This window comes from Diabrotica virgifera, chromosome 8 (assembly GCF_917563875.1).
Source record: "Diabrotica virgifera virgifera chromosome 8, PGI_DIABVI_V3a".
NCBI classification, from domain to species: Eukaryota; Metazoa; Arthropoda; class Insecta; order Coleoptera; family Chrysomelidae; genus Diabrotica; species Diabrotica virgifera.
This window is the reverse complement of record NC_065450.1, coordinates 72,237,024-72,380,178: the sequence shown is the minus strand read 5'-3', so window position 1 is coordinate 72,380,178 and position 143,155 is coordinate 72,237,024. Positions and strand designations below refer to the sequence as shown.

The following is a 143,155-nucleotide window of genomic DNA, read 5'->3' as shown; positions in this document are numbered from 1 at the left end:
CCCAAAACGGGAATTGATTTATCTCTGGAAGACAAAAATGTGTACCAATTTCCGTTTTTCTAACTAGAACCGCTCTGAGGCATTTAAGAAAAACTAATTACAAGACGCCATCTTCAAAGAGCTCTAGCTCCCTTAGGAAGCATTTTCGGACTAAGTGAATTGGGTTAAATTGTCTTAAAATTTTAAAATTATTGTCCTGTCTTCGTTTGTCGGTAGAGTTTCTAGACACCCTGGATTTGTGACAAAACTACAACAAAAATGTGAGGGGTGTAAAATCAAAGTCGGCAATCTCCCATTTCCATAATTTTGGGAAACCGCGAAAAACTGTAGAAACTAACAAAATGAAATTAAAACAATAAAACTGATAAATAATCACATAAAATTTGGTTTTGTGATCGGATGTCCAGAAAGAGGAGCTTAAGAAATAATTTCTTTTCCTTTTTTTAATATTTTAGTTTGGATATTGCCGTTTTTGTTTGCAATGCTTGGAGATTGACGGATATGAAATTGATCTATAAGGATATTGCCAGTTTTGAAACTAATAAAACATCATTGTGCCGGCTACTTAGTAAAGAAAAATATATATTGAGATATTGAACAATAATATAATTTAGGGGTTTGGTTCACTGATACTAATGCCCAGACCGGAGAATGTGGATAATGTGGAAAATACCGTGGACAGATAGAGTAACAAATCAAGATGTTTTGCTGAAGATGGGGAAGGAATGGGAAGTCATAAAAATAATAAAAACGAGAAAACTGGAATATCCAGGCCACATAATGAGAGGGGAAAAGTACTCCCTACTAAGGCTCATAATCCAAGGACAAATCTCGGGAAAGAGAAATGTGAGACGTCGGAGGATTTCCTGGTTGCGAAATTTAAGGGAGTGGTAGGGGTGCAGTTCAATACAATTGTTCAGAGCTGCAGCCAACAAAGTTAAAATTGCTGTGATGGTAGCTAACCACCGATACGAGACGGTACTGCAAGAAGAAGAAAATAATATAATATGTAAAAGCAATTTATGCACAAGTTTCGACAGAGTTCACGACATCCACAGTCGATCACATGCGAGCACTACGTGGCTCTTATTGGCCGCAGCGGAGATTGCCGTGTTTTGTATACACTTAAGACCGGTTTTTGGTTCTTAAAAATAGTTTTATCTAACAGATAATAAAAACTCAACAGATGGCGTCCCTAACTCAAAACAAGAAAAAGTGGAGATTGTCGCCTTTGATTTTACACCCCTCATGTATGTGATGGATTGTGAAGGACGTTTTAACACTCGAAGCAAATATTAAGAAAGACTTTACATTCGAGACCGTGGATACACAATCGAAAAAGAGAGAGACTGCAAATATGATATGACAAATAAGATGGACAGATGATCTTAAAAACCAAACTGGCGCAAAATGGATGGCAACTATTATTAATTACAATCTACAAAGTATAGAGAGAAGTAATATACGAATACGAACATCGATATTTATAATTAATATTCCCTGACAAACGTATAGAGAAAACCTTTTTGTTTTAAATATTTCGAATATTGGTACATTTGGTCGATATCCACTTAATAACGACCATCATCCGCGTTTCTATTTAATGGATTTACCAGATACATGTGATATGATAAAAGCTGTTGCCAAAATGTATTTTATACAACTACTTTTTTAATGATTAAATTTTAGTTAACCAATTCTGTCGGATTCGTTTTTCTACCTACATTTTGTAAATATTTGAATTTTTAAAATTATTTATTTCAAATAGTATCAGATTTAAAATTCATAAAATGCCGCGTGAAAATGTTTTGTCAGAACATGAGAGGGTGACGAGAATATCAGTTGCAGAACTGGACAATTTATTAATGTATACAAATATGCAATTTTTGTTACTATTTTGCACAATTTACTGTAGATACCTATATAGGGTAATAATACAAAAATATACCCTGTTCGTGACACTTCAACAGCCAAGGTACTGAAGCGTTTTTCTGACAGGTAATAACTATAAGAACAAATTGTAACTATTTCCTGCGTAGGATCTGGCGACCATTTTTATTTATAAACAATTTAGTGTCAAAAAACGGCCGTTTATCCTTTTTTTTTCGAATCAATGGAGAACATTAAGACTTTTTCTTTTCTTAGTACAAATGTCTTCGAGATAATGGAAAATGCTTTAAAATGGCGTATTAGAAAGTTTGATATACTCATTCACTGTTAATATAATTGCGAAAAAAGTCGAAGTAGCAAAAAAATAATTTCGCAATAACTATTATAAAAATAGATAATGATGGTGATGTTTGGCATGGAAACTAGTCCATTTACCACAGATTTTTGCATATTAATATAATCTTATTATAAGTTATTAATTATGATATATTACGAACTGAAACTTGACTGTTACAAATCTAAATTATATATCCGGAAGCGTATAGATGATTGCATACGAGTTCAAATATTGATTTCTGATTGAGTGACAGCAGATGGGTTATGTTTGCTGGAAGTTGCACCTTACTTTTTACAAGGTTTTCAGAAAATATATCTGAAAGCGTTTTATTCTTAAAACATCCAAAAAGGATGTGATTAATATCACACTGGGATATATTATCGCATGAGCACTTTCCTGATTCAATAATGTTGAATCTAGCCAGGTGAGCTGAAACAGCACCGTGACTAGTTTTTAGTCTAACGATAGTTGCAGCTGATCGTTTAGTTATGTTATATTGAAATATATGTGGTAATTCTGTTAAGGATAGTAACACAGGATGAATATTATAATAATGATTATTTGAAGTATTCGCCAATACTTTCCATCTGTCTTTCCAGTTATAGTTTATTTTTTCATTATGAAATTTGGTTAGATCCCTAACAGTGAAAATATATTCTTGTATACCAGAATGCGTGTAATTCTTAGCAAGCTCGTCTACTATTTCATTACCTTTTATCCCGCTGTGACTTTTTGCCCAAATAAATGTTACATTTTTGTTTCTAATTTTATGTTTAATTTCACATATCAGCTCACAGGTCTTACGATTTAATTCAATATTATTAAGTCCGCTAAGAACTGACTTAGAGTCCGAAATAATTACTCCATCTTGTATACCCTCGTGCTCCAGCCAATCCAGAGCTTTCCCAATAGCTACTGCTTCTGCGGTGTAAATAGAGCAATGCGAATGAAGTTTTATTTTAAATGACTTGTTTTTGGAAGGAATGTACACTGCAGACCCTACCTTTCCATCGTTAAGTTTAGAGCCATCTGTGTAGATTATGGTTTTATTAGTGTATTCACTCAATATGGATTTCAATAAAGTGTTATTTATTTTAGATGATTCTGAATATTTCGGAAATATAATATTTAGTTTTTTGTAAATCGTGTCAAAAAATTATAAAAATAAGTTTAGATCTTTAAAATTTTTGTCAAATGAGGGCTCTTTGGTGCTTAATACGTGATAAAAATTTCAAAACGATTCATTCAATTGTTTAAATTTTATTCAAATTGTTTTTCCCTGGGAGCTTTTTTTGCAATAAGTCAGAAAAAATGATTTTAGAACCATTCTACAGGTGTTAAGTAAATAAAAGAGTTTAACTTTCAAACTGGTTTAAAAAAAGTAAATAAAAATGCATTTGTTAGTAATAAATAATTATGCAAAAGTATCGTCAATCCTTCCTTATAAACTTTTTGAATAACTTTTATCAAAAAAATCTATTTTTTACTGGGTTTTAGGTGCACAACTACCAAGTAATGTTATGTATATGATAATTGATGAAATTGTAATCAATATATTGTTGTAGAATTGTTTTTTTTAATTCAAAAAAATTATAGTTCATCATTTAAAAAGAAAATTAAATTTATATCAAAGACCATTAGATCATAGATTCTCACCCCAGTCTAATTTAGCTATTAAACAGTGTTTCGGGAAAGTGAAAACGATTAGTGATAATGATTCGACGAAGTGAATGGGTACACTAACAAACAATTCGGGATTATAAAGTGGACATATCGTTTGGCTAAAACAATAATGTATTTAAAATGTTTTCCGGGAAGGTTTAAATGATGGTAAACACTTTGTTTTAGTTTTTAGAAGTAAAAGTAGTATGTAGGAAAAAACTAAGTATGATATTTCTTAAAATTTGACAAATTGGAAAGTTATATAGAAACATATTTGGTTCAGAAGAAATGGGTATGAAAGGTTTTGAGAGAGGCGTGTTTTTGATTGGATGGAAAAGATCGGTAGAAGGGATAAGAAGTTGGAGTCTGAATTTGCGAGAGAAAAGAGGGTCACTGTATAATGGATATCTGAAAAGAGCAGTCGAGTTTTCAAAAGTGAGAATCAGTGTAAAGTGGTGTGATCGGCCTTTGCGAGCAAAATCAAGTTGAAACCAAATTGTCAGCCGGTTGAAAAATTAATTTTCCTGGTCCGAGGGAGATTCCTTTGTTTTGTCTAGAACGAGTAGATGATCGATATCTATTTGCACAAGATATCGAGCAAGGAGAAAATTGAGTAAGAGAATTCGAGCAAGTCCTGTGTGTTGTTTTGGAAGCAGTTTGGACGAGAGGGACCTTTTCGCAACACCCAGAGAGTATGTTGGACAATCTAGGACCACCCAATCCGGAAAAGGAGGAAGTGAAGAAACAAAAAGGTTAGTCAAATTATTTGTCGGAATGGAGAGAATTTGTTTATATCAGAACCATATTTGCTTATTTGTTTATGGAACATTACTATAACGCAGTCAGTCATTTCAAATTTAAGAATTCAATAAAAACGAATAAAAGTAAATTTTGTTAAATTTAGTATAAAAAAATAATAATTTATTTAAATAATTTTTTTGTTAAAACAAAGAGATATCAGAATTAACGTTTGATTTATTAAGTAAGAATTGTTGCAACAAAGTTAAATTTAGTATTTTTTAAATCATATGTACACGGCTTATTTGGTAAATGAATAATATATTATTATATGATATTGAATGTTTTTAATTTCCCTGTTCCATCCTGGAAGAAGTAAGCAACTAGAAATACTAGAAGCCACAAATCGTAGGTATTGTATCAAATACAGAATTAGCCCTGAGAATAAAATTTATTGAAATATTTAATTTGAATTTAGTTTTGTTTTACATAGGCAGTGATTAAAGTAATCGAATAATTAATTAAATTAAGAATTTGCTAATCAATCTAAATAAAGAGATAAAGTAGAGCATAACAATATACCGGGTGGTGAATTGGAATACCGGCCATAGGAAACTCAATGTAAAATTCAAAATTGTTGAATTCCTGCTTCCCTAATTATTTTACATCAAAAGTCATGAGAAACTATTTGTACAGGATTAAAATCTGTATTAAAAACAAAAGTTAAAATTGTTTTACGATTTAAATAGAGTAAAAAATTTTGAAAAATAGAATACATATGCCATACCTAGGTAAGTGCGTAAAAGTAAGGCCACACGTTACTATTTCTGACAGTATGCAAACTATTGACTGAATAAAACATCCTTATTATAACTACTTTCTCTTCAACTGAGGACATCTTTTCGATTTTATTGTTTTTATACAATAAAAACGATAAAATAAAAATACTAACAGTTCAAAATACTGTTAATATAATAATTTCATTGTCACCGAAGGCAACCTTATACACATTCTTGCACAATGTGTAGCCTAAATTTGGCAAATACTTTGATAACATTTATTATATTTTACAAAATTTTGGAATGTGTTTAATTCGTAGAACAATTTTAACAATCGTTTTCAATAAAGATTTCGATCCTTTACAAATAGTTTCTCATGTCTTTTGATGTAGAATAATTAGGGAAGCAGGAATTCAACAGTTTAGAATTTTACATTGAGTTTCCTATGGCCCTTTTCCAATTCACCACCCTGTATATAATTTATTATACAAAAAAATAAAAATTTTATAAGGAAAAATTGCCCATACCAGTGCATAATTATTGAATTATTTTTTATTCACTTTTTTTAAACCAATTTGAAAATCTGACTCATGCTCTTTCATTTGATACCTGTAGAATGGTTCTAACCTTTTTTTTCTGACTTATGTTATTGCAAAAAAAAGCTCTCTGGAAAAACAATTTAAATAAAATTTAAACAATTGAATGAATCGGTTTGAAATTTTTGTCACATATTAAGCACCAAAGAGCCATCATTTGACACAAATTTCAAAGCTGTACACTTCGATACATCAGTATCAGAGTGCACCAACTCAAACGACATAGTTCTTCACAAATCAACTTTAACTTATTTTTTCTGGGAGCAAATATTTTTAATCTGTTGTAAATGGTCCATTTGCTTTTCAAATAGAACAAACTTTTGGAATTAGATATTTATTTTATGGTTCTTTTAGACGATAATTGTTAATTAATTTTTTTTAAAGAATTCAGATTTTTTTTGAGTTGGTGCACTATGAAACGGTCGACACATGATTTTTTAACAGTTAGTGCATTTTGTATAGGGTATTTGTATGAAAATCAAATAAAATAGTATTTTTTTTCTTATAAAATCTTGTTTCCTTGTTATGAAAAATATAATAAAATCAAAATAATTCTGAATTGTCACTTTCTTCAGCAGCGGCAGCAGTGGCAGAAGTTGGTACGTTCTGGAAAAACTGGAGGTTTATTGGAGAGGATGAGAGATGGTTCTTCATAAGCCACGCTCGTTCTGTTTTATCGAATATTTTATGACATGGCATTGTAATTTTCGTCAAAATAAGACTTCTTTTACATTATTTTGTGGGGCTGGTTTTTCTCAACTCTTAGAATTTGTATTTCGCTCCATTTTATTTTATCTCCGGCTTCATTTATATTAAAAATTTTCCCAATTTTTTGTAAATTTTACTTCATACACTTCGGCAATTTCTTCTGTAGCATACCTGGCCGTCCAGTTTTCTTTTTCTCTTCTTCTTATTTTTGTATAGACATGACTATGTCTGTTTTTTCAATGTGCCTCTAGTAAGTTGTCGTTTTCCATCGTTTTCGTGGTCTTACCACTGATCGTCTTCCTATTGGGGAACCGTCTCCCGCTGTCCTGACTACTATATTTGTTGTCATTCGGCTTATGTGGTCATTCCATTTTATTCTTCTGTTTCTTACCCAGATATTAACGTTATCCACCTTGCATCTCCGTCGTATATCTGAACTTCTAGCTCTGTCCCATAGAGACTTACCATCGATTTTTCGAAGGGTTTTTATCTCCGCTGTTTCGAGCAATCCTTTTGTCCTCTCTGTGTCGGGTTGTGTTTCTGCCGCATATGTTTTTATTGGTCTGATGACTGTTTTGTAAATTCTGCCTTTCATTTTTTTCCGATATTTTTATTGGAAGTTATAATTATCGGTACCATTTGCGATAAAATGTAGAGCGGGTTTCCTTTTAGGTATCTTTTTTTTCTTTTTCAGCATTTGTGGGTTATGCTTTTTATTGCTAAGTTTTGACAGTAATATAAAAATAAGCAAGCAATGAACTTGTTTTTGTTTTGGCCCAGGCAATTATCGGAATAAATTATGTGCTCATATTGAGGTCCCATGCTTCTTTAGATACTGTCAAAGTTACGTACTTATTTCATTAACACCTCTGCTTGCGATACGTTTGTGCCGCAAAAAATCTATAACAATGTTTGTGAGGAATATCAAATATAGTGAAATTTTAACATGATAGGCGTCTCGTGTACAAAGAAAATCACTCTGATCTCCATTTGGTAACGATAATACAACTTGGAGATGAAAGCAACAAACTACAGTACTGTCATCTTCCTTTGAATCCATAATATCCAGCTCCTTCTCTAACCGAATCTGATTTTTTTTCTGATATGTGCATCATACTTAAGTTGTTGTACTACTTTTTACACTGGTCTTTCTTGGCTGAAAAAGGCAATATTAAATTCCCTGTTGAAAATCTTGGTGTAATAATTCAGTTTTACGGGAATTTTCAGTTATCTACATTTTTCTTGGTACAGCCTGTACATGGTGGCTTTAGAGATTTGTTTTTTCTTGCTCCACAATAATGAGAGTCAATTACTGGAAAAGATTTGATGTGGGACCTCACGAATTCTTTTTCATCATCCAGCACCCTTAGTCGCCAAGCATTTTTTTTTTCCTCCTGGATTGTCATTCTGTGCAAACCCTAGCTCGTTTTTTTTTAATTGCTGTGCATGCTTTTTCATTATTATCCTATTCGAAATGTTTAAAGTGTTAATAAACCAAACTTTACACACTCTATTTTTTTCATTTCTCATCTCAAAGTAATAAGCTATATTTTCGCTTCTATGACTCCCTTCTTTCTTATATTGATATTTTTGCTTAACCGGCATTGCATTGTTAACTATAAAATCTCGCTGCCTATTTAAATCACCAAGACCCAGTAGTTATTTAACAGTTCTTCCCTTTGTGTATCACTAAATTTTTCCGAACATTTAATTTAGCAACGGTCAACGCAAGCAGCTTTTACAGACCATTTTGAGTTAGTAGCTGACAGCAGTTCTACCGATCAAGTTTCATTATGCACTAACTCAAAATGATGCGGTATGAAACTAGGACCTTGTAAAAAAATATTCGATTCTGCATGTTGACAAGTCAAAATTTTTACAATGGGGTTGGAATATTGATATGGTGTAATTTGAAACTAATAAATAAACATATTTTAACCATTTCCCCATACTTATCTCAATATTGAAAAATTTTTGAGTTGGTGCAGTCTGATACTGATGTATCGACTTATTTTTAAAATAGTTATTGCGAAATTATTTTTTTTTTAATTTCGACCTTTTTTAATATATTATTGTGTTTTCAATTTATCAATCAAAAGCAAAATAAAAATAAAATTAAATTTTTTTTAAATAACGCGGGCACATAAATTTGATACACCCTGTATATTGAGCTGTAGATATTTCTTAGAATGTAGTTTGGATGTAAGTAGATTTCTCTTTTAATGAGCTTTCCGATGAACCATTAAAGACTTTCGTGAATAATTAAAGTGAAAATAACGATGTATTTAGATTTCAAATGGAAAAAGATTGTTTAGGGTATAGGTAATTATAAATTTCTCGAAATTGATAATTGAAAAGAAAGTTGGAATTTTAATATCTTTATTTCAACATGAGTATATGTTGTAGAGTTTCTCCGAAAGTAATTAGGATTGTCGGAATAATTTTGAAAATGACTGTTTTGTTTGTCGAATGGAAAAGTCGAGGTTTCTGATGTTTGGCAATGTGGAAGGGGAAAAGTAGTTAGAATGATTGAGAGAGTTTGAAAAAGAAATTATTATGTTTTTGGCATCGCTAAGGAGCGGTTCGAGGTGTTAGTGGATAGATAGTTAGCAGATACCAGTGGCTGTTTAATAGTGGAGAATAGTGTTGAAAAGTGGAACGAGAGACAGATCAAATTGAGACGAAATACCTCTTTGATTCTGTATTATTGTGAGAAGGGGAGCAGAGAATTTTTGGAGTTTTGTTTGGATCGAGTACGTGTCAAAAGAGACCCGGCTTGTTGGAGAATTGGTGCTGGTATGCTGATAGTTTTGAAGCTGGACAACGGAGAGAGGATTTGATGAGTAACCTTTAACATAGTCAACGAGGGAGAGCTGTTTTTGGGTCACGAGAAGACATCAGAGTGAGTGAAGCAAAAGGTCAGTCAATTTATGTGAAAGAGATTTTTATGTTCGAAAACTAAATTTTTGAGTAAAAGGCATATGAATTAAAATTCCAATATTTCAAAAAGTAAATAGTAAATATAGGTAATCTTGCGAATACATAAATTTGTTTTGTTTAGTTTGTTTTACCAAAGTCATCGGGAACAAACCGATAAATTGTTTTTTTGTAACTATAATAAATTTAAGTGGTAAAAATTTCATTCGGTTTTTAGATTCGATAGATTTCAGAGTATTGAATTTGATAAATAAAAGACAATTCTGTATTTTTATTTTAATATTTTGGTTTATTTCTTTTCCCTATTGTATCCCGATTAGGATCAACTAAGAGATACTGAACCCATGAGAGAAGATAAGTATAACGTGAGATAATTTGGATTTTTTTTATAGTATAAAAAGGCACCCTGAAATTTTTTATTCAATTTTTATATATGATTTGCGACAATTAAATAATTAATCAAATAAATAATAATTAATATAAAATTAATAAGAAGCAGATCGTAACAATATATAATTTTATATTAAATAATATATATTAAATTTTATAATACGCCATTTTAAAGCTTTTTACATTCTCTCGAAGATGTTTGTACTTTGTACTAAGAAAACCATAAGTCTTACTGTTTTCCATTAATTAAAAAAAAGGAAAAAGGCTGTTTTTTGACACTAACTTGTTTATAAATGAAAATAACCGCCAGATCCTACACAGGAAATGGTTGTTGAGGTGTCACGGGAAAAACCTTATTACCCTGGACTAGAGAGCGAAATATATTCAAAGTGCATATAGATGCATATATTGCATATTTTCAGACAACAAACACAACATTGCATATTTAAGCTAAACACGATTTATTTTGCATATTTTAAAATTAAATTATATAAAAGTTTAAAATTTTCCTCTCTTAGTTGGAATTTTATAACTTCGATATGAACGAGCTCGTTATTTATCTATCTATCGCTCATTATTATCTATCTGGACTTTCCCATTACTACCTGAATTTAACAATTATGGGTGTTTCCAGAAAAATATTATTTTATTAGCGTAGCAAGTCGTAGGTACCTACCTGCTTTTAAGGGTCTAATATTTATTTTGTCAGTTTCCGGCCAACATTTGTTTAAAGTAAACGTTGTATCGCATTTAGTGTTTTTGAAGTGATTGGTATATATTAAATTTAAATATGTCTACCATTCAAAAAAGTGCTTGGATAAAGTGTTTTCCCGAGTTAAAGCTAAGTGGAGACAAAGTATTTTGCAAGGCCTGTTTCAAAATCGTAAGTTACATTCATTTTCCCATTTCATTTTTTAAATGAGGAACTGACAAACAAAAGCATCATGTCCCACAAAAGAAATTTTTCTGGAAAGAGTGTTTTTATTCGACAAATTCGCTTTTACTTCTATAAAGACGGACATAGAGAGAAGCATCAAAATACAAAAATCCGTCAAATTGTAGACAATTCCGCTTTTGTTATTCAGCTTCTCGTATGAAAATTGATTTCTTTTTGGTGCTTGAACATTTTTTTTCTTTTACAGATTTTCTGTGAGAAGTTTCAAGTCGACCAACATTTAAAAACTGCTACTCATAAGTTGAAGCTAAAAAAGATTGCATTAGGACCCGTTCATACATCTCTTCAAAATGTTCAAGATCAAGATGAATCAAAAAAAAGAAAAACGTTCGTTTAATCAAGACCTGTGTAAAGATTTGTTGGCAGCAAACATTCCGTTAAAAAAATTACAAAATATATATTTTAGGCAATTTTTTCAAAAATATTGTAACTTCAATATTCCTAACGAGGCAACGCTAAGAAAGGGCAATGTGAATGCATTGTATGATGGAGTAATTGAGGAAATTAAAGTTTCTTTAAGCGATAACACCTTTTACGTAATGAAAGTACAGATGCATGTGGTCGATATATGGTGCATCTTATAATCGGCGCCTTAAAAGAGGATGAACCAGGGAAACCTTATTTAATAAGAGTATCTGCAAAACAACTGGAGAAAACCAATAATGTGACTGTAAGCCGTTTCATTCAGCAAACACTCTGTTTTCTTTTTGCCAACAGAAATAAAAAGTGAACATTTTTAAATATTTTTTTCAGATGCCGCACCATATATGGTAAGGGTAGGACAAAATTTCAAAAAAATTTTACCCAAATATGGTACACGTCACTTGTCTTCTACATGGCATAAACAGAGTAGCAGGAGTTCTTAGAGGTGAATTTGATTTAGTCAATAAATTAATTTCAAACGTTAAAAAAGTATTCTTGAAAGCACCTTTACGTGTGCAAATGTATAAAGAAAAATTACCAGGTGTAAACTTGCCTCCAGAGCCCGTAATTACAAGATGGGGAACATGGATTAAAGCAGCAATTTTCTACGCAAATCATTTTGATGCCATAAAAGACGTTGTGTTAGATATTCAAAATGACTCGCAGTGTGTAACTGAAAGTCAAGAACTTTTAAGTAACGTACAAATTGCTAAAGAACTTATGTTCATAAAAGTTAATTTTAGTTTTTTACCAGATCTAATAAAGTCATTAGAACAAAGGAATTTACAATTAAGTGATTCGGTTAATCTTGTTAACACTTTTTCTGCTCATTGTCAAAAAATCCCCGGAAATACAGGGATTACAATTAGAAATAAATTAAAAAATGTTTTAGAAAAAAATGAGGGCTTCGATTGTTTGAGGAAAGTTGTACGTATTTTTGAAGGCAACTTTTCTGAAGATCTTGGCAAATTAGTTTACTGCCTAAATTAAAATATTGTCCTATAACATCAGTAGATGTAGAACGAACTTTTTCTGTGTCCAAACACGTTTTTAGTGATAGAAGGCAAACGTTGCTAGTTGAAAATTTTGAAAAATATTTGATTATAAATTCATATTATAATTTAGATTCTTAATTTAATTATATCAGTTTTTGTGTGTTATTTCATTTGTTTTTATGTGAAAAATAAATATGTATTAAACATAAATGTAGGTTGAATTTTTTAAACATAAATGTTTATATTTAATATATTGTTTTATTTTTGAGTATTTTTAATATGCATTTGCATACTTAGACAAATTTAGAAAAAATACGTGCATATTTGTAGTAAAAGTAATGCATATGTGTGCGCATATTTTGGTAATGTTGTGTTGCATATATTCCGCTCTCTACCCTGGACTATTAGGTTTGTTCTAGCAAACAGTCAAAGGAGTCAGAAACCGTCAGCAAACAGTTGGTCAGTGAGAGAACATGATACAGTCACCAGTGCTATCCCCTCTACTCCCACTGGTCCACTATTCGCTGATGGTTTCAAACCGTTTGAAACTGATGCTAGAACAAACCTAATATATTATTTAGAGATTATATGAACGGTGAGAAGAAATACAATAATTTGCTATTTATTTGTGAAACAAGCCAAAATTAAGGTTTGAAATTAAATTTAATTTGACATTTCGAATTCCACTTCGGAAATCGTTGTCAAAATAAAAAAAATTAATAAACAAAATAAATTTTGTGTTTGTTGGTTGGTAAAAAAATTCTTCTAATAATTTCATTTTTTCTGACTCATTGATATTGACAATTCAGACATATCTTATACTGTTACACTTCTTGTAAAAATCAATTTATTAAACTCCAACAGAAATTACAATAAAACTTTTATAAACTGACAACTTTAACTTCAAAATCTCAATAACAACTGTTCCTAAAATGTCAAAAGCATATGTTTATAAGTATAGATTTTCTGACGTTTTAGACGTCACCAAACATTTCTGGGTTATTCCATGACATCTATATAGATACATTTACGCACTTTCAATATAACTTTTAAAAAAGAATTTATTTTAAGAATTATACAAATAAGTTTTCCCATTTCAAAAAATAATACAATTAAAAATCTTAATTACAAAAATGACCCGAATTGATCCAAGAATGATAATCGAATGAATAATTCAAATTGAAAAATGAGTTTATTGTCCGGTTGTATTGCAATTGCTGAGCTTGCAATTCCCTGTAGTTCAACGAACAATGGTTGATAGTCTGGGAGCTAATGGTTACATTTCTATATACGCTATGAGTTCGTAGGTAGAGGGGATTATTAAAAATTCGCGAGCGCCAGTAGTGACAAGTCTGTAAGCTTTTACTGGAAATTTGACTTAAAGGTCAAAGTGATTAATTTAAAACATTGAAATTAAAAACATTAATAGGAAATAATACTAGTTGGTCAAAGCTGTGGTGTATATTTTTACCTTAAATATATTTACGTTTTAATTACTGAATTTAAGTTTTTTTAATATTTCGTAATATGCAATTATAAATTAATCTAAGCGCTATCTACACGATAATTGTAAAAGTATCCGAAGTAAGAAATTAATATTTCATTAATAGAACGTTAAAATGATTAGCAAAATCTTAAAAAATCGATTACAATTTAATTACTATTTTGCGTTGTAAATATTAAGCGATAACAATTAAATAATAAATTTAAAAATTACCGGTGAAAGTTGCATTAGTAATCCGCTAGGAGCGACACGAGCGAAGCTCAGAGCGTATAGAACATTCTCGTACGTGACTACTTCTTCTTTCACGTCAAGGGAATTTTTCTATGTAGGATCAATCTAGGGAACTGTCGTAAAAATACATTCTAAGGAACTGTAATATGATACTTTAAAGTGAGAGTTTAAATGAGACTTTAAAAAATCATATTGCCAATATTTAGGAGTTGCGACGACTTTACTGGAATCTTTAGTCTACTTTCAGTCGATTCCTGGCCGATTTTCGGAAAAATATATTTATTCAATACTTTAATAATAAAAAAAGATAACAAAAAATATTTTTAACTAAATAAACGTACTGTAGATAGATATCCCGTTTTCTGTCGAGGAACTTTAATCCGCTTGTCCCATTCTTTGTTTCGAAGTTCGGTCGTTCTTCAGTTTCTAATCCCCACAAGTAAAAATATAAAACTCGAATGAAACTTCTTTCTGTAGTTCTATTATGTTTCCAAATTGGCTGTACGTTTTCTCATTGTCGTTGTATGGATCTCCTATACACACGTTTTCAGTATTCTTTTAAAATCACTGGTGTATCAACTTTTATTCCCCTAGGGAATGTAACAATAATCCAATATTATTTGGAATAGTATGTAATATTTTTTTAATGGCATGGAGTATGTAATTCTTCTTACTTATCTCTAAAATTCACAATTTTATCTCAGACATCACATGTTCTAGTTATTTCAACATTTTTAACATTATAATTTTATGCTTTTCACTATTTTTAATTTTTTTAAATTCGGTTTGTTTATTGTGTATCTAGCTGACACAATTCTTGTAATCTTTTGTTTCATTTATATATCCTTATCAATTTTGATTATTTCAAAAAATTCAAATAATTCCCTTTTTTCTTTTTATTGTATAATTTTACAATACATTTCTATATGTTTGACTATAACCAACACATTTTCACATTCTGTTAATTATTTTTTCACCTCATAATCTCATAATACATCAATTTTCTCAAACAGTTATATTTATACAGAATTAATATCCTACTAAACTTATACAACCAACATTACACTTTTAATAAATTTAATTTTGCATACCCTTATTCACTAATTTCTCTTTTAATTCACCATTCAAACTTTCACCAAGACCGCTATAGACTTTATTTACTCCTATATAATTACTCATTCATTCATACATTGTTTTTTCGTTACCATTTGACAATAATTTTGATCAATTCAATTTTATAGTCAACTTATAGTGATAGTTAAATAATAATTAAAAAGTAAAATTTAAATTTCTAACATCAAGATTAAAATTAACATTACGTTTATTTCAACACTTACTAAAACTCAAATCTCCGTAATTACATTGGATCCTAACCTTGGTTAACACATTAAAAATTGACCTTTCCTGGATGTCAATGTCATTGACATTTGAAGTATTTCTACATCCTTATAAATCATTGACAGACATAACATAGTTCAATAGGGCTTTTCATTCACAGTCATTTTTTTCGAGCTTCTGTCATGTGTCACATTATATTAATATATCTACGTCATACGTTATTGGTATATATCAAAGATATCAATGATAGAAACCAAAGACGTATGACGTAGATATATTAATATTATGTGACACATGACAGAGGCTCGAAACAAATGACAATCGATGAAAAGCCCTATAGGACTTTTCATCGATTGTCATCGTTTGTCATACACGGATTATACGACATATGACAGAAGCTCGAAACAAATGACTGTGAATGAAAAGCCCTATACAGACGTAATAATTAAAAATAGGCAAACGTAGAGCATCATGTTGCTGGAAGCAATACATTGGCATCGACTTTAAGCCAAACTATTTTATTATACAGGGTGTCCCAAAAGTAGTGGAACGGTCGAGAATTTCGCGAACTAAACATCGGATCGAAAAACTGAAAAATACGTGTTCAATCATTTTCAAAAATCTATCCAATGACACCAAACACCAACCCCCACTACACCCCCTGGAGGTGGGGTTGGGGGTAAATTTAAAATCTCAAATGGAAACCCCAGTTTTTTTTGCAGATTTTAATTTGTTACATAAAAGTAAGCACCTTTTATTCAAGACATTTTTTCGAACTGTGGATAGATGGCGCTATAATTGGGAAAAACGATTTATCCTGATACCATAGGTAAATTATAGAAACGGTCTAATATCTCACGAAATACACTTCCAAATGAGAAACTAAAAAACAGATTTTTAATCTTTTTCGACAACCTATCGAATAACACCAAACATGACCCTCCAACCCACCCCCTGAATGTGGGGAGGGGGGTAACTTTTAAATCTTAAATAGCAGATTTTTTTTACAGATTCCCCCACTTTTTATTACAGATTCGGATCCGTCATGAAAAATTAATTAACATTTATTCGAAACATTTTTTAGAATTGTTAATAGATGGCGCCTTAATTGGAAAAATTCGATTTATTAGCGCCATCTATCAGAAATTTTAAAAAATATTTCGAATAAATGTTGCTTAATTTTTTATGACGAATCCGAATCTGCAATAAAAAGTAGGGGTTGCTATTTAAGATTTTAAAGTTACCCCCACCCCACTTCCAAGGGGTGGGTTGGAGGGTCATGTTTGGTGTTATTCGATAGGTTTTCAAAAAATATTAAAAATCTGTTTTTTGGTTTCTCATTTGGAAGTGTATTTCGTGAAATATTAGACCGTTTCTATAATTTACCTGTGGTATCAAGATAAATCGTTTTTCCCAATTATATCGCCTTCTATCCACATTTTGAAAAAACGTCTTGAATAAAAGTTACCTACTTTTACATAGCGAATCCAAATTTGCAAGAAAAACTGGGGTTTCCATTTAAGATTTTAAAATTACCCCCCACCCCACCTCCAGGGGGTGTAGTGGGGATTGGTGTTTGGTGTCATTGGATAGAATTTTGAAAATGATTGAACACGTATTTTTCAGTTTTTCGATCCGATGTTTAGTTCGCGAAATATTCGACCGTTCCACTACTTTTGGGACACTCTATATTTACTATGTAGTTAGAACATTTAACCCACAAGTTTTTGGCATTGCGGCTATTTTGCAAGGACAGGGAGTAAGTAATCTTTACCACACTTTTCAATTTTGAACAGTCAATATTTCACCCTTTCTAAATTTTATTAAGTGGGATTACTTGCTTTTAGGTTCACTGATGATGAACTGATAAGTCCAAAAACGTTCTGAATGTAATCCTATGGATTTTTTAAAAATGTTTAATTCTTCATTAAAATATTTTATACCACGGAGTTTTTACTTCACGTTAAGTTATTTATAATAATATTACCTTACCTACACATATTTTTAAAATTTTCTCTCCCTCATTTTATATTTAATATTCTATATTTTTAACATACGATCAGATTTAATTATACCGGGTGTTGAATTGTCAAAGGGGTCATTGGAGACTCAATGGAAAAATCTAAATTTTTGAATTCCTGCTTCTTTAATTGTTTTTTATCGAAGGTCATGAGAAACTATTTGTCGAGAACTGAAATCTCTATTAAAAACAAATGTTAGATTCTCTCTACGAATTTCACACATTCCTAAATTTTGCAAATATAATACATTTGTCAGAGTATTATTAGTCCAATCGTGAGCGATTTAACCTTTAAAAATCATACAAACAAGCTGAATTTCGCTGAGAATATCAATTTTGGGACCTCAAAAAGATGCAAACAAAAGTTTCCCACTCCTACCCTGGGCTTTCCCCTAAAACTCATAATGAGAATCGTGAAAAATGGAAAAAATCGAGCAATTTTTAAACGCTTTTCTTTAGTTCAATCGTTTGTGTCAAATCTTTAGACGTTAATTTGACTGCCTTTTCTTCAATGCAAATTAATGAAAATTTGCAGACATAAATATTAATCCATTCTTTCAAGGTTTTTACCGTGGCATAAATTTAGTAAATTTGGCATACTTATAGCTTACATGTCAAAGAAAAAAAGTGATATTGTGCCGATGTGTGCTTTTGCCCTGGGGGTGACTTTCACCCCCTCTTGGGGGTGAAAAAATATATGTCCAAAATAAGTCCGGAAATGGATAAACTGACTAATTTTAAGTAACTTTTGTTCTATAGAGCTTTTTCGCACAGTCAACACTTTTCGAGTTATTTGCGATTGAATATGTTCATTTTTCAACAAAATAACCAAATTTTTAGACGGTTTTCCGCAAATAACTCAAAAAGTAATTATTTTGTCGAAAAAATCGTTTTTAGCAAAAATATAGCCTATAAAAAAGTAAAAAAAATGGTGTACGCATTAGTTCTCTGGATCTCGTAGAACCAGAGTTATAGCCAATGAAAAATAGATTCATATTCACCAAATTTCAAATAGAATATTTCGACGTAAAATATCCAAAAAATTAAGCACTTTTTGGGAAAAACTCATTATAACTTTTTTAAAGTGTTTAAAATAAGCTTTATTTCTGTTTTTACAAAAAGTTTCTAGCTTTAAATTTAAGCAAGTTACGCTCAAAATAAAGTTGGTCCTTTTGTTTTTGCAAAAAAATCGGGAAGACCACCCCCTAATTAGCAACTTAAATGAAATTAATCGTTATCGCTCCACAAATTATTTTACTTATGTTGTGTTTATATGATCTGTAAGTTCCACCGATTTAAAGAGATTAGTTTTGAAAAAAATTGGTTTCAAAATAAAATTTTTAAAAATTTTAATTTTGAAAAATATGCTTTTTTTCAACATAACTTAAAAACTGTTAGAGATACCAAAAATCTCGAAAAACAAAAAAAGTCAGACTGAATATCATGCATTTTTTTGTTTTTCTGTTAGACAAAAATTAATTGAGATTTGGTGTTTCTAAATTTGCATACATTCGTGATCAGTGACTCGTTCAACCCCTTGTAACTACAGCCTTTTCAATAATAAGGACTTTGAACCGATGAAACTTGCAGAGCATATAAACAATACATACACGAGTCAAGAAACTTGTGAAGTCGTAACGATTAAGTTCATTTAAGATACTAATTAGGGGGTGATTTTCTCGATTTTTTTACCAAAACCAAAAGGGAGTAACTTTATTTTGAGCGTAACTTGTTTAATTTTGATGCTAGAATTTTTTTTATAAAACAAAAATAAAGCTTTTTTTAAATACTTTAAATAAGTTGTAATGAGTTTTCCCCGAAATGTGCTTCATTTTTGGTTATTTCACGTTAAAATATTCCATTTGGAATTTGACGAATATGAACCCATTTTTCATTAGCTATAATTCTGCTTCTACTAGGTGTAGAGACGTGATATATACACCATTTTTTTTAATTTTTTACAGGCTATATTTTTGTTAAGAATGTTTTTTCGACAAAATACTTACTATTTGAGTTATTTGCGAAAAACCATCTAAAAGCGTGGTTATTTTGTTGAAAAAATGAACATATTGACTGCCAAATAACTCGAAAAGTATTGACTTAGTGAAAAAACTCTATAGAACAAAAGTTACTTAAAATTAGCCAGTTTATCGATTTCCTGACTTTCTTTGGACGAATATTTTTTCACCCCCAAGAGGGGGTGAAAACCACCCCCAGGGCAAAAGCACATATCGGCACAATATCACTTATTATCTTTGACATGTTAACTATGTGTATGCCAAATTTCATGTCAATGCAAGCGGTTCTTTAAAATTTAGAGGTTTTGCAATATTTTACCGTTAAAGAACGGACTATATGTATTCGCGGGAACAATACACGAGTAGTCAATAAAAAATTTTTATGTTTATTAATTGTTTAAAAAAAAAACGATTTTAGTGGAAAATTCTTAAGTTCTCTTGTTTTTTACAATGTATAAACTTGAAACTTTCACAGATTGTAGTTAATTATATGAACTATACATAATTTCACTTTTTACGTTAATTGTTTACGTTATGCTTCATAAACAAACGTTTCAAATTTTTTGCCGATTCTGACTACTTTCCATGTTTGTACATCATGTTTATAAACATCCTAAGCGGCGACGATTTTGAACGCTCATATCTTTGTTTATATAAACATCGGAGCTTGTTCGTGTCAAATTTCAATACGATACCAAACAAAACTTCAACCAAAACTCAAATTCAAAAAATTCGGGATTTTAACGCAGTCTGCGGAAGGACAGGCTTACGTTGCATTGAGCCGAGTACGATCATTAGGCAGCTTGCGCATTGAAGAACTGCATGCATAATGTTGAAATAAATGCAAAAAATGTGTCTATCATATACATCCATTTTTTTTTAACACAACGATATATTTTAATGTTTGAAAATTGTAAGACTAAAAAGTAAAAAATAAAAAAATATGAAAATAGTTATTTTCCTAATACATAAGTGCAGAAAGTCATTCTTTTCCGCACGCTACTGCAGTTTGCCGAACGACGCGAAGCGGGAGTCCGGCAAGCAGTCGAGTGCGGAAAAGAGACTTTCTGCAAGAGTTAGGAACAATATTTTTTCTAAGAGTCTTTAAAAAATTACCAAATCTTAATCAATTAATTTAATTAATATGAAAATACATATACAAATTAACTCTTTGACAAGGTTGTCAAAACCAAACTTTCAATATAATTAGTTAGCATGACGACAATCTTGGTTTCCATGACGATGATTCAAAACGACTGTTATTGTCTACCGATTTGACTTTCGAATATTATGTCAAAATAATTTTATTTCATCGAATTGTCGCGTTAATTTCATTAAACAGGAACACAATAAGATATATTTGAAATAAATTAGTAAATAATATCTAAATATTAGTTTATGGCATGTATTATAATTACTTTAAGGCCATATTAACATATCTAAATTAACACGCGTGAGAAAAAGTAACGCGCGTGCGGATAAGTGGAACTTTCTAAACTAAAATGCGTGCGCGAAAGTAGACATTTTTGCACGCTCGTAGAAAAAAAAATTTTAAGAAACGCTATTCTTTAGTTACAAATGACTAAAATTAAAAATATTATACAAAATCAACTAAAAAGCAAAAATAAAAAATTGAAAAATTAAAAATATTATTAAAAAATCAAGTAAAACCTAGAAATAAAAAAAAATCAAACTAGAAGGTTGATCCAAAAAAAAAACTGTTAGGACAGATTAAGTAATATTAGTTTTCTCAGGATTTGAAAAAATGAATGCATTTAAAATAAATTGGCACGAAATTTTACGCTTGTGCTCTTAATTAACCAGCTTCGTCCTACGAATAAATTTAATACTGATCTGTTTTTTAAAATTGTCGTGTAGGCATCAAACGACTTTTTGTCTAGTCGTTATTTTCATGGAAATTAAAATTTGATTTATGTGAAATTCTGTTCCGCTTGTCCAAAAATGACATATTGTTTAGGTGAAACAAAGGTAATGTATCGTATAACTGTTTTAAAATATCAATGCATTTACTACTTTCAAATCTAAATCTGGACCTCGGAGGTAAACTACACTATGTACATTTCAGTAGGGCCGTTTGAATATTTTCAAAATCTTATATTTCCCATAATTAGGTATCTTTCGCTCTAAAAGACAATGTGATCATATTTTAGTTATAACATATAACTAGTTTATACAATCCAACTAATAAAACGGTAAAATTTGCCCTAATTACTGTAATTAATGGTAATTTACAGTGACATAGTGCAGTTTACCTCTGAATGTTTTAAAAATCTTATATATCCCATAATTAGGTATCTTTCGCTCTGAAAGATATAGCGATCGTATTTTAATCATAACATATAAATAGTTTGTACAATCCAACTAATGAAACGTTAAAATTTGCCCTAATTACTGTAATTACTGGTAATTTACAGTGACATAGTGCAGTTTACCTCTGATAGGTTTGATCTAAGCTTATAAAATATTTATTGAATTTAAAGGTATTTAAGCGCAAAAAATAGCTAGGTACTTCTCATGAAACAAATTTTTATTTTAGTTAAATGTTATTATATTAAAACATGTGTTAACGGCCACCTGTCAAAATCGGCAACCTGTACTAACGGCCATTTATATAATAAGGACGCGGCCAAATATTGTGATTATTTTTAAAACCCATTTTATAGAAATTTACCAGTTACTATCGGCCAAAATATTTTTGTATGGGTATTACTTGTTGATAATAACCAGTATTGCGAAATACCCAATATTATTTTATTACTACTTCGTATTTATCTAAAATGAGATTAAAAATAACCTGCATCAGGGTTGGTGTCGGCGAACACGAAGAAGGGATGTCGTAAAATAAGAAACCTTTGTCGCTAAGAAACATAATAAAAATATTATAATAGCTGAGAAAGTGAAAAGTCTGGTTTAAATTTACAAAAGTTTGCCGAAAAATATAGTGTTGTAAAATTATGAAGCTGTATTATAAAAAAAAAAGTTGAAGAATTATTTAAAACGCTTCACTAAACGCTAACATTTGATAACAATCTGAACATATTCTGTTTTTTCGGTAGTATACAGTCTCTGGCCAAATTATTAGACGCACTATAAAAGATTAAAAAAAAAAAATGGTTATTATGAGGTAATACCATTGTAATACTAAATAGGTTTTATGTATGTACCAGTATGTATATTGTTTGGTTGTCCATTTAATTTTATATATTTTATCACAAATAGAACATTATTATTAATGAACCAATATGTATTTATTGACTCTTGAACGAAAACAGAAATAACAACAATGTTGGCAATTTGTTGCTGACATATTTTGGCTCAACAAAATAATAATATTTAATAATACTTATTGTTATTTCTCTTTCTTTTATATATTTTTTTAAATTTAGCATACTTTTAAGTGATGCATAACTTTTGAAACTATATGCATAATTAGAATAATACCATTCGAAATAGAAACACCAATTTTTAAGAGAAGGTACACAATATTTGTTGCCTGTTTATTACAATGTATTAATAACCATGATTTTTATAAAAACAACTAGGTAACTATAGAAAAAGAATAGATGAAAACAAAGAGATTTATTTGTGTTCAGAAGAATAGTTAATAACTGTGAGGTAAAAACACCCAAGTTTACATGGCGCTTTTTACCTCTCAAATTATTTGAACATAGTGTCCTATTTTTTTGGTAATTTCATTTTCGTGGTCATTAGTACCAAGTGTATTATATCTCTAGAAAGCTCTTGGAGAGCTGAGTGAGTTAAAAGAATAAAAACAAAACAACGCCATGTCGACATAGTGTAGTTTACCTCCAAGGTCCAGAAATATGGGATCAGGTAGAATAATTAATTAGGAAGAGTAATGAAAGATTGTACTTATAGTATAGTTTCGAAATTGTAGACACATAATTCCAAGATATGGAGCTATTCTTTGTCTTCCTTTGGTGTACGATTTTTTTTTAAGAGTGAGAGGTGGCGCTTCTTGTATTGAAAGATTTTTTCAAATTATACTATTCTCTCCCTGGCGCTTGCGCTAAGAAATTTCTAAGAAAATATTTGGGGTCGGCCATAATGCAACTGAGTAATCAAGACATCGGATTATATTATATGGCTAACAAAAACAGCCTTTTTGGGATTGATATAATTTTTGATTACTTTGGTTGATTATTTAGAGGATCTTCTTCGTATTGAAGTACCGTCCCCAAATCTGAGATTGGGTATTACCATTAGCTTTACTCTATCTACAGCTGCTCTAAAGAGTTCTGTAGAACTGCATTTAAACCAGTTCCTTAAATTCGTCAACCATGACACTCTCCTCTTCCTTTTTATCTTTTTCTGTAATATCTGTTTTTAAATTTCATATCGCTGTTCCTTCATTACGTGTCCCAAATATTGTAACTCTCTAATTTTTAATTTGTTTTTATTCGTATTACCGACAATTACCACCTTGGGTGCTGTTAGTGCTTTTATTTCCTACGATTATTTATCCTAGGAACGGTTATCCCCACATATAGAGAGAGATGGTCGAATATGATGTATACTTGTATGTTCAGAAAGTGGATTGTTAAACGATTTTTTGTTCTTAAAATGGCTTAAGCATTTAAAGAATTGTGTAAAATCTGAGTCCCATCCAGGTTTGCTGGTATTGGACAATCATTCGAGCCATATATGTATCATCGGATATTTATCATTTCTGCAAAGAAAATTGCATTATGCTTCTCACAATACCACCTCATACGTCAAGTCTACAATAGAAAAATGGGTGAAAATGCTTAAATGTATTTACAATTCAGAAAATGCATCCAAAAGTGAATACACATGTCAAAATCGGTATAATATTATGTTACTCGGGCGTTTTTGGGGTCTCTGAACACAAGTACGCCATCAGAACCGACCCCGAAGCACCTGGTGCCCAGAGTCACTGCTAAGGCACGTCATCTGGAGTTTCGAGGATTTTCGGCACTAGATTGCTGCAAACAAATGACTAGGGAGTTTTTGGGATCGTTGAACAAGAATACGCCATCACAACCGACCTTCAAAGTACCTGATGCCCAAAAACCTTCGAAACTCCAGAATATGACATGCCTTAGTTAATAGTGACCGTGGGCACCAGGTGCTCTGGGTGTCGGTTCTGATGGCGCATTCATGTTTGGCAAGCCCAAACACTGCCAAGTAATCTGTTTGCATCAATTTAGTGCCGAAAATCCTCGAAACTTTAGAAGAGGACGTGCCTTAACAGTGACACTGTGTATCAGGTGCTCTGAGGATCAGTTCTGATGACATATTCGTATTCAGCGACCTCAAAAACCTCCGAGTAATATGTTTGTATTAATTTAGTACCGAAATCTCTCGAAACTGCAGATAATGCGCCTTAGCAGTGACCCTGGGCACCAGGTGTTCCGGGGGTCAGCTCTGATGGCATATTCGTCATCTTCTTCTTGTAGTTCCTTCTCCTATCGGAGGTTGGCTATCATCACAGCATCCGTACCTTTATTGGCGGTTGCTCCAAAAAGATCTACTGAGCTGCAACTATACCACTCTCTTAACTTTCTCAGCCAGGAAATTCTTCTTCTACCTATGGATCTTTTCCCCTTACTTTTGCCCTGTATTACGAGCCGTTATATCATATATTTCGCACCTCTAGTAATGTGGCCCAAATATTCTAGCTTTCTTGTTTTGATATTCGTTATGACCTCGCAATCCTTTTGTAGCCTCCTTAGCACCTCTGCATTCGTAACTCGTTGGATCCATCGTATTATCAAAATCCTTCCTAACTTCTTCGTGTTGTCTACTTTTAGTGTCCAGCTTTCCATTCCATACAACAAAGTCGAGAACACGTAGCATCTTAAGGCTCTTATTCTCAGCTCCAGAAGAAGGTCTCGATTAACAAACATATTTTTTATTTTTATGAATGCCTTTCTTGCAATTTTGATGGGTGTCCTGATTTTTCTACCGTGGTCGTTATTTTCTGTTACCCAGGTTCCCAGATATTTGTAGGTATTTACTCTTTCTACTTGTTTCTCCTAGATATCTAGCCTTCCTACTCCTTCTAGCCGATATTTTGAGGTATTAATTAAGTGCTTAGTCTATCAATTAAGGTTGAAAATAAGACCTTGAAAAGCTCATTTTCATGCGTAGAAGCCGAGTTACGATCGATAAATCGTCGAAAAATACTTGACAGTGAGCCGATCTTACGCCTCATAGCGCGCCATTAAGATATCGATATCTTGGCCAAACATATACTTACGAACAATTTCATAAGCTCAAATTTTTCCCTTTGAGTTAATCTATCATTATTTTTAATTAAAGTATAAATATTTATAGCTTAAATTTGCTTGAAACCCTTAAACACTAATTAATGTACAATTTTTTTAAGAAAATTTTAACTTCAAACGGGTATAACTTTAAAACAAATAAAGATAAAATAATTTAACAAACTTTGTTTGGAAGCTTATTAATCAAGCTTTAAAGTGAGATGTACTAAGGTTCGGTGCGAAGAAGCTGAGTTACGGTCGATAAAGCTTCGAAAAATACTTATTTTGCAATTTGCAATTTGCACTGTGCACTAATTTTACGATACCTTGAGTTCTAATTGTTTTATTTAAGTTATGTAAACGTTTTTTCTTCTTTTTTTATTAAGGAACAAATTTTGTTTGAAACATATTTTTTATCTCTTTTAGTTAATGAGCCAGAGCCTTATAAACATTTAAATTGTTTATAACAATTTTTTGACCACTCGGCTTGAAATCCACCCTCGAAATTCGTAATCGGCAGGCAAGAATCCCTAAGAAATCGTTGAGTTTGTCCATCAAAATTAAAAAGGACACGATGACCCTCTGGCGCCTAGACTAAAAATGCAATTATTATGCATTTCCACCCACTTTTCTCTTGAACTTTATTCCTGATGTCATCCCGAACACAATTCAAAAATGTGTAAGTCGATAGGTGCTTTATTTAAAAATTGATTTATAACGTTATTTTTTCTTCTTATGCCCTGGTCTATTCATTGGACTTCTAAATTAGAAGTTCTAATTTCCTAAAGTATTTTTCAGTTGAAGTTTGAAATCAACAATAAATTCATAGATCGATATTTTTTGCGTTCGCGAAACAGCAATTTATAAAAGGATATTTAGGTAAGACATGTCTAGCTTCAAATTGGCGAAACGCGTTTCTAAAAAAGTTGCTGTTATAAAAACAAACACATACGTAAGTAATTGTCTCATCCATCTTCGACTTAAGTTGACAAAGAAAGAGGAATTCATCAACCATAGTAAATTACTTACTTTAGATATTGCCATGTTTATATTTCCCACACTTGACAGAATTGACGTATTCGGATGTATTTCGGATGTATGCTTGGTAGAGTAATATTAGGAGTGGAAAAATACCAGCGTGTCTTTTTTAATACAATTCAATTGAAACAACTACGGATACATGGTGTTATATAAATCCTAAGATGTTGTATTCTTTAGACAATTTTAAACCATTTTTCTATTAAAGAATATATTTCTTGTGGAATGAGATGGAATTGTTGTCCTCTCTTAATATTTGAGGCTTGCATTTTAGTTGTTATTTCCTTTAATCTGCAATTTTCTGATAATTGGGTCTGCTGCAATTTTTTGATAAGTAGTAAGTAGTATCGTTTCTTCTCAAAGTCTCTCTCTTTAGTATAGTATAGTTGATCCAAAAGATGGCATAACCCAGACATCCAAAGTGAAAGTTATCCTTCAACACCAAATTGTTCTATATGGTCCACACAATGTCCAGAAAAAAGTCACATTATTTTGAGCGTCGGGTTTGGGTTGGAGAGGGGGGAGAAATCGGTAAAATCGTAGTTTTTTTAAGTTTTTCGCCAATATTTCTAAAACTATGCGGTTTAGCATGAACAACCCTCTATATAAAATTGTTCTACAATAAATTTGAAATAAAAGAGGCCCTATGCATAATTAGTCTAGGCGCCAGAGGGGTCACCGTGTCATATTCAATTCTGATGGACAAACTCAACGGTTTCTTATGGATTTTTGGCTGCTGATTACGAATTTCGAGGGGGGATTTCGATCCGGGTGGTCAAAAAATTGTTATAAACAATTTAGTTGTTTATAAATTGTTTATAAGGCTCTGGCTCATAAACTAAAAGAGATAAAAAAAATGTTTCAAATAAAATTTGTTCCTTAATAAAAAATGAAGAAATAACCGTTTACTAAACTTAAATCTAACAATTAGAACTCAAAATATTGTAAAATTAGTGCACAATGCAAATTGCAAATTGCAAAATAAGTATTTTTCGAAGCTTTATCGATCGTAACTCCGCTTCTACGCATGCAAATGAGCCTTAGAAGGTGTCGTTTTAAAGCATAATTAACAGGCTTCCAAAAAAAGTTTGTTAAATTACTTGATCTTCATTTGTTTTAAAGTTATACCCGTTTGAAGTTACAATTTTCTTAAAAATATTGTACATTCATTTGTTTATAAGGGTTTCAAGCAAATTTGAGCTATAAACATTTATACTTTAATGAAAAATAATGATAGAAAAACTCAAAAGGAACAATTTGAGGTTATGAAAATGTTCATAAGTTTATTTTTGGCCAAGATGTCGATATTTTAATGGCGCGCTATGAGGCGGAAGATCGGCTTACAGTCAATTAAGTATTTTTCGACGCTTTATCGATCGTAACTCGGCTTCTACGCAGTAAAATGAGCTTTTCATGGTCTCATTTTAAAGCTTAATTAATAGACTTCCAAACAAAGTTATCAAATTACTTTATCTTCATTTGTTCTAAAGTTATACTCGTTTGAAGTTATAATTTTCTTAAATAATTTGTACATTAATTTTTGTATAAGGGTTTTTAGTAAATTTGAGCAATAAACATTTATACTTTAATTAAAACTAAAAATAGAAAAACTAAGAAGGTGTATTTTGAGTTTAGGAAAGTGTTCGTAGGTTTATTTTTGGCCAAGATATTGATAATATAATAGCACGCTCTGAGGCTCAAGATCAACTCACAGTCAAGTAATAAATATTATGGTAAATATACCGATCGACTGCTCTCGTGTTACACTATTTTGCTCAGGAAGCCTTGACTATTCTTAATATGTCTATCAATATCTACAATAATATAATATACTACTGTCAATTCTGTCTATTTGTTACAACAAAGTCATTGTCTCTTAATAGTGTAATGTGATATTGATTCGTTGCAATAATGAATAATTTAGTTAATAATAAATTATGTATTATATGTCAAAAAAATATCAACATCAAAGTGTCTTCTACTGAGAACGGTTGTGCACTTATAATTGAAACAGCAAATAATCGTAAAGATTTTTCTCTTGTTTTCTCTTGTTGAAGGAGGCATTTCTCTTGTTAAAGATATGCCACCAACATCAAACTCAATCCACTTACATATAAAACGAGCATTTTATGTGGTGTACACACAATTAACGTGCCTCGAAGATTCTGCAAAAGAACTTGATTCACTTGTATATGGATATCTTATAGATAATGAAACTCTGAAGGCCCAAAAAGTTTTAATTTTAATGCCTTCAAAATCAGATTTATGCAGATGTAAAAAAGCTGAGATTCTCTGTATATCTCGATGCAGATGTATGAAAGAAAATGTTTGTAAAAATAGTAATAATAAATAAGATCAACTCACTTTTTAGTTATATTTCTGAAATATTAGTTTTAATGTGTTTTTTTTTTCTCACTTAGTACAAAAAATAGAAGACAAATTAAATAGAATGAAAGGTGATACGAGATACAGTATGATGATTTAATTATAAGAAGTATATGATAAAATTTTATTAGGATCTTCAAAAATGAAAAATGAAGATAACGTATATATACATAGAAATTGTAATTTGCATCGAGATCTTAGCGCGTGAACCTTTAAGCTGTGAGCCAATCTTGCGCCTCATAGCGCGCCATTAAAATATCGACATCTTAGCCAAAAATAAACTTACGAACAGTTTCATAAGCTCAAATTATTCCTTTTGAGTTTTTCTATCATTATTGTTAATTAAAGTATAAATGTTTATAGCTCAAATTTGCTTGAAACCCTTATAAACCAATGAGTGTACAATATTTTTAAGAAAATTATAACTTCAAACGGGTATAACTTTAAAACAAATGAAGATCAAATAATTTAACAGAGTTTGATTGGAATCCTCTTAATTAAGCTTTAAAAGGACACCTCATAAGGCTCATTTACATGCGTAGAAGCCGAGTTACGATCGATAAAGCTTCGAAAAATACTAATTTTGCAATTTGCAATTTACATTGTGCACTAATTTTACAATATCTTAAGTTATAATTGTCGGATTTAAGTTTAGTAAACGGTTGTTTCTTCGTTTTTTATTAAGGAACAAATTTTATTTGAAACATTTTTTTGTATCTCTTTTAGTTTATGAGCCAGAGCCTTATAAACAATTTATAAACAATTAAATTGTTTATAACAATTTTTTGACCACTCGGATCGAAATCCCCCCTCGAAATTCGTAATCAGCAGCCAAAAATCCATAAGAAACCGTTGAGTTTGTCCATCAGAATTGAAAATGACACGGTGACCTCTATTTGGCGCCTAGACTAAATCTTTCTAAAATGAATGGTTCCAAAGTTACGGAGGTAGTATAGTATAATATAACTGGTCCAAAAAAAGGCTGTACAATAAATATATTATACACGGCTCACTAAAATAATTAGTTACGCCCCTGTACTACTGATTACTTAAAATTCAAGTAGTATTTATGTAACCTTTCTGGAAACTCCAGGTTATTGTTGAGACTCGCATTTGAACCCCTCGCCGGGGCAGATCGTCAAAAGCTTCCTAACGAGAATCATCTCTAATCTATCGACGCTCCCGCTATTCGTAAAAAGGCCGCATTTTACCGGTTTTTTTTGCTATCGTTTTATACCGCTCAGATAATTCAATCTGCTCAGTATTATCGACGATGATTTATTTAGCGTATTAGTGAGTGCCTTACAAATGAACCAAATGGATTATGGAATTCAATCAGAGCTCTGATGTGACACGTCATCAAGGAATAAAACTGTAAGTACTCTACATGTATGTGAACATAACTTATTAGTCGTGATACTGTATGCATTTTGAACCATATACCTCTCGTAGCAAATATTCTTTGTGCCATTTATGCAGATAATACTTTAAATTACATATGAAAAATCGTTATCTACTCTTAACCAGCTTACCTATGGGAATATACTCTATAACCGTACAATAAGTATAGGTTACTATTGTTAAGGATACTTTACGTATTGCCTAAACATTTCTGTTCCATCGAGCCGTATCATATTAATTATTTATTAATTAAATCCTCAAGGTCCTTCGTATTTGCATATTTTGATAATCTCTATTCTGAGAATAACGGTTTTTCATTTATAGTGTCTTTCTGTTGCATTTGGAAATTTCCAAGCCACGCCGCCCCGGCACAAAAATAAAATATTCCTCTCTTTCTGCACTCAAATTCTCAGTATTTAACCCAGCACGTCTCTACAATAGCTGGTAGGTTGTTAAGCCCGGTCTACACGTGCAATTTCAGAAACTACTTGCTTTGTTCAAATAAAGGAGTCGTTTTGTTTGTATGAAAAAATATTTGCATATATTACATTATTTTATTTTCGTAAATATATTTTTCTGTTTATAGTATACAAAAAGTGTACTCATTTCTTGGCTGATAGTACGGGTGTTATAATTTTAACATTGTTTGTTCAACCTTTTGATTTAAATTAAATTTATAATTTTGAATCCGATTAAGCCTGGTTCACAGGTTACAAAAATTATTAAAAATAATTTTGTTTTCTTGCATAAATTGTAAGTTTTTGCTACATTTAGCTTCGCTTAAGCTCATTTTACACTTCTAGAAAACTATAGAAAATAAATAATTGTTTTTTCCTTCAATTTAATTAATTTAAATACTTGTTAAGGGTGTCTCACACTTGCTGAAAAATACCCATTTTGGAAAATTGCATATATTTTGAAATTTTATAGTTTTGCATTTCATATACTAATCTGCGCTCATACAGGGTGATACTATTAAGCCAATCTCACACTATTAAACGTGTAATATATAATATATTGTACATATTCTCTCATTTTCGCATCGATTTATAGGTTTAGACATTTGCAAATAATCTATCTAATCTCACATTCTCGCAACATGGCTGACCGATCAAAATATAACCGACAGAGGCTCACCGCAAAACTTGATATAACCAAGTTGGCTGATTCGGTTCCCACAACTCTTAATTCTCTAAACAAATATAAAATTCGTGAAATAATTTCACAACTCAAACATTCTTACGGACTTTTCCGCGATGCTCAAAATGTGCTGGAGACGATCCCCGAGGAACCTACCCCCTCTACTGATTCCTCTGTGGTTTTTGATAAATATTTGGATACAATTTCTCTATTGGAAGAAAGGTTAGAGGTCATTGAAAGTTCTAATGTGACTGCTACCCCCTCCCTCCAATTTGACCCTAATTCTTCTCTAACCTCACAGTCTATGGCTAGGCAACGAACAGTAAACCTCCCTCGTATTCAGTTAAAACCATTTAGTGGCTTAGTTACTGAATACAATTCATTCATTGAGACCTTTGATACAATAATAGGATCTGATACTACATTAAGTGATCTGGAAAAACTCATTTACCTCAAAAGTTTTCTAACTTCCGAGCCTTTGACGCTTCTCGAGCATATCCCACTCACAGGTGACAATTACAAAATAGCCCGGGATAACCTGACACAAAGGTACGCCAACTCTAAATCGCTTATCAAAACTCTCATCTCTCAAATTCTTGATGCGCCTCCTATTTCTGGAAACGCAAATCACTCACAATTAAGAAATTTTCATACGGTCATGTCAAATAATTTCAAGGCCCTATTGAACTTGAATAGGCCCCCTTCAGATCTCTTGCATTTACTTCTCATACATATCGCTACTCAGAAACTCGACGCACCTACCATTAGGGCTCTTGAGTTCCAATCCGGTGGTAGCCAAGCTACCCCTGATTTTGTCCATTTTCTAGGGGAAATCGAGACACGCGTTGTTCATCTTGAGAATATTCAATCTCAATCAAAACCAAAATCGACTACTACTTCCAGACACTCTTTACACCTAGCCTCAGACACTTCTACCAGTAACCTTTCGCCTCGCTTAGGTCCTAAGAAATGTTCCTATTGCAACGACTCTCACTCGATCTACTCTTGTCCTCAGTTCAAGCAGTTGAATTCTAAAGAACGTTTTAGTTTTGTCAAACAAAATAAATTTTGTATTAATTGTCTTGGGTCTCACATGCTCGATCAGTGTAAATCCAAATTCTCTTGCATAGTTTGTAAATCTCGTCATCACACGTTGCTCCATTTCGACAAAACGGGTCATAGTAACCCTTCCGCGGCTGTTGGCCAACACAACTCAAATAATCATAATAAAACCGCTATCTCAAATAACTCCCATACACAGGGTAATTCACAACAGGGGCCCTCACATGTTAGAGCTCCTGAAACGGAAGTTAATCTTCAAAATTCGACTCCACATTCAATGGCTCTATCTGCAGCCTCGCTTGATAATCATTTGGTGTTATTAAGCACACTCCAGGTCTATCTTGTCGCTCCTAGCGGCAAGAGGGTCTTCGCAAAGGCACTCTTAGACTCGGCCTCACAGGTTTCATTTATTAGTGCTGACCTCGTAAAGGAACTGTCACTCACCACTAGAGATGGAAAATTACGGATCAATGGAATTAACTCCACCTCATCCTCGTCTCAATCTATTGTAGATACAACAATTTTCGCTGTCGCTAACGACGTTCCTTTTGACATCTCGTGCTCTGTACTCCCAAAGATAACAAATCCGCTTCCTCAAATTTCTATTTCGGCGAGCAAACTAAACATACCCTCAGAGATACCATTAGGTGATCCGATGTTCCATGTAACATCCCCAATTGGTATCCTGCTCGGTGCAGACCTGTATAACGATATCATTCAACCTGAAATAATTCGTTTGGGAAAAGGTCTTCCCGTTCTTCAACGCACTCTACTCGGGTACACGATATCAGGGTCAGTTCCAGACTTTGCTCTTAAGTCGAAAAATACTAAAAAGGCTTTGGAATTTTATTCAAACTCTCTCGTTACTTGTTGTTCTCATAACACTCCTTCCGCCGTAAATGAGCCGGTAGTGTCCAACGAGGAACTATCCGATCATTTACAAAAATTCTGGGAGCTGGAAGAAGCCGCTCCTCAGAACACCGATCTCATTAATGATCACCCCGCTGAAATTAATTTTGTAAAACATGTTAATGTTCTCCCCAATGGACGATATGAGTCCACACTCAATCTCAAACTCCCTATCGAAGATATAGACATGGGAAATTCGTTTCTCTCGGCAAAAAGACGTTTTCTCAGTCTCGAGAAACGTTTTCAACTCAACCCTGATTTATTGGAAAAATATCAGGACATTATATCGGAATATCTCAATAACGGACAAATAATTCAAGTGCCGTTAAAAATGCTAAATGACTCAGGTAAACCTAATTACTTTCTCCCTCACTTTCCCGTTTTCAAATCCAACTCTACTACTTCCACTCGTATAGTTTTCGATCCAAACAATAAATCGTCTACGGGAATCTCCCTCAGTGACGTCATAGACAAAGGTTATGTCGTCCAACATGAACTTTTTGACATTCTCGCTAAGTTTCGTCAGTTTAAATTCGCACTAGTAGGCGACATCAAGGCTATGTTCCTACAAATCGCCATTTGTCCCACTGAAACATTTCTGTTAAATTTTCTCTTTAGGGACAATATTCAGCAGCCTTTACGGTGCTATCAATTTCAAAGATTACCCTTCGGGCTCCCAAGTAGCCCATTTATCGCTCAAAGAGTTATCAAGCACATCGCTGACAACAACAAACATACCCACGAACTTGCTACTAGTGTTCTGCAAGAATCTATCTATATGGATGACCTGATCAGCGGTGCTGACAGTCTTCATGAATTAAGTTGTCTTTTCGAACAATTAACTTCTTTGCTAGAAACCCATGGTTTCCTCCTCCACAAGTGGAACTGCAGTTCTTCAGAATTTCTGTCTCAACACAATTTAAATCCCGTCTCTGAAGTCAGTCTTAACTTCACGGGATCTGATAAAGTCTTAGGCATATTCTGGGATTCAGAACGCGACCACTTTTCGTTTAAAACTCCTATCTTCAAATTGGCTAATGTTGTTACTAAACGTACTATTCTCTCCTACATTGCTACTTTGTATGACCCGCTAGGATGGTTATCCCCTGTCCTTGTGAACGCTAAGCTCTTGATACAGGAAATATGGTCCCAGAAATTGGACTGGGATCAACCCATTGACTCACCCATCATTATGAAAAATTGGCAAAACCTCTTATCGACATTCAAAACTATAGAAGAGGTCAAGGTACCTCGATGCTTACTTTTACAAAAGAAAGTTGTTGATGTTCAATTAATTATTTTCACCGACGCATCGGAAAAAATATACAGCACTTGTGTGTATCTCAAAGCGACATACTCAGACTTTTCTGTATCGTCGCGGCTTATCGCTTCTAAAAACAAAATTTCTCCGCTAAAAAATAAACTCACCATCCCCAAATTGGAACTTTGTGGAATAGTGTTGGGAGTCACTCTGGCTCATAGACTTTTTCACATCTTCAAGAAAAATTTGAGTATATCTTCATCTCATCTCTTTGCTGACTCTACAATTGCCTTGTCTTGGATACTTTCTAAAAAACACATTTGGAACATTTTTGTACAAAACAGAATTCAAAAGGTCAATTCCTTGTTGGAAACTTTTCCTTGTGATTTCCATTTCGTCAGAAGTCACGAAAACATCGCTGACCCCGCTTCCAGAGGGATAAATGTCTTTGATAATCCCCAGACCACCGAAGACTGGTTATGCGGACCTAGCTTTATTAGAGACAATCCCATCGATTTTTCTCTTCATCAAATTCCTCATTTTCAGGATGATCTTCCTGAATTAAGGAAGTTAGTTGTCTCAAACATAGCAACAAATCACGAACTCAACGACACCTTTGAAAATCTATTCGCTAAATCTTCTTCTTTTCGTAAAATTCAAAGAATTGTCGCTTATCTTTTTAGATTCATCAGTAATATTAAAAAGAAAATAAATAACTCTCCACGAGATACGGATATATTGACGCCACCCGAAATGGAGATCGCTGATCACGCGATCATCAGGTATATCCAAAGTATCTACTTTAAAAAAGAGATTCTTGAATTGAAAAATGCTAAACTCGTGACCAATAAAGCCATTCGTAAACTCAACCCCTTCCTACAACATAATGATGGGCTGATTCGTGTGGGAGGACGTCTCCGACACGCCCCCATATCGTATAATCAAAAACACCCCATTCTACTTCCTTCTAAATGTCGAGTTGTAGAACTAATCTTGACTCAAGCTCATCATAAGTTATTACATTCAGGCGCGCAAACAGTACTTTCGTATGTCAAAATGAAGTACTGGCCAATTGACGGATTAAGACAGATTAAACGCTTAATTCGTAAGTGTGTAAACTGTTTCCGATTCATGACACCCAATTCTGTTCAACAGATGGCAGATATGCATCCCGATCGTGTACTCCCCACTAGACCCTTCCAAGTCGTCTCAGTGGACTATGGGGGGTTCTTCTTAATTAAGTCCTCACATTTGAGGAAGGCACCGCTTTACAAAGCATACGTAGCCTATTTCATTTGCATGAGCACTAAATGTGTTCATATCGAACTCGTCACAGGATTAAGCGCAGAAGCCTATATTCTTACTCTGAAAAGGTTTATTGCCAGAAGATCCACGCCCAGTATTATTTGGAGCGACAATGCCACAAATTTCCATGGGGCAAAAAATGAAATGCGCGAATTCTATGATTTTTTCTTAAATCAAAATAATTCGGAACAGATTAAGGAATTCTGTACTCAAAACTCCATAACTTTCAAGATGGGTGTTCCCCGCAACCCCCATCAATTCGGCCTCCATGAGGTAGGAATAAAGAGTGTGAAGTATCACCTCTATCGAATTATAGGAAATTCCCACTTCACCTTTGAAGTGTTTAACACAGTATTATGCCAAATCGAGGCTATTCTAAATTCGAGACCCATCACTAGGATGTCGTCTGACGCCAATGACTTCGCTTTCCTATCTCCAGCTCACTTCTTAGTTCAAAGAAGTTTAACCGCGCCCCCTGAACCAAGTGTTTCAGAGATACCTGAAAATAGGTTGAATCTTTTTCAGCGTATTAGTAAAATTCAACAGCAATTTTGGAAATTGTGGAAAAAAGACTATCTTTGCCTCCTGCAGCAAAGAAATAAATGGACCGACCCTACTGACCCTGTCAAGATCGGGGATTTGGTTCTGTTGAAGGAGGATGGTACTCCTCCACTCTTATGGCCAACTGCCAGGGTAATAGATGTATTGCCTGGTAAGGATGGTCTAGTTCGTACTGTCAAGATTCACACTACTCACGGTGATTTTCTTCGTGGTATTACGAAAATCGCTGTGATTCCCCTGGAAGATTAAAATCTATCCCTAGGGGGAAAACTTATCGTTTTCCTCCATTTTATCGTTGTTACCCCTTGTGTATATAAACTCTAATTTCTTCAAACATTTCTTATCGTTGTGCACATCTTTGCCAATCCCCTCTCTTCGAGGTGATATAGGCCATCTCTCTCGCCTGTCGCCCCCGGCAATATGTACAATAAATATATTATACACGGCTCACTAAAATAATTAGTTACGCCCCTGTACTACTGATTACTTAAAATTCAAGTAGTATTTATGTAACCTTTCTGGAAACTCCAGGTTATTGTTGAGACTCGCATTTGAACCCCTCGCCGGGGCAGATCGTCAAAAGCTTCCTAACGAGAATCATCTCTAATCTATCGACGCTCCCGCTATTCGTAAAAAGGCCGCATTTTACCGGTTTTTTTTGCTATCGTTTTATACCGCTCAGATAATTCAATCTGCTCAGTATTATCGACGATGATTTATTTAGCGTATTAGTGAGTGCCTTACAAATGAACCAAATGGATTATGGAATTCAATCAGAGCTCTGATGTGACACGTCATCAAGGAATAAAACTGTAAGTACTCTACATGTATGTGAACATAACTTATTAGTCGTGATACTGTATGCATTTTGAACCATATACCTCTCGTAGCAAATATTCTTTGTGCCATTTATGCAGATAATACTTTAAATTACATATGAAAAATCGTTATCTACTCTTAACCAGCTTACCTATGGGAATATACTCTATAACCGTACAATAAGTATAGGTTACTATTGTTAAGGATACTTTACGTATTGCCTAAACAAAGGCCTAACCCAAGCATCCAAAGTAAAAGTTTTCCTCCAACACCAAAATGTTCTATATGGTCCACATATTGTTCAGTAAAAAGTTACACCATTTTGAGCGCCCGGTTTGGGAGGGAGATGGGAGAGAAGCCGGTAAATTAGTAGTTTTTTTAAGTTTTTCGTCAATATTTCTAAAACTATGGTTTATCGTAAACAATTTTATATAAAAAAATGTTCTACATGAAATTTAAAACAAAAAATGTTGTATACATAATTGTTATAAAATCAACGGTTCCAGAGTTACGGAGGGTGAAAAGTCGAGGTTTTCGATACTTTTTATATTTTTTGGGCAATATTTATGATATAACTATACCAAAAACCTAGACATCCAAAGTGAAAGTTATCCTCCAACACCAAATTGTTCTATATGGTCCACATAATGTTCAGAAAAAAGTCACATCATTTTGAGCGTCGGGTTTGGGGGGGAGAGGGGGGATAAATCGGTAAATATAAAAAGTATCGAAAACCTCCACTTTTCACCCTCCGTAACTCTGGAACCGTTGATTTCATAACAATTATGTATACAACCTTTTTTGTTTTAAATTTTATGTAAAACATTTTTCAATAGAACATTCCTTACGCTAAAGCATAGTTTTAGAAATATTGACGAAAAACTTAAAAAAAACTACTAATTTACCGACTTCTCCCCCATCTCCCCCCAAACCGGACGCTCAAACCGGACCTTTTACTGAAGAATATGTGGACCACATAGAACAATTTGGTGTTGAAGGAAAACTTTTACTTTGGATGTCTGGGTTAAGCCTTTTTTGGACCAATTATACTATACTACCTCCGTAACTTTGGAACCGTTCATTTTAGAAGGGTTATACATAGGGCCTTTTTTATTTCAAATTTAATGTAGAACAATATTGTGTAGAAGGTTATTCATGCTAAACCGCTTAGTTTTAGAAATATTGACGAAAAAACTTAAAAAACTACGAATTTGCAGATTTCTCCCCCCTCTCCCCCCCAAACCCGACGCTCAAAATGATGTGACTTTTTTCTGAACATTATGTGGACCATATAGAACAATTTGGTGTTGGAGGATAACTTTCACTTTGGATGTCTGGGTTTGGATCTAACTTTACCATACTACTTGTCGCATTTTTTATTTAGCGTATGGCTCAATACATGGAATAAATACAATAATAATTGTAAAAAAAACGTAAGTACATAATTCAAAAATACAAACATAAGCTTATATAAAAACGAACATAGACAAAATACAGATAAAATATAAGATAATACAAACAGATAAGGTTATATCTTAAAGTCAAGTTGAGCTATCCATTCAAGGCCTGCAGGCGTAGTTTTGAAAAGTCTTTTGGGTCTCCTCGGTATGCCCTTAATTCACCTGTCTGCACTACGTGTTGGATGGTTTGATCTGGAGCACCACAGTCGCAGCTGGAGGTAGGCTGTTTTCCCCATTTATGTAGGTCTTGTGTGCGCATACTGCATGTCCCGTTCTAATTCGGTTTAGGCTCTTCCATATGTTTCGTGGCTGGTCGAAGCCATCAGGCTTTTGGACTGGGTTAATAAGGTTGGATACTTCAGGTGAGGCTTCCTCAGTCCACAGCGTGCGCCATCTGGAGGTAACATTGAAATCATCTGCTGTTAGCTGTTGGGCTGTTTTTGTGGGTGGTTTTCTGGATGGGAGTCGGTTTGCTGCTAAATTCGGGATGTCTTCATGGATTGGTAGTTGCAAGTTGCTATTTGCTTTCGAATACTCCGTTATCAAGGCCTTTTGTCTTCGTAGAATAGGCGGAGGTATATGGCTAAGGATGGGAAGCCAATATAGTGGAGTAGTCTTGATGCAGCCACTAATCATTCTCATTGCTATATTAAGCTGCGTATCAACTATCTTCACATGACCACTATTTAGCCAGACCGGTGCACAGTACTCTGCCACAGAGTAGACTAAACTTAGCACAGATGTTCGTAGTGTGTCCGCAGATGCGCCCCAGTTGGTACTACAAAGATTCTGGATAAGGTTATTTCTACTACTTATTTTTTGTGCAGTTATTTGTAGATGTTTTTTAAGCCAGAGAGTTCTGTCCAAGTTAACCCCCAGATATTTTGGGTAAGGTTGGTAGGATAGTGCTACATTTCTTATTTTGACCTCTAATTTTTGGTTTGCCTGTTTGTTATTATGTGGTAATAGTACGTAACTCAGTAAATTGCCATCTACTCGTAGACACGAAAATATTGGCAAGTTTATGTGACTTAGTTGCAATTTATTATACTCTGTTACCAGACTCACTTCTGGTTACAATGGTTATATACCCACGCTGGCGCTCGGGACCGGATAGTGACTGAAAATTTTGAAGAAGCGACGGCATAAGCGCGCTGTATATCAGTAGCGCTGTTACCAGATTTAAAATTGGTGACAGCACCTATAAAAATGTGCGTGCAATTAACCATGGATGAGTGTCGCTTCTTAATCGATCAACTACTTGAAAAGTAATTCTCCTTGTATAATTTTGAAAAAAAAATGAGATTAAAAATGAAAGACTTATTTTAAACAATTTAAAAAAGGAATCAACAAAAGTAGTTCGATATTTTAAATTTAGTTGGTACAGTGAAAATCCTTGGTTATATTATGGTTGCAAGAAAAATATACTGTATTTTTGGCCATGTCTTCTGGTTTCTACAGAAAAATGGGTGGACCAGGTTCACGATTTAAATAGTGTTAGATTTCTAAAAAGGAGACATGAAATTTCTCCGTTACCTACATGTAAGATGTATACCCAATTTGATTCAGTTTGGCAAAACAAAAATCAAAAGTTCTCTTAACCAAGCTTTTAAAGCAAATATTGCTAAACATAATGAGTTTGTTAAAAAAATAGATAGGTATATCCTTAGCACACTTATAATAGATACTGTATGTTTTTGGGCCAAACAAGAACTAGCGTTTCGTGGTCATTTTGAGTGCGACGACTCTGACAATCCAGGCAATTACAGGAAATTGTTAACATTAATTGCCAAAAAAGATCAAAAATTTTGTCAACATCTAGAAAAATCTGTTTTTTCGAGAGTTTCAAGTGATTTACAAAATGATATTATTGAAGCTACACTCACCGGCACAAAATTTCGCCACCCAAAATTTTTGATTAAGTTTGACAAATTGTAACTTTATTATTTGTGCTCCGATTTTCAAGATTCTTACACCAGATTGTAGGTACATGTATTAATATTGTTTGGTATTATTCCGATAACCAAAAATTTTGCTTGCATGTCATTGTACAGGGGTGAAAGGAAGCGTTGAATTTTCTCCTAATTTTAAAAAATTCTGTGGAAAATGGAAAGCTGATTTTGTTTCATAGTCCTGTCATATTTTCCCGCAGGCATCACCAACATTTTGTTTTTTGAATTATCCGAATATCTTTCTTCTTGTAAAAGCTGTACCATTTTTTGTAAATAAAAACATTGATTGACTCACACAATTGAGGTTGGATTGATAAGAGTAGAATGGCCTGCATTCAGCCCAGATCTCAATCATATTGAGCATTTATGGGATGAATAAAAAAAGCTATTTGCCGTCATCCTAGGCCTCCAGAAAATTTGGTACAATTATGGCCCTGGTAGAGGAATATCGGGCTATTCCACAGGCAAGGAAAACACATCTTTATTAGATGCTAAACAGATTGCGAGCAGTCGTTGCTGCAAAGCTGCAAGTGGTGGACATAACCGCTATTGAATTGTTTTGTTTTGTTGTTAAATTTGTTTTGTTTTGTTAATTTTAGTGCGTTTGATATTTTTAATTAAATAAACCTTCAAAGCAGTGTTTTTAATTACAGCTCTTACAAGAAAAGAGATATTCAGATAATTCAAAAAACAAGACCTTAGTGATACCTCAAGGATAATACAAAAGGAGTATGAAACAAAATCAGCCCTCCAATTTTTCCACAGAGTTTTTTAAAGGTAGGAGAAAAAACAACGCTTACATTAACCCCCGTATAATGCCATCTAAGCAAAAAATTTTTGTTACCGGAATAATAGCAATTAACATCAATACATGTACCTACAAACTCGTGCAAGAATCTTTAAAATCGAAGTACAAACAATAAAGTTATAGATTGTCAAACTTAATCAAAAATTTTGGGTGGCGAAATTTTGTGCCGGTGAGCGTATATATACATTTAGCCATATCTTCATTTTTTTAAATAAGATTTTTTGCATCTGGTTTTGGTAACACCCCAGAAAATGTCAAGCGTCGCCACTGCATCCTTGGAATCTTCCAGTGCCTCTTTGAATAGAAACTCGGAGTAAAGATTAAACAGGAGGAGTGACAAAACATATCCTTGTCTAACTCCCCTCCTAATTTTTACTTCTGCGTATGTAAAACCTTCGATACAACCCTTGGGTGTAGTTCCAGTACAAGAATTATACATCGTTTTGAATACACTATAAATTAAAACTTAAAAAATGTTCATGTTGTAAATATTTAAAAAAATGTTTATACTAATTTATAACAAAATTATCTGCTTTTATAGTTTAGAGGCAAAGGCTCTTCATTTTAGAAAGCCAAAACGAAAACTACCTAAAGGAATATTATATTTTTTCTTTTTAAAGTTCGTCACAAAACTTTTTACGAAAAACCGCCGCTATTAAAAATTATCAAAACTAATTTTAAAAGCTAGACATCACTTTTCTAAATAAAATTAAACATCCAAAGTTTGTTAACCTCAATTACTTCTTCCAGAGCTTCTCGTTTTACCTTTGAGTGTATTCAGGAAATAAAGGGTACACCACCCTTTGTAAATAATGAACAACATTTTCCCGTCTTGTTTACTTTTAATAAGTTTAATAAGACCGGAATTCGAAATAAGAAAAATACCAACTTGGCGAAGTCAGAACATCAAACGCGGGTCATGGGCTCTTTAGAGAAGAGGTACATTTCCACTATTAGTGGAATGATGGAAAATAAAAGAAAAATAAACGGGAAAAAATGTTCGAAAAATATAAGGAAATATTGCAGGGAGTATTGTGAATATACCGGCATACATGGTCTTCGTTACTTTGGGGAAAAGAGAAGCATGTTTGAAAAGTAAGTTATGGAATAAGTAGATATGCTTTTACTGTTTTTATTGTAGATTCTAGGATACATTTGAGTTTAGTATAGGAAATCTATCAGTCGAACTTTGTAATGTGTTGTAGCAAATCATAAAATAGTGTAACATAGAAGGGTTAAAACTTACAGCGTATTTATATTTCTGTCATTAAAAAAGGGTGATAACAAGTTTGTTTTTCCTCTTTTTCCTTTAAAACTGGACTCAAATTTACAATAAGATCATCATTTTTAGCGTTTTATTTTTCTTGAAATAAAAACTTTTGACTATACCTGTACTCAGCAGCATTATTCCCTTAGTTTTATATTGTTAACTTGCGTGTGTTTAGTCTAATTGGAAAATGTGTATACTTAAGCCCTAACGCCACTTTTCTTTTTAGTATAAAGACAAATTTATTTTCTAGACCTCGCACTCATTGGGTGTAAGTGTGTTAAAAGTGCATCAAATCATTAAAGTTATATAAACTCATCTGCACTCTTTTTGGAATGTTTATATTACTCTTCGAATGTTAATGCTTGCACTCAGATTCTTACTTAGTTTGGAGAGTTGTAAAAAATAGAGGCGAGCCACCGATTTGAGTTCATTTCTTATTTTGGTATTGGTATGGCCGCTGATGTCAATTTATAAGGTTTGTCCGAGTAGTGAAAAAACCTGCAATCTGTGGTAAGTTAATTTTCAATTCATTTAATCATGCTGTTACAGATATTTTTATTGTTTTAAAGCTTTTTTTGTACGATTGCTGAGCCTGCATTAATCTCATCTATTTCAATATTACTGTTTTTTACTTGATATCCAGAAACTGTTTCATTATCGCCTTCTGCACCCCGCCAGAAGGGTGCCTTGTAACCTCAATTACGTTTTCTCATGCTTGTCGTTGTACCTTTGAGTGTATTCAGGAAATAAAGCGTACACCACCATTTATAAATAATGAACATTTTCCCGTCGTGTTTACTTTTAATAAGTTTAATAAGATCGACATTCGAAATAAGCCAACTTGGCGAAGTCAGAACATCAAACGCGGGTCATGGGCTCTTTAGAGAAGAGGTACATTTCCACTATTAGTGGAATGATGGAAAATAAAAGAAAAATAAACGGGAAAAAATGTTTGAAAAATATAAGGAAATATTGCAGGGAGTATTGTGAATATACCGGCATACATGGTCTTCGTTACTTTGGGGAAAAGAGAAGCATGTATGAAAAGTAAGCTATGGAATAAGTTTGATTTTTACTGTTTTTATTTTAAAGAGATTCTAGGATACATTTGAGTTTAGTATAGGAAATCTATCAGTCGAACTTTGTAATGTGTTTAAACAAATCAAAAAATAGTGTACAGACAAGTCAAAACTTACAGCGTGTTTATACTGCTGTCTTCAATAAAAAAGGGTGATAGATATTGTTTTTCCTTTTTTCCTTTGAAACTGGACTCAAATTGACAATAAGGTCGTCATTATCAGCGTTTTATTTTTCTCGAATTAAAAACTTTTGATTATATAGGTAATGGATTTTAGGAAGAGCTTGAAAATTTCACATAAACTTGTGTGCTAAATCGGCATAATTCATAGCTCTTGTTAAAATCCAATACCTTAAAATATATAGGTAAATAAATATTTTCGATTATAAAATATTGTAAAAGACTTTAAAGAGTCTGAGTAAGAAAAGAGATATTTAGTTATAATTTTTGTGACATTTTCAAGTTCAATTTCTGATATTAAGATCGCAGCGCCAATGAGGTATCAAATTGAACCGATCTAAGAGCCATTGTAATTGTTTACATATTATATGTTGCATTAGTTTTATGTGTTTTTGAGTTAGTTTTGTTCGTTTATCTGTGTTTTTTTTTAATTTAATTACATTTTGTGTGACTATCGTTTATTCTTATTGATTAATAGACAATTTTGTTAGTTACAACTTTTATTTTAGTGAGCTTTATAAAAAAAATATCTCAGGTTAGTGTGAACCAAAGAATGTAATTATTATTGTTAATGTTCTATTTTTTAGTCACGAAGTTACAGTAATATGTTACAGTTTAGTCATGAAGTAATATACAGCAACAATTAAACGTGATTAAACAAAGTCTCCAATGACAATAATATGCCGTTAACGTGAAAGTAAATAAATAATGGCTCTTAGCTCGGTTACTGTAATAGCCACCAGAGGGGGTACTGCTTAAGACGAGATGCCAAGAATTTTATATTGTCAACTTGCGTGTGTTCAGTCTAATTGGAAAATATGTATCTACACTTAAGCCCGTTAACCCCTTTTCTTTCTAGTCTATATAGACAGTTTCTATATCTATATAGACAATTTAATTGCCTAGACCTCGCACTCATTTTCAATCTCCCCTATAATTAAAACTGTCTTGTAGGTATGTTAAAAGCGCATAAAATCATCAATGTTATATAAACTTCATCTGTACTCCCTGTCTCTCTCTCTCTCTCTCTCTCTCTCTCTCTTTTTCTCTCTCTCTCTCTCTCTCTCTTTATATTACTCTTCGAATATTAATGCTAGTACCCAGACTTTTAATTAGTCTGGCCATGTATAGTAAATAGAAGCCTCCCCTCGATTTGAGTTCATTAGCCAGTTTGTTGTCAAAATGACCGTTGATGTCAATTTATAAGTTACGTTTTTTTCAAGTAGTAAAAACCTGAAATCTGTGGTAAGTTTAATAATTTTACTTGTAGAGAGACGGATAATAGTTGACCGTGATTACAAAAACGCTGCTGAAGAAATTGACGTAAAGAAGGCTGGATACTATCATACGATAAATATTTCTATAAATATTTATTGCATGACAAAAAGAAAAGATGGTAGTAAAGTTATTGTAGGAAATTGTTGTAGGCTAAAATAGTGAATAATGGAGATTAGGCAACTGTAATTCTTTCTTTTAAATTGGTACTTTTGATATGAAAAGTTATAAAACTCAAATGTTTTCAAAGAAGTGTGTTTTTTTGTATCTGGTTTATTCATTTTCGTTTGATAGCCTGAACTGTGAAACATGAAATTTGAAAATTTAACCGTCAACAACACGGATGATTGATTCATACGTGAACATAAAACACTAACGGTTGATTAGATACCTGAAATGTTTTTATGTTTAACGACATTTTTTACATCAGGGTATCAGAAAAATGTCAGCACATACAAAACAAACCGATATTTCATTTTTACACAGAGGTGGATTTCTGTAGTAATTTAATTTTTTATTTTTGTTAAATAAATAAGAACTAATGTCCAATATCAAACATTCATTATTCATATCCGATATTGAACAGTATATTTTTATCAGCCCGTATATCACATGAACCAATTTGTTATGGTATAATTACATGACATGTACAGGTTTCTAATTTAGTTCACGAATTGTAAATTGTAAAGAATAATTCGGGCAATAGCATTATTTAATTTGATGATCAAATATATTTCTTTGTTCTCAATATTTGTAAATACACTCAGCGCGACACCAATACTGAGTGCCACCGCTGAGAAAGAATACACATTTAGAATCATTCTCAAGAATCACTTCAACCAGGCCAGAGGTGCCTTTAACTTCAGTCAATATGTAGCATCATAGAGTCTTCAACTAAACGTGTACAAGTAATAAGTCAGTACTCAAAGTTCTCCCGGGGTAATTACCCTAGTGTCGGTTTTATAAATAAATTCTTTTATCGCTATTGGTGTTTCCCTTATCTGAAGAACAGCCTCCACTGAGCGCTAGGATTATACAACTAATTATATTTTGCCAAATACAGGGTGTCCAGAAACTCTGCCGACAAACCAAGACAGGAGATTCCTCAGATAATTATTTTAAGATAATTTAATTCAATTCATATAGTTCGAAAATGCTTCCTAAAGGAGCTAGAGCTATTTGAAGATAGCGTCTGGCGTCTGGTAATTAGTTTTTCTTAAATATCTCGAGAACTTTTTTTAGAAAATTGGTACACGTATTCATCTTACAGAGATAAATCGACTCCATCCATTGCACATTTCTGGTACCGGTCATAGGCGTCCGTTTTGGGTAGGGCAACAGTGATATAATGTCACATACCTTTTTTGTTTATAATTTTTTAGCATTTTTGAGTCTGGATTATAAAAATGTAAGGTGTTATAGTACTAAAAGGTGCTCTTACTTTAAGTTGATAGAATACACCGTTTTCTAGAAAAATCGATTTGAAAATTTTTTGTTTTTTGAATATAAAAAAAATTCAAAAAAACTATTTAGAAAATCGAAAACTGGTACGTTTATTCATATTCCAGGGATGAATCGATTTCATTAATTGCTAATTTCTATTACCGGTCATATGCGCCCGTTTTGGGTAGGTCAACGGTTATTAAATTTTTTGGTCCTTAATTTTTAAGAAATTTGAATATTTTTTTGATGTGAATGACCTTAGAAAAAATCGTGTATACAACTTGCATTTAATTATCATTATGAAGGTCGTACTCTAAGCTGTACATCCCTCATACTCGCTTCATAATGACCATCATTAACTGCTCGTTGCATAATATACTATTAATAATTATAAAATTAATGAAACAATTCTAAATACCCCATTTAGGCCAAACAAAGTGCGAAAAGCATAGATTTCACAGGAAATGTAAAAAAGTAAATAGAACTGAAGTTAGCCGTAGTTTTAGTGACGTAAATGTAAAGGAGTAACATAATAACATGAACCCCTCTGTGGCGCAGTGGTAAGAGCGCCTAGCTTTGAAACGAAAGGACGGGAGTTCGAATCCTACCAGGGGCAGAAATTTTTCATTTATTATAAATTAATAGATGAAAAATAGTTTCTGTCCTTGTGGGATCGGTACTCACCGGAGGGACCGCAGACGTTCGGAAACAATTAGCGTCTCTTTGCAAAGACAATGACGTCGACTTTGCAAAGTATCAAGACACTTACTCAACACACACACTACACATTACTCCCCTGACTTAGGCTACGGCTCCACGGGCTGGAAATTGACGCTAGCAGTAGCCGCAAAATGAACTTAAGGTTCCGCGGAACGGAATGGGAATAGCCGAACTGAACCGACTACGCACAAGTCCTGTAGTCGGTACAGTTCGGCTATTCCTATTCCGTTCTGCGGAACCTTAAGTTCGTTTTGCGGCTACTGCTAGCGTCAATTTCCAGCCAGTGGAGCCGTAGCCTTAGTAATAAGTTATACAATTACGTGTAGGTCTGGATCCCGCGTATGAAAACAAAGTTGATTAATAGCAAGCTGAAAATTTGTTAATAGCTTAAGGCTGTCTAGTCGAATAAACATAGATATATGGGAACACTGGAACAGGGGCAATTTTAATTGTGGAACAGGTTAAAAATTTGGAACGGCCACACCACGAAAACGGAACATTTATTTTGTCCGACAGAACAGACTTAAACTCTCCGAACACAGATTAAACTCTCATGCAAAAATCAGACTGCTATTTATCACCTGTCATAATTCATGTCATTTGACATATTCTACATGTTCCACTCATTAAAACGCCCATTTAGTGATAAATAGCAGTCTGATTTTTGCATGAGAGTTTAATCTTTGTTCGAAGAGTTTAAGTCTGTTCTGTCGGACAAAATAAATGTGCCGTTTTCGTGGTGTGACCGTTCCAAATTTTTAACCTGTTCCACAATTAAAACTGCCCCTGTTCCAGTGTTCCCATATATCAAAGTTTATCCGACTAGACACCCTTAAGCTATTAACAAATTTTCAGCTTGCTATTAATCAACTTTTTTTCATACGCGGGATCCAGACCTAGTGGCTAAAGGTTCTAGTTCTAAACCAAAGCCAGAACCAGAGAAAAAAAAAACATAATAACATTGTTGTTTTTCTATAGGTCGGAATGCAGAATCCTTGGTGACTATCTATTTCCTGAGCTTTTTACAAATTTATAAAGACCCAGGCCGATAAATAGCGGACAATGGGAGAATCTACAATATACATTCATCAGCAGCCCGCTTAACTAGATAAAATCCCAACATAATTCTGCGTCCTTAGTACTCAAATATCTATCTATATCTATAAGCGAGGTTCCTACAGCCTCTGACACTGTTCGCATTTCGACCGCCATCTTTTTCTGTCCGTCCATTCGTCTTCTTATCTCTCATGATGTGCCGTAAATTTTCTTCTCAGGCAACTGAAGGCCTTCCCCTTCTTCTTCTTCCCTGAAAGCGGACTAAATACCGCTGTTCCACTAGCGGATATTAATAACATATTAAATTAATAGGTAAATTAATAAATAGTTCTTTATGTATTAAGAGCGAAAAGTGATATATTATTGCTTGAGAGTAATAATAGTTAATTACTCGAAAGCAATAATGTCACTTTGCGCTCGTAATACATACAACATTTTTTCTACAATCACTTAATAAAATGAAACTATTTTTAAATCATTAACTTTATTATAACTATTTTATATCTGTCATCATAATGTCATAACATTAACTTTTAAATCTTTCAGTTTGAATGTTCAATGTGTTTGTATTGCATGGTTGTACTACGGTTGCTACGGACGACGAGCGTAAAATCAAATTTTACTTGCTAGAGCGATAAAGTGACGGTTCTCAGTAAACGTCAACTTTCCGTTGCCATTGACAAGCGAAAAAGTCTTTTTCTACGGCCGTGCTAAAAGAGCGAATTTCACGCACGCATTTCGTTTCCGAGAGTTGCACTTTCCCGCACGGCGTGCGTGAAAGTAAATTTTCCCGCACGGCGTGCGGGAAAGTAAAATACCTTGTAATATGGCATTATAATATATTATAATAATGCAATAAACTAATATTTAGATATTATTTGGTGTAGGGATTGGTAAAAATGCTATTTTATTTATTACCAACGCCCTTTTGATTTTGGAGTTTTATTTTTGCCAAGTTACACGTTACTTTAAATATTTAAATAGGTATTTTAAAAAGAGATCGCTTTATAAACTAATAGTTATTTATAATATAAGTGTTAAAAGTACACGTTTAAGGCACGCATGTGAAAGTTTGCAGAATGAGCGATAGCGAGTTCTGCAATTCACATGAGTGCCTTAAAAATGTACTTTTTAACACGCATAACATACAATATTTTTTCTACAAACGTAATTACAGGACAATATGTACAAAAACTTTTACTTGAACTTGACTGACATTCCATTTTTATATTTTTTTGACATTACATCAAAATTGCCTATACGGTCAATACGAACTGCAGTGCCTTAAAAATATTTTTTCTGCAACCGTGTTAAAAATGCAATTTACGTGTACTCCATACGTGCGTTAAAAATGTTACTTTAAGGCACTAGTGCTTTAAAATATTTTTAAGGCACTGCAGTTCGTATTGACCGTAGATAATTTTGATGTAATGTCAAAAAAATATAAAAATGAAATGTCAGTCAAGTTCAAGTAAAAGTTTTTGTAGATATTGTCCTGTAATTACGTTTGTAGAAAAAATATTGTATGATATGCGTGTTAAAAAGTACATTTTTAAGGCACTTATGTGAATTGCAGAACTCGCTATCGCTCATTCTGCAAACTTTCACATGCGTGCCTTAAACGTGTACTTTTGACACTCATATCATAAATAACTATTAAAGCACTAGTGCCTTAAAGTAGAATTTTTAACGCTCATATAGAGTGCCAAAAATTGCATTTTTAACACGGTTGTAGAAAAACAATATTAATTAAACTAATTATATTAAGGCCATCGGTACATAATTCGCAAATATTTTACGGCTATCCCTACTTTTTATGTCTTTACACGGCAAATCATATGTAGTAGAATTCACACTGGTATGGATATGTAAACATTACTAGAATGCCATTCTACTTGACAATGTCATCATTAACTTTAAAGAGATGGCTTTTTAATGTTCTTGGATAACTGTTATCTGTATAATTGCAAATTATTAATTCAGTTAATAAATGCCATAATTTTTTCACTAACTATGTGTCCAGTGATTGTAATAATTTTTATGTATCACAAAAACTAATACTCACTCGAGAAAAGAAGAAAAATGTTGAAGTGATTTTTTAATAATATATTGTTACTATGGAACGCTTACAATTATTTTAAACATTTTTAACAACAAAATCACAAAATCACAGAATATAATCCTGATGTATTGTCTGCTCGGATCTTCCATAAATAACAAACCACAAAATAACTTTTTTCTACGGCCGTGCTAAAAGAGCCACTTTCACGTACGCATTTCGTTTTCGAAAATTGAACTGCGTGCGGGAAAGTAAAATACCTTGTAATATGCATTATAATATAATACATGCAATAAACTAATATTTAGATATTATTTACTAATTTATTTCAAATTTATCTTATTGTGTTCATGTTTTAATGAAATTAGCGAGATAATTCGATGAAATAAAATTATTTTAACATAATATTTAAAAGTCAGATCAGTAGACAAGTACAATGGTTTTGAATCGTCGTCATGGAAACCAATATCGTCATCTTGGTAACCCATTATATTGAAAGTTTGGTTTTGACAACCTTGTCAAAAAATCAATTTGTGTATTTTCACTTCTAAATAAAAATTGATATAACTCTATTTTTTGTGGCTTTTTTCCAAACGTACGGACCGTACGGCCCTAGAAAAAATATTGTTCCTAACTCATGCGGAAAGTGTCTTCCCAAGTGTCAACGGCAGTCTCGTGCGTGAAAGTATCACTTTCCGCACTATTTAAGAATAGTACATTGTTTACCGGGTAGGAAAAGCTTAACATTCCTGGACGACTGTGAAGATTGCTAAGTCGAGGCGCAAGCCGAGACTTAGCAACACAGAGTCCAGGAATGTGGCTTTTCCTACGAGGTAAACATACTATTTTTCCGCAAATCGTTTAAAATTCACAGATATTGATTGATTTAAAAAAAACGCGATAATTTTATTCCCAAATAAATGGTGCTTTGAAATTCCTAATAAAATTACTTGGGTTACTATGGAAACGTATTGAGGTTGAATTATCATTTATGTAGAACACTAACAACTGTACAGAAATATCATTTCCTTACAGTAAGGAAATGACATTTCCTTACAGTAAGGAAGTCCTGACTTTTTCTTCAAGAAATTTTGACAGGAATGTCAAAATTTCCTGGCGATTTGCGGAAAAATAACTATCTTTATCAAGTGATTGTAGAAAAATAATATTAGGTAAATGCTACATCTATCTATAGGTCCGAAAATTCTCTATAGGTTGGAATGCAGAATCTAAACGTATTTTTATTCCAAATATAAACAAAAATTTTAGGGAAATCGTGTCCAAATATCAATTTGGATATGTTTCGTTTACATTTTTAAACGTTTCAAGTTTTCCTCGGTCTGCTACCCCCATTGACTCGAATCCAATCCTGATTGAGCTGAGATAAAATTGTAAAAGCCAGTTGTTGTTCGAAATTAATATTCTACTCGGACAATCTGCAACTAGTATTCAGATTTTTTGTTAAAATACCAGTTTTTCATTAGCAGGCCGTGTAGGGATTGGTAAAAACGCTATTTTATTTATAACCAACGTTTTGATTTTGGAGTTCTATTTTTGTCCAGTTAAACGTTATTTTAAATATGCAAATATTATCGAGGGCCGAAAATTCCTGAAAACCTTTTAATATTTATTTTAATAAGTTACAGGGGTTAAGAAAAAGAGAACTTTTGGTACAATTTTTAATTTTTTAATATTTCATTCAAAAGAGACTTTTCGTTTATTTTAAGGGACTTTCGGACCTCGGTAATAATGCAATCTTTCTTTCTACGTTTAAATTTTTCAAAAATTTTTATTATTTTTCTCAGGATTCCTAAATCATGAATACATTTAAATAAATTGGACATTTGGCAAATAGCTTAAGGCATTTATGGGCTAATCTCATCTTATGAAACATAAATTAATTAGCATGATATATACAGTGAGCTGGAAGTGTTACACCCCCTTATTAACTTCTTTATTTTTAGCACATAAGCGAAAAGCTCGGCTAGGTCGATTTTTAAAATAATCATAGTATATTATAGCATCAACGTTTCGAACTTTACGCGATCCCTCTTCAGGTGACAGGCATAACTTTGACTTTTTAATTGGGAAAGTACATCATGAGATACCTCATTTAAAATATTTTGAAATGCTGATTACCAAAATGTATAATACTTTACTCCTACTTAAGAGCGTATGCGCAAAATTTTGGTCGAATTCTTTTTATACGCATTCCTTTTTTTCGAATTGTGGGAAAACAAATAAGTATTTTTGAAAATTTTAAACGCAGAATGAAAGATTAGATTATTACGGAGGGATGAAAGTCCCTTAGACTAAACAAAAAGTTTCTTTTGAACGATATATTTGAAATTAAAAATCAGACTAAATTTTCTCCTTTTCAACCCTGTGCGCGACTTATTAAAATAAACATTATATTCTGGGCTGATTATCGGAGAATAGGCCATTTTTGGGAAAAGTTATTTACCAGCAATTTTATTGCTGGAATCTAATTATAAGATCCTATATATTAATAATATAGGTATGCAAAGTCCTCAGATAGTGTGCTCCTTTTTTTATTAACAAAATGGCGCCCGAAAATCGTGTTTTTTTCAATTATTGCTCTAGAACTCCGAAGATTTTAACTTTACAACAAAAACACTCAAATAAAAGTTCACCGTGATTAAATTCTGCATAGAGACGTGTTTTTCCCGATCTGCTTTGACAAAAATTTTCCTCGGAAAATGCGGGTTTTCCCAACAAAATCTTTAATTTTGAAATAAAGTTTTAGATAAGTAATTATTTACCAATAATTAAATAATTTGGTGACTTAAAAGCCTTCTTGGTTTAGATTATAGTTCCAGAAGCTGGTGAAAATTAAACGAATATTTTAGCAACAATTCAATTGTTACTTAATAATTTACGGTCGCAATAATAACCAAAATAATTATGATGCACTGATCAAACTTTGAAATCTTATAAAGATGAGATGTCTATTTAACATTTTGTCGACAAAATATAAATTTTTTATTTTTCTGCATAATCTTTAAATGTTTAAAAAAAATAGTTATAAACAAATTAACGTTTCTCAGAAAGTTTTTATTATATTATAATTTTAAAAAATAGCTAAAATGCGCATTTCAAATATCTTGAAAATGAATGCTTTAAAACTTTTTTGCAACCATTTGCAAAAAAGTTATGAAACAGCAAAATAAACATACTATTACTACGGTGTTAATAATTTTTTTTAATTCTTTCAAAGCGTAGAAGTGAGTTTAAAGTACAAGCTAATTGTTTATAAAACAATATCGATTATCAGCTTAATGGTTATATTTTAATTAAAGATTATAAATATATTTTTTTGTAATTTACACGCGCGAAAGTAGAATAATACAGTACCGTAGCTACCCGCCCACATACACAACTCGCGCGAGTTTAAGCGTGTCAGTCGCTTCGAGTGAACATTTTTTCTCCGGCTCTGTATCAAGCCTACTTTCGCGCTAAAAATTACAAAAAAAAGTATTTTTAATCTTTGATTAAAATATAACCATTGCACTAATTTTTGACATTCTTTGTGAGTAATTAGATTGTACCATAGACTCACTTTTAAGCTTTGAAACAATTAAAACAAATTATAAACAATGGAGATATCGTATATTTATTTTGCTGTTTCCTAACTTTTTTGCAAATGGTTGGAAAATTTTTTTAAAGCATTAATTTTCAAGACCTATGAAATACGCATTTTAAGTATTTTTTAAAATTAGAATATAATAAACAATTTCTGCGAAATGTTAATTTGTTTATAACAATTTTTTTAAACATTTAAAGATTAGGCAAAAAAATGAAAAATTTATATTTTGTCGACAAAATATTAAATAGGCATCACACCTTTATAATTTTTCTAAGTTTGATCAATGTCTCATGATTATTTTGGTTGTTATTGCGACTGTAAATTGTTAATTAACAATTAAATTATTGCTAAAATATTTGTTTCATTTTAACCGGCTTCTGAATTTATAATCTATACCAAGAAAGCTTTTATTTCACCAAGGTATATAATTATTGATAAATAATTACTGGCCCAAAAAATTTATTTGAAAATTCGAGATTTTGTTGGGAAAATCCACATTTTCCGACGAAAATTTTCGTCGGAGCAAATCGGAAAAACATGCCTCTATGTAGAATTAAATTGGGGTGAATTTTTATTTGAGTATTTTTGGTGTAAAGTTAAAATCTTCGGAGTTATAGAGCAATAATTGAAAAAAATACGATTTGTCGGCGCCATTTTGTTTATAAAAAAAGTAGCACACTATCTGTGGAATTTGCATACCTATATTAATAATATATAAGATCCTATAATTCGATTAAACTATAAAATTGCTGGTAAATAACCTTTCTTTGTACTTTACTAATCAGACCAACGTATTATAACTATTTTTTTTAAATTTAAAGATTATGCAAAAAAAAAGAAAAATTTATATTTTGTCGATAAAATAGTAAACAAGCATCTCATCTTTATAATCTTTATAAGTTTGATCAATATATCATGATTATTTTGGTTATTATTGCGATCGTAAATTGTTAATTAACAATTGAATTGTTGTTAAAATATTCGTTTAATTTTCAGCGGCTTCTAGAATTAAAATCTATACCAAGAAATCTTTGATGTCACTAAGTTATTTAATTATTGATTAATAATTACTTACCTAAAACTTTATTTGAAAATTATAGTTTTTGTTAGGAAAACCCGCATTTTCCGAGGAAAATTTTCGTCGGAGCAAATCGTGAAAAACATATTTCTATGCATAATTTAATTGCGGTGAATTTTTATTTGGGTGTTTTTGTTGTAAAGTTAAAATCTTCGGAGTTATAGAGCAATAATTGAAAAAAATACGATTTGTCGGCGCCATTTTGTTTATAAAAAAAGTACCACACTATCTGCGGACTTTGCATACCTATATTATTAATATATAGGATCTTATAATTCGATTCCAGCAATAAAATTGCTGGTAAATAACTTTTCCATGAATTTTGCTAATTAGCCCAGAGTATTATAGTAGTTCTTCGGGACTCTCGACCCTCGACAATACTGTAATATTTCTGCGTTTAAATTTTTCAAAAATAGTTTTTAATTTTCTCAGGATTCGAAAAAAATTAGTGGATTTAAAAATAATTCGACCGAAATTTTGCGCCTACGCTCTCAAATGGGATTAAGGTATAATACATTTTTGTAATCATTATTTCAAAAGCTTTTAAATGAGGGTTCACATGATGTACTTTCTCATTTAAAAAAATCAAAGTTATGCCTGTCACCTGAAGAGGGATCACGTAAAGTTCGAAACATTGATGCTGTAATATAGTATGATTATTTTAAAAATCGACCTGTCCGAGCGTTTTGCTTATGAGCTAAAAATAAATAAGTTAATAAGGGGGGTAACACTTATTCCAGGGCACTGTATGTAAAACCCATACAGAAATCCCTACCAAATAAACCAATAAAGATATCCTCTTCATTTTAGGATTTGCTGGTTTGTGGTGTTTGTGACAAGTCTCATGGTCTGTATAGCAGTAATTTATAAGGTGTACAAGAAATGGCAGTTTGCACCAATCATGGTTAACTTTTCCTCAGATGAGAAGGATATCAACGAAATACCGTTTCCTGCAGTAACAATTTGCGGTGAAGTTCGGGTTTCCAAAGAGCATTTCAACTATTCTCATGTCCTTAAGAACCTGGTGGAAAAGAAGGAGCTTAAGCCTACAGAGTAAGTTTTAATTTTTATAAAATATTTTTTTATTTTAAACATTACAACTATACCTAACTTACAGGATTAATCAGAATTTTTTCTTTATCCTAATGGTCTTAAAATTGTTTGTAAACTAGATGTCACCTGGTCCATTCAGGTTTTTTTGTCATGAAATGTCCACTTCTATGTTGTGGCATTGACACACATTGATTTTGCCTTTCACTTACTGCTCACGTCCTTGTTGTGGCTATAATGGACAACACTAACACACTAACTACTAAACCTTGCACAACTTTTCACATTACACAAGCTCGAACGGTTTAGTCCTCTTGAGCCGTCGCATCTGGGTTGGTTGATAAGTAGCTGAAATACTTCATGATTGTGATGTTTATGGAGCCTCTCTTCATGTCTTCTGGTGACTTTCCTTCATTTCATTTGGAATATATCCGACTTTAAGGTTTCCACATAAATTCTCATTCCGAACATACCAAATAGCACCTATAATATTTCTCAGTATTCGGTTCTGGAGCGTTTCTAAGTTTCTATACTTGCTTTTTTTGGTACAGCCCCATAATTATAGGCCATAGGTACACACCAGTTTCACTATCAGATTGTAAATCAGTACTTTGTTTTGGATGGCAAGTTGAGGGTACCTACCTATTAGCCAATACATATTTTTTTACTTTATTTTCAACTGTGCAGTTTTCTTTTTAACATATTCCTTCCATTTGAGTTTGACGTCCAGATTGAAACCCAGGTATTTCGCTGTTTTCTTATTAGGAACAATGCTGTTGTTTAAGATAATTGGGATTATCCCATAACCTTATTAACATTTCTTGTTAGTAAGGTTAATATTAACTGATTTCTGTTCACTTTTTTAGCAGCGTTTGATGCCATTAATTGCATATTGTAGGTTTACCGTAGATTATTCTAGTGCGTCCATAAAGTAATAGGTCTGGATCCCGCGTATGAAAAAAAAGTTGATTAATAGCAAGTTGAAAATTTGTTAATAGCTTAAGGGTGTCTAGTCAGACAAACTTTGATTTATGGGAACACTGGAACAGGGGAAGTTTTAATTGTGGAACAGGTTAAAAATTTGGAACGGTCAGACCACGAAAACGGCACATTTATTTTGTCCGACAGAACAGACTTAAACTCTCCGAACAGAGATTAAACTCTCATGCAAAAATCAGACTGCTATTTATCACCAAATGGGCGTTTTATTGAGTGGAACATGTAGAATATGTCAAATGACAGGAATTATGACAGGTGATAAATAGCAGTCTGATTTTTGCATGAGAGTTTAATCTCTGTTCGGAGAGTTTAAGTCTATTCTGTCGGACAAAATAAATGTGCCGTTTTCGTGTTCTGACCGTTCCAAATTTTTAACCTGTTCCACAATTAAAACTACCCCTGTTCCAGTGTTCCCATATATCAAAGTTTATCCGACTAGACACCCTTAAGCTATTAACAAATTTTCAGCTCGCTATTAATCAACTTTTTTTTCATATGCGGGATCCAGACCTATAACGCATAAATTCGTTATTCCGTAAACCGGCGACTTCAAGGAAAAATTCCGAAACAGGTCGATTTTTATTTTTAAATTGCAGTTTTTTGGAATATATATCACACTAGTGACGTCATCCGTCTGGGCGTGATGACGTAATCGATGATTTTTTTAAATCAGAATAGGGGTCATAAAGGGGTTTTGACAAATAAACATTGATTTTAGCTTAAACGAAATATTCAAATCGGCAAGAGGCAGGTGGGTGGAAGCTTTAACATTGAATTTAATCGAAAAACAATAATTATTTGTCAAATAAACATTTTTCCTGTTTTCTGACAACATTAAAACGTATTTTGAATTAAATAAATTACATAGGTACATTCGTCTTTTTGTCTCAATTATTTTAAATTAATAAAACGTTTTTTGAACACCCTGTATAAATAATTATGTCAATGTTTACATCATGGAATAGAGAATTTGATACCCTTTCAAATGAGCTATCACATGACCCCTATTTTCATTTAAAAAATCATCGATTACGTCATCACGCCCAGATGGATGACGTCACTAGTATGATAGATATGCCAAAAAATCGGAAATAAAAATAAAAATCGACCTGTGTCGGGATTTTTCCTTAAAGTCGCCGGTTGACGAAATAATGAATTTATGCGTTACTTTATGGACGCACTGTATATTGTCAAAACCGTTGTATCATCATAAACGTGGATCCCGCGTACCAAAAAAAAGTTGATTAATAGCAAGCTGAAAATTTGTTAATAGCTTATAACTGTGTCTAGTCGGACAAACTTTGATGTACGAGAACACTGGAACAGGAAAAGTTTTAATTGTGGAACAGCTTAAAAATTTGGAAAGTCAGATTACGAAAACGTCCCATGTATTTTGTGGGATAGAACATCCAATTGATTTGTTACCCTTTCATTAAACTCTCATGCAAAAATCAGACTGGTGTTTATCACCAACTTGGCATTTTAATGAATAGAACACGAAGAACATGTCAAATGACAGGAATCATGTTGGTTAGTAATAGCAGTCTGATTTTTGCATGAGAGTTTAATGAAAGGGTAACAAATCAATTGAAAGTTCTGTCCGACAAAATACATGGGACGTTTTCGTAATCTGACGTTCCAAATTTTTAAACTGTTCCACAATTAAAACTTCCCCTGTTCCAGTGTTCCCATACATCATAGTTTGTCCGACTAGACACCGTTAAGCTATTAACAAATTTTCAGCTTGCTATTAATCAACTTTTCTTTCTTACGCGGGATCCAGGTCTATAAGCAAATGTGGCTAGTTAAATGTTTTCTTTCTCCTGAATGTCAGATGTATACAAAAGGTATAGTATTGGTCCAAGAACGCTACCTTGCGAAACCCCTGTGTTTATTGGCTTAAACTCAGAGTACTCGTTTTCCATAAAATATTTAGTACAAAAAAGTGGTATAATCGTAGTAGACGGTACTGTAGACTAGCACGGAGCTTCATACTATTTTTTTTTGTATTTTTAAAATATAAGTTATATTTTTAATATTGCATAAAGTAATTTTATTATTTATTTCTAATTCTTCGTAATTTTTTCCAAATATTAGATTAATTCCACATCGTTTGTGTAATCAATAATTGAAAACACTGCCATTTTGTCAGACTAAAACAAAACATAAGCAATAAGCTTAACTTGGAGACATGGAACTAGGACTTGCTGGTGCGTTCTGACGATCTGCGAATATTTCTTCCAGACACCTTTACCATGTTCAGCACTCGCTTATTATGTAAAACACCAACAACAAATTAAACTTTGGAATATTTTTATAAAGATATTTTTAACTAATAACATTTGCTCATTTTAGACATTAGGTATTTATTATTTTGCTCATTATAAACATGTAAAATTCAAAGAGGTGTCAGACATGATTGTATACTGTCCCCACTATTATCCAATTTATATTCAGATATAATATTTAAAGAAGCTCTGCATAATTTGGAATGGGACGTGAAAATTAATAGCATTCTGATAAATACAATCAGATATGCAGATGATACAGTTATTTTAAGTGATGACATGAACGGATTATAATGCCTGTTATAATAATAATAATATCGTATGGCATTTTTGCCGGGGAGATCCTTTCGGACAGTTCCGGCGCCATTTACATCTTTAACCCTGTTTCAAGTAATTAGTGCCGATGTACACTAGCCCAGGGGGACTGACGGCTTTACGTGCTCTCCGAGGCACGGTAAGACGGCTCGTGTCATTATTGGAAATGATAAATGGTTTGTCTTTGAGCCCTGCCAACTCGAACCCACGTGCACTGGCGTATGAGGCCAGCGGATATGCCGTTACTCCACGGCCGCTCACACAATGCCTGTTAAATGCTATTGAAACAGTGTGAAGAGAGTTTAGCCTAAACATAAACTATTCAAAAACAAAATACATGGTGGAAGACGAAAAGCCCAAGATGCAAAGGTTACTACTTTTATACAATTAGAATAATTGAAATAAAAATAATAAACAATAATTTAAATCCAAGACTTTTCGTTAAGAAACTACTTTCTGGCTGCATATAAGAAAGCAAATAAAGGACACAAGGGTTTGTTGATTTTATTTTAGAGTTGTGACTGCATAGCTCCACTGAGGATGCATAGATGCTGAAATAGCTATATGGAGATGGTGGTCCAACTCTGAATCAAATATATAAACAAAAACTGCCTTTATCTTTTTCATCGTTACTCAGATTTGAGTACCTGAAACTGTCTTTCGATCCTTTTCCTAGACGAAAAGAAGGTAAAAAACGTAGCCTAAGTGTCCTTTATTTGCTTTCTTCTATATTCGTCGTCTCTTGTGCTTATATATTGTAAAAGCCGGAGATAAGGGATGCAGCCAGAAAGCAATTTCTTAACGAAAAGTCTTGGATTTAAATTATTGTTTATTATTTTTATTTCAATTATTCTAAATGTATAAAAGTAATAACCTTTGCATCTGGGGCTTTTGGTCTTCATCGTATTACGAGAGATGTCGCTGTTTTGCGTCTCAAAAGGTGGATTCATTGCATCGCGATGTTTTCCCTTAAATAGACAGGGTTTGTTGATTTTATTTTAGAGTTGTGAGTGTATAGATCCACTGAGGATGCATAGATGCTGACATAGCTATATGGAGATGGTGGTCCAACTCTGAATCAAATGAAAACAAAAACTGCCTTTACCTTTATCTTTTTAAAATACATAGTGTTTAGCCGTTTTTCACATCAAGATTCACGTTTATTATGTTGGTGGTCATATAATTCAAAAACAGTTTTTAATATCTTGGATGCCATATTACTGAACAGCTAGATCTCGATAAAGAGATCAAATGTAGAATCGAGATAGTCAGCACAAAATTTTTAAAAATGAGATCATTCTTCTGTAATGATAACTTGCAAATTAAACTTCGAAAGCTTATGATTAAATGTTACATTTGGTCAGTCCTCTTATACGGTGTCGAAGCATGAACATTAACAATATCCACCATTAATCGTTTGGAGGCCTTTGAAATGTGGCTGCACAGACGTACATTAAAAATACCATGGACAGCTATGCTGACAAATGTGGCAGTCCTTAAGAGAGAAAATGCTACTGGCGAGCTGCTTGATAATATCAAATGCAGAAAGATAGCCTATTTTGGAGACTTAGTAAGGGGAGACCGATATAATATTCTTCAACTTATTATGGTAAGGGTATTAAGGGTAAAATCGAAGGACGCAGAGGAATTGGTAGAAAACAGGCCTCTTGGTTGAAGAATATCAGGGAATGGACAGGAATAAAGAAAACAGAGCAACTATTTAGGATAGCTCGAGACAGGGACAGTTTCGACAACGTCAAGGGGCTTGATAGGGTACGTTAAGAAGGACATTATTTTATCATAAATTACATCGAAATGGTCCTATTTATATTCTACCTAACAACTGGATTACTGAATATTTTTAAAATACACTCTTTTTATACCATTTAGAATTTCAAACTTTTTTCATTTTCCCCTGCCAATTACCAGAATAACAATTTAGTGAAGTGTTTATGGCAGCATTTATGTCAACTTGACCTGCCAATAATTCAAAACCTTTTATATCTCCACTTCAATTGTTGAGGAGTGTATTACGCTGCGAAAACCGCCATTTTTTGTATATTTTAACTTTTGGGTACATTTTTTGTTTTATATTTTTAGATTAAAACATTTGCAGTATATGTCTCTCTTATGTGCTGAGAATAAGATTTATTGCCACGAGATTCCAAACGTTACAACGATTGATGAAGAGTTTTATACGTTTTTGGCTGAGGTATGTTTGATTTAACACACAAGAAAATTGCATTTTTAAATATACTGTATCATTTTCCAAGAAAGATTTATGATACTAAAAAATGGATGCCTCGGAAAGTCAAACGGTGTAAGTCACATTCTCCGTAAAAATGACTTATGAGATATAACACTTATTATTATATATAATAATATTATTTCCTTATTGTTTGTATTTATGAATGTTACCCATATTATGATAAATAAAGACAGTTGATTTGTTTTTAATAACTACTTATATTTCTGCAACTATTGGTAGAAACATCTTAGTATCTATCTCATTTTAAACACTTATTGACTTACACCGATTGGCTTCTGAGGCATCGAAATGTCAAAAGATTTTGATTAAATTAATCAAAAAGGTTCATCAAACATTCAAAAATATATTAGCTGACTAAATATGATAAAATATAAATATATTATTTTATATGGGAGTAAACCACAATTCATTGTAATGAGATTTACGTATTATATTTGTTTTGACGTTTTGATTTCCAAGAAGGAAGAAGCAAGTGAAGAAGAAGCTACAAGTGAAGAAGCCAATGCCGAACACGATTACAAAACAGAAGACCAGCATAACACTAACTACTATGAAACTGAAGTATAAGCGGGAATGAAGATCTTAAAGGATAGACGATCGCCAGGTAGGTCGCCTACTGATGGTCGCCTACTGATCGCCTAAATACCAAACGATCTACTGAAATACGGCGGTCAGGAACTCACTAATTGTCTCACAACATTGTTTAACAAAACACAGAACAGAGATACCACAAGATTGGCACACCAGTATCACAATACCGAATTTTTAAGAAAGGACAAATAACATGTCCGGGCAACTACAGAGGAATAACTCTCTTAAATAAGACAGTGAAGTTATTTACAGGCATACTCAAGGATAAATTGGAATCACAGATGAAGAACAAAGAAGAACAGCAAGGATTCAGAAAAGGCAGGTCCACAGACCACAGACGCAATATTTGTCACGAAACAAATCGACGACAAATCGTCACAAAGAGAAGTCGATCAAATATATCAAACCCGCATACATTTGCTTTGTAGACCTAACAAAAGCATTTGACAGAGTCAGACTTGGCGATATGTTACAGAAAATGAAGCAAAAAAGGATAACTGCAAACATTGTGTAAGTCATAAAACCGATGAACAATAACAACACGACAAAAATTAAAACTAACGACACCACTACGGCCAACATACCAACACCAGGGGGAATCAGGCAGGGAGACAGCCTTAGCCCATTTCTATGCTGATATATGAAATAATAGAATATGTGGAATCGTTACAAGTAGGATACAGACTTCGTCACAGTAGAATCAGTATAGTGTGCTATGCAGATGATGCAGCCCTGATTACAGAGGATGAGGATGGCCTACAAAGACAACTTTATCGATTCTACCAAGCATGTCGACGACTCAACTATCAACGCAGACAACAAAATGCATTACCATTGGGAAAGATCCAATTAGATGCAAGTTGGTGGTAGAGGGGAAACCCATAGAATAGCTAAACCAGTTCAAATATCTAGATGTAGATTTATCAAGTTATCACGACACAGCCAAAGACCTAAGAGGACAAATAAACAAGGCCGCAGCCATGTCCGGATGTTTGAGAGATGTGATCTGGAATAACCCATATATGAGAATGGAGAGCAAAGTTAGAATTTATTAAAATTGCATCAGACCTGCTATGACAAATGTTACTGAGTCAAGAGAAGACACCAATAAAACCTAAAGCATGCTAAGAACAGCCAAAATGAAGACACTAAGAGCGATTGCAGGGAAGACAAGAAGGAATAGAATACAAAACAACATCATGAGGGAACAATGTGGCGTGCAAGATGTAGTAAGATGGGGTAGGCAAAGACAAAGCGAATGGTTCAGTCATGTAAAAAGAATGCAGGAGCACATACTATCAAGAACTGCGCTAGAAGGAAAACCAGCTGGCAAACGTCTACCGGGGGGACCACCAAAAAGATGGAGAGATAGCTGGCAGTCTACCTCTCAAGAAATACTTCAACGGCGGAATTAACAGACCGACAGATCTACAGTACGTATAAAAGAAGAAGAAGAAGAAGAAGAAGATTTAAAACCGTAAGTGATTTTCGAAAAATTCTGAAATAATAATAAATAATCTGAAAGAATTCTGAATATACAGTTAACCTGTAAATGGTTCCTAAGTAAAGTTCATAATATATAAACAGACGATTGATATACTATTTCATTAAGTAATTTTTGCCAAACTTCCGGTCATAATTTTTTTACCAGAAATTATACAAAAACTGGAATTGTCTATTTGTATTACCGTCTTTAGGTTAGAAGCCGAGTTCAATATAAGTAATAAAGTTAATCAAGGCCAATAGCCATACAACAGTTAAATTCCCTATTATGACCCAAAGACAGATTTTGAATGTCAACAAAGTCAGTTTAGTGATATTTTTCAAAAATAACAATCTCCCTTGCGCTGGGAATCAATTCACGACCTTCTGCGTGAAAGTCAGACACCCTACCACTTGAGCTTTCCGGCCCTCATATAATATTACATAAATGCGTTTTTTTGGTTAATATTTTTTGCTACTACCGTTTGATATTGGTAATTAGTATATTATTAAACGAGCATGCAGTGATGGCTATTACTCACGATGATGAAGTTTGCCACACGAGCCGTAGGCGAGTGTCGTAATTCATCAGAGTGAGTAATAGCCATTACATGCAAATAGAATACTATACTTTTTCTACAACCTTTTTTATTTGGATTAGTAGAAAAATATAGTTATCAACTACTAACATTATTTTTAAAATCGAAAGATTTTATTTTTCATAAGAAAACATATTTTATGTAACTATGTCAACACTGTTAGAATTACCCTCTTGAGCTTATGAAACAATCAAACAGTTGTCATTAATAGTGTCATGGAATGGCGGATGGCGGTGGCTTTTAAAAATAGGACATATATTTTAAGGCAATTACATGAAAAAGAACATGTGCTCTCAATAAAAATCTATTGTACAATCAACAGTAAGTAAAACAGAATTCATTGATATAAATTTCATATCCGTAAGTCCTTTTACGGAATTAATACCGATTGTTTATTTACATTTTAATAACGTCAATCCTAAAATGTCAAATGTTGAAATTTAAACGTAAAAAATACATATAACAACCCATTGTTACAGTTAAGAATTCTTTAACATTTTTTTTCGAATTTAATTGTTGATGTAAATTACAATGATTATTTTATTAAATAAACAAGTTTGAGTAATTTTATTTGCTAATAGTTATATTAAAAGTGCCATGCACCACTTGAATCTAACTTCAACCCGTGAGTAATGACCCGTGAGTAACTTCAGCCCGTGAGTAATGAACTATTACTCTCGGGTAAAGTAATGGGTGTTATTATCTATTCAAAATAGCGAATAATGAGCATATGTATTATTAAACGGTCGTAGAAAAAAGTATTCATAGGCTATTTATATGTTCAAAATAAGAGAGCTAAAAAAGAACTACAACGTTAACGGGGTTTTATTATTTCATATGGTCAACGGACATCTGAATATGGAAAAACCGCAAAGTGCTACCATTTGAAGGGGTGCGTTTTTGAGAAAGGGGTGAATTAGTCCCTAGGCACAGGGTGAATTAGTGTGAGTTTTATGCACTTTTGGTACAAACACGTCTACAGATAAATTACCTGAGATAAATTTACTATCAAAATATCACCTTTTAAAGTCAAAAATATTTTTTTACAAAAATATATTCAAGGTAAAACAAAAAAAAACACGAAAGCAAGCAATTTTGAATTTTGCCCCATAAATTTTTCACGGGTAGGTATATAGGTATAGGAATTGCTTCACAAAAAAAAACTTCCATCATTTCTCTTTAAAATGGCGTTTAGTAGAAGTCTCTAGGATTTATGGTTTCCTAAATATGATTTTTCAAATTTCGCCGCTCACAGAATTTTTGGGTCATTTTTCCATTATTTCGCAAACATTGTTCTGTAACTTTTTTCTACGCATATCTAGGTACATATATGGCACATTTAGTAGGAATAGAAGCCATTTACCTTTGAAATGGTCTATTATATATGGTTGTATGACTATTTTTAAGCAAGTTATGATTTTTCAAGTTTTATACTTTTAATGATTTTTGATACTTTTTACGATTATTTTGTAAATTTCTCATTATCTTTTTTTTTTGGTACATTTGGGTATACACATTATACATCGTGCAATAAAAAAGAAATCTAATTTTCTTTACTTTAAAATGGTGTATTGTAAAAAATTCTAGGACTATTTTTAAACAAGATGTCCATAGGATATCCGTGGGTATCCGTAATTTGGGAAAAATTTTGAAATTTTTTATTTTTTTTAATTGGAAGAATACAGCTACATATTTTAACATCATTTTTAATTCCAAATAACTTTTCTTTATAACACTTTTCAATATTGTGAAATATAAAGGTACTTTACTCTTGAGCGAAATTCATATTTTATAGCATATCTCGTGTACTATTGACAAAATTTTACATCTGATGATTGCATCTTAGGTTTTAGACTATGCAGAGCATTTTATAAAGAATAATTTTTATTCATAAAGTTAATAATAAAAAAGTTTTCTGTATGGTCCAACTTAGTGGGACGTGTATATGTCATACTTTGAAAAAGCATATATCTTGTTTAAAATAAGTCCTAGAATTTTTGGCAATAAAAATTTTTAAAGTAAAGAAATGTACCGGGTGTCCCAATAAGAATGGCTCTCGGCCATATCTCAGGAACGGTTTATAGTAGAGCTTTGAAATAAAAAAATTTATAACAAAAGTTGCCTCAGGAAAAGCCTGGAAATTATTTTCATAATTGTGGGACCACCTCTAGAGGGCGTAATTGAATATCAAAAATTAAAAAATCTAAATTTTACAAAATTTTCCTAATGAAGGGGCACTGGAAATCCGATCGTCGTATTCTTCATAAAATTCTACGCATATTTGATTTGACAAGTTTAGGTCTACCTTTGGAAATAAGAGGTGGGGGTGAGTGGGAAACTTGTTATGAAAAACTGGCTGTGAGTCCAGTTCTGCTTAATCAAATTTTGCAAACTTGGTCTTGTTGAAGACAGATCTTTTTCATCAATGTAAAAGTTATAATTTAGAACCAACTTACTGAGTAATATGCCAGCTAGAAGGCGTTATTTAATTTTTTTCAGAAATCTAGTGTTCCTTGGAAAATATTAAATACAAACATGCATTTTTAATATCATATTACAAAATTAAACAAAATTAGCAACAGAATAGAGAAAACCGCATGTTAATACCTTTTTTCTATCTCGAGATATCTTACAAAACGTGTAAATTTAAAAACATAACTGTTACTGTCACCGGTAAACGAAATTCCTTAAAAGTAGTGTGCTATGGAAACAACAAAGAAACATTTTCCAGCTGTCAACGTATATTAGGTCTTTTCAACGTTTCTCATTTGTTTCGAGCCTCGTTCATATCTCGTATATTAATATTATACACGGATTATACGGCATATGACAGAGGCTCGAAACAAATGAGAAGCGTTGAAAAGCCCTATTACAAAGAAATAAAAACAACTATTTAGTGATGACATAAACGTTCAAATTTTTGCTCACCATTTTCGTTGCAAACATTTACTCTTTCAAGAGTAGATTGAACAGCAGTCTCAATTTCTGCTCTCGATATGCTTTGAATGGCGTTTAGTATTCTCTGGATAATGTATTCCAGAGTACTGTATGATGGGCAACAATTTGAATATTTAGGTCGTCACTAAGTAGTTCTTGTTGTTCTGTGTTATATTTAATTTTAGTAGTATTGTTTCTCTTTATATTGTTGTTTTAATTAATTATATTTTTATACGTTAACATCTGGAAAATGTTATTTTGTTTTTTTCCACAGCACACTACTTTTCATTAACTTAGTTTACCGGCGATAGTAACAGTTATGTATAAAATTTACACGTTTCTCGAGATATCTTGAGATAGAAAAAAGGTATCGACATGCGGTTTCCGCTATTCTATTGCTAATTTAATCTAGTTTTATAAAGAATGATTAAAAATGCATACTTCTATTTAATATTTTCCAAAGAAAACTAGATTTCTGAAAAAAATTAAATAACGCCTCCCAGCTGGCTTATTACTTATTAGGATGGTTCAAAATTATCACGCTTACATTGAAGAAAAAGATCTGTCTTCAACAAGACCCAGTTTTCAAAATTTGATTTAGCAGAACCGGACTTACAGCCATTTTTTCATAACAAGGTTCCCACTCACCCCCACCTCTTATTTGCAAAGGTAGAGTTAAACTTGTTAAATCAAATACGCGCAGAATTTGATGAAGAATACAATAATCGGATTTCCAGTGCCCCTTCATTAGGAAAATTTTGTAAAATTTAGATTTTTTAATTTTTGATATTCAATTACGCCCTCTAGCGGTGGTCCCACAATTATGAAAATAATTTCCAGGCTTTTCCTGAGGCAACTTTTGTTATAAAATTTTTTATTTTAAAGCTCTACTATAAACGGTTCCTGAGATATGGCCGAGAGCCATTCTTATTGGGACACCCGGTACAAGACTAAATGTACAAGAAAAAAAGTTATAATGAGAAATTCAAAAATAATCGTAAAATATATCAAAAATCATTAGAAGTATAAAATTTTGAAAAACCATATCTTGTTTAAAGATAATCATATAGCCTTCTACAGTAGACCATTTTAAAGGAAATTGACATTTCTTCCTATTAAATGTACCATTGCATATTAACCTAAAGCTGCGTAGATAAAAGTTACAGAACAATGTTTGCGAAATAACAAAAAAATGGCCCAAAATCGCTGTGAGTGGCGAAATTTGAAAAATCATGTTTCGGACACTATAAATCATAATTATAGACTTGTCAGAGACCTCTGATATTGTCAAAGACTTCTGATAAACGTAGTTTTAAAATGGAAAGATAAAAGTTTTTTTTCTGTGAAGCAATGCTTATACCTATATACCCGTGAAAAAAAGTTATGGCGCAAAAAATTGCTTTTTTTCGTTTTTTTTTGCTTTTTTTTAATATATGTTTGTAAACAAAATATTTTTGACTTAAAGGTGATATTTCGAGAGTAAATTTAATCTGGAACAATTTTTCTGTAGACGTGTTTGCACTAATAGTGCATAGAACTCACCCTAATGCACCCTGTGCCTAGGGGCTATTTCACCCATTTCTCAAAAACGCACCCCTTTAAATGGCAGCCCTCCGCGGTTTTTTCACATTTAGATGTCCATTGACTATATATGAAACAATAAAACGCCGTTAACGTTGTAGTTCCTTTCTAAAGTACATAATCAATATTCTACTTTATTATAAACTCAATAAACAAAATTACTACTAAATTTTTCTGTTTGTATTAAATATTTGAATGCAAATGTTGCTAGGCTAGTTAATAATTATTCTTTTAAATCAAATCCTTGTTATTTGACTTAATATTTAATTGACAAATATGGAAGTGAAGGTAAATATGCGTTAAAAATTTTATGTAGGTATATCGAAAGTTAAAGGATCCAGGAGCATATAATGTATTATAAAACTATAATCAAGTAGATACAATTAATAAATAAATTAAGGTATATATTTTTTAGGGTAAAACTCCATTTTTTGATTCCTGTGTATGGATGGGAAAAGATTTTGATTGTAATAATATTTTTCGTCCTATTGTAACTGATGAGGGGCTATGTTATACGTTTAATATGCTGGAGCCAAAGGATATTTTCAATGATATATCGTGAGTATAAAATAAATTTATATCGTGTAATCAATAATAATACATCACATGTACTATTTTTCTGCAGTAACTTTTTATCGTAAAAGTGATAATAAAATAATTATCGTAATTGTAATAAAATGATGATGACTATCCGTAATTTGAGAAAAAAATGAAAAAAATTTCGATTAGAATAATGTAATTGTATATTTAAACATAGTTTTTAATTTCAAACAACTTTTCATAATAGCATTTTTTGATATTCTGAAATATAAAGGTACTTTACTCTTTAACGAAATTCATATTTTTGACATAACTCGTATAAAATTGATAAAATTTGATATCTGATGGTTGAGTTTTAGATTTTAATAACTTTTTTTCGTAAAATTGACAATAAAAAAGTTTTCCATGTGGATCCTAGCTACGCAGACATACTGTATAAGAGCTTCTGTATAAGAATTTTCAAATTGCAATGCGATATTCGGATTCAGTATAATCAAAAACAAAATAGAAACATATTTGATCAAAGTAAAATGATGAGTTTAACGATATTTTTAAAATTATTAATAAAAAACAATAATTGTTATTGTTTAAACAATTAGTAAACAATTAGCAGCCGAATCCGCGAGTAGAACTTTTTACTTTAACATGTATATAATATAACAAAATAATTTGTAGAAAAATATAAGCTTGTTTGAATTTTTCCGAAACAATGCATATTTTCGTTCTAATTGCACTCCCCTACTTGTACTATTGGGCGACTCTGAAACTATACTTCAGGTTGCAACTCTGATAAAGTTGACACCATCTATCTATCGCCCGTCGGCAAATTCAAACAAAAATATAACTCCAGACCATCTTTTACCACCTTTAGTCCAGACAAATTAATATATGTATTTAATATATTTTTACCATCAAAAATGAGATATTTTAATCAAATATTGTATCAAATGTAATTTGCAGAATAATTTTGAATTACGTTCCGCTAATGAACTCGCTTTTTTGTCCTTCAAAGTAGAAAAAAGTTTCAATTATATTGCTTAATAGTATAATTGTCTAACAATTTTAACTGTACTAATCCCCAAGTATAAATTTTTAAGTGCTAAACTGATTGATTTACGATGAGTAACCGGGTTGTAAAAACACCGGCATGTGCCTAGATAAAGGGACATCGGTTTACTCGAATTTCATAACATACAAATATTATCTCTTTGAATTTGCCGACCGGCGAAATATCGATGGACCCGACTTTACCAGAAGTTTAAAGTCGACCTTTAATACTATTTGTTGAAAGTTGCGGTGACACTAAAATCTTTTAAAATGAAATAATTTCCTTCTTTTTAGTTTTATACCAGAATTTGACCACAAACCTGAATACCCGACATTTTCTCATCAATGGTCTGTTGACTATGGTTATGCGCCAGATGCAGGAGTCGACACTTATCCAAGACGTGCTCTGTTGGCTGGTTCTACAAATTCTTTGGTTGTAAATATGTATATAAACCCTAATGACATTGACTATGCTTGTACCAGTTTTCAAGGATTTCAGGTATGTGTGACTTACATATTAGTGCAGGAAGTGCAGTACTGGAAGTATTTGAGTATGCAAAACCTGGGGACCGGCAACTATGTTGGGATTCTTTTACCTGAGACCTTGAACAATGAAAAACTGAATCTTGCCGGAAGCTGCGATGGTGCCTGTTACCTCCTCCCTCCCCCCTATGTAACGGGCAGATAGAAAGCGATTTTTCGCAAAAAAAATTGTTCTATAATTTTTGAGTCATTTTAAGCAAACAATGTTCTTACAAGTTTTTTCGTAACTTGCATAGTTTTCGAGATAAACGCTGTTAAACTTTAAAAAAATCGAAAACTGCAATTTTTGGACCCGAATAACTTTTGATTAAAAAATAAAATAGCAATTCTGCTTGCAGCATTTGAAAGTTCAAATCAAATTATACCGGTTTTGATTATTTGCATTGCTAAAAATTAAGTTTTTTATTGTTAAACAAAAGCTATAAACAAACAGTGTTTGAGCGTTTTGTCACATGTCCGCACCGCGCCAAGGAAGTCCTACCTGGTCGGTTCCGTTCGGTTTTAATCCTTGGCGCGGTGTGGACATGCGACAAAACGCTCAAACACTGTTTGTTTATAGCAAAGGTTCCCAAACTTTTTCTCTCGTAGACCCCTTGTCACGTTATTCAATTTTAGATCGACCCCCTGCTATTCACATTGAAAAATTTAAATTTCTGACAGTAGTGAAAGTACTTATAGTGTGAAAAAGTAAAAAACAACACCTTTTTACAAATTTATTAATTAAATTTAAATTTAGTAACTGTTCCATGAAAAAACTAACCAACAAATAAATTAATTTAATAAGAGGGATGAACTTGATGATTTAATAATTAATTATCAACATTTAGCATTGATTTAGTTAGATATAATCTCAAATTTCCTCGGTTAATGACATCCAATTTGGTTTTTTTTTTGTTAGGTATCGGAAAAGCAATTAAAAACTTTCTCGTGGTATTCAATGATGTGGGATAAGTAACATGGTGATATGTATTTTTTAAAACCAGAATCGTTGATATCCGTTTCAAAACTGTATTTTAAGTTCTTCGTTAATGCTTATTCCAACTAATTCCTCTTGCAATGTAACATCCGATTCTTCAATGTCACCAAATGAATGGATAACCCATTGCGGTATTACTAGCGTCAAAATATCCTCGAAGGTAGTTTCAAAATCTGAATAGACGACCTTTAAATGTTGGACATATTGAAACATCGTCTCAATGTCGAAAACAATGTTAAAATTATATAAATTATACGGTTTTTTGCAATTTTTTAAATATCTTGCTATTGGCCCCCATTTTCATTTCATAGACCCCCAATTTTTATTTTCGCCCACGTAGACCCCTTGCAGGTTTTCATCGACCCCTGGGGGTCGATATAGACCACTTTGGGAATCACTGGTTTAGAGCTTTGTTAACCAATCAAAAAAAATAATTTTTAGCAATGCAAATCATCAAAACCAGTATACTTAATTTGATTTGAACTTTCAAATGCTGCAAGCGGAATTGCTATTTTATTTTTTAATCACAAGTTATTCGGGCTCAAAAATTGCAATTTTTCGATTTTTTTAAGGGTAAAATTTAATAAAAAATTTTGGCTTGGTAAAAGGTATATTAGTATAAAAAGCCCCTATAGGGCTACAAACATAGAAACAAAACGTTTTCGCTCTGTAACAAGAGCATCATCAGTGTTACCTAAAATAAGTATAACGATATTAATTAAGCAAAATGTTGAAGTTAAAATGATGACCAAGGTAAAAGCAAAGTTTGGTTATACTTACAAGAACATGGTGAGCCAACCAAAAAAATACAAAGGTCAAAACCTTTCAAAAACAGACTAAAAGTCTTATATAGTTGCTAACATGGCAAAATCCAAAGGATGGATAAAATTCCTACGGCTACGGCCCTAGAGCAACATATGACTCCCACACGTGGTAAGTGGGTCAAAAGGTAACTTTATTTCATTGTGTTACAACAGGTGATAGGCAACTAAGAGATGAGACTTCAAAAGCGAATCTATCTGATGTTAGGGCAACGATTGTCAATGGAACTTGAAGTTTTATGAAATGTTGGTTACGCAGCACTAAATTTAAAGTTGTTTATGGTACAAGCAATGATAACAGCTAACACCAGTGTGTTGGAATTATAAAAATACAAGAGTTAGTGAAAATAAATTATCTAAGATAAAGGAGGCGAATTTGAAAACCCGCAATCATCAATGAGGTGTACTTGAATTGATGAAGCAAAGATAGGCAAACCAAATTACAGAAGGTATGTTTTGTAGTTTATATTGGAAATAGATAATTAATATTTGTGACCCAACACAAATTATGGCTGATAAAGCTGGCTGAAGTAAAGATGAGACAACTAAATAGGGGTTGTGACATCAAATGCTGAGAAATGTTGTAAATGCAAAACTTATTTGTGAGTTTATAGGATATAGACAGATTCATCACCACAAATTTCAAAGACTGGGTGTTTTAAAAGCTTAGTCCAAATTTCTTTATTCTGTCCTTTTATGTTAAATAACATCTAGGGCAAGGAAAAATTAATGCAATTGGATAAAAGTATCTAAGCAAGTGAGGTCGGATGAAGATAAGTGTTGAGTAAAGTTGTTGAGTATATGGGAAAAAATTAAAATTGTGTTTATTTAATTAAAGTAGAAGGTAAAACAGAATAAAAGAAAGGAGGATAGATTAATGAGGTTGTGGAATCAAATTAAATTTGATATCAGAATTCAGACTTACTGATATTTATTGAGAGACTGGGAACTCCAGAGACCCGGCAACCAAACAAACCAGATGATGAGAGTAAAAGGTGGGCTGAATAGAATAACTTAATGTGTGAAACTTGATTGAATTATTGTAAAGTATGGTTAGAGGGATGAGTTGGGAATATGAAATGGTTACGATTGGACACTAAACGAAGACCAGGTTGAAAAAGATGATGTGAAAAGAATAGGAGAGATATTGACTAGATATAGTTGTGTAAAAGTTGTGACAAATGGATGTTTTAAATATCGTTAAAAATGAATTGGGAGAAATTATGAAGAAAGGATTAGATGATTATCGAAAATTGGGTGGAAGTGTGAATGTGGATAAGAAAGAAATAAAAAAGAAATAGGAACAGTATTAATGTATATGAGAATAGTTAGGGGAAGCAAAGATAATATGAGAAACAGATTTATAATGTAATTTATGAAAAGAGTTGACGATGTAAGGGTTGAAAGTCACGATTGAAAGACACATGGCGATTGACAGGATTCAGACTTCTCTGTTTCTCATTGACTATTTCAAGGTCCTCGTAAAGGTCCAATCTTAAAAAGTTCTTGTCGGGAATGTTGTGTATTAGAGATACGTTATCCGGGATATTAAGAGTATGGTTTTTTTGTTTAAGATGTTGAGAAAAGGTTGATGTATTCTGTATTCTCTCTTTAAGTATGTTTAAGGAAACGGGAGACAAATGACCTACAAGTTCTCCCTATATATGTAGCATCACAATCAGAACATTGTAATTTATAGACACCGCTACGATTCATGTAGTTAATAGGGTCTTTGGAGTTGGAGAGACATTGTTTTAAATTACTTCATACTTTGAATTAAATTTGAATGTTATCAACTGATCTTTTAATAATACCTCTAATATCTCCAGATAAAAGTTCATGATGATATGGTAAAGAAGTGTAAATGGGTTTGGTGGTCAAATCCCTGGGGAATTCAGCCTCTCTCAAGAATATTAGTTGTCTCTTATGGATAAGCTTGTCGATGATACATTTACACCCATTTACACTATCTATTTCCAATACAAACTACAAAACATACCTTCTGTAATTTATTTTGCCTATCTTTGCTTCATCAATTCAAGTACACCTCATTAATGATTGCGGGTTTTCAAATTCGCCTCCTTTTTTACATCTTAGATAATTTATTTTCACTAACTCTTATATTTTTATAATTCCATCACACTGATGTTAGCTGTTATCATTGCTTGTACCATAAACAACTTTAAATTTAGTGGCTGCTTAACCAACATTTCATAAAACTTCAAGTTCCATTGACAATCGTTGCCCTGACATCAGACAGATTCGCTTTTGAAGTCTCATCTCTTAGTTGCCTGTCACCTGTTGTAACACAATGACCTAAAGTTACCTTTTGACACATTTACCATGTGTGCGAGTCATATGTTGCCCTAGGGCCGTAACCATAGGAATTTTATTCATCCTTTGGATTTTGCCATGTTAGCAACTATATATAGTCTTATATATAAGACTTTTAGTCTGCTTTTGAAAGGCTTTGACCTTTGTATTTTTTGGAAGGCTCACCATGTTCTTGTAAGTATAACCAAACTTTGCTTTTACCTTGATCATCATTTTAACTTTAATATTTTGCCTTATTAATATGGTTATACTTATTTTACGTAACACTGATAATGCTCTTGTTACAAAGCGAAAACGTTTTGTTTCTATGTTTGTAGCCCTATAGGGGCTTTTTAAACTAATGTACCTTTTACCAAGCCAAAATTTTTTATTAAATTTTACTTGTAATAATGGTATACAGTCAGCTACAGGAAATTTTTCCTAGTGGATTTTTTAAAAGTTTAACCGCGTTTATCTTGAAAACTATACATTTTACGAATCTTTTAAGAACATTTTTTGCTTAGCATGACCCAAAACATAGAAAAAAATGTTTTTTTTGCGAAAAATCGCTTTTTATCTTCCCGTAATATAGGGAGGTGGAACGGGGTAACAAGTCAACATCGCACCTTCCGGCAAAATTCAGGTTTTCATTGTTCAAGGCATCAGGTAAAAGAATCAGAGCATAGTTGTCGGTCCTCAGGTTTTGCATACTCAAATACTCCCAGGGCCCGGTCTATTTTAAAAGAAGCATTAAAAAAGGTACAATTCATATTTTAAAACACCTTAGTGTGCCGTCTCCTTTTGAAGGTTTCTTATCCAAACGGCAATTATAGCTTTGGAAACTGATGAACAAAAATTTCTGCGGAAGAGCGGTAAAACCATTTCTTCAGGTCGGTCAGCGACGAGTTATAGCGTTTTTCTACTTCAAAACATGACCCAAGTGGTGTCTTTTCCTCTGATCACGATTAATCATTATTTTTGCTTACAACAATTGAGTTTGGAATTCAGAGTTACTTCCAGATGCTTGACCTCATTGGTTCTTTCGAGTTCTTCCCAAATAATTTCAGCTCACTTAGTCCAGCAAGCTTCCTCTTGTTCGTAAAGCTACCGAGTTAGTTTTGGAAGGGGTCACGGAGAAGTTTCCTCTTAGACACCAGTTGTTTAATCTCAAACATTCAATTTTCATATCCGATATTAAACAATATATTATATATCACCTCGTATATCACATTAACGCAATTTGTTATTATATTTACACATGTGCTAATTTAGTTTCCTACTTGCAAATCGTAAACAATAATTTGGGCAATTGCCCATTAATTTTGATGATCGAATATATTCCTTCGTTCTTCAATATTTTGTAAATATTTTTAGCGCGTGTGTTGACCCAATTCATATTGTCACCAAGAAAGAACATACATTCAAATAATTCGCTCGAATCACTTTGAAGACACAACATGTAGTCTCATCAAGCATTATCCGTTTAACATTCATACCAGTAATACAGTAAGGCTTCGTCGATCAGTAGAATTTTAGGGCTCCCGTGTAGAGTGTTGTATAGAAATAAATTTTCATCTTTAATTTAGTGTTTCACTATCAGCGATCGAAGGTAGAGCTGAGCCGATTTTATTCACCAGTTCTATATGTAATGAAGGGCATATGCCATCTTATCCGCAGCAGTACTGGCAAATTTTTCCCTTAGTTATCATTACAATATCGTCTGCGAAACCCTGGACAAAGATTCCTTGGCTGCTAAGCCCATAACTCAGGCCACCAATGACAATGTTCCCTTAGTTTTACACACTTTAGTTTTTTTCATGTCCATGGAACCTTCATATTTTTTTGTTGATATTATGCTGCTCTGAAGCATCTAAATAATCCACTCGCATATTGTGCTGTTGATTTTCTTCCCCACCAGTGGACTTTGACCCCATGGTGATACATATTATCAAATGCACCTTATATGTGTAAAAATGCAATAAGGGCGATTTTTTCTGGTGTATTATTTTTGATTGATTTAATTTATTCTGGGAAGTTTTGTATGGCTCAAAAGTTTCAATAGCTCATCTGACATTATCATCATCAACCCGTACGCGTTCACTGCTGGACATAGGTCTCCATCAGCTCTTTCCATTTATCTCTATTTTGTACGGTTTGCATCCAGTTACCGATAACATGCTTCAAATCATCGGCCCATCAGGTTAGTGGGCGTCCTCTGCTCCGTAGTGCTTCTTCTCGCGGCCTCCACTCGACAATACGTTTTGTCCATCGGTTGTCTGGCAATCTGGCGACGTGTCCTGCCCAATTCCACTTAAGCCACACGATCTTTTCAACAGCGTCTGTTGTTCTTGTTTTACGGAGTATTTCTTCGTTTGGGATTCGGTCTCTGAGGGAGACACCCAACATCTGACGCTCCATAGCCCTCTGAATTACGCGAATCTTGTTCACTACCATTTTTGTTAGTGTTAATGTTTCGGCTCCATAAGTGGGTACAGGCAACACACACTGGTCAAAGATTTTCCTTTTGAGGCATATGGGCAAGTCCGATTTAAATACATACCAAACGCTGCCCAGGCTAATCCTATGAGACGTGGGAGTTCGCACGTCTGGTTATCTCGTCCCAACCGAATTTCATGTCCCAAGTACTTATAAGATGCAGTCTGCTCAATATCCATTCCATAAACAACAATATTACGATTTAGCACCAGATTAGTCGTTATTTGCGTCTTGTTGATGTTAATCTTTAGTCCGACCTCTAAGGAAGCGTAATATAATTTGTTCAACATTATTATTGCATCATCCATAAGATCGGCTATAAGGATGATGTCATCTGCGAATCTCAAACGACTGAGCTTCTCTCCATTTATATTGATACCATATTCGTTTAGATCTGCCGTCTTAAATGTGTGTTCTAAAAGGGTTGTGAATAGCTTTGGTGAGATGGTGTCTCCCTGCTGTACTCCTCGCTGTATACAGAATGTATTTGTTTGTTGTTCAGACAGTCTTACGCTAGCCGTTGCCTTTTGGTAGATATATTTGATCATGTTAATGTAGCGATGGTCTATTCGGCATCCTGTCAATGCTTTTAACATTTTCTGCTGGCTTATGGTATTGAATGCTTTCTCGTAGTCTACGAATATCAGTGCCAATGGTTTGTTGTATTCCGCAGACTTCTCTATTAGGTTTTTTATTACCAGTAAGTGGTCGTTAGTGCTATATCCAGATTCAAATTCAGCTTTTTCTCTAGGCTAATAAAAGTCTAACTTAGCCTCCAGTCTTTTTTTGATAATTTTTGTGAAAAGTTTATATATGTGTGATAGCAAACTGATAGGACGGTAGTTTTTTAGATCTGTTATGTCACCCTTCTTGTGTAATAAAACAATGACTGCATTGTTCCATTTAGAAGGAATTTTCCCTTGGTAAATGCATTCGGTGAAAAGTTTGGCCAAAGCCTGGATATTTTTATTTCCACCTTGTTTGATTGCCTCGATTACTATTCCGTCATCGCCAGGGGATTTATTATTTTTCATTTCTGAATGTGCCTCTTTAACTTCATATGGTGTTACTTCTGGCATTAATTCTGATCCCTGGTTTGTGATTTTGAGCAGAAGCTGATCTTGCCTTTCGTTGGTGCTCTCATACATTTTGCGATAAAACGATTCGACAACCTTGAGGATTTCGGCTTTATCCGTGGCAATGTTGCTATCTTTGTTTCTGATTTTGTACATATTTTTCTACCGATGTTATTCGTATTTCGCCTCAAAACTTTTAAACCTTTATTTTCTTGAATTATGTGAGTTATTTATCTTGTGTTGTTTTCTCTTATGTCTTTTCGGATTGATCGGTAGACATCTTTAGTTAATTTCTTCAGTGTTGTGTAGTTGGAGTCATATTTTTTCGTCAACTGTCTTCTTTTACTTATTAACTCTTTGGTATTTTGGCTTAATTTTTCTTTATGGGTCACGGCAGTGGGGCAGCACTCCCTTTCTGTTTCTTTTAGTGCTTTCGTTATGACATTATTTGCTTGTTAAATGTCTTCTATATCGTTTTGAAGGTCTTGTATACGTATGGTTAGTACATCTTCATAGAGGTTATTGTTTCCTGGGGGAATCCATTTCGTCTTTCGTGTTTTGAAGATCATCTTGGTTCTTTCGAAATTGACATTTAATCGTACCTTTGCTCGGATTAATCTGTGGTCGCTTCCTACCGAAAATTTGTTAAGTATTTCAATGCCTTTAATTATTTCTTTTCTGTTTGTTATGATAAAATCTATCTCATTTTTGACACTGTCATCTAGGCTTATCCATGTCCATTTACGCTGAAGCTTTTTATCGAAAAAAAGAGTTCGTCATGGATAAATTTTCCTGGTGTAAGAACTGACATTATAGCTGCTAAGTAATCGAGTAATTTATTTTGAATGTCTTATATCGTTGTTTACTTAATAAGCAACATTTTCTAGAAAAACAGATAAATAAAATAGGTCTGGATCCCGCGTATGAAAAAAAAGTTGATTAATAGCAAGCTGAAAATTTGTTAATAGCTTAAGGGTGTCTAGTCGGATAAACTTTGATATATGGGAACACTGGAACAGGGGCAGTTTTAATTGTGGAACAAGTCAAAAATTTGGAACGGTCAGACCACGAAAACGGCACATTTATTTTGTCCGACAGAACAGACTTAGACTCTCCGAACAGAGATTAAACTCTCATGCAAAAATCAGACTGCTATTTATCACCTGTCATAATTCCTGTCATTTGACATATTTGACATGTTCCACTCATTAAAACGCCCATTTGGTGATAAATAGCAGTCTGATTTTTGCATGAGAGTTTAATCTCTGTTCAGAGAGTTTAAGTCTGTTCTGTCGGACAAAATACATGTGCCGTTTTCGTGGTCTGACCGTTCCAAATTTTTAACCTGATCCACAATTAAAACTTCCCCTGTTCCAGTGTTCCCATATATCAAAGTTTGTCCGACTAGACACCCTTAAGCTAATAACAAATTTTCAGTTTGCTATTAATCAACTTTTTTTCATACGCGGGATCCAGACCTAAAAGAATATAATTTATATTTTAGATAGTACTTCATCAGGCAGTACGCTATCCATTGGTTCAAACGCATTACTTTCGTGTTCCAATGAGGAAAGCAATTGTGGTAGCCATTACACCCGTTCAGATGATAAGTTCAGATGATGTAAAGGAGTATGTTCCCGAAAAAAGGGAATGCTACATGCAGGGTGAAAAAGATCTAAAATTTTTCAGCAACTATTCCCAAAATAATTGCCAATTGGAGTGTATATCTAATTACACAAAGTTGAGATGCGGGTGTGTTGCATTTTATATGCCAAGTGAGTATAAACTTACTATTAGCATTACCATCACACAGCCAAATTTGTCCACTGTCGGACATATGCCTCCTCAAGATATATCCACCCTTCTCTGTCCTGGGCAGCTGCAATCCAGTTTGTCGCTATTCTCTTAATATTGTCGGTCCATCTGGTAGGTGGTCTTCCACGACTTCGCTTGTCTGCCCTTGGCCGCCACTCTAAAATCTTCTTTGTCCATCTATTGAAACTTAGGTACTAAACGTACATTAATAGTAAACTTTAAGACAGCCTATTCCATCCATCCAATGGCACTACAGCCCAAATCGAGCCTTGGCCTCCTTCAATAAGCTTCTCCAATCATTTCGATTTACTGCTGTTCTTTTCCATGAACGCGTTCCCAGGAAGTTCCTGGCATCCTCATCGACTTCGTCTTCCCATCTCTTTTTAAGTCTTCCAACAGGTCTTCTTCCCTGCATTCTTGCATTCAGCAATTTTCTGGGGATTCTATTCTCATACATGCGGACCACGTGCTCTGCCCACCGTAATCTCTGCAGTCTAGTGTGTTGTGCTAGAGTTGGTTCGCTATATTGCTCGTATATTTCTCTATTATACCTAATTCGCCAGTTGTTATTTTCACTTATTGGGCCCAGTATCCTACGTAATACTTTTCTTTCAAACACATCTAATGCATTGGCAGATTTCTGTGTCACCACCCATGTTTCGCAGCCATAACTTACTATGGGCCTGATTATTGTTTTATATACCCGGAGTTTTGTTTTCCGGTGTACGTCTCGCGATTTGAATATGTGGCCCATCGCGAAATAGGCTTTATTTGCCAGCACAAGCCTTCTATTTATTTCCGGTTCTTCTTCATTGCTTGCAATCAGATCCATTCCTAGGTACGTGAATCTATTCACATGTTCTATATCGTCAATAAAGTGTTGTTGCGCCGGTCTATTTGATCTGGTTTGTATGAGTAGTTTTGTTTTATTTTTGTTTATTGCTAGCCCTACTGCTTCTGCACTCTGTTTCAACTCAACGTAGGTTTCTTCCGCTGCATTCATTGTTCTGCTCATTATGTTTATATCATCCGCGTATGCTGCTAATTGGGTAGATTTGTTTGTAAGTATGTTATTTCCACTCACCGTCAATCGTCTAATTACATATTCAAGAACAAGATTAAAAAGCGTTGGAGCCAGTCCGTCGCCTTGTTTCAGTCCTTGCGTTATCGTAAACGCATCAGTGATCTGTCCTTGAATACATACTTGTGCTTCTGTTTCTGTCATTGTCATTTGCACTAGTCGTATTAATTTTGATGGTATGCCAAATTCTTCCAATATATTAGGTAGAATTGTTCTATCTATTGAATCATAGGCTTGTTTAAAATCTAGAAAGAGATTGTAAACGTCCATGTCATATTCCCATGCTTTGGCTAGTATTTGTTTAACTGTAAATAGTTGGTCAATGGTAGATCTATTTTGCCTAAGACAGCCTATTGCTGTTCTAAAATGTTCCCTCTGAATTTCTTTCCTCTTTCCGTGATATTAAATCCTTCTGACGTTGGCATTTATATTAGCTAGATGCTCAGGGTCTTCAGCGAATCAGAATGGTTGTTCGGTTCTGCGTATTCTTGTCCAATCGCGAATATTTGTGGGCCATGACAACTACTTCCTTCAAATTCTTCTGCATCCCTCGATTTTACCTTTCATGATAGATGGAAGATTCTGTACCCGTTTCCTCTAAAAATATGGCCAAGGTATGAAATCTTCCTCATTTTAATAGTTTTTTTATTTACGGGCTCTATTGGCATTGGCTCTATTTACCACAGCTTCGTTGTTGTGTTGTGCTCCGCTGTTAATGGTATTGGAAACGAAACATTATTTTCATCTTCTTCTTATTCAGGCGCCATCTCCGCTACGGAGGTTGGCAATCATCATAGCTATTTTAGTTTTTGAGGCAGTGGCTCTAAATAGTTGTTGTGACCTGCATCCAAACCATTCTCGCAGGTTATTTAGCCATGAAATTCGTCTTCTTCCGATGCTTCTTCTGCCAGCTATCTTTCCTTGCATTATGAGTCGCAGGATGCCATACTTCTCGCCCCGCATCACATGTCCGAGATACTGTAGTTTTCGTTCTTTAACTGTAAGTTCAACTTCCTTCTCTTTATCTACTCTTCTTAGTACTTCGTTGTTCGGAACTCGATCTACCCAGGAAACCCTCTATAGATCCACATTTCAAAGGCGTCAAGTCGTCTCATTGTTTCTACATTTAACATCCATGATTCCACTCCATAGTATAGTACACTGTATACGTAACATTTTGTTAGGCGTACTTTTAGAGCTAATGTTAAATATTTGCCACATAGGACCTTTTTCATTTTAATAAAATTAGAACGTGCTTTTTCGATTCTGACTTTGATTTCTGCAGTGTAGTCATTATTTTCTGTTATAAGTGTTCCTAGGTAAGTGTACTTTTTTACTCTTTCGATCTGCTGGCCCTCTACTATCAAGATTTCGTTAGTATTATGGTTGTTTTTACTAATTTTCATAAACTTTCTTCTTTTTGATATTGAGAGAGAGTCCGTACTCCCTACTACATAATCATCATCATTTGGCTCTACAGCTCTATGTGAGTCCTGGCCGCGTTTACTATTTCCCTCCATTGTTGTCGGTCCTGAGCAGCTATTTCCCATTGCTGTACTCCCATTTTGCGTAGATCGCTGGCTACTTCGTCCTTCCATCTCTTTCTTGGGCGACCAACTGACCTTTTTCCATCGGGCCTTTCCCAGAATGTGGCGTTTAGAAGTCTTTCGTCACTTGATCTTAGTACGTGACCCGCCCATCGTATTCTGTTTGATTTAATGTAGCGTACTATGTTTTCATCTCCGTATATTGTCTGGAGTTCATCATTGTGTATTCTTCTCCATTCTCCTGTTGTCTCTTCTCTGCAAGGCCCATAGATAGTCCGCAGTATCTTTCTTTCAAGTACCAGTAATTTTGTTGTTTCCCGCTGATTCAGAGTCCAGGTTTCGCTTCCATACGTTATTGTGGGACGAATTATTGTCTTATATACTCTTATTTTTGCTGGTCTTGAGAGTATTTTTGATTTAAGTAGGGTCCTTAACGAGTAATATGCCCTGTTTCCTGCAATAATCCTGGCTGCCACGTCCTTTTCATAGTTATTTTCAGATGTTATGATCGCTCCCAAGTACTTAAATTCTTTGAAGACTCCCTACTACACCTTACTATTTTACTCACGAGTCTTTGCAGGTTTTGTAAACTATCGCCTAGTATTACTGTATCATATCTATATCTGATGTTGTTAACTAAGACTCCATTTACTCTTATGCGGACTGTTTCATCTTCCAGAGTTTCTCGCATTACCTCTTCAGAATAAGCGTTAAATAATAGAGGTGATAGTATGCAGCCTTGTCGGATTCCTCTCTTTATTTCCATGTCTTCAGATGTTTCTTTTTCAATTCTTACTATTGCTCGCTGATTGTAATAGAGGTGTATTATTGTTTGTAAAACTCTTTCATCTAGGTTTTTAGTTTTTAGAATTTCCAAGAGTCGATCATGTTTTACTTTATCAAACGCTTTATTGTAGTCTATAAAACAGACGTAAAGAGGACGGTTAACATTCAAACATCTCTATGTCAGCACATTGAAGGAAAATAATGCCTCACTGGTACCCATACCATTGCGGAACCCATACTGAGTGTCACTAATATCCAGCTCCAGTTTAGAGTGTATTCTGGCGTGGATAATTTTCAGCAGAATTTTAAAGGTATGTGACATTAAACTTATGGTTCAGTAGTCACTGCATTCTTTGGCATTCACTTTCTTTGGCAAACACACAAATGCTGATGTCAACATTCCTCTAGGGATGTTTCCCGTATAGTCCATTCTTTCACGGTTTTTGCTCTAAATTTTAAAGAACCGCTTGGATTGACATGCAATTTGGCATACGTATAGCTTACATGTCAAAGAAAAAAAGCGATATTGTGCCGATGTGTGCTTTTGTCCTGGGGGTGACTTTCACCCCCTTTTGGGGGTGAAAAAATATATGTCCAAAATAAGCCCGGAAATGGGTAAACTGACTAATTTTAAGTAACTTTTGTTCTATAGAGCTTTTTCGCCAAGTCAACACTTTTCTAGTTATTTGCGAGTGAATATGTTCATTTTTCAACAAAATAACCACAATTTTAGACGGTTTTTCCCAAATAACTCAAAAAGTAATTATTTTGTCGAAAATAACGTTCTTATCAAAAATATAGCATATAAAAAAGTAAAAAAAAAATGGTGTACGCGTTAGGTCTCTGGATCTCGTAGAACCAGAGTTATAGCCAATGAAAAATAGATTCATATTCACCAAATTTCAAATAGAATATTTAGACGTGAAATTTCCAAAAAATTAAGCACTTTTTGGGGAAAACCTATTATAACTTTTTTAAAGTGTTTAAAAAAGTTTTATTTTTGCTTTTACAAAAAGTTTTTAGCAATTAATTTAAGCAAGTTAAGCTCAAAATAAAGTTGGTACCTTTTGTTTTTGCAAAAAAAAATCGGGAAAACCAACCCCTAATTAGCAACTTAAATGAAATTAATCGTTCCCGCTCCACAAATTATTTTAGTTATGTTGTTTTTATATGATCTGTAAGTTTCATCGATTCAAAGTGCTTATTTTTGAAATAATTTGGTTTCAAAGTAAAATTTTTAAAAATTAAAATTTTGAAAAATATGCTTTTTTTCAAAATAACTTAAATATTGCTAGAGATACCAAAAATCTCGAAAAACAAAAAAAGTCAGATTTGCTTTTCTGAATATCATGTATTTTTCTGTTTTTCTGTTAGACAAAAATTGATTAAGATTTGGTGTTTCTAAATTTGCATACATTCGTGATCAGTGACTCGTTCAACCCCTTTTAACTACAGCTCTTTCAATAATAAGGACTTTGAATCGATGAAACTTACAGATCATATAAACAACATATACACGAGTCAAGAAACTTGTGAAGTCGTAACGATTAAGTTCATTTAAGGTACTAATTAGGGGGTGGTCTTCTCGATTTTTTTACCAAAACCAAAAGGGACTAACTTTATTTTGAGCGTAACAAAAATTAAGCTTTTTTTAAACACTTTAAATAAGTTTTATGACTTTTCGCCGAAATGTGCTTTATTTTTGGTTATTTCACGTTAAAGTATTCCATTTGGAATTTGACGAATATGAACCTATTTTTCATTAGCTATAACTCTGCTTCTACTAGGTATAGAAACGTGATATATACACCATTTTTTAAAATTTTTTACAGGCTATATTTTTGCTAAAAATGTTTCTTCGACAAAATACTTACTATTTGAGTTATTTGCGAAAAACCGTCTAAAAGCGTGGTTATTTCGTTGAAAAAATGAACATCTTCACTGCCAAATAACTCGAAAAGTATTGACTTAGTGAAAAAACTCTATAGAACAAAAGTTACTTAAAATTAGCCAGTTTATCCATTTCCTGACTTTCTTTAAACGAATATTTTTTCACCCCCAACAGGGGGTGAAAACCACCCCCAGGGCAAAAGCACATATCGGCACAATATCACTTTTCTTCTTTGACTTGTTAGCTATGTGTATGCCAAATTTCATGTCAATCCAAGCGGTTCTTTAAAGTTTAGAGGTTTTGCAATATTTTACCGTTAAAGAACGGACTAGTAGTATAGGTAGCGTTGAACAGTTCTCCTATTATGTCCAGGTTTTTCTCGTTGACCAACTTTATCAGATCGCTAGGTAATTCATCTGGACCAGCAGTATTATTTTCATAGAGTCTATTGCCTGACTAACTTCTGATTTGGTTACCTCTGGACCCACATCTCCGGTTTGGCTATCTACGGATGTACTAGCTTCACTCTGGTCATGAAATAGTTCCTCGATGTACTCGTTCCATCATCGTAGTTTTCGTTCTGTCTCCATTATAATATTTTCATTTTTGTCGAGCAACATTATTTTATGCAACCACATCTAAAACGCCTCTAGGCTTGCCTCAAGAAAACATCTTCAAATCAACATAACAGTTATTACAGTTTTATTTAAAAGATATTCACAATAAAGTTTAAAGTTTCGTCGATGTTTGGTAACGATCAATAGATATAATTTGAAAATAATATTTTTTTTAGGAGAAACTAATACGCCTATTTGTGGAAACGGTAACCGTAACTGTATGAAACAGGTTCGAAGTAAGTATTTATATAGTACGGGATAGCATTTGACCTTGCATGCGGAGCTGCCCAAAATTTTATTTTTCTAATCTTAGAAAAGGTTATTGTAGTGTAAATTTAAAATCGCGACTGAATTCCGCCGTTGCGTTAACCGCCATCTTGATTTTAATGGAGAACCATTTTTGCTCAATATCTCCGCCATTTTCCACTTTTTGACAAAAGATGGACAAAAATTGTTGAAAATGCGATTTCCTATAATTTCTTTTATTACAATTTTTTTCGTGCGGTCGATATTTTCGGACTTAACCTTCGGATGACCAAGAGGGGTAAATTTTGACCCCAATTTATCTTTTTATTGAATAAATTCAGAAATATTTTCAATTTTAAACTCATTATTTTTTATTTGACTTTAATATCATTCAAGATACCCTCATACTTGGTACAAAAAAAAAATCCTATATTTAAAAAAAAATTATTATTTTCTGAATTTGGGGTCAAAGACGAACTCCCTTGCCCTTCCATGTTCCAATTTTATATTAAGTAAATACCGTCTATTACGTGGAATTGTCTGTAAGAAACATAACAATCTTGAAAAAAAAATTGTTTGTTAAGCCTGTGGTGACGTAAATTAGTGTATATTTTAAAATTTCTACTTTCTAAAAGGATGATTTCTAAAAATCCTACTTCTCATTAGCTACAACTCCTTTCACTCCCTACTTTCACTCCCGAGAAAATATTTTTCACCCCGTATTTCCCAATTTTTGTAAAATGGAGGGAATGCAGAATTGTAAACTTTTTCTTATACAATAATAGACAATTTCAACTACCTATTCCCAAATGTTCAACCTTCCTTTTTTTGGGGTCATATTGTTCTTTGATCGGGCTATATTCTTGATGTAACATATCTATTTAGCTTTTCAACCTAACTCTTACCAGGAGAGTAACTATATAATGCATCTCTGTTTAAATCTTCTTTCATGTAGAGTCATATAATAATTTAATATTACAATATACGTTAGATTGATATTTAGGTTACACTTGTTCCAGATAGTTTAGATTGGAGAAAATTGCACTTGTCCATTACATCAGCTGGGAATAATTACAACGAATGCGGATGTTTGCCTATGTGTACTATGTTAGATTATGAAACGGAAATTACTGAAATTGAATATGACAGATTTAAGGAATACGAGGCCGTCGGTATATCAAAAAATGGAAGTAAACAGGAGTAAGTATCAATTATTTATTTTTATAATGTAAAATACATACATGCAAACAAAACAAAAACATTTTTTCATTTAACGAAAATTGTAAAATATATAGGGTAAAGCAGATAAAGGGCCTATTAGAAATATCTTTTTGTGATTAGTATACAGGGTGTTTGGTAAATAATGGGCCATAGCTTAACCTTAGATTCCTGAGCTTAAAATAGGTCGATTTAAGTTAACTTACCTTAGTACGAAAGTTCCACAAATCGCCAGGAAATTTTGACATTCCTGTCAAAATTTCTTGAAGAAAAAGTCAGGACTTCCTTACTGTAAGGAAATGTCATTTCCTTACTGTAAGGAAATGATATTTCCGTACAGTTGTTAGTGTTCTACATAAATGATAGAAAACACATTGCTATTAAAACCTTGTAAATTACCTTAATCATTAAATTTTCTTTATCTGGAGCTTCCTGGATAAATTTTTCAATTTCTTCCTTCGTTAAAATCTTAGATTTCTTTGCCCTATAACCTTGAGCTTGCCGTTTCAATAAAGAACGAAGTTTTGAGTATGTAGATATATCTACATTGTGTTTAAGTGCAAGGGTTGACTTCAGCATTGAATAATTGGCCCATAATGTTAAAGATTTCATCTTTAAACAAAGGTCTAGGAAGTATGCCATTACAACATTTTCTGAGAAAGAACTCGTATTTTTACTCATGCGATAATCCATAAAACGTCTGTATGCATTTTCGTACTTTTCTCTTGATTTCTTTGGCAATAATTCTAATGAAGCAGTATTCACTGCCTCAACCAGCTCTGGAGGAGTCCCAGGAATGGAAATTTCATCATCACTTATCATTTTACTTTCGAGAACACCAGCAATTAAATTTATAAGCGTCAAGTTTGACAATTCAACCTCAATAGGTTTCCATAGTAACCCAAGTAATTTTATTAGGAATTTCAAAGCACCATTTATTTGGGAATAAAATTATCGCGTTTTTTTTAAATCAATCAATATCTGTCGAATTTTAAACGATTTGCGGAAAAATAGTATGTTTACCTCGTAGGAAAAGCCACATTCCTGGACTCTGTGTTGCTAAGTCTCGGCTTGCGCCTCGACTTAGCAATCTTCACAGTCGTCCAGGAATGTTAAGCTTTTCCTACCCGGTAAACAATGTACTATTATTTTATTTATTCTTGAATATTTCCTCACAGGCATGGGATAAGAACACGAAATTTGGTAAGCAGGAGTTTTTTGAGATGAGAAATCTAAATTCTCCACCAAAAATAGTATATTACTTTATGAGGCGGAGAAGCATGACTTTTCTTGACGCGCCCGATATTACGCGCCGAACGAAGTGAGGCGCGTAATAGAGGGCAAGTCAAGAAAAGTCGCTTCTTTGCCGAATAAAGTATGCTATTTTTTCTTCAAACGTAGCAAAATCTAGAATGCCTCAAACGACATGGGGCTGGAAATCAAGCACGGTTGCCGAAGGATATATAGAGGATTCAATAAGAAATAAGAATGATAATGCTGAAAAAATTTTAAACCCTCATGATTCGCCAACATCGGGAATGATTGCTGAAAGTTGTGCTCGACCATCAGTATCATCAACAATTACCAATGCGTATCAAGAGTCGGGAACATTTTTGCACGGTTTCAATTTTGAAAATGCCTCATTAACTAATTGTACTTTTAATATTACTATAAATAAAAATGATGTTTAATTGTTGTTAATGACATTTGTATTGTTGTTTTGTGACATGTTTCATATTGTAGCCATGACAACATTTTTCCCTCCGCCGTAAAGAAATGGAAAAAAAAAACTGCTGCCGGCGGAGACATCAAACTTTGACAGGATCAAGTTAGATAAGTAATGTCATCATTATTTGACGTTTGAAGAAAATAATGTATTACCCACATGGCGCCACATACATCTTTCAGCACTCATTTAATACGTTCAATTTTTTTTATTCCCCCCTCTACATACTTTTTAATCAAAACTTTTATTCTCTTAATATTTTTACTTGAGAGGCTACAGTAGCGATCAACAGGTAGCAACAAACGCGGTCCAAGATTGCGGCTGTAATTTTGAATATTTTGTCGAGATATTTGGCACACATATTCGTAATATAATAAAGAATGGCGGTACAGAGCCCAATTTGAGAAATATCTTAGTATGTGGAAATTACTCTGAAGAACAAAATAATAAACTTTCTTCAAATATACTTTTTTATCCCATGCCTTCATTTTGTGTCATTTTGGACCTACTAAAATTTTTTATTTCTAACAAGACATCGAACATATTATAACTAATAACTAATTAGGAAACAGAGAAATTGTTACTGTCATTTTGACAAACCTGCGTCAGATTTTCCCTTATCTGTTCTGTTATCTTTGTCGATCTCTGTTCAGTGCAGTAGTGTGTTATTGTAAGAATTGTAAGAATTCGTTATTGTTGTTTCGTAGGAAAGTAGTCTTTATTTTAGTTAATTTATTATATTTTTGTGTAATAGAACTGAGTTGTTCGCCTATTTGAAAAAAGTAGATTATTGTTAATTGTGAATTTCGCAAATATCAAAAAGAAGCAAGAGAGAAAGGTCAAAATGCAGGCATTCGTTATAACAAATTGCTTCTAAATGGCGAATTATAGAACTTTGAGTCAATTGCAAACCATATCACAAGAAAATGAAGCTACAGTAACTGAAGATCAGAAGAAGAATAGAGCTAGAAAATATGGTCATAGATCCCTCTCCGAGGAAGAGTTATCAATGGGCTCTACTACAGAAAGATCAACGAAAATAACGAAAACAGCGTACTCAAAAAACAAGTAACTAAAGCAAGTTGGACGGAGACAAAGAAAAAAGAAAATAGGACGAAAACAGCAATGGAAGAAGACACTACCGAAAACCGAAGAGAGAAAGAAATACTCACTGTCGGTGCGGACGCCTGCAGCGTACTTAATAGTAGTAACAGTAATGTTAAGGTGATTAATCATATGGCGACGGCGTCCGCATTGAGGGTGAAAATATTAATAGTTATAGGTACAATAAGAAAAATGATGATTTTCTTATGAGAACATTTGATAATTTTGATTTTGTTTTTAATAGTGATGTAGACTTTAATTTTAAGAATAGGGGTAAAGGTAACAGAATTGTAAAGGTAGGTCAGAAAAACGAGCAAACTTCAATAATAAACCAAGACATAACTCCTCATACTTGTAATGTTAGGGAAAGTCAGGGCAATAATAGAGCAAAAAGTATTGGACAGGAGCGTCATCATCGGTTGACCGCTGAGGGCACATCGGGGGATTTTCCCAGCTCTAGTCAAATTAAGGCAAAACATCAAAATACAAGTATTGTTGAAATAAAAAGTGGCCACGATGACGACATAGAGATTGAATGTACGGAAGAGACTAGAAAACAGGATAAAACAAACAAAAAGGTGAATAAGTACAACAGGAAAAAGAAAAATAAGAAAAGTGGAAAAATTTTAATTGGAACTTGGAATATAAGAACATTAGGAGAAATAGGAGAACTACAAAACCTTATTGAAGAAATAAAAATCTACAAAATAGATATTTTAGCATTGCAGGAAATGAGATGGAAGACCGAAAATATCTGGGAATATGGAAAATATCTAATATGTCATGGTAATTCAAGAGGTGGACAAGGTGGGATGGGCTTCATAATACGTGAAAGATACAAACATGCGGTAAAAAGCTTTACTAATATAAATGAAAGGATAGCTATTCTGAAAATGAATGGCAAGTTCTTTGATATCCATTTCATTAATGTGCACGCACCTACAGAGGACAAAGAAGCAGAAGAAAAAGAAAATTTTTATGCCAGATTAGACCAAGAAGTGTCAAATATAAACAATTATACCGTTAAAATACTTTTAGGAGATTTAAACGCAAAAATAGGAAGAGAAGAATTATATCAGGGAACAATAGGTGCACTTAGCCTGCACGAAAGAAGTAATGACAACGGGCAAAGAATCATAGATTTTGCAACAGACAAAAAAATGGTGATAAGCAGTACAAAATTTCCACATAAAAATATCTACAAAGAAACATGGGTTTCTCCCGATATGAAAACAAGAAACCAGGTCGACCACGTCTTAATAGACGCAATACATGCTTCAGACATTTCAGATGTGAGAAGTCATAGAGGGGCAAACAGCAGCTCCGATCACTACCTTGTACTAATTAGATATAAACAAAAAATTACCGCCAAAGAAAGAGAGAAAGGTGAAAAAAAGATCAAATACGCTTCAGATATATTGGCCTCTAATGAGGAAAAGAGAGCAAGATATGAAACGAAAATAGAGAACATAATTGAACAATATGATCAAGTAAATGAAAATCAGGTCAGAAATATCGAAGATAAATGGAGGGTCTTAAAAGAAGCAGTGATAGCAGCTGCAAAAGATGTAGTGGGGGAAAGCAAAGAGCCTAGCCAAAAAAGATGGTATGACAAAGACTGCCAGAGACTAATGGAACAAAAAAACCAAGCTAGGCTTAAAATGCTGAACAACAGTACGGAAGAAACCAAAGAGGAATATACTACAAGAAGAAGACATTTAAAAAAACGTCTAAGATTTAAAAAGAGGAAACACAATAAAGATAAGATTGAAAGGCTAGAAGAACATGAACAAAAACCTGGAATAAAACTATTTTATAAGGAAATATATTTTGAAAAAAAGGTTTCCAACCAAGAACAAAATTATGCAAAGACAAAAATGGGGACTTAATAGCAGAAGAAAAAAGATTGCTAAAACGGTGGCGAGAACATTTTAATGAATTGTCGAATAAACAAAATCAATGTTACGAAATAGAAGCGCTAAGATTAGTAGGAGAGACTGAAGTAGACCAATATGCACCAACAGAAGCAGAAATAAAAGAGGTAATAAAAAAAATGAAAAATAACAAAGCCCCAGGATGCGACACAATAACTGTAGAAATGTTAAAATATGGAGGACATAGAATACAGAGTGAAATATCAAAGTTTAATACTAGAAATATGGACCAGAGAAATAATGCCGGAACAATGGAAAATTGCAGTGATATACCCTATACATAAGAAGGGAGATAAGCTAGATTGCAATAATCACCGGGGAATATCACTACTAAACATTGGATACAAAATATTTAGTAAAATTTTGGAAGGAAGACTAAATAATATAATGGAACAAACAACAGGGAATTATCAAGGAGAATTCAGGAAAGGCAGGTCAACTATAGACCAAATATTTACAGTAACGCAAACGCTGGAAAAATTCTACGAGCGGAATACCGAACTACATCATCTATTTGTAGATTTCAAACAAGCGTATGACTCAATAATTAGAAAGGAATTATATAGCGCAGTGCAAGAGTTAAATGTACCAAAAAAACTAATCAGATTAGTAAAACTATGCCTAACCAACACCAAAGCAAAAGTAAGGATCCAAAATCAACTGTCCGATGAGTTTAACATTAATGAAGGTCTAACACAAGGGGATGTACTGTCAACAACACTTTTTAACCTTGCGTTGGAACAAGTAATCAGGAAAACTCCTATCGATAGGGATGGTACAATATTTACAAAGTTCAATCAGGTCATTGCCTACGCAGATGATATAGATATAATCAGCTGGACATTAAAAGACCTAAAAAAAATTTATACATATTTTAAAGAAGCGGCACAGACTATGGGTCTAGAAGTTAATGTCTCAAAGACAAAGTACATGATAACAACTCGGGAAAAAGTACAAACGAAAGGCAACATATCTCTGACCGGGCAAATATTTGAAAGAGTGGACCGTTTCAAATATTTAGGATTAACAATAACAGAAGGAAATAAAAACAGTGATGAGGTAACAGCAAGAATTTCTCTTGGAAACAAATGCTTCTACAGCCTACAAAATATCATAAAGTCAAAATCAGTATCTATTAATTCAAAAGTAAAAATATACACAACAATAATGAGACCTGTAGTAATGTATGCATCGGAAACATGGACCTTGACTAGTGAACAAGAGGAACAACTTCTTAGATGGGAAAGAAAAATTTTAAGGAAAATATATGGACCTATAAAGGAGAATGGAGAATGGCGTATAAGAATGAACCACGAAATAAATAGAGTGTTTAACAGGCCGACTATTACAAAAGAAATACAAAGTAAACGACTGAGTTGGTTAGGACACGTAGAAAGGATGGATGGTAAGAGAAATACAAAAAAAGTACTTAGAAAAGAATTAAATGAGAAGAGACCGAGAGGTAGGCCTAGAAAGAGATGGATTGACGGTATTAACCAGGATTTGAAAGACCTAGGAATACGAGAATGGGAAAAACAAGCAAAGGAAAGAAAAGCATAGGCAGCTATAGTCAAACAAGCAAAACACACATAACGCCGAAAAGACCACCTCAAAAAAAAAAGAAACAAGAAAGTAATATTTTAGATAAATATCGTTTAGAACTTTTGAGGAGTTAGGCGTGTGGCTGGCCTCCACACCATGTAAAACTTTAGAGCCTAGAAACCCCAACGGGCCACCATGGCCCTCCATGGGCTGTCAGCGGTCACCGATGATGATGATGTAGGTCTGTAGGTAGGTAAATATATTCTACATAAAAATATTTCGAATAATGCGAGTATATAAAATTTTAGGAGGATCTTTTATTCTAAAAGGAATTCACAATGGGAAAAGTTAATCAAAGGAAAAATAAAATGAAACCTTCCAAGAAAAAGTATATTAAAAACCGTGACAAAATCATGCGAACATGGAAATTATGAACTAAATAAAATAAGACGGCTCTTGTTTCGCTTCACAACGAAATGATTATTTATTATTACCTATTACCTATTTCGTGCAAATACCTATGTTAACATAAAATTACTAATAAAAAATTGTTTTCTATTACTTCCAATTAGCGCGCCTATGAGTTAAATTGTCAAAATATTGATCTTAGATACTGTCAAGAATTACCACTGTTGTCAAAGTTTCGCAGACCTTACGAAAAAAGGTATGATACTATCTCCCGAAGTTATATTGATGACGCGCTACTGTATGTTCTTAAAAAACATATACTACATTCATATCGCTACACTCAATTGTTTTCGAGATAAACGCATTATACATCTGTGATACAACATAATTTTTTGCATAATATCATTTAGTCTAGGCGCCAGAGGGGTCATCGTGTCCTTTTTAATTCTGATGGACAAACTCAACGGTTTGTCATGGATTTTTGGCTGCTGATTACGAATTTCGAGGGTGGATTTCGACACTAGTGGGCAAAAAATTTCTTATAAACAATTTAATTGTTTATAAGGCTCTAGCTCATAAACTAAATGAAATAAAAAAATGTTTCAAATAAAATTTGTTCCTTAATAAAAAACGAAGAAAAAATGTCTACTAAACTTATATCCAACAATTTTAACTCAAGATATTGTAAAATTAGTGCACAATAAAAACTGCAAATTGCAAAATAGATTGAAAATAGATTTTTAGAAGCTTTGTCAATCGTAACTCAGCTTAGACGAATTCAAATGAGCTATAAAGGATATCATTTTGAAAACATATTTAATATACTTCCAAATAAAGTTTGTTAAATTATGTTATCTTTATTTGTTTTAAAGTTACACCCGTTTGAACCTATAATTTTCCTAAAAAAATGTACAATAAATTGTTTTTAAGGGTTTCAAACAAATTTGAGATCTAAATAATTATACTTTTATTAACAATAATGATATAAGAACTCAAAGAGAATAATTTGAGCTTACGAAAATGTTCGTAAGTGTATTTTTGGCCAAGATATCCAAATTTTAATGGCGCGCTGTGAGGCGCAAAAAAAGCTCAGTCAAGTAAGTGACGAAATTCGTAGCCAAAATATAGATATCTTGGCCAAAAATAAATTTACGAACATTTTCTTAAGCTCAAATTGTTCCTTTTGAGTTCTTCTATCATTATTGTTAATTAAAGTATAAATGTTTATAGCTCAAATTTACTTGAAACCCTTATAAACAAATTAAGGTATATTTTTTTTAAGAAAATTAAAACTTCAAACGGGTATAACCTTAAACCAAATGAAGATAAAGTAATTTAACAAACTTTGTTTGGAAGCATATTAATCAAGCTTTAATGAGATCTTCTAAGGCTCATTTACGTTCGTAGAAGCCGAGTTACGATCGATAAAGCGTCGAGAAATACTTATTTTGCAATTTGTAATTTGTATTGTGCACTAATTTTACAATATCTTGAGTTCTAATTGTTAAATTTAATTTAAGTAAACGTTTTTTCTTCGTTTTTTATTAAGGAACAAATGTTATTTGGAACATTTTTAATTTTATCTCATTTAGTTTATGGGCTAGAGCCTTATAAACAATTAAATTGTTTATAAGAAATTTTTTGCCCACTAGTGTCGAAATCCACCCTCGAAATTCGTAATCAGCAGCCAAAAATCCATGAGAAACCGTTGAGTTTGTCCATCAGAATTGAAAAGGACACGGTGACCTCAGTACAAAAGTGTATTAAGTCACAAAATGTAAATTTTGCAGGAGAGCGAAAATAAAAATTATTTTTAGTGTTTTGTATCATTTTCCATTTAATGCATTAAATTTTATTTAGCAAATTCTTATAAATGTGAATAATGATCATTGTTCTTTTTACCACTAAAAATAATTTTTTTTGAAAATTACTGTTTTCGGAAAAAATGAACTTAACACATTTTCGCTCTAAAAATAAATTTTTGACTGTGACTTAATATTAATTTTGCTACCTATCCTATGGCAAAGTCGGAGCTCTATTACGAAAAATATCATACCCATTTTACAAAATTAGGGAAATGTTTGGATACAAAGAACTAAAAATATTATACGGACGTATTTGTAACAAAAACATTAATACGAGTACTAAAAAACTACTTAAAAACTTAACAAATGCAGTGCTACTTCCGCTATATCAGTAATTTGAATTGTGTCTTTATGCACTAGAGTCTGAAAAAAATCGCGAATACTCGCTGGAACCCACTTTAGCAGAAGATCATTGAATTTTTTAGTAGTTATCGGATTTAAGGTATCTCTCAACGAAATCAGAGAATCTTCTACAAATTGATGATTTCTTCTACTAACTCTTCGGTTAAGTCTACACTCTTAAATTCCAAATCGAAGTCTGTTTTAAAGTACAGAATCCCAGGATTTTCTTTTCTGAATTACATACATACTGTTTGTAAAATTAAATTTTTTTCGTTATTATTAGTTTTATTTTTATTTTGAAACGGCGAATCGTAACAATTGCAAAGTTTATTAAAGTCTTTAAGATTAAAAACACTTTGAAATATTTGTTTTTTCCGAAAATTTTAGCCATCCGTAACCAATCCTATGAAGTAGATAATAATCTGAAAATTAGGACATTTTTTAGCCTCTCGTTCTGTAACTGAGTGTATACTGTCCATCTCCATGTGCGTATGCCCTCGCAAAAGGAATTTGTGATTCTTTTATATTATGTGGATAAATCGAAAGTAGATAAAAGTAGCACATAATCATTTGTAAGTTCTGGTTTTGGGATGAGCAATTATTATTGGTCCAAATAACAATAGAAGTTATGCTTTGAGGTAATGAATGAATGTATTGGACCAAGCATGAGGCCATTTCGTTTCCACCTCAACCAGCAATTGATCCATCCCACATTAAACAGTTCGCCTGTTTTTCCGTTGAATCATAAATTGTATAATTAAAATACCAGAGTTTTAGACTGTAAAAACTTTGAGGATCAGTTAGCTTTGGGCGAGGAAGACATTTTTGTAAATTTATCATTATAACTTTTTGTCCAGGACTATTGATGGACATCTCCTTGTCTATTTGTTTCAATTTGTACCATCACTTGTAATGTTTCTCATTCAGCTTCAGACGTTGACTGTCGTACCCGTTGTCCTAGGTGAACGACAAACGCGACAACGCGACACGACGCGACGCGACGCGAAAATATCAAGTAATGGTTGTATTTGTGTATGGCCTACGTTTTCGGGTTAATCAGTCTACGACAAGACGCGACGAAGTGCGAACTTGATTTGTTCGCGACGAGACACGACACAGTGTGACGCCCCATTGTTTTTTTCAATTCAAATTATGCTACGAAATAGTTTATTAAATAAATAAAAACTAATAATAACTATATAGTACCAGTGTTTTTTCATTAACATACCTTAAAGTCAGTAACAACCTCTCCTTAATAGAATTTGGTTTTTGAAAATTACTTATTGATAGTTATTTATAGCTCAGTTATTAATACTGAGTTTAACAGCTGCAATGATATAATCGAAAGCGAATAAGCCACAATACTCTTTAAACCAACGTGGATTATTTCATTAATTTCGGATATAAATGATTAAACTCTCCAAATTTACTCGTTCTAAATATATGACATTTGTTGTCTTTCTTTTTCGTTTATGGAATTTTTTAGCAAAGTATTTAAAATCTGAATTTTCTAGTAACACTGCCGTATACTTCCCCACACTTAAGAATAGGAATGAATAATTAACATCGTCACGTTTGTCCTGGTTTGAGTGATGAAAAGCGACGCGATGCGACGCTACATAAACCACACGTCGCGTGAATTACTGGTCGCATCGCATCTCAACGCATCGCATCGCGTCGCGTCGTTTTCCGTCGCTCACCTAGAGATTGATTAGAAATTCATCACATTTTTCACAAGCGTCTTTTGAAGGAACAGCTAATGATAAATTAAATTCTGTATTAAAAATGTGATTGTAAAGCCATTCTTTGTCTACTTCGTCCGAAGGAATGTTTTTCAAATCTCATTCTTCCTTAAACTTCCTAAACATTGTAGAAATATTTTAGTGACCTCCTAAATATTTGTTCGCCGTCCTTCTTCGACTATAATGTAATTTTTTATATGGATATGGGTAGGCGATTATATGCACATGAATCCTATCCTCTACCTTATTCTTTACTTTATTTTTAGATGGCTGCTTTCCTCTTTTGTCACATTCTAAAACTCCACTTGTTTGAGTTTTTTCAAGTGGACATCTAAGAATAGATTGAGAAATATCTAGAGTCTCTTTTATTCAATGGTAAAAAATATTTCCAGTTACAATGGTACAAAGAACCTGTTCGTTCTCTATTTCTTTTGATACAGGTTTTTTCAAGATGAAAACATAAAAACTGTCTTTTTGGATCTATGGTTGTCTCATGATTTCAAAATTGTCCATGAATTTGTGCTCTCTTAGGCACAAGCTTGCCAAAGTTTAAAAGATTGTGGACTTAATGCTTTGCCTGAATTGCATTATGTGGGACATGATACTTTTTGTTGGATATAATATGGTTTTGCCCTGGGAAACGTATACACCATTTTGGATCTAATACATTTGAAGTGCAGAAGATACTGTTTTGCTCTAAGCGAAGTGTGGACTTAATATTGTTCATACAAGGCTATTTTGGCCAATTTCAGTCGAAACAACGAATAAGAAATACCAATGAATAGAGGGGAAAATTTTAAGGCCACTGAGCTAAAAAAGTAGAAAACTGAAATTTTGGACTTAATACAGTTTTGCTCTGAGTTACGGAATTGTAGTTACACCCGAAAAATCAACTTGAAACAGTAATAATTGTGCCAGTTCTCATATTTATGTCATTTTATCGCAAATTCCATTTATAGAAATTTGCGATACGTTTTTGGAAATTTTTATGGTTTTAAGTTATTTTTCGGGTGTAACTACAGTGATATTATGCAAAAAATTATGTTGCCTCGCATACTTAAACTGCGTTTATCTCGAAAACGGTTGAGTTTAGCGAGATGAATCTAGTATACCTTTTTTAAGTAAAAATATTAAGAGAATAAAAGTTTTGATTCAAAAAGAATATAGAGTGAGTAATAAAAAAAATTAATCTATTGAATGAGCGCTGAAAGAAGTGTGTGGCGCCCTCTGGATAAAACATTATTTTTGGTGGCGAATTTAAATTCCTCGTCCCAAAGAACTCCACTTACTAAATTTCGTGTTATTATCTCACACCTGTTAGGAATGTTCAAGAATAAATAAATTAAAAGTTTAACTTTGACACCCAGTATTTCGGTTATTACCAACTTTCGTACTAAGGTAAGTTAGCTACATCGACCTACTTTAAGCTCAGAAATCTAAGGTTAAGCTATGGCCCATTCTTTACCAAACACCCTGTATATAAAGTTAGGTAATGATGTTTCAGTCGAAAAATATCATAATCTTTCTTTTTCCACTAACAAAACTGATTTAGCTTTTGTAACCTTTACTTTACGACTGGCACTACAACAAAGACTTTATAAAACTATTTATTGCATCATCTTCTACCTCGAGTAGAAGTTTATGTACAATTTTTCTTTTATTTACAGGTACGCTTGGTCTCAACTCGTAATTTACTTCAAGAAAGTCAACTTTATTCCACACGTAAGAAGTGAATTATATGGTCATTTGGACTTTCTTTCAAACGTTGGTGGTTTGCTCGGTCTTTTCATTGGATTTTCGTTGCTTTCTCTATTCGAGATTATTTATTTCATGACCATTAGAATATTTTGTAACATGAAACTTTTCAAACACTGGTCAGGCGACCATATACAGTAATTGAAACTATATCTTTAAAACGGACGACGCATTCAACCCTATAATGATTTAAAATAATAAAGAAATATGTAATTGTAATGGTTTGTTTCATTCACAATAAAAAATTTAATTACAGTTATTCATATGTATGAAGAGAATGGGTATGAAAATCAATACAGCGAAAACAAAATTTATGAAAATGTCAGAAAACAAAAATCTAGCCCTTCCAATGTATGTGAATCACCAACAGCTTAGATATCAACATCGTGAATCACAATATCAATATCGTGAATCAACATATTTGTTTAGAGCCTCATTAGACAGAGGCAAAATTGCCAGTGTAGTCGCTAACCTCCACTAAAGAAGGAGGAAATCTAAAAATTATAATATTTGAAAATATAGATGATTTTACGAGACGAGTAAGAAGTTTCTCTACGAGATCCTGCGAGTCTCGTAAAATCACGTTTTGGATCGTGTTACGTACAATATTTTTTCTGCAGCCGTTTTGTACATTAAAAAGAATATATGGATATATGGACTTTACTTATGAACAAAAATGAATAACCATTTTCAATTTCGTTCCAAAACGAAAATAAAGCCGCACCATATTCTAGTCCAATCAAAAAGTGCAGCAAGCACCTCTACCAGTTTCGAAAGTTATTAGTCTCTCATCAGGAGGCACATATGCTGCTCTCCCTGATCCAACCAAAACAAACCCCGGCGTGCAGTCCCGGATTGCAACGAACGAAATGGCATAGATGCCCTAGCGGCAACTGCTAGCAAAAGACTAAGTTTTTACTCTAATGGCATATAAAACAACATAATGTTACTCTACATCCCACCAGACTGAAAACAATGGGAAACTTCTCCGGTTACACCTCCGAGGCTTCTACAATTTGCAAGCCATACGGATGCTGAGACTAAGGAAGATGAGGGAATTTTACCATTTATAAATTGCGTCCCTTCTGCTCAGCGCGGTAAAGTTCCAACGAGAATGGTTCCCTTCGTACTCCAATCAGAGCAAACAGTAAATAAAAAATAAATAACCATTTTCAGTTTCGTTGCAAAACGAAAATACAGCCTCACCATATTCTAGTCCAATCAGAGAGTGCAGCAAGCACCTCTACCGGTTTCGAAACCAGTGTAACCAGACAAGGTTCCCATTTTTTTCAGTCTGGTGGGATGTAGAGTACATAACATTATGTTGTTTTATATGCCATTAAAGTGAAAACTTAGTCTTTTGCTAGCAGTTGCCGCTAGGGCATCTATGCCATTTCGTTCGTTGCAATCCGGGACTGCACGTCGGGGTTTGTTTTGGTTGGATCAGGGAGAGCAGCATATGTGCCTCCTGATGAGAGACTAATAAGTTTCGAAACCGGTAGGGCTGCTTGCTGCACTCTCTGATTGGACTAGAATATGATGCGGCTTTATTTTCGTGTTGCAACAAAATTGAAAATGGTTATATTCATTTTTGGTTAACACGTTTGCTCTGATTGGAGTACGAAGGGAACCATTCTCGTTGGAAATTTTCCACGCTGAGCAGATGGGACGTGAATTATAAATTGTAAAATTTTCTCATCTTCCTTAGTCCCAGCATCCGTATGGCTTGCAAATTGTAGAAGCCTCGGAGGTGTAACCAGAGAAGGTTCCCATTGTTTTCAATCTGGTGGGATGTAGAGTAACATTATGTTGTTTAATATGCCATTAGAATGAAAACTTAGCCTTTTTATTAAACACTTTAAAGTTACTCTCGTGAATTCAACATTAGAAAAATCTACTTATGAATATTAATAATTAACAATAATTATTTACATTGATATTGTTAGGAATATTAACAGAAATGGCAATATTGAAATTAGTGTTAGACGTGTCAGTACTTTTACTATTTTTTGAGATATTAATTTGGTTGCGGCCATTTTCACACACACGAATCTTAAATGGCAAGCGTTGTCATAATAAAAAGTTGATGTTATTGTCAAAGCCGTTACCTAACTACCAAAATCGTCCCGAAAGTGAAAAAAATAGTCCCGAAGTTACTTTCGGTACGAGTTGTGTAAAATGAATCTTTCGATTTAATAAATCATACCAAAAGTATTATTTTCGGGACGGCTGCAGAAAAAAAAATTATTGGAATTGAAGTTTTTCTTATACTTCTTACTTTACGTCAAATAACTTGGTCAAAATAGTGTCTGGTTAGTTTTGCAGGTCAGGGTATTTTTATTATACAAAAATAGCCGATCCCGCATAGGAATAATGTCAAATATATTGTCATTTCGTATCAAAGAAATATCAATATTAATATAAGCAACAAATTTAATTCTTTGTTATTCAATGAAAGCTTTATATAAAATGTCTAAAAAAGCAATATATTTCTGTCGGCGGAAATAAAAAACATTATCCTAAAGAACTACAAAAAGTCTCTTGGAGAGACACTAGTTCTCACATATAATTTCCCCATTCATCATTTTTCCATGAAGCATTTATTTAGAAATGCTTTTTAAGAAGCATCAATGCATTTAGAAACACAAAAAAGAGCATGTAATTATTGGCTAAAAAACGAAAAACATGAAAAAATAATACAAATAATAGGATTAGATATAAGAAATAAAAGAGAATTAAAAGAAATAATAAATAGAAAAAGACAAAATGAATGGGAAAATTCAACAAAATCTAGACGTTTATACAATTTTATACCAATATTAGAAAACATTCCAAATTATTTTAATCCAAAACAAGGTTTAATACACTTTTTAACAGGACATGGACCGTACCCAACATATTTGGAAAGATTTAACTTAAAAGATGATGCATATTGTGAATGTGGAGAACTAGGTACACCAGAACATATAGTGTTACATTGTGAAAATACTATAGAAAATGAAGAACACAGAGAAATGAGAAGAAGATTAGAAAGAATTGAAATAAGAGATATATTACAAAATGAAGAATATTTTGAAATATTAAACAATCTCGCACAAATAATATCTAAAAAACAACAAGAAATCTATAATAATAGAAGAAGACAACCAATAATCCAACCCTGATGAAGTTGAGTAAGATAAAGTTAAAATAAATAAAATAAAATATAAATTCAAAAATAGATATTTACAATTATAATAATAATAATTCAATATAAAATAAATAAATAAAAATAATAATTCAATACATAATTCATAAAAATAAAAAAAAAAAAAAAAAAAAAACTACCAACTCTCTTCTGAAAATAGAGGGACTGTCTTTATAACTTAGAAGGGAGTTGATAGTACCAAAAATATTTTAAATTGTTTATTTAAATTTGTTTGTTATACGTAATTAAGAGATTATGGCAAATTGTTATTGTAAAAATAGATTTAATAGTTGAGTAAAAAATGTAAAAATATAAAAAAAAATATCTGTAATCCCATCAGGAAAAAACGACCTGGATTAGTCACTAGAGGCCAGGTCATATGTATAAATAATAAATAAATAAAAAAAAAAAAAAAAAAAAAATTTTCCATGAAGCACCCGATGCCTATTTTTCCATTCTTTTTCATTTTAAAGTTCTCCAAAGTGTAAACTTTTGGAAGTTTCGTTCTTCCTATAACCTCGCATGCATCATATGAGGGTCAACTTGCGAAATAAATCACCAAGTTTGCAGAAGGGCCAAAGTTCGTGTGTCTGGGAGTTTCGTTGGGGTTTGGCTGGGAGTTACGAAGTTTTAGAGGCTCCTGATGCGGTGTCACTGTTTGATTAAAATCTTATAACAGATAAATGGGAAGATCGATGGGATATTTACGTAGGTCCTTCGAGAAAGCATAAAACAACAAATAGAGGGTGGCAGAGCACATATTATGTTAGGGTAATCACTTATCTACACTACAATCTCTACTCATACGAGTTCTTCAACGAATATTCGATATTATGGTAAACATGTGCTTTTGAAAATTTTAAATAAAAGTTAATAGGCGAGCGGCAGCAATCCCTAAAATTACGTTATAGACCAGTGGTTCCCGACCTTTTTCCCATGATCGCCCCCTTAGACAGGTTTCACCGGTTGTGAATACTATAATCGCCCCCCTCCCCAATTAAATTGAAACAAAAAATTATTCAGTACAATATTGATTTATTTTTACATTTCGTAAAATGATACTTGGTAAGTCATCATTCAATCTTCGCTTGTCCACTGCTGGACATAGATCTCTCTCATAATTTTCCCTCTATTTCGATCTTGTGCGTCTTGCATTTTGTCCACGTGTTGGTGAACATGGTTTGTAATAATTGTTAATTTCTCCCTTGGGCTTGGTGATACTCATATAATTTCTTTATGCATGGCTAAATGTTGGTTAATAGCTATGTACCTCAAATCCCCTCCAAGGTGGAGGCACTATGTTTGAAGATCCTCAGAATAACCACATGATGATTTCTGGGGAATTTGGTCAGACCTCCTCTCTGTATAGTTTCTTTAAAAATAGATAGTTTTTCAATGAATGCTCCGACTACTCCCTTCGCTTTGGCCATATTTATGTTCTTCCTTTGAAATCCAGATTAGTTCCATTTAATTTTTCAGAAATATCTGATAGTTAAGCGATGTCATTTCGCTTCTCTTGTATTGCTGTACTCAGTGTGGGGTCAGTAGTTATCAGAAATTCGATAATAGTATCCATGAGACTGCAGAACCGCCGTAAGCAATTCCCTTTCAAAAGCCAGCGGACTTCCGTATGTAGTACTGTAGTAGCAATGTATAAAATATCTCATCCTTTTCTTTACAGAGTGTCAGAGTGTACGAAATATTCCATCATTCTTTGGTTTTGCTTTAATTTTATTTACCTCATCTATGACAAGACCTATATTTACATATGAAGCATAGACATGGACCTTCACGAAGGAAAATATGGAAAGAACGGCCAATAATCAAAGGGCAATGGAAAGAAAGATGCTGGGTATCAAGATAAGTGACAAAAATAAAAATACATGGATCAGAAATAAAACCAAAGTGAAAGATATAAACAAACATGCAGCTACTCTCTAGTTAAAAACATGATAAAACAACAGACAAAAATACGAAAGATGGAATGAAGCGACAATCCACTGGAGACCTTGGGACCGTAAAAGAGGAAAGGGCAGACCACAGATTAGATGGTCGAATGACCCGAAAAGATACGCTGGGACCAGATGGACAGGATTAGCACTGAACGAAGAAGAGTGGAAAAATAAGGGGGAGGCCTACGTTCAACTTTGGACAAATGAAGGACAAAAGATAGATAGATGACAAAACGACCACAATTTTGCCCGTACACTTTTTGTTGGAGTCAGATCGGCAGGGTCGGTACCTACTCTCATCATTCTTGTCCCACTTATATCCCTTTCTCTTTTGTGCGGATGGTCGCCCAATACGAAAGCTCGGTAAAATGAAAATGCAGAATTAATTATAATGTATTACTTACCTATAGAATTAAATTGTATCATGATTCATAGCCCTCTGTTACTAGACGAGATGTTTGTGTTATTATTACCTGCATTGGTGTACATTTAATTACTTTTAATTATCCTATGGATATCCGATCTAAAGTATTGTTTTTTCTTCTCTATTACCCATTTCTCTTTACCCAGATGCTAATCGCCCACCTTATCGCCCCCTTTTCTCTATTGCCCCCCATATCGCCCCCTTCGCTCTATCGCCCCCCTGAAAATCTCAAATCGCCCCCAAGGGGGCGATCGCCCCCCGGTTGGGAATCACTGTTATAGACGAAGCAATAATGCACTAAAACCGGCGTTACCTCCAAAACAAAAAGGACAAGACGGATCTTAATAGTTCTTTTTGCATTCGATTTGTGAATGCACCAAGAAACTTTGTGAACCGAAACCATGATATAATATTGAAAAACTGCATACAAAAAATGCATTCTTAAAGTGCATCTCAAACAAAATAAAAAAAAACCAGAAGTCGTCAATCGGCGGAAATGAGTTCAATTTTGTTACTCGGGTGTTTTTGGGGTCGCTGAAAACGAATATGACGTCAAAAGTGATCTCCGGAGTACCTGTTGCCAAGGGTACCTACTGTTTACCTCGTCATTAAAATTCATTAAAAAATTAGTCAAAATCATTACTCGGAGGTTTTTGAGGCCGCTAACGAAGAATATGACATCGGAAGTGATTTTCGGAGTACTCGGTGCCCAGGGTACCTACTGTTTAGCCCTCTTGTGGAGTTTTCGGCAAAAAAATTATTAAAAAATTAGTCAAAAATAATTACTCGGGGATTTTTAGGGTCGCTATCGACGAATATGACATCGGAAGCGATCTTCGGAATACCTGTTGCCCAGGGTACCTACTTATGGAGTTTTCGGCAAATTCATTAAAAAATTAGCCAAAAATCATTACTCGTGGGTTTTTTGGGTCGCTGACGACGAATATGACATCGGAAGTGATCTACGGAGTACTTGGTACCCAGGGTACAATAGAGCTTTCGGCAAATTTATTAAAATATTAGTCAAACATCATTAGTTACGAGATAATCAGTAGGTATCATGGGCACCAGGTACACCGGAGATCACTTCCGATGTCATATTCGTCGTCAGAGACCCCAAAAACCCCTAAGTAATGAATTTTAACTAATTTTTTAATGAATTTGCCGAAAACTCCATAAGAAGTAGGTACCCTGGGCACCAGGTATTCCGGAGATCGCTTCCGATGTCATATTCGTCGTTAGCGACCCCAAAAACACCCGAGTAATATTTTTTAATAATTTTTTTGCTGAAAACTCCACAAGACGAGGTAAACAGTAGGTACCCTGGCCACCAGGTACTTTGGAGATCACTTTTGACGTCATATTCATGACGTCAAAAACCCCCCGAGTAACAAAATTGAACTATTTCTGAGTTGAGAATTGACGAGTTCTAAAATTTATTTTTTGTTTTCTGTTTGAGATGCACTTTAAGAATGCATTTTTGTAGGCAGTTTTTCAATATTATATCATGGCTCCAGTTCACAAAGTTTCCTGGTGCATTCACGAATCGAATGCAAAAAGAATTATTAAGATCCGTCTTGTCCTTTTTGAAGTTATACTTCTTTACCGGCGATATGAGGGTGAATTTTTATATGTTAAAACCTAAGATCCCGGCGCATGCGCATTATAACTTTGTTCTGATTGGATGTTCAAATGACATGTCAAAAATTATTCAATATGGCGGCTGTGGCACAGCTGTAGTAAGATTATTTATGGTTGTTGCGTTTTAAAATTTGTGTGAAAAGAAACAACAAACAAAAGTTAGTTAATAGTTATACTGCCTTTTTAAATAGTTTTCATATACCTATATTTTTGGACTTTTGGACTATTTTCGACAAGGAAAACTCATTCTAATTTGGTAAGTAGTTTTTATTATAATCATATTGTAATTATACATTTGGATTAGGTTGAAATACAGTAGAGCGTCGATTATCCGAACTAATTGGGGGACATAGGTGTTCGGAAAACCGATTTGTTCGGATAATCGAACTACAATATATTGATACATATTTATAGTCATACATATTTATCCACAAGTGAATAAAAGCCATATTTATATACCTACATATTTATTTATAACTTGATAATGACAACTAGCAACTAAACAAAAAAGTGCAGTCTTTGCAACAACATAATTATTTTTGGATACAATATTGAAAAAAATTGAAGATATTTTAAGCGTCAATTACTAACGCTTGCTCGGTATTCGAGTGCGGGACGCGGGAGTCGATAGTTCGAATAAGCGGTCGTTCGGTTGATCGACGTTCGGATAATCGACGCTCTACTGTACATTTATTTTCTCAAGAATGGGGATTTTAGAGAGAAATCCCAAATTAGGTGCGATTTTTATTTTTAAATTATGATTTTTTGGCGTAGATTTATTTATCTAGTAGGTATGTAATGCTTTGATTTACATACTTAATTTGATTACCAACAAAAGTTCTACCAATATTTATCTAATATATTGTTTTCTTACTGTTTTGTTATATTTTAATATTTTCTTCCACAAAATTTAAACTACATAATTTAATTATATTCAAAACAACTGTCAAACAGTAAAACGTTCAGTTACCCTATTTTTCCACATGACAAATAATGTGGAATTGGACGAGTGAGTCTAGGCTTCGATTACGAATCAAAGCGCCCCGAAAGTCACGGGTTCGATTCCCGATGCAAGTTTTAATTTTTTTATTTTTTTATGCATTTTATGATTGTAAGTATATTTGTTATATAATTTTTTTTTCAGAAAATGCGTATTTAAAATTTTTGCCAACAATTATTATCGTTCAGAAATCATTTTTTCTTTGTGGCATTTTTCAATGTGTTTGTGTGCGTTTTATTCTTTTATTTTTTTAAATTTTTGGTATTGCCTTAAAAATCACATAATATGTAGTAGAAGTATAACTTATTACGTGCGTACAAAGTACACACACATTCTTTTTTTTTTCGGAGGCTCAGTGCTTTATTGCTTCGACAATTATACCGACCTCGAAAATCAACTTTAAGGTGAATGCCCAATCGTAGTTATTCTTTATGTCCTCGAGGTCGCTAAATACGAATATGAATTTAAATTTTTTCTAGAATTGGTGGAGAATGTTCAAAAATCATATTTTATGCAAAAATGCGAAAAATAAATTTTGATGATTTTTCAAATTTACCTCCCTGTATCTTTGGTCGTGGTAAATATTTCCTTTTGAGAATTTTACTGTTTCATCTTTTAAGTATTTTAATAACAACGAAATTTGTCCGAAATGTCTAGACACATTAAAATACGAGATATTAATTTTTAAACATTTTGTCGTTATATTTCGCTAGTTCATGTTTACTTAAAAAAGTTGAGTGACAAACTTTTTAGTTTATAATTTTGATGGGCACAATAATAAAATATAATTCATGGAGAAGTTTTATGGAAAACTTTAAGTCAAAATATGTAACAAAAAAAGTTATATTACTTTTAGAGACGAGCGGCACACCCCAAAAAACGCCTATTTTTTGAGATATTGACCACGTTGTGGTGAATGGCTAGTTTTTGTCATATTTTATGTTTTTGATAGTGCTGAAAATGAAAATTACGTTTATTTTGAATTTTACGTGGGGGACCAGTTCAAAATCGAAAAGTTACCCTAAAAATAAAAGAAAATGAAATCACTTTTTTTTGCGTTTAACTCACTACAACTCTGTTCCAGTTTAATATGTTTTTCTGAAATTTTTGTGGTATATATTTCTCACCATTCTGAAGACAATGGGACCTTCAATGTTTCTGTCTTATAAAGGACCTGTTGCAATATTATAATAAAAATTATGAACTGTTTAAAATAAAAGGTTTAGATTTTTGAATTGCAAAGTTTAGTCGCAAAAGTTGAGTGACAAAATTTGAAATTTAGTTTTTTAATCCAGTTTATGTTAAAATATAAAGTACAAAGAACAAAAGGTTTTATAAAAAAAATGGAGCAACTTTTAATTTTAAGAAAAGCTTGATTTAATTTTTTTATTTTTAGGGTAAAATTGCGATTTTGACAATGATCCCCCATCTAAAATTTAAAATAAGCCTAATTTTCGTTTTCAGCATTATCGAAAACATAAAGTAAGACCAAAATTAGCCATGCACCGCACCGTTATTAGTATCTAGAGAAATAAGCGTTTTTTTGGGTGAGTGCCACTCGTGTATAAAATCACATAACTTTTTTACTAGATAGATAGATAGATAGACATTTATTGTTTTTAAAAACTACAGTTTTATAACAATGAGTTTAGTAAGTACAGAATATAACTAACAACTTATGTTCTAGATTATCTAGATTATCTAGAACATAAGTAACTATTAACAAATTTAAACAAAAGTTAAGCGCTATCACTAACTGAAATGGAGAACTTGGTTTTTCTAATAAATACCAATGAAGGAGAAACTTTAATATAACTAACAACTAGTCTAGAACATAAGTAACTATTAACAAATTTAAACAAAAGTTAATCGCTCTCACTAACTGAAATGGAGAACTTGGTTTTTCTAATAAACACCAATGAAGGAGAAACTGAAGCTTATTCATTTAAAACAAAAGATCTAAGTTTTATGATATTCCAAATATATATTGAAATTGCTTTCACGGATATTATAGTTACATTATTAAGACAACCAATAAGCTCGGTGCAATTATTAAGGGGGGCCATATTAACTGGTTTCATCGAAATGTAAATGAGACATTCAAACAGTAAATGTTCAAGAGTTTCCAACTTATTTGTGTTACAATTAGTACAGATTTCAGATGGTCGTATATGATATGTTATACCATCATAGGTAAATTTTAACACATGGCGATTAGATGTTCAAAGTTGCGCCATGGCACTGATGTATTTTATGGGAATTTGAAATTCCAGATATTTCTGTACTGAGGTATCTACGGATAAATGTTTGTAAATAGTTGAGAAGGTTGACATGGAAACTGCTTGAATGTCTTCTTGATGAAGCATATCTATATATTTTTTAACATGCTCTTCTTGTTTTTTAATAGCCAATTAGAGATGTTTTCATCCCAAGAAAATTCATAATCTAATATTTGAAAATATTTCTTAAGCTGTGAAACCCAGTTGTATCTGTTCGTATTTATTGAATTATTTGCTGAAGAAATTTGAAGCCGACGCAGAAAACAAATAAGAGGAAGTCTTAAATCATGCATTTGCGATAGCTTGATGAGCCAATTTAAAGTTAGCTTGAAAATAGTAAAACAAATTTTTACTCTTCCTGTCTCCAACCTAACAGCATAATCAGGCGTATTGATACTAAGATGTAAAAGTTTTTTAAAGAAAGTTATTTGTATTCTTTCTAACTGGTCAGCATATCTTATTCCCCAAACGGGCACACAGTTCATAACAAGGCTTTGAACTAGCGAATCGAAAAGTTGCACACGAGAGTTGTCCAAGAATTCATTTTGGTTTTAGCCTTAAACCTATCAAGTTACCAATTGCGTGTTTTGCTCTTTCCACTGTTGTATCGGCCATTGCTTTAAAAAGTGATGTTGTGGTTAGGGTGACTCCAAGATATACAAATTTGTTAACAACTTCTATTTTTTCGTTCTTATATAGGAACTTAACGCCTTTATTACCAATTTGACCGCTTCGGGCAAATGGAAGAATTTTGGTTTTGCCAACATTTACAGTTAGCAGGTTTTTGTCACTGTATTTTTCTAGACAACTTAAATTTTTACCGAGTTCAACTTCCGAGTCACAAAGAATGACCAAATCATCAGCATACAATAGCATTATTATTTGATTTTGGCTATCAATGGAGATACCTTTTGATCCTTGACTAATAAAAAACTGTTCTATATCCGCAATAAATAAACTAAATAACTATTCCATATTTTGACTTGAAATTTTCCAAAAAAACTTCTTCATGACTTATGTAGGTCCTTCGAGAAAGCATAAAACAATAAATAGAGGGCGACAGAGCACGTATTATGTTTTTGTATCAATTATGTAACACTACAATCTCTACTTTGACGAGTTTTTAAACTTATATTCGATATGGTAAACTTTAGACCAGAAAAATTATCAAAATAAATGTCTTTTTCGTGACACTATTTGATACAGGTATTTAACATATGCTTTTGATAAATTTTTTAATAACAGTACGTAGTAAAAAAATATACAAAAGGTTAAACGGTATTTTTATGTATAAGCAATATACAGTGCGCTGGAATAAGTGCTACCATGCCCTATTAACTTATTTATTTTTAGCGCATAAACAAAACGCTCGGACAGGTCTATTTTTTAAATGATCATGGTACCTATATTATAGCATCAATGTTTAGAACTTTGTGCGAACCCTCTTCAGGTGACAGTCATAATTTTAATTTTTTTAAATGGGAAACTACATCATGTGACACCTAATTGTAAAGCTTTTGAAATACTGCTTACAAAAATGTATAATACTTTAATACTTTTTAAGAGCTTATGCGCAAAATTTCGGTCGAATGCTTTTTTAATGCATTCTTTTTTTTTCGAATTCTGAAAAAATAATAAGTATTTTAAAAAAATTTAAACTCAGAAATAATGAAAGATTACATTATTATCCAGGGCTGAAAGTCCCTTAGAATAAACAAAAAGTTTCTTTTTAATGATATAATATGTGAAAATGAATTTCACATTCAATTTTCTCTTTTTTCTTTTCACCCCTATAACTTATCAAAATAAACATTATAGAAGTGTTTAGGGACTTTCAGCCCTTGGTAATACTGTAATCTTTCATTCTGCGTTTAAATTTTTCAAAAATAGTTTTCTCAGGATTCGAAAAAAAAAATAATGCATTTAAAAAAAGTTGGACCGAAATTTTGCGCCTACGCTCTTAAAAAGTAATAAAGTATTGTACATTTTGGTAATCAGCATTTCAAAAGCATTTAAATGAGGTTCCACAATGACATGATGTACTTTCCTATTTTAAAAAAAAATCACAGTTATGACTATCACCTAAAGAGGGATCGGGTAGGGATCGAAACACTGATGCCTTAATATAATTATTTTAAAAATCAACCTGTTCGAGCGTTTTACTTATGTGCTAAAAATAAATAAGTTAATAGGGGATGTGAGTAACACTGTATATAAGCAATGTAAATTCGCTATTTGTTTTTAAATACTGATGGTCAAAACCAGTAAATTATAAGAAAAACTGCTATAATTTTACTGAAGAAGTATAGAAGATCACTTAATAGTTTTTTACTAATAAAATTTCACTTAATAATTATTGAAAAATTGAAAAAGAAACTTACTTTCATAGAAATAAAATCTTAAGTTTACTTGTTATACAAATATCCTGGTGTTAAGAAAACCTTGGAAGCACGGCTAATTACTTATAAAGTAAGTAATTTAAAGCTTTAGGGACCCTAATGTCACTTAATAACTCGTTAACTTTTCAGCGGACGCACCTTAACAGTTATTTACTGAGGCGCGCGCGGACTACTAGTCCGCATATTATTTTGGACTTAAATTGTCGAATATTTGCTAAGTTTTAAATAATAAATTATTAGTATTAAAATAAAAACCAGTTGTTTAACAAAAATTTGTATATTAACAAAAAGGCATATAAAAACTGACCAAATAAAACTTGAGAACCCCCTGCAGGAAACATAGTGGATGTGTTGTTTATTAGAGTAAATAAACGTCACTACTTTTCAGCTACCTGGGTCCCTACAGGGTACTTTTTACTGCATTTGTCAGGACTAAATGTATAATTCAGCTACATTTTAGATCTAAAGTTTTTGATGCATAAACGAAGCAATAAAACACTAAAATCGGCCTTACTTCCGAAAAAAAAAAAAGGACGAGACGGATCTTAATAATTCTTTTTGCATTCGATTCGTGAATGTGCTAGGAAATTTTGTGAACCGGAGCCATGATATAATATTGAAAAACTGCATACAAAAAAATGCATTCTTAAAGTGCATCTCAAACAGATAATAAAAAAAATTCAGAGCTCGTCAATAATTATCGGCGGAAATGAGTTCAATTTTGTTACTCGGGGTTTTTTGGGGTCGCTTACGACGAATATGACATCCGAAGCGATCTCCGGAGTACCTGGTGCCCAGGGTACCAACTTCTCATAGAGTTTTTGGCAAATTCATTAAAAAATTAGCCAAAAATCATTACTCGGGGGGTTTTTGGGTCGCTGACGACGGATATGATATCGGAAGTGATCTACGGAATACCTAGTACCCAGGGTATGTACTGTTTACTCCGTTTTCTGGAGTTTTAGACAAATTCATTAAAAAATTAGTCAAACATCATTACCCATATAGCACACAACGTACGATGGACGTCCATATAACGTACATTTAAAGTCCAAACGTCCATGGACCAAAGCTGGACGTACTATGTACGTCCATTACGCGATGTCCATTGGACGTTTGATTTCAACGTACATTGGACATCCATTTGTGCTCCATGGAGATTTTACACAAAATGCGACTATTATTATGAGTAATTATATATAGCTTCTTGTTTTAATCAAAGCAATATTATTAGTAGAATACAAGAAGCTTCTAATAAATGTAGTCACATATTTTTTCATCATCGAATTAAAACACTGAACCCAAATCTTAAATATGCATTTTGTAACTTGTTAAATTGTTAAATTTCCCGCCAAACTAAATGAGAATCTTCTTGACAACGTTGTCGCTCTTCACGCTATCGGTCGTAAAAGGTAGTACTAGGCAGGTACTTTTAGGGGATTATCGCTGTTAATTGTTGTGCATATTATGGCAAACCCGCTTGCAATATACAACCGTACTTTCTAAGAAATGTTTGGAAGGAATAGTACTATAGAACAGAAATAAACCTCTTTTAATGTGCATGCATCATAGGGCGCCATTATCTGAATTTTATTTTATTAAGTTATTACATACAATATAATACACCCTGTGATATCTTTGTGTTTATTGTTAATCGTGCAAGTGCAGTCGTGCATTAATAAAGTTCCTATAATAAAGTATACATAATAAAGTTATAATAAAGAGAAATAAAAAAGGTATTTTCTGTAATATTTTAAAGTATAAGTTTAGTATTATAGGAACTATTTCCTATACCTAAAGGCTTTTTGCTATGTATGTATTCAAAAAATTCTGGACACTAGATTGCTTTCTGAAAAGTACCCTACAAAAATGTCCATAAGACGTACATTGAATGTACATAAAATGTACATTGAAAGCTTCAACAACGTACACTGTACGTTTGTAGCGGACGTTCTATGGACGTCCAATTTTGTGAACTCTGGACGTTCGTTGGACGTCCATCGGATGTCCATTGTACCTTAGTGGGACGTCCATTGGACGTTCCAATGTACACAGATGTACGTCCATTGGATGTCCATAAAACGTACTTGTGCTATCTGGGTAGTTACGAGATAAACAGTAGGTACCCTGGGCACCAGGTACACCGGAGATCACTTCCGATGTCATAATTGTCGTCAGAGACCCCAAAAACCCCTAAGTAATGAATTTTAACTAATTTTTTAATGAATTTGCCAAAAACTCCAGAAAACGAGGTAAACAGTAAGTACCCTGGGTACCAAGTACTCCGTAGAGCACTTCCGATGTCATATTCGTCGTCAGCGACCCAAAAAACCGTGAGTAATGATTTTTGGCTAATTTTTTAATGAATTTGCCGAAAACTCCATAAGAAGTAGGTACCCTGGGCACCAGGTATTCCGGAGATGGCTTCCGATGTCATATTCCTCGTTAGCGACCACAAAAATCCACAAGTAATTATTTTTGACTAATTTTTTAATATTTCTTTGGCCGAAAACGCCACAAGACGAGGTAAACAGTAGGTACCTTGTGCGCCAGGTACTCCGGAAATTACGTCCGATGTCATATTCGTCGTTAGCGTCCCCAAAAACCCCCCGAGTATTGATTTTTGACTAATTCTTAATGAATTTGCAGAAAACTCCACAAGACGAGGTACACAGTAGGTACCCTGGGCACCAGGTATTCCTGAGATCACTTTTGACGTCATATTCATTTTCAGTGACCCCAAAAACCCCCGAGTAACAAAATTGAACTCATTTCCGCCGATTATTGACGAGTTCTGAATTTTTTTTATTGTCTGTTTGAGATGCACTATAAGAATGCATTTTTTGTATGCAGTTTTTCAATATAATATCATGGCTCCGGTTCACAAAGTTTTCTGGCGCATTCACGAATCGAATGCAAAAAGAATTATTAAGATCCGTCTTGTCCTTTTTTTTCGGAGGTTCAGTGCTTTATTGCTTCCACTAGCATGCATTATTCCGATATTAACATATGGGGCACAAACATGGACAATCACAAAAAAAATATGAATATACTGAGAGTCACTCAACACCCGATGGAAAGAGCAACGATAAGCATATCACTTAAGGACAGGAAAACAAACACATGGATAAGACAGTAATATAAGATTAAGACACTAATAGAAAAATCCACCCAGAGCAGATTCTAGATATTCGAACTTTAAACTCGGCAGACGCAGGGAGTGAACACAAATTAGTCCTAGCAAAAATAAGAATGAAACTAACACCAAAACATTTTCCACAGGAAATCACCGAGGAAGAATTCAATGTAGAATCACTGTGGAACGATTCTACCAAAGAAATGTACCAAAGGAGGCTAGCACAGAAGATACAGCTGAAGCAGATAGACGACATCGAAGATATAAACGCGAGCTGGGAGAAAATTAAAAACAATATTGAAGAGGCAGCAACAGAAGCTCTAGGAAAACGCAAAGTCATATTGAACAAAAGAAACAACAACAATACACCATGGTTCAGAAAAGAAATAAAAGACAAATGTAAAGAGAAGAGAGACGCCTACATGAAGTATAAAACATCAAACACTCCAGAATCCAGAGACACCTATAGAAGAATACGAAATGAAACAAAGCAATTGGTAAGAAGAACAAAAAATGAACACTGGGAACAGTTTACAAAAAGGATGGAAAGCGACTTCTACGGAACACAAAAACAAATATGGAGATTCATAAGAAACCAACGGAAAGAAATGGCAGAATTGAAGGAATACAATAACATACCAGCAAACGAATGGGAAAGATACTTGACGGAACTCTTTAAAGGAAAGGAAATCATAATCAAAATAATAACCTACCTGAATTAAGACACGAAATTGAAATCAGTTTTCAGGAAGTAGGGGTAGCCATAAATTCACTCAAAAATAGGAAGTCACCAGGACCAGACGGAATAACCAACGAGCTTCTAAAATACGGAGGAGAAAGTATAACCCTAGAGATGACAAAACTTATACAAAAACTAATATTGCACTGCAAGATACCAGACGCATGGAGAAACAGCATAATGATACCAATGTTCAAAAAAGGAGACAAAGAAGACCCCAACAATTATAGAGGTATAAATCTACTAAACACCGCACTTAAGCTAACCACAAAAGTCCTAACCAACAAAATCAATAAACTAACAACTTTATCAGATGAACAACAAGGATTCAGATCCGGAAGATCCTGCGTAGACGCCGTATTTGTACTGAGACAAATCACAGAAAAGGCCATTGAGTACAATAAACCAGCATATCTATGTTTTATAGACCTGACAAAGGTTTTCGATCGCATCCAAGTCGAAGACGTCTTACATTTACTGTATGGAAGAAACATACCAATCAATATTATACAAACCATCGAAAACATCTACTTTCATAATCGAATACAGGCAAAGATAAATGGAAAACTAACGCAGTTTATACCAGTACAAAGTCAAAGTGGAGTCAGACAAGGTGACTCATTAAGCCCACTGCTCTTTAATATAATAATGGACGAAATAATAGAAGCAGTACGTAAAGGTCGTGGTCACAGAATGGGGAATAAAGAAATCAAAGTATTGTGTTATGCAGACGACGCCGCATTAATCGCCGAGACAGAAGACGATCTCCAAAGATTAACACACATCTTTAATACAACAGCCAAGAAATACAATATGATAATATCAGCAGAAAAAACCAAATGTATGACAACATCTAAATACCCACTACGATGTAAAATCGAAATTGATGGGAAAATAATAAAGCAGGAAGCAAGGTTTAGATATCTGGGAATTGATATAACCGGTTACGGAGATGTTGAAGAGGAAGTACGACAACAAAGCTTAAAAGCAAGTAAAGCGGCGGGATCTCTTAATGACACAATCTGGAAGAACAAACACTTAAGACAAGACATAAAAGCAAGAATCTATAAAGCAGCAATTAGACCTATATTAACATACACGGCGGAGACAAGGCCTGACACATCTAAAACGAGACGACTACTAGAAACAACAGAGATGAAAATACTCCGACGAATATCAGGGAAAAGTCTGTTGGATAGGGAGAGGAGCGAAAACATAAGAAGATCATGCATTATAGAAGACATAAATGGATGGGTGACAAAACGGAAACAGGAGTGGAACGAACACATTAGTAGAATGGCAGAGGATAGGATAGTACGAATAGCACGAGATAAGTCACCAAATGGACGAAGAAGTATTGGCAGACCAAGAAAAAGGTGGTGCGATAACCTAAACAATTTAGGAGGATAATATTGAAGAAGAAACAGGCTTTAAAGCCTACATAAAAGAAGGAAGAAGAAGAAGAAGAAGAAGGATAAGACAGAAAACCAAAGTCACCGATGTGGTACAAAAATCATTAAAATTTAAATGGGAGTACGCTGGACATGTAGCTAGGAGCGATCTAAACAAAAGGCACAGAACAATAATTCTAACCTGGAGACCATACCAAAACAAAAGACCCAGAGGCAGACCTCCTATAAGATGGACAGATGATCTGAAACGGACTGCTGGGAAAAATTGACTACAAGTAGCGTACAATAAAAAAAAAAAGAAAGGAAGACTTGAAGATGCTTATATTCAGATGTGGACGTGAATAGCTAGACGAACAAGAAGAAGAAATGTATAAAAGTCTAATAATAATAAAGTAAGTTATCAATCGAAGTAGCACAGAAAACGACAATAAATATCGTCTTCATAACACCAGATTGACAACAGGTGGAATACTTTCTTTGGTTACACCTCATGAGATTTTCAAAATTTATAAATCAAAGAGGAAGACGAGGAAATTTACATGAGAAAATTTTAAATAATTCACAATTCATCTGCTCAGCGTGGTAAAAGTTCCAACAAGAAAGATTCGTTAATACTCCTATAAAAGAGTGAATGAATTGAAAATGTATAAACATTTTCAATTTCTTTGCAACGCGAAAATGCAGCAGCTGCATAATACTCTGGTTAAATCGGAGAGTGCAGGAAGAGTCTATACCGGTTTCGGAGGTCTTTTCCCCCTCATCAGTAGGCCCATATCCTCTTCTCTCCGATATCTCCAGGTATCATACTTTGGGCCTTTTCGAATTGTAAAGAAAAAATGTCCCGGATGAATTAGAGCCATCTACCGAAAAACGACAATAAATGTCGTCTCCATACCACCAGATTGACAACAGGTGGAATAATTTCTTTGGTTAAACCTCCTGAGATTTTCAAAATTTATAAATCAAACAGGTGGTGAGGGGGAAAAAACCTCCGAAACCGGTATAGACTCTACCTGCACTCTCCGATTGAACCAGAGTATTATGCAGCTGCTGCATTTTCGTGTTGCAAAGAAATTGAAAATGTTTATACATTTTCAATTCATTTACTCATTTGTAGGAGTATTAAGGAATCTTTCTTGTTGGAACTTTTACCACGCCGAGCAGATGAGTTGTGAATTATTTAAAATTCTCTCATCTTAATTTCCTCGGCATCCTGTTTGATTTATAAATTTTGAAAATCTCAGGAGGTGTAACCAAAGAAAGTATTCCACCTGTTGTCAATCTGGTGGTATGGGAACGATATTTATTGTCGTTTTCTGTGCTACTTCGATTGATAACTTACATTGTTTTTCGGTAGATGGCTCTAGTTCATCCGCGACATTTCTTTCTTTGCAATTCGGAAAGGCCCAAAGTATGATACGTGGAGAAATCGAAGAGAAAAGGATATGGGACTACTGATGAGGGGGAAAAGACCTCCCAAACCGGTATAGACTCTTCCTGCACTCTCCGATTTAACCAGAGTATTATTCAGCTGCTGCATTTTCGCGTTGCAAAGAAATTAAAAATATTTATACATTTTCTAATAATAATATTTTGAAATATTTTGATTTAATAAGATCTTTGTTACTTCTTATATGAATCAATATATCGAGCTTCCGTGCTTGTTATACACATAATATTCAAAGTTAAGTCATGAAAACTTCTTCAGGGTGTTGGAAGTTATTCGGGCGGAAACTGCTACTATTTTAATTAAATTGTTTACATGTCATATAACTAAGATGGTAAGACTTTGAAACTTTGTATAATAAACTTCTTGTTAAATTACAACTCCTAATAAACAAGCTTGTATACAGAGCATAAGAAAATCAGTATCTTGAATATTTTATGTATATGTTTGGGGCAAATTTAAACGAACAAAGAACGATATCAAATGGTGAATGTCTCATTAGAATTTTCAAATTAAAGAAAATTTAAGAGCATCTTTCTAAACAGTTTTTAATTCAAAATTTATATTTTTTGATGATTTTATTTTATTAAAAGGTGGTATAGGTGGTCGCAGGCGCGGATACAGGGGGTCAATGGGACCATGGACCCCTATTGTATTTAGTCTATAAGTATTTTTTTATTATTTATTATTTTTTCTGTTAACTCTGAACTTACAACACTAAATTACACGACAACCGCTTCCAAAGAATTAAAAGAAGCCATAAAATCTAATAAAAGGCCCTTCTCTGAAAAATAATCTGCAGGCGCATCTATTTGGGTACCGGTGGAACCATAAACAACTAAAATAATTTTTCTCAATTCAAAGAATAACAAAAATGATATTTTAAAATGCAAATACATTACACTGGGTATAAACCCTATCTCATGAAAAGTCACGTTTCAAATTTGCGATACAATAAAGATATAAAAATTTGTATTTTACTAGATAATCCATGCGTACCTACCCATTGATGGTAGAAAAGTTAATCTATATGGTAAAGAACGACCAGTGAGATTAATAGTCGTGAATTGTCGTATCAATCATTTTGATACCGTGAGTATCTGGGATTATATAGTGTATTTTATCCTTAGAGTAAGTGTGAGTCGTATGGCTAAATCTGGAAAATATAATATTTGATATTTAAGGTAATTCTGCCCCCTATTATGAATTTCTAGATCGGCGCCTGGGCTTCGCCTATATGGTTATTTTTGTTTTTTGGCTTAAGCTTCTGCTTCTCATATGCCTACTCAGTCCAAAATAACATTTGTTTCCTAGGATTATCCTTCGCTTCATTGATTCCGTTATGACGTTCTCCTTGGTGATCAGGGAGCCTAAGTATGTGAATTTGTCCACGTCTTCGAAGATAGAGTTAATAAAAAGAATTAGAGACACACCCTGAATTTATAACATATATTTTTGACACGATTTTGAATTCTCATGCTTGTCCAGTTGTATTTGGAGAACTATTTATTTTGGAAAAAATCGGATTATAGAGATCCAATGCAATAATTCCTCCGCGACTGCCATTAGGGTAAGTAACAATTTAAACCGTAACCAACGAGCTTAAATGTGGAATCCCACTAATAACACCGCAGAATCAATAAATAATACTCGGCAAATGTTATTCAAGTCATCTCTAACGAGACCACTTTATGTGTATACATAATCTTTGCTGCTATCGCATTGTTAATTCGTGTGTTACATTATAATTCAAGGGTTAGTCTACTTTTATGATAATGATAATACAATATTTCTTGTTTAAAGAATGATGAAGTTTTGTAGTGATGAAGTTTGTTAAGTTTCATTGTTCTCATGCAAAAGTGTCGGTATCAACAAAAATATGTCTATTGATGCTTTACAGACTATGAAAAGGCTTTTGACAAAATCAAACATGATCAGCTAATAGGATGCTTGCAAAAAAATAACCTAGATCCAAACAACACTAACACAATACGTGAACTCTACTGGAACCAAGACGCCTCTGTTAGAACCGAAATGGGTGATACTGAACATCCAAAGAGGAGTTAGACAAGCTTGTATACTATCACCATTATTATTAAACTTGTACTCAGAGGAAATCTTTGCACGAGTTCTAGATGAAGCACAAGAAGGGATAAAAGTCGATGGAAAAATCATGAACAACACAGGTACGCCGATGATACAGTACTGATTGCTGGTAGTGAAGAAGAGGTTAAATGTAGAATAGAACAGGCAAGAAACACCTTCTTAAAGATGCAATAGTTATTTTGTTGCATCTGTACCTACGATACCGCATGACATAAGATGGACTACACGAGGTCAAAGTTTTGTTTTTCAATTTTCCAGAAATTGAAAGTTGAATTTAGATCGGCTTCAAGTAAGTATAGCAGGGGCGGCAACGCACAAACGAACATACTTTACGAATTTATAAACGAAAAGTTTTCGTTGAACAAAAGTAGTATCGTATTACGAAAAATAAGTACTGGATTTATTTATTTAGCGTATGGCATACATCACAGAATAGGTAATTAATTAGATTTATACCCCCCTCTGTGGCTCAGTGATAAGAGCGCCTACCTTTGGATCGAAAGTTCCGAATCGTCGTGAGTTCGAATCTCACCAGGGTCAGAAATTTTTCGTTTATTATAAATTAATAAATGAAAATAGATTCTGTCCTTGTGGGATCGGTACTTACCGGAAGTATCGCAGACGTTCGGATACAATTAGCATCTCTTTGCAACGACAAATGACGTCGACTTTGCAAAGTAGCAAGACACCTTACTCAACACACACTACACATTACTCCCCTGAGTTAGTGACGTTATCGTCTAAAAAATCATTATGAAATTGACTGGCCAGTTGGTTGTGAAAACCAGTGCCAATAAAACACAAGACACACACAATTAGATTTATTCATTATACAATGCATCACAAACAGATGTCTAGCTTTTTTATATATTCGATTGACCCTTCGGTTACCATTACAAAGTCTATACTATTGGATTTATTTATTTAGCGTTTAGCGTACATCACAGAATAGGTAATTAATTATATTTATATCCCCTCTGTGGCTCAGTGGTAAGAGCGCCTACCTTTGGATCGAAAGGTCCGAATGATCATGAGTTCGAATCTTACCAGGGTCGAAATTTTTCGTTTATTTTAAATTAATAAATGAAAATAGTTTATGTCCTTGTGGGATCGGTACTCACCGGAAGGACCGCAGACGTTCGGATACAATTAGCGTCTCTTTGCAAAGACAATGACGTCGACTTTGCAAAGTAGCAAGATACTTACTCAACACACACTACACATTACTCCCCTGAGTTAGTTATGTTCTAGTCTACAAAATCATGTGCCAGTGCCAATAAAACACAAAACACACACAATTATATTTATGCATTATACAATGCATCACAAACAGATGTCTAGTTTTTTTTATATATTCGATTGACCCTTCGGGTACCATTACAAAGTCTATAGGGTCACCTGTGTATGCTCTGCGTGGGCAGTCCTGAATTATGTGTCTGATCGTCTGTCTTGCAGCTCCGCAGTCACAAGAAGGCGAGGGAACTTTACCCCATCTGTAGAGGGAGTCGGCGCATCTTCCACAGTTTGTTCTACAGTGCTGTCCAAATCTTACGGGGACGTTCGAATTCGCCAGGTTTTTCCTATGATGTCCGGTAGACTATGGTAATGCGGATCTGTCTTACTTTCCCAATCTTCTATTCGTCGGGTATTTAAGTCAAAGTTGGATTGCTGCAGCGCTTGAGCAGATTTTGGAGGGGGTAACGTGGATCGGAGACGGTTTCCAAGAATATCGGGGATGTCGTTGTGGACTAGAAGTTGGCGACTGTCCATTATTTTATTATATTCTTTAACTAATGCATATTCGCGGCGTTGGTTGGGTGGTGCTATATTACTAAGGGTAGGCAGCCACATTGTAGCGGTAGGCTTAAGTATTGTGCCTGTTATCATTCGCATAGCACGGTTTAGTTGAGTGTCGACTTGTCGACCAGGTGGATATGCCTGCTATTTAGCCAAACTGGTGCACAGTATTCTGCCACCGGATATATCAGTCCAAGAGCAGAGGATCTTAAAGTTGATGTTATCGACCCCCATGGAGTACCGCAGAGATTCTGTATTATATTGTTGCGTGGTTTCAATTTTGCTGCTGATTTCGTCAGGTGTTCTCGGAATGTGAGCGTTCTGTCTAGAGTAACCCCAAGGTATTTCGGGTATTTATTGTGTTTCAATAGTTTGTTATTAAAATACACTCGCAATTCTCTGTTTGTCAGCCTGTTGTTGAGATGAAAAGCTAATACTTCAATCTTTGTAGTACTTGGTTGTAGTCTCTATCTCTTAAGGTATTCGCTGAGGATGGATAGGTCATTCGTGAGAGTGATTTCTGTAGTTTCTAAAGATTGGTGGCTTGTTGCAAAAGTCCAGTCGTCAGCATATCCAAACTCCCGAAATTCGGTTTCAGGCATGTCAGCAATATAGAGGCTAAAAAGTAGAGGGGCAAGGACAGAACCCTGTGGAAGGCCATTGTTAAGTTTCATCTGTCTACTCATCTCCTTTTCCATTATTACCTGGAAGGTTCTGTTTGTCAGCATGTTGTCAATGAGGTAAATTATCTTTTTGCAGGTGATAATACGGGACAATTTATATATTAATCCCTGTCTCCAAACAGTATCATAGGCTGCTGTTAGATCTATGAATACTGTTGCTGTCTTTAGTGTCTTTTGTTTCTTTTGAAAACTAGCTTCTATAAAATTTGTTAATGACAGCACTTGGTCCGTACAGCTTAGGTGAGGGCGAAAGCCAGCTTGTTTGGTGGGGACGTTTTCTAGTATCCTGTGACTAATTCTGTTGAGGAGAAGCTTCTCTAATAGTTTATATACCATGCTGAGTAGAGCTATGGGGCGGTAGTTTTCTGGCTTATCGTTTGATTTGCCCGATGTAAGTACTGGAAAACTACACAGACACAGATAAAATGAGTAAAATGCTACTTATTTCCACACCACCATAGAGGTAGAGTTAAATGTGCGTTTTTATGTGGCTTCCCCGGTAGGCCTAATCCACACCCTAACAGCACAAAACATTCCAGGAATGTACTATCTATTACTGTTTGAATGTCCTGGACATTCAAGAAACATTCGGTGAACATCTGATTAAATTATTGATGGAATGTTACCACAAGACATTCTATGAACATACTGCCAATGTCTTATATTTTAAGAAAGGTCATTTACTATTCAATTTGCGTTCTTTTCCAAATTTGCCGCGTGTGTATCTATGTATTAGGCAATCTAAACCACGTGACTTCTGGTTGGCATACAAAAAGTCACAGCAGAGGTTATGTTTGTAATTATCTATTTTTCATTGTTTATCCAGTTTATTTTGGATTCATTTGGATTTCGTTTGCTGTGTTTTGTGAACTATATAAACTTTACCACAATGCAAAGTGATTATTTAAGAAAATTATTATTGGAAAATCCAGATGTTAAAGTAGGGGAAACAATTTTTATTTACTGTTCATTGTTCCCTGATATTTATCAATATTAATTTTGCAAGCAATAACATTATTTTCTTTTATTGTTTTAGATATTTATTGAAGATGAAAATAATTGCATATTTAGATCCATATACAATTCAGTCAGAATTGGATTTTACAGTAAAGTGCATTCCACCAAATTACTATTATAGATATTTATACATATCTGGTGGAGTCTCACAGTTATCACTCTAAGCAGCAGATAAAAGCATACAAAAGCCTTCAGGCACATAAATATTTTACAGCTGGATTTGTTTTTCAAGTTGGAAGTCTCTAGCAACAACTTCATAAGTACCTACAAGAATATTGAGGAAATCCAGCTCCTCGATACTCCTGGGCAAACTAGAAGATTGAAGAGGGCAAAGCCTTTTGAACTAGTTTGAGTGATTGGTAATAGTGAAAAGCAGAGCAATGTGCTTGTGTGCCTGTGTATGTTAGATTAATGCACAATCTTGTTAGATTAGATAAGAGACGCTATGGGGTAAGCTCTTCATTTTAAGGAACAGTAGTAATTTAGGTTAAATTAAAATTGCTGATTGGTCAGTTATGACCAGATTTAATTGTAATGTACAATTTAATACAATGAATCATCATCGTAGTGATGATTATGGAAAAAAATATATGACAAGATTTTGTGCAATAAACGTCTGATATTTCGTCGGTGATGTGACAATACCTCCTATCTACTTTTTCATGAATTTTGTAGGGGACGAAAAACCATTTTTAGGGCCATCTCCTGTTTTCACATGTAAATTTTGACGTGTTTTGTAGTAAATAGATAGTTGAATTTACTACAAAACATGTCAAAAAATATCATATGAAAATAGGAGGTGACTGTAAAAAAAGTTTTTAGTCTCTCTAACAAAACTCATGAAAAAACAAATCGGAGATATTATGTCACATCAGCGACTATATCCAGGGAATGTATAAAAAATATACTGTGAATGTCCAAAGACCATTCGTAGACATTCATGGAACGTTCCAACAAGACATTCAAGGAATGTTTAAAATGCTGACAGAGGACTTTCCTGGGACGTTTAGGGGACATTCTTGTGCTTTTGAGGACAGTCCAGGAATGTTTTCAATATCCTGTGTATATATTCTAGGAACATACATGGACTTTATGGTGTTATTAGGGCAGTTACTAAACTTACTGCCAAACATTATTCTGAGTGAAAGTGAAAGACATCAAAAGACGATTTAGCATACACGTATAAACTAGTGGATACTTATGTAACAAAAAAAAATGAAATGATCAAATACGTAATTTATACTTATGTTAAAAGAATGACAAAATATGCAGTGACAACCTTCTATAGAGGTATTAATCCGCCAATGACAAGCATAATCGCCTATATCGAGGAAGAAAAATAAAATATATAAAGAGTTATGTAGAGCTTTTGGTTGAAACGGGGTGCCAGTCGTGAACTGAACTCTACTTAGTGCACCCTAATTCGATTTCTATCAGTAAAACCAAATTTCAAAACAAAAAACCTGAGTCTACATCAACTGAATATTTTTAGGAGTAAGCAACAGTTGATGCATACTGCAATGTAAATAGTTGGAATGACGTTTTTGTCGACTACTACTAAGCACCAATTGGTGCATACCTGAATGTAGTATAGAGTTTAAACAGAATATTTTGCAAATAAATAGTATACGAAAACAATATATATGTTAGTAAAATACCCAAAACCAGTAACTCATTCTCTTACTTACCGGCGTCATTGTACCATTTGTACTGCAAAAAAGAAAAACAAAATTAATAACTGTACAGGGTTATTCACTATATTTTGACCCCCCTGTAAACTGCTTTATTTACAGAATTAGAAAAAAATGTAAAATACAAGATTATTCAACTTGTAAATTACGATTTTTTGACATATACATCATACTAGTGACGTCATCCATTTGGGGGTGATGACGTAATCGACTATTTTTTTAAATGGGAATAGGGATCGATTGCCAGCTCATTTGAAAGGTTATTTAATTCCCTATTCAGTAATATAAACATTAACATGATTAATTATACAGGGTGTCCAAAAAAAATTTTTTAATTAAATTAATTGACAAAAAGAAGAATGTATGTAATTTATTTAATTCAAAATACATTCTACTGCTGTCTAAAAACAGAAATAAATCTTCCACCCATCTGCCTCTTGGCAGAATTTAAGCGAAAATCAATGTTTATTTGTGCAATAAATTTTTATTTCGGTTTTCTAAGAGCTGTAAAATGTATTTTAAATTAATAAATTACATACATTCTTCTTTTTGTGTCAATTAACTTAATTAAAAAAAAAATTGGACTCCCTGTATAACTAGTAATGTTAATGTTTACATTACTGAATAGGGAATTGAATAACCTATCAAATGAGCTAGCAATCGACCCCTATTCCCATTTAAAAAAATAGTCGATTAGGTACGTCATCACGCCCAAATAGATGACGTCACTAGTACGATATATATGTCAAATAATCATAATTTAAAAATAAAATAACTTTTGTACTTTACATTTTTTTCTAATTCTGTAAATAAAGCAGTTTACAGGGGGGTCAAAATATAGTGAATAACCCTGTACTACCATGCACTGCCATACAAGTAGTGGTGTGTGTATTGAATATAGCTCAGTAAAATGAAATAAAATTAAAATGTAATTCCGTACAGGTTGGAATAAATTTTTTATCAAACTTCAGGTAAAAAAAAGATATTTTCAAGAAGTATATGTTTCATACGAAGAGAATATTGTTTAAATAATTAAAAACGTGTAATTTTTGCACATTATTTTCTTTTTTAACTGCTGTCGTAATTCATGTTTTTATAAATAGACCAGGACGGATCTGTTTTGAGGTGGATGTGAGAGGAGGCATTCGGATTTTTGCAGATAAAGTAAGGTGCTTCGTTAATAATAATTTACTTATGCTCCTTCTCAAATATGCCCGGAACATTAATTAAAAAATTTAAATATTAAAAAATTTCATAAAAATCGATTTTTTTCTAATTTCATTGCTTATAACTTTAAAACGATTCATTTAGGAACAAAATCGTAGGCAAGGAAAATAAAGATAATTAAATTTTATATAATATACGGCTGGTTTAAAATGTTTTAAATTATAACCTTTCGGCAAAATAGCAATAAATAGAAAATAAGGTAGCAAAAAAGACTGTTTTTATTCAATGCTTTTCAATCACTTTGGTTGCACTTAGTACCTTCATAATACTTCTTATAACATACTTAAACCGTCCACCAAATTTCATTAAAATCGACGTAATAGATTTTGCATAATAATTTTGCAGTCTAATTTTTTTTTTTAAATTAAAATTTTTTAAAAACTTTCTGGACAAAAAGTAGATTATTTAGAAGTTTGCTAATTTTTTTACATATAAAGAGGTTCTCTACTTATCTGATACACTTTACAGAATTAAAATCGGATTGTTTAAGCGGCCTAAGCACTGTTTTAAAGTTATAAACAATGTTTTGGCTCATAAAAAAATACAGTGAGGACGTTTGAGTTGGAATAAATTCATTTTCTTGAGAATGGGCGACTCTGGAGATAAATATCGAAACAGATCGATTTTAATTTTTAAATTATAATTTTTTGGCATAAATATCATACTAGTGACGTCATCCATCTGGGTGTGATGAAGTAATGTAAATATTGGAATTAATTTAATTCAAAAAATGTTTTTAATTCAAACCCTGTATAAATAATTATGTTAATGTTCGTATTAGTGAATACAAAATTGAATAGACTTTCGATTGAGCTATCACACGGCACCTATTCTTATTTAAAAAAATCATCGATTACGTTATCACCCCTAGATGGATGACGTCATCCATCGAACTGAAACGTACTCACTGTATTTGTTTATAAGCCAAAAAAATGTTTATACTTTTAAAACAGTGCTGAGGGCGCTTAAATAATCCCATTTTAGTTCTGCAAAGTGTATTACATAGGTAGAGAACCTCTTTATATGTAAAAAAATTGGCAAACTACTAAATGGTCTACTTTTTCTTCAGAAAGTTTTTAAAAAATTTGAAATTAAAAAATTAGATTAAGAAATTAGATTGCAAAATTTTTCTGCAAAATCTATCAGGTCGATTTTAATGAAATTTGGTGGACGGTTTAAGTATGTTATAAGAATTTTTAAGCTGATTATAAAGGTTCTAAGTGCAACCAGAGTGGTTGAAAAACATTGAATAAAAACAAAGAGGCTTATTTTGCCCCCTTATTTTGAATTTACTGCTATTTTGCAGAAAGGGTAATAATTCAAGACACTTTTAACTAGTCGTTTATCATACAAAATTCAATTATCTTTATTTTATTTCCCTACGACTTTGTTCCAAAATGAATCGTTTTAAAGTTATAAGCAAAGAAAATAGAAAAAAATCGATGTTTCTCGAAATTTTTAAATATTTTAATTTTTTTAATAATATTTAATTTTAATAAGTCAATTATTATCTTTGAAGTTGTCGCCTAACTTTATTTGCAAAAATCAGAATGCCACCTCGCACATCCAAAAACTGACGTTTTTTCACAAATCCGCCCTGGTCTAAAAGGTTCTTACGATTATTTTCTGCAAAGCTGAGCAGTCTTTCATATAAGACTTATCTTTTATATAACACTAAGACATCGCCTTTGTCGATGGTTTCCAATACCGCTGTTCGCAGCCTACGATGTCTATTGGGTACCACCGGCTAAGCCGGTGGTCATTTCAATTCACCCCGTAATTTGAATTTGGTTTAGAATTACTCTTTTTTAACTATTTTCGGTTGTAAGATAGTTTTTGTCCTTCAAAGTGTATTAAAAGTAACGAAAATGAACAATCTTCCTACAATGTGACGCTGTATGCAGCCGACAGCATCTATTGGAAACCACCGGCTTAAGAATATAGACGCGACCTACGGCGTGACGCTGTAGGCAGCCTACATCGTCTATTGGAGACCACCGAATTATATCTACAACCCATTTGAAATGGACTCACACAATGAACTCATTCATCATTCTGTATAATAAACGCAAAAACCAGGTAACATTAAATAAAATATAAATATTTTATCTAACAATATTTTATGTACTTAAAAATGAAATATCTCGAAAGGATATTACAGTATATTTATTTTTATTATCTTCATAAAAACCATCTATCCATCATTAAATATCGCAGGAGTAATAAAAAATGGAATTTTTATTAGGTATTGTTTTACTTTTTAAAGTATAAAGATTGAATATGGAAATACACATGAGAATATATGATTATCCCTTCAGCAGCTGTCCTTACATTATGTATTACCAGAGAACGGCAGTTCTCGCCAGTGGTGCACACCCACACCCACCTACACGCGACACTCTATTAGGTTTGTTCCAACTCGATACAAAACCGTTCTTGAACGGTTCGTGAACCGCGCAGTAACGAAAAATGTGTTACTGCGCATAATTACTCATTATTGCGCATGCGCGTAACGATTCAAGAACGGTTTTGTATCGAGTTGGAACAAAATATACACGAAATTTTCGATTTTAAAAATCTGAGTGAATTGAAAATTGGGCCAACACCCATCTTAAAGTTCAGGGAAAGACTCACCCATTCATATGTCAACCATCAATTTTAGTCCAAGGGTGTGAATTTTACGTTATTTTTAAAAATTTTACTTTAAAACCAATTTTTTTCAAAAATAAACACGTTGAATCAATGAAACACATTGAATCATATCTAGACCAGGGCGCATCTGTAAAAATATTAGTACATTTGGACGTTGAGAGGTGACTAAAATTTCGAGTTATCCTCCCTCTCAAAAGGACCCGGAACATTGTTAAAATAATCAAAATATCAAAAAATGAAGAAAAAATTCGTTTTTTTTCTTCGTCTTTTGATTATAACTTTAAAAGTATTCATTTCCGACATAAGTTGTATTAACATAAAAGTTGCATAATTAAATTTCCTACACTACAGAATTGGTTGAAAATTTAAAAATATTCACCCTTGTTGCAAAATAGCAATAATTGCGAAAAAACCACACAAAAACAAGTATTCGAATTTTACGTTTTTCAACCATTTATGCTACACTTGGGACCTTCATATTTCACCCAGAAAAACTTTATGATATAGCAAAATAATACTGTTAATTTCATTAAGATCGGTTTAACAGATTTTGCAAAATAAATTTTGCAATCCAGCTTTCGCAAAAAAAATTAATTTTTTCAAAATTTTACAGGCCTGAAAATAAATCAGATAGCAAGTTGAGTTTTTTTGCTTATAGAAGTGTACTGTACCTTTCATTTATAATGTGCAAAATTAAAATCGATTAACTACCACGGCCGGCGTCAGGAATTTTTTTCAAATAAACATTAATTATTAGTGCTACGCGCAGGACAGCGGATAGTTTGCTCTGATTGGGCATTCCAATTACCTTTGATAATGATTTATACATTTTAATTTTTATTACATTTCGATATAAATAAATAAATTTGTTTATTGCAAAATAAAATCACATACTCTATCCTTCGAAATAACACTTTTTTTAGCAAAGACTTTCTTTGTTCATATATTTTAACTTAGAGAATAAAAGTATATTATTTTTATACATATGCAATTGTTTAAACAATATTTCACAAGCAACAATAAAATTAGTTTGATTTTTGTGCAATTAAAATATTAAAATACAACAAAATATAGAGTAAGAAAATAATATATGAGATAAATATCGGAAAAAATTTTGGTGGTAATCAACTTGTGTGAATCGAACACCGCTGTCCTGCGCGTAGCACCAAAAATTATGTATATTTAAAAAATTTCCTGAAGTGGTAACCGATTTTAATTTTGCAAATTGCAAATGAAAGGTACAGTACACTTCTAGAAGCAAAAAAAGCTCAACTTGCTATCTGCTTTATTTTCAGTCCTGCAACATTTAAAAAAAATGAATTTTTTTGCGAAAGCTGGATTGCAAAATTTATTTTGCAAAATCTATTACACCGATCTTAATGAAATTTACAGTGTTGTTTTAATATATCATAATGTTTTTCTGGGTAAAATATGAAGGTTTTAGGTGTAGCATAAATGGTTGAAAAACGTAAAATGCGAATACTTGTTTTTATAGGTTTTTTTTTTCGCAATTGTTGCTATTTTGCAACAAGGGTGACTATTTCCTAAAATTTTTAACCAATTCTATATTGTAGGAAATTTAATTACGTAACTTTTATGTTAGTACAACTTTTCTCAAAAATGAACAGTTTTAAAGTTATATCATAACTGTTATTAATTTTTGATTTGTCACCTTTTTATGTATCGGCACAACTAAAGCAGTATTTAGAATTTGAGGAAAAATCCCTTCATGAAATGAAAGGTTTACTAGAATTGTTAATTGTTTATATATGTTATGAGATACATGTGTTAACATAGAATACAGGATCTCATCCAATCCAGCCGAGGATTTTTTTGAGATATCTTTAATTATACTTTATATTTCTTCATCACTAACAGGATAAAGGAAAAGGGAGTGTATAGGCGAAGAAAGATTCTTAGGATTACAGTCAGGTGAAGTTTGACCAATTCAATTTTTTACGGAATTTAAACAATGTTGACTGAAAGATTCTGCTATGTCATGAGGGTCATCCACAGAAATTCCCAAATTATTTTTAAATTTACTTGGGTATTTAGAAGAGTCTCGATTTTTACCTCCGACAGTGTTTCGATTTATGATGCGCCAAGCCTCAGCCGTACTATTCTGTGCATTTATCATTTTATTATTAAAATAACTTTGCTTGGCTAACTTTATTTTGTATTCATGATTTTTTTTAGAATGTTATACCGTATTTTGAGCTCTTGATTTTCTGAATATTTTATAGTACTGAAAATGTCTCTGATAAAATCTCCCTCATTTATTAAATTGTAAGTTAATTGGAAGTTAAATTAAATTGGAAGTTAATTGGAAGTTAATAAGTTATCTCCCTTATTTTTAGACTGTTTAGAAAATCGTCTAGTATCCAACGTTTGCAAAGGAAATGTTTTATCGAATAGTTCCATAATTTTTTCATAAAATATGCAAAACTTATTATCTGAAGATAGATGTGAGTTTAGAAAGCACCAAGATCCCTAGAGAGCAATTGATTAAAATAAATAATATTAAGAGTGCTATTAAAATCACGTTTATAAACATTATCCTCCGAAAAAGAAGCATTCAAGTTGTATTCAACTTTCGGTAAAAAATGATCACGATAACCAACTAGAGTCCGTCTAATTTACTTATATTACGGTTGTACGTCATTATTTTTGTTAGAGATCTAGTTGACATTGTTGCCCAATTACAAAAAGTTCTTAAATTCATTTTAAATCAAATACTTCACACAATTTTTGCGGAAGTGGATTATATAGCAAAAGAAATTAATATTCAATGTGAATAAATAAAAATTTTAGAAATAGAAAACAAGAACAAAGTTATAATCTTACGTTCAAGTACATAATAAAAACAGTAAATATAATGAAACAAATACTTATAGTAAAGAACATAAACAAATATGAAGTGTCACCACCGCAACTGTCAAATAAATGTTACCAATTTATGCCAAAATATCACCTTCGTTCGATTATAGTTACAGTGTATTCCAAACAAATGTGCTTCATAAAAACGCTTTATAATCCATTTATACAAATTAAATGAAACATATTGTGTATTTCTTTAAGATAACATTAATAGAAATCTTTAAATATTATTTTTACGCGTATATAATAAAGTGTGCCTAGTGGCTGTAACGCCAGTGTACTCGGCAAAGTAATTCTAAAAAAGAACACCCCTACCGCCTAAATATTTCGTGTTGGTATCCTGTGACGTCTCGGGCTATGACGCGGATGACGTGCAACAGTAAGTAAATTAGATTGAGTATATATTTATGGTCCTACCAAATTAAAAATTCTTAAGAATTCTACTTTTACATATTCTTAGGAATATTGGAAGAAATCACGATCCTCAGTAATGGGAAAACGACAAGAGAGAGAGAGAGAGAGAGAGAGAGAGAGAGACATCAGAAAGAATTTTGTATACTAGATTAAGCAATGTAATTGGCCTCCTATAATTCTGGCATTCCTCTAAACGAAGTCTGGAAATTTCATTCTAAACAACAAAATTAGGATTTTAAGCAATAAACCATGAAAATTTCTTCGAAAGTTTATACTGTAGAGTTCAAACGGCAACTTCAGCATATATCATTTAGCTAATGAACAATTTCTCACGCATTCCAAGAAACTTTCACTGAAAACTTTTCCATTATCCATACTTAATGCATGCATATGGACATAGAAAGAGCTCCCTCTTTACAATTATATCCCCTGGAGCCAGTAGAGAGCGAGGAGTTAACAGCGAAGAGAAAATCAGTATCGCCACTATGGGGGTTGATAATTTTGATGAATTTCGCGCCACGCCGTATCGTGAAGTTTTACAGCTTGTTTTGAATATATTGCTATTAGCGTCCTCGGTGAACTTTATCATGGGCGCACTATGCAAGTTGTAGAAAGGGTTCAGAAGCAGCAGCAAAAAGAATGGGGCAATATGTTAATACTAGTAAAACAAAGTAATGAGGGTGACACACAGCAAGCAAGTAATAAAACCCGAAGATCTAACAGCCGAAACATTTACTTTCGAAAGAGTAAGAGAGGCTCTAGGCTCACAAATTCACCAAAGTAACACAATCAATACAGAAATCAGCAAACGTATTGTGGTTTGGTTTTTTGGAAAAATTCAGAAAATTAATTTATATCGGGACCACGAGATCATAGGGTTTCTTTACCCTGTATATGACCAAAAATTGTATAGAGTCTATTTTAGTTAATAAACAGTGCTTTTTCGGGGAAGGTGAAATCGTTAATGTGGTTTTCGTTAATGGGTTTTTTGACAGGATTTGCAGACAATGGTTCAAAAATATTGGAAAGTGCATGTTATTTCGTTTTGTGAACATCAATAGGATTTTTGTAAATAATTCGTAGAAGGTTTAAACGATAAACAAATTTTATTGAGTTAAGAATGTATGGCCTTTTGTTTAGTTAAAAAAAAACGATAGTAATTTGATGTCTTTCAGAATTTTAACAAAATGGAAAGTTGGATACAAATTAAGTTGGTTTTCTTAGGAAAGGAAAGTATGAATGTTTTGGGTAGAGAGGTTGTTTTTGATTGGTAGAGAAAGATCGATGGAAGGGATGTAGAGCATAAGAGTGTATATCTAGCAAATAGAGCATTCTATGAATTAAAGAAACTGTTATCGTCAAACTTGTCACAAAAAGAATGAAAATATTGATATACACTCTTATCAAGCCCGTCCGCACTTACGGTCCGGAAACGTGGAAGATGATAAAAAGCGGAGATAAACATGTAGACTCTTTTTAATGCAAAATCCTCAGATATGTATTTATAAGGCGTTCAGGAGAACCGGCTATAGTTGAGACGCTATAATTTTGAGCTTTACCGCCTTTATAGTGAACCTAGTAGTGGTAGGTCCATCAAAGTAGACAGGTTGCGGTGAATAGGCTATTTAGAGAGAACGGCCACTTCATCATGGTTTATTTCCATTCAAATGGTTCCATTTCAAACGGTTTACTTCCATATCCAATTTTCCCTATTTTTTAGCAAACATTGTTCTATACCTTTATTCTACGCAGTTTTGGTCATATGCAATGGTATATATATTCGATAGAAAAATCAATTGCCTTTCAAATGGTCTATTGTAGAAGATTCTAGGACTAATTTTAAGCAAGATATGGTTCTTCAATGGCAACGTGGCATTGAAAGTGTTAAAGAGTTTGATTTTTCGCCAACGATAAACATGAAAATTTCGAGAATTGTTGCGAAAATTAAATGTTAACTGACAGTACCAGGTGATTATAAAGTGAAGAACAATAAAATAAGTGTAAATCCACTGCGAAAAAGTGATATTGGGCGTTAAAAACAATACTGACAATAAGAAAAACAAGTAAGGTTATATTGATAAGATAAATAAAACAGCTAGTTCTACAGCTGAAGTCCGGTTCGAATATAAAGCGGTGTTGCCAAACCTCAATTAAAGCGAATAATCATTGGAAAGCGTAACTTAATAAAGTTTAGAGAGAAGCTGATTGCACTGAGAGGGGTTGATATTTCTGAAGGGTTGAACTGGATATCATCCCCTATCGCGGTGCAAAGAATATTCTCGCGAAACTAGGGCAACATCAAAAAAAGTGAAATCTTATAAATATGACAGACTCAGATGATACGTATTCAGAGGGAGGAAAAAGAAAAGCAGGAACTTGGGATGATGTATTCAAAAATTCCAAAAAAACCTATGAATCACCAAAAAAACGGGATGATTCAAACCCAGATATGCTGGCCCAAATGATGGATTTGCTAAAAGGACTGGCTGAGGATACAAAGGAAATAAAAAAATCAACAGAAAAAGCAGGCGGAAACCATGAATCTGCTAACTGAAGAAACTAAAAGAGCTCAAAGAAGAACAAAAGGAGTATAGAAGAGAAATAGGAGAACTAAAACTAGCTAATGAAAAAGCGATTAAAGAGATAAATCATCTGGAAAACCAATTAAGTAATACGAATATAAGATTACAAAAATTAGAAGGAGAAAAACGAAAAAGAAACATTGTGATTCAAGGGCTTCCAATTGACATGGACAATCCCAATATACTAAAGAATAAAGTAGAAAGTTTCATAGACCAAGAAATGGGAGTTAAAGTAAAGGTAAAAGATGCAAGAAAGCTGGGAGACACAACATGTCTAGTAGAGTTGGATAATAAATACGAAAAGTCAAAAGTAATGCAAAATAAAATGAAGCTTAACCAGCTAAGGGACAAAATATATGTAAATGATGATCTAACAAAAGACGAAAAGGAAATACAAGCCAAAATTAGAATAATGGCTAGAGAGCAGCGAAACAAAGGAAAAATCACAAAAATATGGTACCAGAGATTAATAGTAAACAATGAACTATGGAAATGGAACAAAGAAAGCAGGCAATTTGAAAAAATAAAAGAAGACATCTCAAAAAACTAGAATTAGATGCAGACGAAGATGAATCAACAAAGACGACACCGCAGGGAACACGGACACAAAAAAAGGAAACCAAAAAACAAATTAATAAAATAACAGAAGAAATGGTAAAAGCAGCAACTTGGAATATAAGAGGATCCTATCAGGAAGGAAAGCTGAAGCATTTAATAAACGAAGTTAAGAAATGTAAGTTTGATCTAGTAGCTCTACAAGAGACAAAACAATTGGGGCAGGGTTGCCAGGAAATAGACGACTATATATTTTTCAATAGCGGAGGCACTAACAGACTGGTGGGTACAGGTTTTATAATAAGTAAAAAATTGAAAGAATTTGTTTCAGACTTTAAAGCAATTTCGGACAGGATGTGCACTCTCAGATTAAAAGGTAAATACCAAAAAATAACATTTGTTAATATACATGCACCCTCGGAGGAAAAAGGAATGGATCTGAAAGAGCAATTTTATAGCAAATTAGATGAAATATATGAGGCTATACCCAGGTATGATATGAAAATCATTCTAGGAGAAGCTAATGCCAAAATAGGCAGAGAAGAAATATTAATGCCCACTATACGCAAGCACAGTTTACATCCAGAGACTAACGAAAATGGATAATTCCTGGTAGATTTTGCCAAAGAAAAGGGACTTATAATAAAAAGTACGTACCACCAACGAAAGGACATTATTTATAAGGGAACATGGAAATCTCCAGACGGCCGTACAGTCAACCAGATCGACCATGTTTTAATTGAGAAAAACGAAGAACACTGCATAACAAAGGTGAGAACATGTAGAGGACCTGATATGGACTCAGACCACTATTTGGTCGGAATATGGATGAAACACTTAGTACCAACTCTTCGAAACAAAAAGAGATTAAAATATGAAAGAAACAAACAAATCAGATTACAGACAGAATGTGAGCAAACGTTGTATGGACAAATTATTAACAACAAACTAGAGAGCATAGTGGATGAAAGGAATGTAGAATGCATGTGGGGAACATTAAAAGATGTAATTAAAGAAGCAGCAAATATTTCCAGCACCAATGACAACACAAAGAAAAAACAAAAAGAATGGTTTGATGAAGAATGTGAACAATTATTGGAAAAACGGGCCAAGCTACGATTAAAAATGATAACTCAAGGAACAAGAGAAGCGCAGGAAAATTACACTAAACAAAGAAATAGAACCAAAAAAATTCTACGAGAAAAAAAAAAGGAAACATTATGCAGCTAAACTGAAAAATATAGAGGAAAGCTACAAAAATAATCAAATAAGGAACCTGTACCAAGGGATAAAAAATGAGAAACGAGGGCACCAACCGAAAACTGTACATTATAAAGACAAACATGGAGAAATGATTATGGGTGAACCAGAGATATTAGAACGCTGGAAGCAGTAATTTGATGAGCTTCTAAATGGACATGAAAAGACCGACGATAATAACGAGGAAACAGAGGATCTAGTAAATGAAATACAAAATCAACAGGGTGAAGAGCAGGCTCCGACTATAAGCGACATTCAGAATATCATCGATAAATTAAAAATGAACAAAAGCCCAGGAAGCGACGGCATAACGGCTGAAATGATTAAATTTGGAGGAAATCAGTTAGTAGAGAAAATCCATAATCTAATTAATAATATATGGGAACAAGAAATACTACCTGAGGAATGGACAGAAGCAATACTCTGTCCTATTCACAAAAAAGGAAATATGTCTGATTGTCAGAATTATCGAGGCATAGCGCTGCTAAACATAACGTATAAAATACTGGCTATGCATATTAAAAACAGATTAACAACGAAGATTGATAAAAGCATAGGAGAATATCAAAGTGGGTTCAGAAAAGGCAGAAGTACTGTGGATCAGGTCTTCACACTATGAGAAATACAGGCTGAAAGTTACGAATATAATAAAGACACCATGGTTCTTTTCATTGACTTTAAACAGGCTTTCGATCGAGTGAAAAGAAGCGAGTTATTCACAGCATTGCAAGACATGGACGTTTCTCCAAAGCTTATTAGAATTATAAAATTAACTCTCCAAAGAACAATGAATAAAGTCAAGATAAACAATACTATAACAGAAAGCTTTGAGGTCAAACATGGAGTGCGGCAGGGTGATCCATTATCGTCTATAATGTTTAGCATATTACTAGAAAAGGTTATACAGGAAGCAAACATTAATAGAACAGGTCTGATCTACCACAAAAAACATCAGTGCTTGGCATTCGCAGACGATTTGGTAATCTTGGCTAGGAGCAAAATAGAACTTATAGAAACAGTCATGAAACTCGTGGAGAGGGCAGCAACCAAAGGATTGTATATAAATGAAGCAAAAACAAAGTATATGGAATGGACAAATAAGCAATTCGTTCGGGGGCAATACATAACAATGACAACAGCGAAGGGAACACAGTATAAATTCGAAGAAGTTGAGAGATTTGAGTACTTAGGAACTGTCTTCACAAGAGATCCTAACTGTGAAGAAGAAATTCAAAAGAGAATTATGTCGGGCAACCGCGCTATATTTCCTCTTAATGGGTTGTTAAGAAGTAAAAATATATCACGAAGACCAAAACTAAGAACTTACAAGACCGTAATAAGGCCGATAGTAACGTATGCTTCTGAAACATGGGTCACAACAAAAAAACATCAAGAGTTGTTATTAGTTTGGGAGAGGAAAATACTGCGCAAAATCTTCGGTGGGAAAAACTTAAATGGACAATGGGTAAGAAGAACAAATAAGGAACTAACTGAGCTCTCTCAAGATCCTAACATACTAGCAGTAATTAAGGCGCAAAGACTTAGATGGTTGGGCCATGTGCAGAGGATGATTCCATCTAGAATTCCCAGAATGGTACTATCTAGTGCATTGGCAGGGAAAAGACGAAGAGGAAGACCGAGGTCACGATGGAGTAATGGAGTTAGAGAAGATATGAGAAGAATTAACGTAAGGAACTGGGAAAGAAAAGCGACTGACAAAAGGGAGTGGAAAAGAATAGTACATCAAGCCATGGGCCTACTAGGCTCGTAGTGCTTACATATTATTATTATTATGGTTCTTCAAAGCTTTCTACTTTTAAGGATTTTTTCGAACATCTACAGCTATCAACAAATTGAAGAGAGACGCTCCTAGTATAAATTGAATAATTAAAAATTAGAAAGTTTGTGCTAAATATTGTAAAATAGAATAAAAGTCAGAAAATAAAATTCGAAATTATTTATCCTCTGAGCTTTATAATTTGGAAAAATAAAGCATAACATAGTGGCGAAATACTCGACAAGGGAAATCGAAATTGCATTTCACGTCCTGTCATTCACCGTGATAATAATTTTAGCGAACCATTTCCTTTAATATCCACCAAAGGTGAATAAAGTAAAAACTAAAAGAAAAGAAAATATGTTTCAGATTTGATTAGAGTACGGAGCCTCTACGTATTTCGGAATAACGGTTTCCTCCTCGGAGCACCTGGGTAGAGGCACTGAACTGAAATCAAATCCTTTCATCCTTTCCGGGTAATTATCAAAATAATTACTAAAGATGCTACTAGCACCATCTATGAATCAAAAGTCAGGAAATAAAATTCGAAATTATTTATCCTCTGAGGTTTTTAAGTTGGAAAAATAAAGCATAACAGAGTGGCAAAATACTCGACAAGGGAAATCTAAATTGCATTTCACGTCCTGTCATTCACCGTGATAATAATTTTAGCGAACCATTTCCTTTAATATCCACCAAAGGTGAATAAATTAAAAACTAAAAGAAAAGAAAAGATGTTTCAGATTTGATTAGAGTACGGAACCTCTACGTATTTCGGAATAACGGTTTCCTCCTCGGAGCACCTGGGTAGAGGCACTGAACTGAAATCAAATCCTTTCATCCTTTCCGGGTAATTATCAAAATAATTACTAAAGATGCTACTAGCACCATCTATGAATCAAAAGTCAGGAAATAAAATTCGAAATTATTTATCCTCTGAGGTTTTTAAGTTGGAAAAATAAAGCATAACAGAGTGGCAAAATACTCGACAAGGGAAATCTAAATTGCATTTCACGTCCTGTCATTCACCGTGATAATAATTTTAGCGAACTATTTCCTTTAATATCCACCAAAGGTGAATAAAGTAAAAACTAAAAGAAAAGAAAAGATGTTTCAGATTTGATTAGAGTACGGAGCCTCTACGTATTTCGGAATAACGGTTTCCTCCTCGGAGCACCTGGGTAGAGGCACTGAACTGAAATCAAATCCTTTCATCCTTTCCGGGTAATTATCAAAATAATTACTAAAGATGCTACTAGCACCATCTATGAATCAAAAGTCAGGAAATAAAATTCGAAATTATTTATCCTCTGAGCTTTTTAAGTTGGAAAAATAAAGCATAACAGAGTGGCGAAATACTCGACAAGGGAAATCTAAATTGCATTTCACGTACTGTCATTCACCGTGATAATAATTTTAGCGAACTATTTTTAATATCCACCAAAGATGAATAATGTAAAAACTAAAAGAAAAGAAAAGATGGTTCAGATTTGATTACAGTACAGAGCCTCTACTATGTGCTTATACGTATTTCGGAATAACCGTTTCGTCAATGGGGCATTGGTAGAGGCTCCGTACTGTAATCAAATCTGAACCATCTTTTATTTTCTTTTAGTTTTTACTTTATTCACCTTTGGTGGATATTAAAGGAAATAGTTCGCTAAAATTTTTATCACGGTGAATGACAGGACGTGAAATG

The 143,155-nt window shown here is 33.2% G+C and overlaps 1 protein-coding gene across 2 annotated transcripts; it reads left to right on the top strand.

Moving 5' to 3' along the window:
- Positions 1-42,819: 42,819 nt before the first annotated feature.
- Positions 42,820-101,377, top strand: LOC126889762 (pickpocket protein 28-like). Of its 2 annotated transcripts, XM_050658335.1 has the most exons (9): positions 42,820-42,989; positions 56,471-56,713; positions 62,413-62,524; positions 70,187-70,329; positions 71,653-71,857; positions 81,088-81,358; positions 87,497-87,556; positions 88,586-88,766; positions 101,115-101,377. In XM_050658335.1, the coding sequence occupies exons 1-9, from the start codon at positions 42,856-42,858 to the stop codon at positions 101,341-101,343; spliced, it is 1,578 nt and encodes a 525-aa protein (XP_050514292.1). In that variant the 5' UTR covers positions 42,820-42,855; the 3' UTR covers positions 101,344-101,377. The 2 variants fall into 2 exon arrangements, with proteins under 2 accessions (XP_050514292.1, XP_050514293.1); XM_050658336.1 differs by lacking the exon at positions 87,497-87,556.
- The last annotated feature ends 41,778 nt before the right edge of the window (positions 101,378-143,155 follow it).

Coding starts and splice junctions, on each gene's coding strand:
- LOC126889762 (XM_050658335.1), top strand. CDS start 42,856: ATGATGGAAAATAAAAGAAAAATAAACGGGAAAAAATGTTCGAAAAAT. Junction 56,714..62,412: donor AAGGAGCTTAAGCCTACAGA/GTAAGTTTTAAT, acceptor TTATATTTTTAG/ATTAAAACATTTGCAGTATA. Junction 81,359..87,496: donor TGTTGCATTTTATATGCCAA/GTGAGTATAAAC, acceptor TATTTTTTTTAG/GAGAAACTAATACGCCTATT.